We start from the raw sequence: 144,179 nt of genomic DNA on the forward strand, positions 1-144,179 counted from the left end.
CACATTTTTCTTCAAATCTTTGTGAGAGAGAAAACATTAAAAGTGCCTCCTACAAAGCCGTTAGTGGGTGGCGATGGGGAATCCAGAAGTAATGGAGGGGTGGGGTGGGGGGTTGGGGAGAAGGGGGAGAAGGGGTGGGTCTTAACAAAGTGTGTGGAAATATCCAGAAAACCTTCGGCATTGTCTTATAGTAATATTCACAAATGTTTTTGCCATCCGTGCGTCGGCGCATCCTTTTTACGAGAAGCACCCTGATATAGACAGAAGTCCTCATTAATAGTAATAACCATATTAATAAGATATAAAAATTAAATAGAACACTGAACTGTAAATGCGTTGCAGTATCTCTGTTCATAATGTCATTGGATAGTTCTGAGAAAATCCTCTCACTTCCTGCACCGAAGCAAGTGCATGCAGCAAACTGCAGTTCATTTTAATATATATATGTATATATATTCTTTTTTTCTCTCTTTTGATCATTTCCTACAAACTTAATGTGCACGGCCTCCGGGTGTTTGTACATCCTAGTCAGGGGAAAAAGAGAGAAAGAAAAACCCCAAAATCAGGGAGACGTCCAGCTCCCGTGCGTCTTCAGTGAATCTGGTACAGCATCATGTAATTCCATAAAAATGGATTTTAGTGACAGATGTAGGATGGTTTGTATGTTTTATTCCCCAGTGCCCCTCTTGTTTCTCTTTTCCTCTCTCGTGGACTTATTGAGATATTTATATATTATAAAAATAACGGCTGTTGACATTGCTGGCTACTCTGAAAAAAAGGCACTTAATTGAATTATCTGAGAATGGCCTCTCCTCCAAAGTGATTTGGGGGGGAAACATTGTGACTGTAATATAATATTTTATTTTATATCATGCTGCATTTTCAAGTTGGTTTTTTTATGCTTGTTTTGTTTCATTTTTTTAACATGGATTTTGGGTGAGTTCGTTTTGAGGGTGGCAAAGTGAATAAGTTGACGTTGTGTCTTTTTTTTTTTGTCCATGGGCTAGAGATGTTAAAACCGATAAGACTTTTCCAAGACTTCGAGGTAATCCGGCTTGGTTTGAAGTTTGGCCCTCAACTCAAGGTAATCACTTTGGGACGGGTCGGGGTAGCAACCTTTTCCCGCTGTGAAAAGCAACGTCTCCTTTAGCCGTGCATCCTGCTGCAAATCAGGGTACTGCATGCCTGGTGGGTGTGCATGCGCCACATGCATGTCCTTTAATTTGGGTACTGTCCCATACAAACAGTCTACAAAACCAACAGTAGGCGTGGGCCTCTGACTGTCAATCACTGTTGGGCAGAGCCCTCCATTCTCATGAAATCCTGCCATGTCAGCCGTGGTGTGGTTGACTGTAACAATGGTGTTGAGCTGAGAGTTGGAGACAGCCAGGGTCCACTCTCTCTCTTTCTCTAATAAGGTTCTGTAGTTACTGTTGCTACTGCTCCCATTGTCTTTCTTCTCAGAAAACTGTATTCTCTCCTCCTCTGCTATCTCCCCTTCTCTAGGTTTATAAATGGGGTTGTTACACATCTGAGTCACAGGATGAGGGATGTAATCATAGACGTGGCCATGAGCATGTGTGTGACTAGCATGGGTGTGTGTGTGCATACTCTGCGTAGGTTTCTCTGGTGTGCCAGTGTTCCCGGAACTGCTTTGCCTTGGTGGGTCCTCAAAAATTCTGCATTGCATTTGGATCCCTGTCAGATCTACCTCAGAACGTTTCCGGAAGGGCAACTTTTTCCGGCGACGAAGAACAAAAGCAAAAAGCCCAGCGGCCACAAACACAGCAGATATGAAGAGGATTAGTAGGCTAAGGATGAGTACAGACAGTGGAACAGCACCTCTCCCACCTGCCACCCCCATGTCAGAGCTCCCTGTGGTGAAGTCATTCCCACCAGGCAGAGCTGGGGATGGGCCTGAAGAATATTTAAGCTCGGGACAGATGACTTCAACCTCAAGTGAACGCAGATCCTTCCCAAAAGCAAACTCTGGTGTCTTACAGATGACATCTCCAACTACAATAACAGAGGAGAGCTTTTCCAACCACTGTTTGAGGGGAATGATATCACAGGAGCAGTCCCAGGGGTTCTGATGGAGATCAATCTGGACAATCGATGTCAGATGCTCCAGTACACCATGCACGGGCAAGGAAAGGAAGTAATTGTTGCGGAGGTTGAGACGTGCAAGGTTGGTTCCAGCAAAGGCATCAGTGGGGAGGGAACGCAACAAGTTGTCATTGAGAAAAACCAGCTGGAGATTTGGCATCAGGGAAAAGGAATGAGGCTGTATTTCACGAATGACATTATACTCAAAGTAAAGATAACTCAACATATGAAGCCCCCGAAACATCCCAGGGGTGAGTCTCTCAATGTCATTCCCATTCAAATATAAACTTTTCAAGTTCGGTAGGTTGATAAAGGCGCCTTCCTGGACATAAGATATCCGATTGTTACCTAAATGCAGTAAATCCAAACTTGAGAAGTTCCAGAAATCAGAACGATAGATCTTCTGTATTAGGTTTCCACTGAGATACAATTTCTTGGCATTGAGGGGCCGTGGAAGAAGCTCTGAGATGTTATGAAAGCTTTTCTCTTTACAGTTTACCGTTAGCCCCAGGTCATTGATATGAAGATTGCAAATACATCCAGCAGGGCAAATTATTGGAATAGGAGGCCTTGTTTGATAACCTGCAATTGGGGGCTGGTTGATGCCTGGGTAGATGCTACGAGGAGTTGGGGGGTTCTTTGTGGGTCGAGGTCGTTTGGTGGGTTTTACAACTCTTTCCTTGTATTCCACAGAAGAGGCTGTGTTGTGAAAGGAGGAGAGCATTGAGGAAGGTTTAGTAGGCCATGTGTTCTCATTGTTGAATGGAATCCTGGGAATTCCCAGCTTGGCCTCTATCTCTGCATCCGAGAGCAAAGGACAGAGCTCACTGCGTTTGATTTCCCTTAAGTCTTTCCCATGTAAGTGGAAAGGATATTCACATGTGATTTCACCCACTAAAGCTGTGTAGGGAATTCTCTCCAGCCATGTTTTTAACTGGACAATTTCACAGACACAGTTCCAGGGGTTCTCCTCTAGCTGGATTTCCATTAAGCTCCTCCCAATATACTCCAGTGTGCCCTTGTATGGCAATGTCTTTAGTCTGTTTCCTCTCAAGTCCAGATGTGTGAGTGACACAGACCTAAAAAGATAATTTGGGAGCACAGGAATCAGATTGTCATTTAATATAAGTACTCTCAATTTGTGAAGGTGTCTGAATGCACCACTTTCAATCCTTTTGATAACATTGTAATCTGCCTGGAGATACTCTAAACTATCCAAGCCCAGGAAAGTGTCATTCCGGAAAACTTCTAGTTTGTTTTCATGCAGGAACAGCCGTTTGAGTATTCCTAAGCCATTGAACGCTCCGGCGTGAATATCTTGCAATGCGTTGTTGCCCAGATTAATGGATATGGCATTGTTAAGGTGGAGGAAGCTGTTAAAGTAAAGCTTCCTCATGGAGTTTCTCTGCAGGTTGAGCTTGAAGGGCCGGCTCCATATCTGGGAGATCTGGCTGATATTTGTAAATCCTTTATTGTCACAGTGGACGTGGAAGATGCCCTCTTTGACCTCACAGTAGCAGGGCTCGAAGCAGGGCTCGTCGATCTCCTCTGAGTCCTCCAGTAGTGGGATCGGTGTGGTCCATCCTAAGGCTATGGTGCTCAGCAAGGTAACCCACAGCATCCTTGCTGACACCAAAGGGATGAAGTCTTGGCTCCAGGGACAGAGCCACTTCACAACACTGCAACAGAAAACAGAGAAGGAGCGGAGGAGGGGCGGGGGCGGGGGAGGGAAGCGGGTGTTGTAATTACACATACAGGTACACGCATGCCCTCAACCAAGAAATGTTTGTGTCAAAAAAGACAGGCAGATGGGATAGAGAGAAGAGAGGAGAGAAGAGGAGGTCACATTAGTTTCAGTAGAATGCAAGGCAAATCTTGAAAATAATACCAATGAATTAGAAAATCATGGAACCCTACTTTCAATTTTGCAATATTGATGAGTATTTAAAAATATGTGTGAGGCATCTTTGTAGGGCTAATATGCTGCACAAACAAATCTCTACATTAAGACAGTTAACTTTACCAAATAGGAGGGAAAAAGTCATTTGTTATGGAGCAAATATGCTGGTAAGCACGCAGTAAATCACCTGAGATATTTTTATCACATTGAATAAAGAAGGTAACCACAGCAGGGTGAGGTTAGTGGTGAGTATAAGCTGCCCCTTCGCAGTATTTATTGCATAACAGGGACATCAATCCCTCTTTCAATAAACTAGAGTCCAGAAAAGCTTGGTGGAAATGGGAGTAGGTGCTTTGAAGGTCTAACGCTGGAAGAGGACGGGATAAGGTGCCCGCTTGGTATCCACAGTGGGGCTAAATACGGATTATTGTGACGCTTTCTTATTTTTAGTCTCCTTAACATTAAATATCAGCACAATTAAATATCACTATTATGACTCAAGCAAATGTGACAGAAGAAATATGTACGCCTGAAAAATACGTAAACAACGCCACTACAGCTTCACGCTAGGCCTGAACTGTCAAATGTAAAAACGTCAGTAACGTGTTGAAATAGGTAAAATAGTTTCGTTAATCCGATCTGCAGAAAACGAGAAATTACAGCCCTTTGCCTGGGGTTAATTCCCTGTATAACTGAAACATTAGTGTCTATTCCAGCATAGTTAAACCTGTATTTTTTTTCCTAAAATGCCCTCAATTGAACTTTTTTTTCAGCTACTGAAAACATTTGAAGACTGGATGTGAATCGGAAAAAGTAAAGCGAAATAACGCAGTGGCCGAATCTGCTGCTCCGAGAAGCTAAGATGTAAGGCGGTATCTTCGTGGATCCAACCGTCGTATGATTAATAAGATCATATATATATATATATATATATATATATATATATATATATATATATATATATTGTAAAATGTCCAGTTGCAAAAACAAAAAAAAATGTTTTGTTATATAAAAATAATAGAGCCAATCATCTAAAAGGAATAATAAAAAAAAACTTATCAAAGATTCTTCCACATCTTTATTGTAATAGGGATAAAGTGTCTCCATCTTTCTCCCTACGAACAAACACACACACACACACACACACACACACACACACACACACACACACACACACACACACAGAACGTCTTGTCTTAAGGCTGTGACTTTTCATACATGCACGCACAGCGCTCTCCGTTCAATCGAAGGCATTAAAAAAATCCAGGGAGATGCCCTACGACTGTCTGTGGGAGTGAAGACGCTGTCCGTGGTGCTGAAATCAAAAGCCCAGCGACAAGGGTAAAAAAACGAAAGAAAAAAAAGACGGAAAATATGTTTTGTAATCCCCAAAAATGATGTGACGGGAAAAAAGTAGGGAAAAAATCCTTCATGCAATTTCCTCGTTGAAAAATTCACTGTTTTCATTCCCAACTCTGTGCATAATCCTCCACGATTTATTGTTTCAACTTCCGTAGTGGGGATCAAAAAAGAGCCGATGCGATGCCAAAAAAGTAGTAATAAAATTTAAAGAAAATTTTAAAAATATGTATATATACTAAACGCCGTTTTATATTCCCTTGGGGTGTATCAGATCGTTTAACATACGTACTTAGTTTAGTAGGATTCCAACTTCACATATCCTCCTGCAGTGTGTCCTGTTGTTGCCCGGTGCGTCCCGCTTAGCGTCCGATGTCCGGCTGTGAGGACGAGAAAGAGAAATGGGGGGGGTGACCGAGGCGTAAGAAAGGAACAGGAGGAAACAGAGAGAGAGAGAGAGAGAGAGAGAGGAGGGCATTGAGGATGGAAAGAGGAAGAGATGCGCATGTGAATGAGCCGGGGATGAGTTAAAAGTACTGCTTATCTTGCGTGGTAATTCCAGTACAACCTGGAAAAGGATTAAACTTGAATTTAAATCATACTAAGTTATGGTGAAATTATTATACTGCACAACTTACAGTCCAAAAAAAAAATAGAGAATATGCCCTCTTCGCGCGCGCGCGCACACACACACACACGAAACCGTTGCTGTCAAGACAGAGCAGAGAGCAGAGCGCTTATTGAAATACATGCCAAGCATAATGCAGTAGGCTTTCGTCGTGACATTGGCAGGAAATTTCCGAATAAAGAACGAACGGCCACTGATCAGTTAACTAGATACCGGTGATCCGTTATCCTCGATATATAAAGAACGCTTGTTGTCCCATTTTGAAGTCTGTGGCTATGCAGACACCGATAAGCACGGCAACACACACATCCATGCACACATCTGCGTAAGGCTCCCCATATGATGCACATGCACATGGAAACAGCCTATAACCACTCACCAATTGCAAAGCATCGGGGAAAGACCACTAGTTTGAATCTTGTTAGATCTCCTTCTCCCCTCCTCTCCTTTTCCCTCTCTCTCTATCTCTCGCCCTCTCTTCTTCTTCTTCTCTCTCGATCTCTCAGTGGCTGAGGCAAAAGAGAGAAGAAATGAAGACGTGATAGGAATGCGATCTCTGCCACTCTCCGGTTACTCTGACTCTCTCCCCTTCTTTCTCCTCTACATTTTTTCCCTCTCAAAGCAGTTTGCTTAAAATGCAAGTCCTCGGCTTGTGTCCGTCCACTTCCCCTTCCACCCCTTTCCCCCCTCCCTCCTTCTCCACAGCCGCCCCCCGGATGCGCGCTCAACAACGGTATAGCTGGGTGCAAGTATTTTCCTCTCGGTTTCAGGACCGCGTTTCTTTCCGGCTCAGCAGTAGAAGGAATCTGTGGATCATATCGACTGTGGCTGGGTCAGCTGCTATCTTTTTTTTTCTTTCCCTTTCTTTTTTTCCTCGGGTATGTTTCCCTGTCGTGCGTCAGAGGAATGAGGGACAGAGCTGGGGAGGTGGATGGGGGTGAGGGGGTGAGAGACGCAGAAAGAGAGAGAGCGATCTGGCGGCGAGAGAAAGAGGAGGAGGGGAGGAAAGCGAGTGATGGGGACGGCTGCTCTATGGTTCTGGATGCTGCCGAGAGGAGAAGAGGAAGGGAAGAGAGGAGAGAGTGGGGAGCGCTCGGGCTTTCGCGGCGGGGACGCGCGTCACGGATAAATAGATAAATAAATAAATAAATAAATGAGTGAGAGTCTGGGAGCGAGAGCCGTGCGGGCTGGGAGAAACTACGAAACCTGTGGATGACAGTCAGGACTCTCTCTCTCTCTCTCCTTATGAGGCTTATCTAATTATAATGACAATGATACTCAGTTCTTTCACTGAGCATATTTATTCGGCGTTAGTTGCGAGAGCAAATTGTGGAGTTAGCAGCCCCTCACCCTGCCAATACCTCCTCTCACTGCTGTGGAGACGCAGAGGGTGGCCACGACTATCTACAGCAGGCGGGGGAGAGAGACAGAGAAGCACAGAAAGCTTCATTTTTCTCATCCACTTGCGTGCCTTCCCCCGCCTCGCCTCCAGCGGGCAACACAAGCCCGTGTTGTGAGCGGCAAACCAAGCCACAGCTCACGAAGACGACTGGGATGCACTTGCAAAGTTCTTGTATCTCTGCAAGGAGGAGGATGGTTGCTGTGGACTGCTGAATTATCGTTACAGTAGCTGTGGTTGCAGCACAAGGCAAAAAAAAAAAAGTTTACGCAATGAAACGTCACTAAAATCAGCGACGATATCGGGTTGCTGGAATCCTTCTCTCATAACACGACTGCTGATTATATTTATGATACATTAAAGTCACTTTAGAGAAAGGATACTTCAAATGTGCGCAGGTATTTTAAAGGCTGTAGCAAGTCTTATTAAAATTATTCAGTAGATCCTCTCCGAGTAAAGCAGGATAAGTTAGCTAAAATTGATAATCATTAAGTCTATTTGTGTAGGCGCAACTGTATTTTTTGTTTTTGTTTTTTTAGTCATTTTTGAAAGTGTCCTGTCATGGTATTAGACAAGCAAACCTCCCCATTTGAAAATCCTGTAGAGATTTACCACGCATGTCATGGTGGATTACTCCAGGATAAACTGAGCTCTGGGGACATTCATGCTTTCTGCACATATGCAATGTTAATAAATAGTGATGTTCATAGCAAAAAATGTTGAATCTTGGAGTGCAGAGAACCTTCCTATTCATATTGTAAATGTGTTTCCCAATTTCTGCACAGTTCAGTGCCTGTCTCACGCCATGTCATATTAAAATAACTGACACCAACACACACTGGTGTCAACAAAGAAAAAAACATCTATCAAGAGTTACTTCTGGAGTTACAGACGTGTTAGTGGGACATGATGGAAATGTTTTGCCTGATGTGTTTTCCCTTGGTTTTCCAGACCAGTCACCATTCTATAACGATAAATAAAATACACACAAGCCTTAGGCAGTGCACACCCATAGACAGACACATATTGGACACACAAAAATAGATAGGAGAATAGAAAAAAGTGAGAGCATCTGGTGGACTGTAAAACTGCCATTCTTCTTCATGAGTAGCCATCATTCACCCTTTCAGACTGTCAGCTACTGTCAGAAAGACTGACATAAGGCCACTACAAACCCTTCATTCATCTCACTGGACATGGATGGCCAGAGTTTTTCACAGTACAGCAGCACTAACATACACTTTGGAGATCAGTGCTAATGAGACTACTAGTTAGAGCTTCCACTTTGAATGTTACAGCAAAACATGGACATTGATATGCTTGGGTTTGACAAGTATCATGTCACAGGAAGGGCAAAAAAGGACAGTAAATAATAAAAATGTAATCTGTATAACACAAAGACATGAGGTCACGATGTCAAGGCTAAGATGAAAAAAAAATGCTCAACAGGTGAGCACTGGAAGTAAACAAGTTCATAAAGCTGTTTTGGGGAATGAGGTAACAGGCAGATAAGTCCATATATTTATCTCCACTATAATCTCTCAAAGTCTCCAAAGACTGGAAGCATCCATCCATTCATCCATCCATCCATCCTCTTCCGCTTATCCTTGTCAGGGTTGTGTGTGTTTGTTCGTGTGTTGGGGGGATAACACTGTTAGTACAACATCTGGCATCAACTGAGGGATTTCTTCAGCCTCAAGTAGCAGTCAGGAAACGAACAGTTGTGCGCAGGTGAGAAAATTGATGACAACTCCAGTTGTACAGATCAGGAGGGCAGGTGCTCCTGGAGGAAACTCGCCCCTGAAACAGACACACATGTGTACACATATACTGAGAAAGGAGGGAGACAGATAGAGAGAAAGAACAGGGAAGAGAAACAACTAGAAAACAGAAAGTTGGCACAGGAAGACCAGGGGACCATGACATACGTTTATGGATGTTGAAGCAACAGTATTGTAGTGCTAAATCATAACTATCAGTTAAGATATGAAAACAAGATTTAAATTTACCAGAAAAAATGCTTTGGTTGAGGTTTTTGTTTCTTTTCCCGGTGTACTGCTATTAAATCTATTTGGTGTATTATAATTCCATTTATTTAAAATTAATTTTTCTCTCAGTTAGAAAGGTATGGTAGGTCTGTTAATGTTTATAAAGGTCAGTGGGTGAGTGCACTGTCAAGCAATGTCATCACTCTAGGGACACTGATCGAGAAAGCAAAAGTATGAGTATGAATTCGGGTAACATTTTAAGGTTATCACTGAATAATAAACTGACCTCACCGACAACATCAATCATCAGAGACAATAAAGAGTATTGTAGTAAACTGCTGCCAATGAATAGACAAAAGGATGCACCCACAACAGCAAAGGGGTGTCTTTATTTCATAAATGCTTAATAATACATGACAGCAATAATAATATGTCAAGTATTTTTTCAGTGCTTTAGCAACTTATAACCAAACATTCCTATCAAAGGGTTGATTAGCAGGACTGCTTAAATAACATGTAAATATGCAAAATATCCATGAAATTAAGATAATGGTTGGGCATTTAAACTGACAGTTTTAAAAGCTAATGGGTTATTGCATTGTTAAAAAAAGAAAAGTTTTAAAAAAAAGTTTTGTGTCCCTCAAAACCTTTCCTTCTTTTTCAGCCTTCAACTTTTGAAACTTTCCATTACCGTTTCTTTGCTTGTCATCAGGGGTTTCAGTGACATACCTCATGTCCTTTGTGAACCACAAGGGATGGTGGAAGGCACAGTCAAATAATTCCCTATCTATCTGTCTGTCTATCTATCTAGCTGTCTCTCCTCATGCCAGTCTCCCTGACTGCTTGGGAGTCAGTGTGTCCAATATGTCACTGGTCTGCCTTTCTCACTGTCCACATACACCACAACTTGGCAGCCTGCCAACCAGACCACCCGCCTGCCAGTCTTTCTACCTGATAGCCTGCTTATTTGGCCAACCTGCTGCATTCTTTCATGTCCGTCTGTCTCCGTGCCGCTATACCCATTTGCCTATGAGCCTGTCAGTGTTACTACATGACTGACAGATTTCCTTTAGGCACCTACAAGTTCTATCTTGTCTTATATTTATACTTACTAACAAGGACAGATTGACAAAAGAAGATGTGGGTAAAAAATGGAGAGGAAAAAAAAAACCCATCTGAGATATATGTGCCACATGATAGCATGATTTAGTTTGATATTTTGTATCATACAATACAAACATACAATGCATTTCTTTATTATTATAATCACCTATAAGAAAATCTAAAATCAGTATGCACAATATTCATTACCATGGAAGTCTGTATATTTTTCTTTTGTTTTCTGTTTGAGTCTGATGTTGGCTGGGAAAAACAGCTTACTTTACACAGAAGTGTTTGTCATTAAGAATATGTCCTATGTTGAAAATATTCTTAGTGACAAACGTTGTTAAACTATTGTGTTCTCTAATGGTATACACTCTTTGTAAGTTTCACATCTATCTATGTACTCTCCGCTGTACTAGAGACACAAAATAGCTGTTGTTCTATATTTTATATCTTTTCACGTGCTCAGTACTTGCAGAAGTACTGCATGCTTTGCACTGAAATTTTTTTATGAAAAGAACAGACATTGTTTAAAGTCCACATGCATGTTATTAATACTTGGAAAGAAAGCTATGTATATATATATATATAGTATAGTACATAGCATTTTAATTTATTCATAGTATAGTATTCACTTCATAGCATTCAATCCCATTGGTGGATAATATTCACAATGCTCTGTATTTTGTTGAATCATCCTGGTTTTCCTGGCATCCCTGCACCAATGCCTCTGGTTGGTAAACTGGGGTTCAAGTCCCCCTTTTTAAGAATGCAATCCAGAAGGGGTGCCTCAACTGAATCACGCTCTTCAACTTCCACGGGAAAGTCTAGGGTGGGGCACAAAAGAGGAAAGTTCACGTGTTAATCAGAAAGAACAATGCTGCTTTCTGGCTGGTTGTGAACCCCTGGGCAATCTGTTTAGACCTCAAGGATACTTGAGGTGATATTTTCCCAGCAAGTCTAAATGTATTTTGTGGACTTGGAGAGGGCATTTCACTGACTCCCTCAGAGTGTCCTGTGGGGGGTGCTCCAGGAGTGCAGTGTATTGCACCCATTGTCAATGGCCATTGTGGGATACAGATTATGTTATTGACCTAGAGGAGCTTTTGGCAGGGGAGAGAGGTCTTTGCATCTCTCATTAGTCTGGTGACTCCTGCAAATGGATGGATGGATGGATGAATGGATGGAAAATTAATACTTTATGCAGTGGCTCACAGATCCATTGAACATAATAAGAGGTCTTGATTGCCTACAGTAAGAGGCTAAAGATATAAGGAGTCTGAAAAAAGGAGTCCACAGCAACATTCTCTTTCAAAGTCTTGTAGTTCAATGCCTGGCCTTGTTTGAAATTTGAGTGTGAGAACGGGTGAGGGTGAGAATGTGCCCTGACCTAGGTTTTAAGAAACAGTGGCTGGGGAGATCTTTGACTTTAAAAACAACAAAGAAAAAATCCTTTGAAAAGATCCATTAATGTTTATATTGAATTTGAAATATTCAGAACCACAGAACATTGTTTCTTTTTTCAATATTCTTTGGCAGTCCACATAAAATTCTTCGTGGAAATCAAGCTAAACTCCATGTAGATCTTTTTATATCAGGTATTATAAGTTTCTGTTGTAAAGTGGACTCTCACAGGATTAGACACTGCAAATATACAGGGCCAGAGAAGAAGTTAAATGTCACATTGGGGTTTGCTTCAATGAATTCTTTCTAAGTTTATGAACTCTCTCCCTCTCTCTTTGTGTGCTTGTGTGTGCTGGCCACCGAGCAGCACTTTAATGTGGTCACATCTGAGTGATTGGCCCAACAGTGCGGATGAAGTTCAGGACAAAAGAGCATCCAAATATAAAACAGATGTCGACATTTTATTCTCTCACACACAATCTGAGTGAAACAGAGCAAGTGTAGGTGTCATTGTCTGGCGAGAACATTACAGCTTTGTAACATCTTTATAGCACTCTTACTGTAAAACGTAGTACGAATATTGTCACTGTTACTGAAACGTCTGACAGCATTACAGGAAACCAGTAGCCTGCCTGTGGTAATGCAAAGTTTATTGTAAAGTGCTTACATAATTAGATAATGAATAATGATTTAACTGGACACTGTTTTGTCTGCCCTTGTCACTACATTTCACGAGTCTATGCTTCTGCTTCTTCCACGTTTCTAGATATAGAAAACCACACATACAGTATTCTACACTACAGAGTGTACATGTAACATTTTCAACTTATAAAGTGGCTGAAAACAGAGGCAAACTGGCAGGCTGTTAATGGAGAAGGTACTTAACTGTATCACTGAAAACAATCAATCATGCCACACAGTCGCCAAATAATTCCAATAGGCTAACAAAAACCTAACAGAACCAGAACTAACCAAAGGCAGATTGCCAGCAGGGGAAAATGCATGAATGCCAGAATAAAGAGACAATGACCTGAGAAAGATTGATGCCTGAATCCCACCAGGGGTGTTTACGTCAATTTCTGTCTTAAATGTGGCTGTCAGCACGGTTAGTGCTCATTCAAGCCCGTGCTTGTGATTCCACAGAAGAAACCCTCTGCTCTGTGTCTCTAAAATACACGTTAAGTGAATGCATTATCATCCCAGGGCATGATACAATATTTTTTTCTTTTTTGTGAGATGTCACTTGTGTGTCCTTGTTACACTCAAGATGTTTGCTGGATTCAGTGGTTTGACTTGCTGGCCAAAGCAACACTGGTGGTGCCATTTTAGAGGCTTACGAGTCTGCAAAGTCTTAAAAAAAAGGTGGGTAGGGATTGGTGGCATAAATGACATGTTTGCCAGGAGATTAAGTTTCATGAGTAAACTGAAAAGGTACTTTGGCAAAATGGTATTAAGAGAAATCCAAGAAATAAAAAGAGACTGGCCATATCTTTTGACAGAAGCAACTGGACAGACCAGATGAAGAGGGCACAGAACAGTTTCACAATAAAATAACAAACACTCCAATTTTAAAAGTCTCTACCTCTGTCTTAAGAGTAAAAAAAGAAAAGAAAGAAAAAGCTGATCTTTAAAATATAACAGAAAGAAGATATCAAAGCCCTGTTTACTGAAGACTGTGTCCTCACTTCATGTCATGTCATGTCAGAAGCCACAAATCAACACAGAGATCACGATGGTGCATAAAAGGCAGGCTTATGTAAATTCGATTTCCATTTCACAACCAGGGGTGGTGTGTGTCACCCTGATGCTCAGTTCCTCTACCAGAGGCATGGGAGTTGGAGGCTTCCGTGCATCTTCTCATGCTCCTTGTTTTGGATGTTACTGTCAGCTGAGATTGTCAAAGCTGTCACAACAGCCCTCTTCTGCTCCTTGTCAACCACTATTGTGTCTGGTTTGGTAGTCAACAGCTGCTTGTCATACTAGCTTCACATTAGCTTCAGTCAGTCTTAACTCCTAGTTCTCAAGTCCTTGAGACCAAGTCTTTCTTCCAAGCACTTTGCTCTGCAATGTGAGGCTTTTCTATTGTGTGCCTTTCTCTTGTTCTGTATATATTCCTATTGATTGTATATATTTCTCCCATTTGTTATTTATTTCTGCTGTCTTACAATTTATATTTTTTTCCTGCACAGTTGCCGTGGGGGTTTGACCCCCCTACTTTAGCTTTTAGCAGTGGCTCATGGTGAAAATAGCCCTTCATTTTACCTGAATCACCGAATCTCTCCCTTCCTAATTATATCCCGCCATCTATTGTTCACTTCTTCACAGCTGGCGCTAGCAGCAGGAGCCTCTTGTGACTGTGAGTCATGGTTACTAGTTGTTGCTGGTACTACTGCTTATGGTGCAGCAGCTCCAACATCTAACATGTTGATTAATTTGGCACATTTTGCTGCATTTATTTTTACTTTCTTTGTATTGTTTTCTCTCAGCTGTTCAGCTCCACCTTCTCACCACTTCTTCCACACTAAACTTTTTTTCTACAAGCTCCATGAGAGAACAGCAAAAATAGGGAAGGTACCGGTTGAATTAAGAGATGTGATTGGCCAATCCAGTGTCAGTAACGGAAGTAAATGAATCCGCTGACATTAATGCTTGTACAGCAGGTGAGGATTGGCCCTTTGGGCTGGTCCATAAGCCCAAAGGTGGGTCGGCCCACCAGCAAAATGCCCAGTATGCCAGATTACATGTCTAATCCAGCCCTGGTATAATATCTTGTCAGGCCAACCTGTCTTCTGTCTAAAGTATTGTCTGAAATTAAGCTTATATAACCCACATTATCAGTATTGTCTTTGTGCACACTGTAATCTTCTACTTTTGAATTTTTATCTGTCCATTGTACCATTAGAGTAAAAAAAAAAAAACCTGGTGGTCATTTAATGATGTTGGGGATTCCCAAAAAGTTGTCTCTTTACATCTGGACGCAACGTTTTCAGTGTGAGTGTCACGGTCGGACGGTCCTCCCCGGACGACCTGCTTGTTTATTTGTGATGTGTGTGCGCCTTCCTCTCTTTCTCTCTCCCTCCCTATTCTGCGGGTTGGGCTATGCCTAGGAGCGGCATCTCCGAGAGAGTGAGAAAGGCCGACCTCTGACCCGGAAGTGTAATCTTCAGCTCCAGCTGCCGCTAATCATTCCTCACTAAACAGAGGTATTTAACGGTGTGTCCAGACGGCAGTCGACGCTGGATTGTACTCGGAGCTCGGTAGGTAAGTGTGCTCGTGATCTTGTAACCCGCATAGCAAGGCAAGCCTTCTTATCCGCTGTTGTGTTTGCTCGTCTCTCAGTTGGAGAAGTACGGGACGGAGGAGTGGAGAAAAAGGATTCACTGGTGTTTTCGGGAGAAGGAATTCACACGGAAGGAGTGCACACCGACCATGAAGATCTAAGGCAGTTCTGGAGGCACAAGGAGATTCAACCTTTTACAAGTCAGATACATAATTCACATTAACGTCAGTTCCATTACCGTCGGTTGATGAAGAATCCTTGACACACATATACTTTAGAAATTATGAGCTTCATCATTATAAGAACACATATGTTCAAACCATTACAAAAAAGCAAAACCGTTAATGTAAAAAAATATTGTATATTCAATCATTTAAATAGTAAATACTAAAAAAAGCTTTGATGAAAAGAATAGAATCGAGTAAAATAGAATTCCTTTGTCATTGTTCAGGCAGAAACAGGCAGGATACTTATGGTGTGTTTTGTTTTTTTTTTATTTTTTATTCTCCCTGCAGTGTGTTCACATATGAACTTGCAGTGCAACCCCAAAGATCCACAATCTGTCAAAAGAGTCAAGTGCCCACCACCATTCAGTCACAATGGTGTTGCATGCAAGGGGCCATGAGAAACCTTATAAACAGTACATCTGCATAATGACTGAAACTAGGACCACTGAATGAACAGTGGACCGTGAGATCAGTTTCTTGATCATTAATATGCAAATTGTCATGACCACTGATCAACAACCACTGATCAAAGACTCTCACTTCCATTGATCTATGGCCATGGGTAGCATTCACAGAGAGCTCAGGAATTATTGCAGTCACAGCATTGAAAGATGGGGAAAGATGTACCCTTAGGCCCCTCCTTGATTCAGAGATGGTCTTTCCCTTTTCACGTAAATAGTCTCCTTAACTTCCCACTAAATCCAGCATTCCTCCCTGTCCAGGATGTATACATCCTCATCATTGAAAGAGTGTCCACTGGCCTGTAGGTGTAAATAGACTGCGGAGTCCTGGCCTGACGAGTTAGCTCTTCTGTGTTGCCCATCCACTTAGCCAGGAGCTGTTTGGTTTCCCTGACGTATAACTCAAGACAATCCTACTGGCACTTAGCAGCATACACTATATTACTCTGTGCCAGGGGACCTGATCCTTGGGGTGGACCAAATTTTGGGAGAACATATTTTGGGGTTTGAAAGCAACAGAGATGTTGTGTTTAAAGGAAATGCATCTCAGCTGTTACCGTACTCTTGACATATAAGCAATCACTACAGGTTTTCACTTAGGCAGCATTTGTCCTTCTTCTCTCCTGGAGCTTTCTTTAGGTGCCTTCCCAGCTTTGACAAATGGGATAATCACATTTTGTCATGGACCCGGCTCTGGGGACTCGGGGTCCGTGGGCAGTGGGGACTATGACTGTTGTTGTTATTGTTGTTATTATTATTATTATTTGGTGTGTTGTCTGCACTGCCCCTGTGCACATCTGTATGTAGGCAGGTATGTGTGTGTATTGCCTTTCTGCTGTGGCCAAGTTACAGGCACCTTCAGCCCTGGGGGCGTGGCCTAACTTGAGGGCTGGCCACACCCGAAGTCCTGGCCGCACACCTGTTCCTCATCTGGGCTCGTCGGGGGAGCTATTTAGATGAGCGATGGAGCTTCCACTGACGCTGGATTATTGCGTTTGACTACACGTCAGCCTTCAAGCAAGTCAAGTGTGAGTGTATGCCTGCTGGGATAAGTTGTAACGGCTGCCTCTATTGTTTTCCCCTCAGGAGTGTGGGACGAGAAGGAGCAGTGAGCACGGGGAGTGCAGGGACACTGGGGCAGAGAGCACTACACGGGGACTTTTGGGAAGAAGACACTACACGGGAGTCTGGGAAACTGGGGATTTATTGTTGTTTACTTCACCACCTTGTAAATAAACACTGTTGCACTGAAGAGTCTGGCGTTTGGGTCCTATTTCCCCATCTCCCCACGGTCTGCCAGCCAGACCGTGACACATTTACTCATAGCCTTCTTGATGTGATGTTCTTCTGCTTCCCTCGATGCTCTGTCTGTGGGGCTGTTGTTCGCTCTGTGTTGTAGCATCCTGATGACACACCGTTTGTGCTCCAGTGGATGATAAAGTCAAACCTTAAATACCGATCCAAATGTGTTGTTTGAAAGTTGTTGTGGAAGTTTTCCATTAAATAAAGCCTGCAGACAAGCGGTGAGTGGTAGCTAACAGTCTTTAATCAAAACACAAAGAACAGAAAAACCCAGCTTGGTGGAGAGCCTGTATGATTGCGGGGCAGACAGTCAGCAGAGTCTCCCTGAGCCTAGCATGGCTCTCAGTTAAATACCTTCTTCAGGAACAAAAGGCAGTACACAGCTGTTTCACACCTTAAGCTTCACATTCCCTCTGTGGAATTGTCTGCTTCCCCCAACTTCCTTACCAGACCCCCACTATCTGTTTAACTGTATGAGTGTGAGACATGCTAAAATCCAGTGGCACCAAGGCATTATACAATAAAATAATGTGATTAATACATAAATAAAAGAAATTCCTATACACAGTACACATCACTTTTTAAATGCCCCCCATTACTGATGGAAAATTCCCAGTCCAAGAAGGCTAAACTGTTAATTTTCATATTCTCTCTGGTGAACTTGATGTGTTGGTTCACCACGTTGACGTGATCAGTGAATTTTGGTACGTCCTGAGATTGGATTTTCATCCCTGAACCAATCACTTGGTGGTGTTCCTGGGTAGGATAACACAGCCCTCTTTTTCACTTCTTCCATGGCCACAATGGGTGAAAATGGGGAACCCATAACACTGTTAGGGTACCTGGGTTGTCGACTCAGTGTTGTTGTGTTTATGGGTTTTTAGTCTTTTTTTCTTTATTCATGATGTTTTTTTCTGTGTGACTTGTTCCTAGTTTAGTTATCTGTACCCTCTGGTCATGTTGGTAGGTCAAGTCTTGCCCACGTATAGACTTGTCTATATTTACTCCCTTGATCCCCAGTCATGTCTCTGTCCCTCCCGCTGTTGCCTGTACCTAGTCAGTCTGCATCTCAGTGTTTGCGTTCCCTGTAGTTCTTAAGGATAGTCTCCTTTCAGTGTGCGTTATGTTCTGTTTTGCTTCTCCACCGTCTCATCTGTCTGATTTGTTACCAGCCGTGTTTCCCAGGTGTTTTCTCTTTGCCCCGTTTCACTCTTGAATTTAGTGTCTACATTTCCCTCTGTTCAGCATCGCGTTCTCCCTCATTTCCCGCTGTGTGTGTTCTGCCTGCCTGCCTGTTTAGTTCACATATTTTCCAGTTTGTTTTGTTATCCTGGATTCCAGCAATAAAGCTGAGGTTTGAGTTTAGTTCTGCCTTTGAGTCTGCATTTTGGGTCCTCCATTCCTGCCTGCCGCACACAGCTTATGACAGGCACACCCATGTTTCTGCCTGTAGGTCTGACCCTTGTATGTGAAATAGGTGGAAGGAAGACACAGTTCCAAGAGCAAACACACTTGGTCAGTGAAGTGAAGAGAAATGTAACATCATACAAGACCATTGTTTCATCTGTCTCAATAATGCCATCTCTCAGCTTCTCAACAAAATCCAGTGGTGTTCTGGATATGGTGTTTAGAGCTGCCTACCATCTTTGAGATGTTATAGGTGACCAAGTTGATCATTCAGACAAATGATCTTAAAGGTAAACCAAGTTTATTTATCTTTGGTAAACGATACTGACTTGGTGTAGCTTCCACTGGGTATAGCCTGTCGTATGAGGTCCAGTCAATACCATTGTCTTGTTGTAACTGCTTAAGACAATCTATCACCCTCTTCCTGTAACCACTTCCTGGGTCTTATTTCAAGTATTTTTGTCACTGAGCAGTGACAAAATATTCTCATGACAGTCTTTCTGTTTTTGCAAAACCGTGCACCTACCCTTGTCTGCCTCTGGCCTCACAGCCCATTTTTTTGTAAGTGGTGGTAGTTTCAGTCAATATGTATATGTACTGTTTATAAGGTTGGGGAAACCTGCAGTCACCTGAGACTGAAGAAGTCACTTGGATGAGTAACAAAACATTTCTCCCACTCAAAATGCAACATCCAGATTAACTTATTCAACTTAATCAACTTTTTGGGATATCAGAGAAAACAAAGAACAAATAATAAATTAAGAATCCCACAGTATAAGACCAATGAAGACCAGTTAAAATGGTTTACTCCATGCAGCATGTGTGAAGTAGCCTGGCCTAAGCACATCAGCAGAGCAGCATAAGTCACCACAGCTTGAATGAGGCCACATAGGCTAAGCAGCCTAGACAAAACCACACAGGCAAAAGAGCAGTCTGGCCTGGAAATCTAAAAAGTCCAATATGGCAGGCATTCTGGAGCAAGTATGTTCTGCAATTTAATGCCCAGGTTCCTTTATGCAGTGTTGTTTACATTGCATTATCTTGTAAAGCTAACTTAACGCATCACTGTGTGGAAAGAAGGCATGAGCAGTTTTCTGATTCAGCTAACAAAAGTTGGTCAGGTTGCTTAACAATAAGCAAATAAACAGAATTTCAAGAACAAATTTTATTTATAAGAACATGTACCACAACCACTATTTTCCATTTCCTAGCATTTGTGCTAAATGACTTTTTGAGCGCATGGCCAGATGGTGCCCTCTCCAAAAGCGTGTGTTGTGGCACACATTGTTGCTCTACCTCTGCCTCTTTCTCTCTCTCTCTCTCTCTCTCTCTGTGTGCGTCTGTCTTAGAAACACACAGCCACAAACACACAAACATAGAGTCCAGGAGGCTACCATACCATCCACTATCCCATCTCATTCTACTGGCTATAGCCTCAAACTGTCGAAGCAAAAATACCCACATGTCTGCTGAGAGACCCAATTCTCGCACGCTGCTCTCCCAGGGGAACCACAGAGAGAGAGAGAGAGAGAACGAGGGAAAAGACCAATGGTTTTACTTTAGCCTGGTAAGCATAAATCATAGCACAACCATCTCATTGATGGAAAATCCAAACTAAACTTTAGTTTATGAAAAGGAAAACAGTAAATCAAAAACTTTTTGCAGCCTTTTGATAATTGGCATTGGAATTCATTAGAGCTCATTTTTGACTGAATCTTGGCTTTCATTTTCCATTAGGTTTTCATTAGTCTTGAATGCTATTCCCCAGATTTATGCATCTTTGATAGAAGTCAAGGCACAACAAAGAGCAAAACACAGTCAAATATTCAAAATTATATGTATGTAAGCTATTACCATTGAGTAACTGACCTTGGGTGCTCCAGACAGCTTTAGAAATTCTCCCTAAACAACGATTTACAGATTTTACATTCCCACATTGTGCCATTAATGGCACTGAAAAAATACTGAGTTAGGTGTCCCATATGGAAAAGAAATAGAAAAAACTTATAAAAGACTTGCATAAGATGTGGCCTACTTCATATAGTGAATCATATAAGGCTTATATGATTTACTCATGAAAGTGGCCACTTTCTCATTACTTTCATATATTGTTTTAGTAAGTATCCAAAACATACAAGTTATTTTCAAGCTTTACTCTTCCCTCCATAACTGATGTATCTAATCTTATTAAAAAATCTAAGTCATCCACCTGTCAACTTGACCCTCTCCCCACTGTGTTAGTTAAAGCCTATCTTCCCTCGTTAGCACCTCTCATAACCAATATTATTCATTCCTCCCTTAACCCTTTAAGACCTACCATAGAACCAAGTCCGCCAGAGCTTATATTATATTTTTACATGCTGTGGAGCCATTTTTGGGAGCATTTCAAGTTGCTATACATCAATACAACCATTATAGCCCAGATTTTAATAATATGTATTCATTAAGTGCATAGTAATTACATAAATTGCAAAAAAGTGCAATAAACTACAAAAAAAAAATTGAAAATCGTTTTTGATTTTTTAACATATATTTGTAGTTAGAGAAATTTAAGAGGCTTATCCCTCAAAACTGTAAATACAAAAAAGTTGCACAAAATAGTTTCCCACCACAGGAAATTTATTTTGAGTGTCTTCATAGTTTTATTTTTGAAATACACCAATTTTTATACACTGCAGGAAAAACGAAAATAATTATACTGCAAATTTGCAAAAAAGCAGCATATGCATCAAAATAAACTATTTCCAGCAGTGCAATATGAGTCCTAAGCATCCCAGAAACGACACAGAAAGTCATAAAGTCAAAGATAACTTTTAAAAAGACCAGTATAGGCCCTGAGGCCCTGATCGCAAAAAAGACTACATTTCCGCGAAAATGACGTCACTTCCGGTTTCGGGCAGGTAATGGCGGAAATGCAAAAGTTCGCGCTGACGTCTATTCCAACGTAGGAAGTGTTACAAACAGCTGATCGGATCGGTAAAGCGTGTTTCTGGAATATTATGTTTTTGTTCCTGCAAGCGCTTTTTATGCAGTTTTTGCAAAGCTTTATATGTTGAAGGAAACCGTGACCTAGGACAAGCTGATGGCATAAGATGTAAGTACAACTCCTCCGGTTTCATATGCAAAAAAAATTTTTGTGCTAGCTTACGTGGTTGCAGTGCTACTGGGATTTAAAAATAGTTACGCATAACAGAGCGTTCCCGCTCCGATCGGCTCTAAAGGGTTAACACTGGAATCGTTCCTTCATCTCTGAAAAATACTTCTGTTATTCCAATTCTCAAAAAGCCTGGTGCAGACCCCAAAAACTTTGATAATCTTCGCCCTATATCAAATCTCCCCTTTATTTCAAAAATTCTTGAAAAAGTTGTCGCCTCCCCGCTTCATTTACATCTCAATTACCATAATCTCCATGAACAATTTCAATCTGGTTTCCGCCCCAATCATAGCACAGAAACTGCTCTGTTAAGGATTACCAATGACCTTCTGATGGCAGCTGATTCTGGTCTCCTATCCATCCTCATCCTTCTTGATCTTAGTGCGGTGATTGATACCATTTCTCACAATATCCTCCTGAACCGGTTAGCATCCATTGGCATTAGTCATACCCCCCTTGCCTGGTTCACCTCCTATCTCTCAGACCGCACTCAGTTTATCCAATTTAAATCCCAGTCTTCAAGTCTCTATCCTGTTTCTGCTGGTGTGCCCCAGGGTTCAGTATTAGGGCCTCTTTTATTCATTATTTATATGCTCCGTCTTGGTCATATATACCGAAAATATAATATAAATTTTCACTGTTATGCCGATGACACCCAGCTCTACATTTCTTCTAAAACCAATTCATCCCTCCCACCTACCTCCCTCTCTAACTGTCTTATTGAGATTAGATCCTGGTTCTCCTCCAATTTTCTCAAACTTAAAAGTAATAAAACTGAAGTTTTATTTGTTGGTACACCATCTATCTTAACCAAATCCCACAGTTTTTCCATTAACATTGAAGATTCTCCTACCCTTCCCTCCCCTCAGGTCAAGAGTTTGGGTGTCCTACTTGATAATACTCTTTCATTCCAGTCTCACATTAATTACATAACCCAGTCTGCATACTTCCACTTATGTAATGTTAACCGACTCCGTCCCTTCCTTACCCCCCATGCTGCTGCCATCCTTGTCCATAGTCTTATTACGTCCCGTATTGATTACTGCAATTCCCTCCTATTTGGTCTCCCTAAGAGGTCCCTTCATAAACTCCAACTTCTTCAAAATTCTGCAGCTCGGATCATAACCCGTACTCCGTTAAGAGCTCATATTACCCCAGTTCTTCAGCAGCTTCACTGGTTGCCCATAGAAGCCAGGATAAATTTTAAAATCTTACTTCTTACATACAAGTGTCTCCATAAATCTGCTCCTTCATATTTGTGTGACCTGCTCCATATCACCACTGTTTCCCGCCCTCTCAGATCATCACTAGTGATGTGCGATACCACTGATTTCCTTTCCGATCCGATACCAAGTAAAATTCAGAGTGGTATCGACGATACTGATCCGATACCGATACTCTGTACAAAAACTTAATGTTTCATTGTATTTCATAATACAATATATAATTGTATTATGTAATCGTAATAATATAGCTTCATAATGATTACAGGACATCAGACTACTGTTCATATTGCTTAATAATGTAGAATTATCATGTAGAAATAAAAAAAACTGAAGTTTTGCGCTATTTGAGCATGTTGCCTGCGTGCAGCACTAAAGGACTCTGCGAGAGACGTCTGTCTCCCCTAGCAGCACCTGTCCCTCTCCTCCTCTTCAGTTTGCCTCAACATAAGCTCATCATATTCTGTGATATGATTTGCTCTGAGGTGTTTGACTAGGTTAGTGGTGTTGCCACAACACCTCACTGTCTTGCCACATGTATCGCAAATCACGTCTCGGCTGTTTGTGGAGGTAAAATACGTCCACACATGACTCCGTTCACGCTCAGCCATTGTTGTGAGTGTGCACGCCAAGGGCTGACACATTTATACAGCCGTATTTCACATATGACTGTGAAAGGCGTAAGAGGAACGATCCCAATGATATAGTTTCTTTCCACGGTGTTCCTGTTAATGAAAAACTACAAATTTACCCCAAAGTACTAAAATATCAATATTTTAATATGAGAATCGTTCTAGAACATAAATTACTGGTATCAGTTTTCAGTTTTGTCATATGCAAGTTAGCACAGGGTCAACATTGCAATGAAATGTGTTTGACGAGCAGCATGGTACAGTAAAATAAAATAAAATAAAATAAATAGAAAAATAGTAAAGAGCAAAATATTAGAGAGACGTGGTAAAAGACAAAAGATGACTAAATATATATGTATCTATAAATATACTTATATGTACACTAGTGATTAAATAAGAAAATCTTGAAAAGAAATATGACGGGGGGGCAGATGGGATATTGCACAGAAATGAGCAGCAGAAAATTACAGTATTGCACTTTTTAAAGTATCGGAAGAATCGATATTTCAATATCGATCCGCACACCACTAATCATCATCTGCTATTCATCTTACTGTTCCGTCCTCACGCCTTATTAATATGGGGAACAGAGCTTTCAGTCGCTCTGCTCACCGGCTCTGGAAATCTCTACCTCCAGCCATGAGAAATATTGACTCCCTTACCGTATTTAAGACACAGGTCAAAACACATCTGTTTAAACTGGTTTATTCGCTTTAGTGCTGATTTCATCTGTTGTCAAGCTCTGTTTTGCAATTTTAACCTATTTTATGTATTTTATGAGTATTGTTCCTTTTATTAATTTTGTTCTTTGTAAGGTGACCTTGGGTTTCTGAAAGGCGACCTCAAAATAAAATGCATTATTATTATTTTTATTATTATTAAGTTTCATTTATATAATTTTTCAAGCGATCTTACATCTGTTTTCACTCTTGTATGCTTTTCATACAAGTTTCACACAAGACAGATACAAACTTTATAAGATTTATATATATCTTTTCCATATGGGGTAGATTAACCTAAATATGAAGGCAGGTGAGTTGTTAACATAGTCTACCAAAAAAAATTTGTATATTGAGTATCATCTGGTGCTCACAGAAAAAATGTCTACTTGTTATTAACTGCCAGTTAATAACAAATAGCTCTGGTAAGCTATGAAGCTTCACCGCTTGATGGATTGTCGGAGCATTACGGCTACCGTAGTCAGGAGCCTCGCGGAGTAATCCAGGTCCAAACTCTGCTTCAGGTCCCAAAGTCAAACAAACACAGCGGCATCACTGAGAATTAAAAACTGTTTACATTCTTTCATCTTTAATAAAATGATCAGCGTTGCTGCTTTACTAGGTGTAACAATTAAGTTTAACATCCAGGCATCCATGAAAACAGAATTTATTAAATTAAACAGAGTTAGAAGTTAGGAGAACGCTAGTTTCCACTTAAACATGATATACCATGTTCTGACTGAGAGATTTCTGGAAAAAATTAAAACGTACAGCTCTGCTATCACTTCCAAAATAAATGAAGACAGAAAACTAAACAGCAGTGACTTTTGTAGGGTTACTGAAGTTGGACTAGCTGGTATATAATGATGTGCTGCGTGATCGCTAGCGACACAGCTATGTTAGCATAACATAAACACAGTGAATGATAATGTTTCTCCACTTAAAATTAAATAAAATTTAACGGGAGGGTTCTCGTTGGTTATTGACAAATGCAATCGCATGGCAGGATGCTGTAAACGGACCAAACTTCAGTCGGGAGAATGACTGAGATAATCCATCCACAATATGAGGTTAGTCATTAATATACTGTAACAACATGGGAATAGAGCAGCTGCGAGAGAATTCAACATTAATGAATCAATGGTACAGAAGTGGAGGAAGCAAGAAGTTGAGTAAAGTTTGACTCATCTGGCTATTTTGTTTCGCTTAATGCGCCATATAATCCGGTACACCTTATGTATGAAAACAGACCCGTTCATCGACGGTGTGCTTTATAATCCAGCGCGCCTTATGGTCCGAAAAATACGGTAGTGATTAAACTGGGCTAAATCCGAGAAAATCAGGGCTGGAGCCAGCATTTTGTGTTGTCATGAAGTCAGAGATTGAAATTTTTTATTTTCTTCTCGACTAAATTTGACACATTTAAACACAGGGACCATTTAAGAGGAAAGCACTGCCATTTCTCATTGTTTAGCCCCTTATAACTGTCTCTGTGACACATTTTGCCTTGCATCCCAGTTTTTGGCATAGGGAATGAACCCAGAACCAAGAAGAACTGGGTCATGACTCTGACATCTATGACAAGATTAGTTTCGGGTTTGGCCAGTTTTTGTTTGACTGACATGGTGAGGCACCACTGACACAGATATAAGGTGTGAAAGCTTTAAACAGTATTAACCAAATCAGTGTTTGGCATATCATTTAAAAATGACACTAGTTAAGCGTTGGAACTACTGAAACCTATAACTGAATGTCTTTCAGAAAGAGTAACACTTGATGATTATGTTCAGAGAGTGTGAAAATAAACATTTTTTTCTAGAAACCCACAGTTTCTATAACCCACAGTTTTCCACATTTTACTTCATGTTTAGCACGGTTAAAAAGCATAAACAACAGCTTTGTTTGAATCCGCTGCTTGGCCACTATGCTTTGGGCATAATTGCATTATTAGAGTTGCAAGGTGAATAGGTGAATCATTTATGTTATATTTAGCCAAGTGATGCCTATGGCAACATTTAGTAAAACAATCTGACAATGAAGGAGCTTTTGATATTCCCTGTTTAATGCTGAACATAATCTTGGTTTTATTAAATAAAAAGATGTTATGAATGCAAATTAGTGATAACAACTCTACTTGAAGGCCCCTGTCCATTGTCCTTGTGTTACCCTCGTTCATGAGGAAAGAATGTTAGATATAAGGTATCAACTTATTGTATTTACTTAGCAACAATCTCTCTGTCCTGATTTCACATTTTTTAACTATGTCAGATGTGATGTTATATAAAACAATGGTATGGTTTCCTTTTTCTCAGTTAGTCTCTGTCATGTTTTCCTCTTCATCACAGTTTTTGACATAGGGAATGGACCCAGATAAAGACAGAAATAGGTCAACTCTCTAGCCTCTATGTAGAAACAGTGGCTCTGGGCTTTGGCCAGTTTTTGAATGTTTGACTGAGCTAAAGAGGATATACTGAAAGAAGAAATTTTAAATACTGGTGCACTGTCTATGAGCTGCATTAAAAGAAAAGCACAAGCACTGTGCAGCAGAAATCGCATTTCAGATTAATTAAGCAGTATCTATCTTTTTTTACATTTTCATATTTTTCTATATTTAACTTATTTTCCCACTCTGTAAGATAATTTAGCTTCAAATTAAATGTCACACAAATACAAACGTGATTTTTTTTTATACATGAGAGATTAGGTGTGTGCAACTTTTTAAAAATCATTTATTTATTATTTTTATTTACTTCGTTTTACTTCTGCAACTTTAACCTATGCAAAAAAATTCTAACTGTCTGATGTCTTGATGCATGCTCAATCAGCCAGGTAAGGAAATCCCCCAAAGCTGAGTCTGTTCATCTGGACATAGCGTTTTCCGTGGGAGAAACGTTTCGTCACTTATTCAAGTGACTTCTTCAGTCTTGGTTGAATGATGATTCTGGCCAGGATGTGTTGTTACAATGCAATTGAACCACAGCCATGACTGAGGGAGATCATGACAACAAGCACAGGAAGACAGACACTAAATACAAAATGGATAACGAGGGCAAAGAGGACACACCTGGGAAGCACGGATATAACACTGGATATAACACAGAACATAATGCACAATGATGGGAGACTATCAAAGTAAAACAGGAAGTACAGAGGGGCAGACTGGAGAGAGAGAGGGAACACAGAGGAGCACGAGCTGGGGAACATAGATAAATATAACGGAAGAAAACACGAGCGGAAAACAACATATAAGAACTCACACCACAATATAAACATGGACACACAGAGGGAGACACAGAAGGCACAGACACAAGGGGAAATCTAATAACCCAAACTAAACAGAACAGCCTAGGAACCACAAAATAAATCCTTAAAATAAGAAATTGACTTAACATAATACAAACACACAAGAAAACTGAGAATGCTGGCTCAAAATGAACCAGGACCATGACATTGAAACAGTGGCCACTGGCCCATAGGTGTAAATAGACTGCAGATCTGGCCTGACTTTCAAACCTTTGAAAGCCCCAGAGACACGGTGTTTAGGGAAAATGTGTCACACTTATTCCAGAACTCCTGACAAATAAGGGACTACTAAGGATTTTTGCTAAGGCAGCAGTTGTCCTTCTGTCTTTATCACCTGGAGCTTTCTTTAGGTGCCTTCCCAGCTTTGAGAAATGGGATAACCACATTTACTCAGGGCTTTCTTGATGTGATGTTCTTCTGCTTCCCTGGATACTGGATCTGTGGGGATGGTGTTCGCTCTGTGTTGTAGCATCCTGACGACACCCAGTTTGTGCTCCAAAGGCTGATAGCAGTGAACCCTTAACCCTTTAAGACCTACCATAGAACCAAGGCCGCCAGAGCTTATATTATATTTTTACATGTTGTAGTGCCATTTCTGGGAGCATTTCAAGTTGATATACATCAATACAACCATTATAGCCCAAATTTGTGACTGTAAATAAACACCATTCACTGTAATTCCCTGGTGTCTGTGTGTTCTGCTATCTGTGTCCACCTGCTTAGTTATCTGACATATAGCACTTTAAAAACAACACATGGCCGACCAAAATGCTGTACAGCAGAAATATAAAAAGTACAATAAGAATAATAAATAAAATAACAATAAAATAACATTGTCAGTTACCCACTGAGGATATAGGGCTGCAGTAGATCAGACAAATATACAGGCACCAAACCATTTAATGATTTAAAAGCCAGTACAGGGCTCTAGACTAACTTTTTGCCACGGTTGCAACCACATCGCTTAAAATCACAGTTTTACATGTGCACTTTTTTGGGGGGGAAATTGCTGTCACTACAGACACTATTAATTTGTAAATGATTAACTAACAATCTTGTCAACACAAAGTTCTTTATTTGGAGCACATTTTTACAAGAAAGATAAGTTACTGAAAAACTGCTTGCGCTTAAAGTGCCATCAGCCTCCTCTGACGACCTGTTTGTTGCTGCCTGCTGCTGAAAGGCAGTAGGGAGAGGGCACACTTGGGCAGTGCATTTATTGCAGCATATAATGTGTTTTCTGGATACACTGCTTTTTCAGCGTTCAGAGATTGATGGCTCCGTGTCAGAGCACTGCCTATGAATTTCAGACAGATCATGTCTTAACTTAACAAAAAAGTTATCAATAGTTCTTTTCATCTTTTCTTATTACCCACAGCTACATCCACTTCTGTCGGGCTTAGGCTACTCACTAGGGCTGGGTATCATCACTGATTTCTATAATCCATTCGATTCCGATTCACAAGGTTCTGATTCGATTCGATTCAATTTTGCCTCAGACATTCAGAAATATTATAATTCTAATCATTTATCAGTACTGATGCATGTGAGACTTCATCAGAGGTGTGATCATCACAGCAGATGCCTTTGTGTCAAAGTAACTGAGGCTAAAACACAGAAAAACATGAAGGAGATTTTCCTGGCCTGGCTTTTTATAGCAGATAACCTTAAAAATATTCTGCAATATTCTGCAATTTTGCATAATTTTAAAAGGTTAAACTTTCTTCAGTATTGAACAGAAGAAATTAGGCTTTCTTTTCCGAGGTCATTTAAGTAAAAAAAAAGAAAAAAGGAAAGACAGCGGCCGACAGTGCTGTAGTAGACTGGGGGTAATAAGCGAATGAATAATGCAGAAAACAGATTTGAGATGGGAAACTGTTCTTGAAGTACAGAGAGAGAGAGCTGTGCATGCAGTGCGATTTTATCGTGGTAGAAGCAAAACAGTAAATGAAGGTTGTCGACATTTATCAAATGTGAATCGTAGTTTGGATCTTCTTTTTTCCTGCTGGTTCAGTGAATTTTGGTTTGAGAAAGACAAAACCTGCAACTCAGAATCTAGCCCAAAAATGACGTAAACGAAAAGCGCGGACCCGCCTATGCATCAGAATCTTTGAGCTTTCAGCCCCAACGGCATGTCCATGTACGTGCCGTCGGGTGAGAAAGACGAGAAAGAGAAAGCTGATTCCGTGCTCTGTGTTTACTTCTTTTTGCAGATTCCGTTTTCCTGCTCTCATTTGCTGTTTGATTGTTGTTGATATAGTTTTGTGAGCTTTAACCTGAGATTCTGGTGTTTCTGGCAAAATACATTTATATTTAAAAGTCGATTCAGGATTTAATGAATCGATATCGCTTTATTGAAGCTACTCACCTCTCTCTATCCGCCTGCACTTTCAAACGTACACACGAAGGACTACAGTAATATCTGGACCACGGCCAATCAGAGAGGTCCCGCTCCTGACTATCTCTGATTGGTTTAGACCACAATAGGGGCATTGTCAGTTGTTGACCACACGGAGATTTTCAAAGTTGCGGAGAATTTTATTTAATTTCTTTTACTCAAAAAGTTGGTCGCACCGGTGCGACCAACCTGAAGAAGTGTGCGGTTGGACGAAGAGAGGTACAGTATCTGGGGTACCACTTGGGGGCAGGCAGGTGCGCCCACAGGTGGAGAAAACAACAGCAGTCACATCATGTGCACGCCCCAAGACCAAAAAGGGAGTGAGATGGTTTGGGGCTGGCGGGTTACTATTGCCGATCCATACCCGGGTTTGCAGACCTGACCAGCCCCTTGACTGATCACACCCAAAATGGCGAGCTGGTCAAGTGGACGGGGCTGTGCCAAGCGGCATTTGTGCAGGTGAAGAAAGCTCTCTGTGGGAAGCCGCTGCCTTACACTCTTGATTTTTCCCTCCCTTTTGTCCTGCAGACTGATGCCTCGAACAGAGGGCTGGGAGCTGTCCTGTCCCAGCAGGTGGGGCTTGACCGCCCAGTCCTATACATCAGCCGGAAGCTAACAGAGGGTGAGAGAAGGTACACTACAGTGGAGAAGGACTGTCTGGGCGGTAGACTCCGTTCATTATTACATCCTATGATACAAATTAACTGTCTGCTTGGACCATGCCCCAATGCAGCGGCTCCACCGCATAAAGGATGCCAACGCCTGGATGACCCGGTGGTATCTGGTCCTGCAGCCCTTTAAATTCAAGGTTAATGAGGTTTTTCATTTTGATAATGAGGTCAGAGACCAGAGATTGTAGAATGCACACACAGCTGGAAAGCTGACAGATGTGTGTGCCAAACCAGGAAACAGTATGACTGAAAATTCAATAAAAAACTTTAAGCAACCACATGAACAGTATGTCAGGTCATAGTCCTTTACACAAGTAAACCACCAGAGCTCAAAGTAAGGGAATCCTAAACATCCAAAAGACTCTGCAATGTTTCTCTTTCTCCAGAGACAATAATGAAACTTTCTCTCCATTCTGACAGAGCTACATTTTACTCTGCTAAAGTCACCCAGTTGCTTCCTTCTCTAGTTGTCACACCACACACTCACATCTTTCAATAAACCTTTAAAAACTGACAACGGTCATTTGAGTCTGCTCACTGACTCCCATTTGAAGGTAATTATCATGAGGTCCAATTCAGTGACTCAGATTAGGCTGAGTTGGACCCAACTGAAGGGCTCTGAGACAAAAGAATAAACTAAAAGAGGAAACTTTATTGCTAATATTCTGAAATTTAAAAACATAAAAAATCAAATGAGGCAGAAACAAAGGAACTGTAAAACTAGGAAACTGTGAGGAACCCAAGGCAAAAGCAGAAACACACTACTTGAGGGGTCAACACAGCAGAGAACAACAGGAGACGCACACAATACATACACAGAGATTGGGGCAGAGTGGACACACATGAGGAAAACAGCCAAACAGAATCTTACTGAAGAGACAGGGTAGGCAAAACTGAAACCGGGAGACTATCAAAATAAAAAAGGAAATAACACACACACACACACACACACACACACGTGCGCACACACACAAACTTAGACTAAGACACTTAGTCTAAGTTTGAACTTGAAATGAACTTGAACTTCCTACTACACTGGAAACGGAATGGGAATAAACAGACATCAAGACATGACAAACTGGGGACACAAAGGGACAAAACACAGAGAGATGAAAATGGGACAGGAGACAGGACCAGGGGGACTTTGGATTTGTTTTTTGTTATCCTCAAAGTTGGTTAGCCAGCTGACAGATAAGCGAACTGAAATTTCTGGAAATTGTATGTCACGCAGGCGAAAAAAAAGACTCAGGCGCAGACCAGCTGAACTAGAACAGCAGTCGTAAATTTATTTACAAAACACCATGTGAAAGTATATATAGTGTACAGGGCAGGGATATGCAATGGTCCAGGGGAAAAAGGGGAGAAAGTCCAAAACACACTCCGCTCATTCGCTCCTTCCCAGTTTGACTTCAGCACTCTTCTGCATCCAAACTCGCTCCTCTCGTATTTGTTTTCATACACGTTTGTTTGCACACTCACTCCACTCCACACCACACCACCAGGGAAACAGATCGGAGGTACGAACGAGTCCGAGAACCTAAGCACAAGAGAACTGCGGTTAGAATAAACAGAGTATTCACACGACAAACAGGGTTTATCGGGGCTGTACTGACGAGAGTAAGTCCACAACCCAGCGAAGAAGCCTTCTGAGTCCTCAGCTTAAATAGCCCAGGAGTCCGGGTAATCAGGTGAATTCACAGCACGTGCGTGGGCCAAGGGGCGGGAGCCCCGTCCAGGCAGACAGGTGAGAGACAGGAGAGGGAGAGAGACAAACTAAAAACAACATGTAGCCTGAAAACCTAGGTACACCAAGGAGACACAGAGACCATGACATTGTAATTTATAGTATTTAAACAAAAATAGTTTTCGATCCTATTACATTTTTTTGATACAGAAGAGCCGATCTGCCTTGAATGATTTTAGTAAAAAACTCATTTGTAAACTCATCTGTTTTTTAGAAACAGATATCAGTGCTGTAGCTGAAACAAGTTACTGTGCCAACTGCATTGGGACTTGAAGATAATCCAAGAAAGCTTCTTATATTTTAAATATAAACATTAAAGTCAAAGAAAAGAACGTTTACAGAACACTAAAATTCACAACTAGTGCATGTGTAAACCGTTCTACTATGTCAAAAATTACTTGTATTGGTACTTGTAGATGCGAGATGTAAAGTTCTGCTTAGCCTGTAGTATATTCAGTACCCATGATTGTCACTGTTCCACAGCTGAGTAAACGTATAATTTTTTGCTGATGAATTTGGTCCAGTGATTTTTCCACACTGTGGCTACAATAATCCAGTTACAAAGATGAGATCTGTTTGGCCTTTGTACTTTATAATATCAGTTCCCACATTGTTCTAGTATCCTTCTTTACTTTACTATGGCCCTATGTTGTCAGCACTTACAGTTTCAAGTTGTATGGCATCTAAATAAAATATGCACACATAATGTCTAAAACATATAGTGAACTCTATTCAAGTCTATTTTATTTCCATTACATGAAAAAACAGCTTTGTGTCCATATAAGGTTTCAATTTATAATGAGAAAATGCATTGTAATTTATTATTCAGAATGCAAAGATACATAAACATAGACTTAACTGTTATCTTTCTGACTATGAACTTGTATTTATATGACTTTTATATGACAGTTGAATCCTTGACCCTGTTCCTTCCTAATTATGTCCCTCAACCTATTTTCTTACCAGGATGACCTTCCTCCATGTCTTCCTCACTTGTATGGAATGGGACTCAAAAGAATCACTTACTAAAGGACTTTGGCTGGTACTATTGTTAATGGTGCAGCTGCCGTAGCCCTAGTAGCTAACATTGGTTAAGTTGACCCATTGTCCATCATTATTAACCACTTCTTCCTGTTATGAGACGGCTGTGTGCAGGCAGGAATGGTGGACCCAAAGTGCAGACGCACAGAGGCAAAAGGTGAACTCAAAAACGGTAACAAAACTGAGACTCCAAAAACCAAACTCAGGCAAACTGACACACAGCATAGTAAACAGTAGATCTCAACACAGACAAACTGAAACACAGGGCTTAAATACACAGAGGGAGCAATCAGGGAATGGGTAACAGGAGGGAAACACAGCTGGGGCAAATCAGGCCTAACGAGACAAAGGAAGCACAACCAGACGCATTTACATGAGACAAGGACTTTCAAAGTAAAACAGGAAACATAACACAGACTGAACTTACAGACACAGACTCACCGGCAGGCACTACAACAGAGGGAACAGAGACGTGGGACCAGGGGAGACACAGAGACATAAACCATAAGATAGAACTCTAACAAAGAAACCAAAGACTAGAAATGATAAATAATATAATAAACTCAAAACACTGGGTCAGCGACCCAGGCATCCTAACACTTCAACACTAAACTCTGTTTATTGCACAGGGAAAGTAGGGCATGGGCCGGTTTTATTGGGCAAGCCAGTGTCAGTAATGAAAATTAACGAATGGGCTGCTGTCAGCACTTGTAGGGCTGTGAAGGGGTCTTTTAAGTTGGCATGTAGCCTGTATTATTATATCGACAAAGAGAAAAAATATATTTAACTATGGCCCACAAGTTTCTAAGCCCACTGGGCAAATGGCTGATATGCCAGATTACCAGGCCAGTCCTGACCATAGCTTTAAATTTATATCAGAACATTTATCAATATGCCTTGAGAAATTTACTTCAGAATTAAGGACACATATTTTTGGAATTCAAGAACACAAAATCAGCACGTTGTCATTGCATAATTGCCCCCATTTAATGAATCATTTCCCCATAGACTGCTTACTTGCACTTTTCCAATGAAATTCCTCTTTGTTTTATGGGGGCGGGGTTTATGTCGTTTGTCAGTAACAAATGACACAAATAATAATCGTACACACTGAGAGACTGCACCACTGATGTCATTCAGTAGTCACATATCCCATATTCACTTTCTGGTTTCTCTTTTGCAGTATACAAAATCATACCATTATTTATATGGTGCTTGTTTTTCTCAAATTATTTTTTTAAAAAGAAAGACAATAAGCAACCCAATATTTACATTACCTATATATTTACATTTCTCTTTTGATTTACTTCATCTTTACTGTTTGCTTCTGTTGTCTGTAGGCATAGCACCCTACTGTTTTATGCCTTGTGTTACCTCAGACATTTGTATTTTTGATTCTTACTCACACAGACTTAAATGCTTCTTTTCTGTTTTTACTCCTTTTTACTTTCACTTATTACTATTGCAACTTAACTTAATCCTCCAGACACAGAAAGAGTGTGGGTCCATTCCCAATAATATCTCTTTTTTTGGTAGAATATTAATGTTATAAATCATAGATAGAAACCTTATGTGGTATTCTTATGTTATTTTTATAATGGACTTCTGCATCTGTCTCAATGACAAAGCAGCAAAGTAATATATGGTTACATGCAACCACTTTCACACATATACACGTACACACACAAACACATACAGGCACACACAAAACATACTGCAGAAACTGAAATAGCAAGGACAATGTGACTCATACTGTAATAAGAGTGTTAGAGCGTGGGTGTCATTTTATATTAGTAGAAAGAACAAGTCTAATCTCTCTTGACAAAATTGAGCAGAACATACTAATGAACATAACTTTCAACCGTTAGCGTTGACACCACAAATCAGTGTTTGTTACACACTTATTATATCCTTAATATTCAATGACTGTTTGATACACTTTAGCTAGTCGTTGTCTTTTCAGACATTGTGTAACATTTCTGTGATGGTAAGTGATTCAGTTAATGACTGAGGAAAATGTAATTTGACAAATTACTCTTTATGGGACAAACCTAAAGAGTCCATAATAATGAAAACATATTTATAGATTCTCTGAAAACAAATATTTCTTGTTTAAGTATTTTAGCTGTTGATATTCCATAATTATTTTCACTTTCTCTTCTTGTTTTTGTTTTTCCATTTGCACTTCGGTAAACCTGTTCCTTTCAGTGGGTGCCTCTCTCAAAGTGTATAATTTGGTTTGAATTTGTTACGTGTTTTCATTTCCAGTATTTATGCCAATGTTTGCTTTGCCTTACCATTTTTTTTGTAGTTATTTTTGTGATTGCCATTTTTCCTTGATGTTTGCCTATCTGCATTTAGGTTTTTGTGGCTTTCACAGATTTTTGTAGCCTTTATCTGTCACGGCTGGGGCAGCAGTCGTGTGGTAGAATAAATGAGGACCCGAAATGCAGACGGTGGTGGAGATGCGAGGGGAAGTTTATTTATAGTGAAAATAACAGAGGTGAGGGCAGAACTGAACATAAACCTAAACTGGGTGAAACTAACAAACAAACCTGGGACATAAGGTCAGCGGGAGAAACTCAGAGGTGGCAGATGAGGACAGCTAGACAGAGAGACGCAGAGGAACATAGAGAATGAACACAGACGATCCGACGATGAGCAGAAGCCAACACACACTATAAATACACACCAGGGGTGGACACAGCTGACACTAATGGACATAACGAGAAGCAGACCTACAAAGTAAAACCGGAAACACAAAGACTGTTTTAGTTTGCCAACCACCAATACAAATGTAAGAAAGAAGAAGAAGAAAGACTGTTTTACAACACCAAACGCAGGGACCCGAACGGAGCACAGAGGGAAGACACAGGTAGGGACAATAAACACGACAACCAAACCCAAAGAACGAATATAAATTCAGAATAAACACCAAACACAAGATGAAACCAAAATGAAACACAAAATGCTGGGTCAACGACCCAGGACCATGACATTATCAGCTTGTAATTTCTTAAACCTGTCTGGCTTTAGTCCAGCAGTTGGGGAAAGGAGCACTAAATTGTGTTAATTATCCAAAGATGCTTATGGATTGTGGTTTAAAGAATGTTTTATCATCGCTAAACTAGGTTCCTGAAGCATAAGTAGACTATGCATAAAGGAATATAGCTGTTTTCAACTTTTTTTTTCTCTAGAAAACCTTCTTTTTAATGGAATTTTGCATGTTTTTCAAGCAGTGTCACATAACAGTTTGAAGGTCAATGCCATGCAGTGCTGGTTTACATCTTAAGTATTATTTCACCACACAGTCTTACACAGAGCAGCAAACCTCTAATCATATTTCTTTCTGAAAGACTCAGCCTTGATATGCTACTGTTTTTGAAGATTTGGTTGTTTTGTTTTTTTCAGTTAAATGTTGGGTCCAAATCACGGCAAATAATTGAGTTCAGTTATTTTCTTCTTCTTTTTTTTATGGACAATAAACTCGCAAACAGTCCATAGACCCCCAGTGCATGCATGATTCTCTGAGGTTGGAATGCTTCTCTACATAACTGACACTTTTCCCCCAGAAGTCTATCTAATGAATTTACATTCAAATATAGAATCAAATGTAATTTTCTCAAAGACAAAAGAAGATTAAATTGAATGCTATAAACTGTTAATAAGTTATTGCTTTCCAAGTTATTATTTTGGGGCTTCTTTTGAAAGACTGCAAAATTTGCTCCCTTTTCAGGTCTTTTAAAGGAAGAGTTAATGTAATGTATCAAAGTTACAAAAAGCTTCACAAAAATACCCCTAAAAAATACATTTAAAAAAACGAAAGTTTTTTCGTTATGTTATGATGTCACTGAACCATACTAGAATCAATATCTGAAATAGGCACTAGTAATAATGATTAAAAGCAATACTCCCTTTTACAAAGAAGAGGGGAATATTAATGGAGGGAGAAAGTAATGAGGACAGAAAAAACTGGCTGGCAGGAGAACTTGGGGCCAAAGAAGATTCCAGTTTATGCAATAAACATTTACCACATTTACCACCCCAAAAAAACAAGTTTTCTGTATGCAAAATCAAGTTACATTCAATGTGGGCCACAAACTGAGTGACAAAGAAGTTTTTGGAAGACAAAGTTTTGAATATTCTATGAAACAAGAAAGAAGCTCATATAGTAAAAGTAGGAGCATGGGTAACACATTTATCTCTGTGCAAATGTTTGCAGTGTAGTGTTATGTAATAGCCAAGCATAATTCCCACTGTGCACACTGAAACCAGATGTTGGGTGGGCAGGTGAAGATTTGAATCACCTTGTAATCAGAATCAGAATCAGAATCAGAAAGGGTTTATTGCCAGATGTTGAGGAGGTTTACAACATTAGGAAATTGCTGCGGTGCTTCAGTGCAACATACTGTCATAAAAATATAAAAATAAGAATAAGAATTAAAAGTGCTAAGTGGATAGATATATACATGATATATACATGAGTGCAGGTGGTGATCAGTGCCAAACATGGAATGATGCAGTGAACACAGCGTAGGGTCATGTGTTAGTGGTGGGAACAGTCATATGGTTATTGTTCATGTGTCATTGTAATAGTGGTTTCAGATGTCATAATCCTTTAGATAGTAGTCAAAAACAATAAACTAAGACATGAGAGAAGGAGAAGATGAGTAAACAACTTATGTCACTACTCCTGGAATCACGAAAAAAAGTTTTTTGAGCAGAGGAATCAACAACGTGAGTCACGATGCTGGGCTCTGCCCACAGTAAGATAGGTTTTGTTTCCTTTTAGAGTTGCTGGAGAACTGTATCCAATATCTGGACATTTCAAAAAAAGGACAACATATTAGAGTAGTATTTGATCCCATTTCTAAAATCGAAAGACAGCTTTAGATAAGCAGTTGAACATAAAGAAAGTGTATGTTTGGAATAACTAGTGAATACATATTTTATACTATACTGTCCACTCAAGCCCAACTCTGACATTTTAAATGATTTTTCTTTCTTAATCTAATATGACTTTTATCAATTTTAATATCCACATGGAAGTACATAAAATTCATTCACAAAAGATTTTTTACCTAGTCTGGATACTTTTGGTTTGAACCAATATATGGACTGTTCTGACTATTGTCAATGTAGTACATGGACCTTCCTACCTACTCCAAAGGACAGATTTTGGACCATATTTTGTGTACTGGTATCACCCCATTGAACTGTTCTATATCGGACTTGCCTTTTCCACAGATGACCGCGTATCTCATTATATCAGTAGACCTTGAAGATTCCTTGGCTCCTCAGAAAACATGAATTATTTCCTTTTTTCGTCCTGCTCAGTGGTATTCATCAGAATGTATTCTTCGAATGTTTCTTCAGGAAAACTGGAGTTACTATTTATAAGGATAAAGTACTACGTCATTATACAACATACATACTACTACATTATATTTAGTATACATACAACTACTACTAGAACAACAGTTTAAAGAAGCTATTTCTCATGTTGACTCAGCCTACTGTGCAGTCGGCTGGCAGAAATGTTCCTACTGTGTTTTCCACATTACATAACGTTGTTAAACCCCCACACATACACACGCTTCTAAACTCCATAGAAAATTTCTGAACTTATTTTTTTATACCAAAATTGTAAACCTTCATCAACAATTGACCTCTTTTTGCAATATTGTGAACTGTTCTGCATTGACCTTTTCCCCTATCCATCTGTTCTTTATCCTAGTTTTGAACTTCCTAAAATAATTCAAATATCTTCCATTATTAGTAAGTTAAAATCATTCACATGCCAACATGATCCACTGTCCACCCCCCTTTCCTTGCTCACATATCACTAATATTGTATCTTGATGCATGCTCAATCATCCAGGTAAATAAATCCCAAAACATTGATTCTGTTCATCTGGACGTAGCTTTTTCGAAAACGCTACATCCAGATGAACAGAATCAATGTTTTGGCACTAATATTGTACATTCCTCTTCAGTTAATTGTGGTGTGCCCCAGGGCTCTGTTCTAGTTCCTTTGCTCTTTATTATCTATCTCCTACCTCTTCGCAATATTTTCATCTAATTTTACTGTTACACAGATGACACCCAGCTCTACGTCTCTTCCCACCCACATCTCTCTCTTTATTTTATTTAAAGGGTTGTTTAATCTTAATTTTCTTAAATGTAATGCCAATAAAACTGAATGTATTCTTTTTTTTTTCCTTTTTCTTTTGCCTGTCCTATTTGGTTCTTTAGCCGTCAGAATTGTTGTCTGAAGACCAACAAGGATACCAAATGGATTTACTTTGCCAAATGGATCATCACGGCCTTGCCGTATTGGTCCATTTGATCAACCTTTGTTGTTATTATTTATTTTATTTTTATTTTATTTTCAGTTGTTACAGACGGGACAGACATGACTGAGGGATAGGAAAGGGAGAAAGAAAGATGAAGGAAAAGAAAAACAGAAGGGAAGAGGGACAGTGAGAAAGGGCACTTAAAAAGAGAAAGAAGAGAAAAAAAAATCTCCTGGATCACCTGCTGAGAGAAAAAGAAGAGAAAACAAGCAAAAAAAAAAAACCCAGAGCAACATACTAAACACAACACCATCACGTTAATCTAGCTAAGTGTAAACAGCAGTAAATACTAAATATTGAATGTTGTTGTGTAGCAAGCAGGACCGACAGCGCATGATGTGCTTGGAAATAGCAGCCAATAAAGGTGTAGTTTATCTCTATGAACAGTGAACACCCGCGTGCACACCTGTGTGGATCAGCGCGCTTGTATTCAAAAGGTTTCCCCATGTAATGGTCTGCTAGAGGATGTAGAGAGCCATAGCCCTGTCCCCCAGGGCATGAAGCAGGCATGGAGGAGATCCAGGCTCCAGAAATCCAGAGGCCCCAGAGTGCGAGAGCCCAAGGAGGACCACCGGAGGGGCATCCGTGCCACCCTCCTGGGAAGAGCTGAGGAGAGCCTCAGATGAGGGGTCACCCAGTAGCCACGGAGCAGAAGCCAGAGGGGGCTGCAGTGGCGTGTCCACTGGCTCTGCCGGCAGCTAGCTGTGCCAGAGTGAACCGAGCCACAGGCCCGAGGGCCCCCTTTGCCCCGGAAGAGGCCTGACCGAGCAACAGACACCAGGCCCCGCCAAGTAGTCACCGGGAGTGAGCTGGTACATACCTGAGCGCCCAGCCCCGGACACCAAGAACCAACAACGCAGCCAATAATACCCCTGAGGGCATCAGTTAGCGGCAGGGAGTATCCCCAGTAGGCACCCCCGTCCTTCTGCACCCACCAAGGCAAGGGAGCCCAGGCCCATCCAGATCGGGGCCTATGGCAGCGGGACCGCCCAGCCCCACAGGACCCGGGGCAGCCCACCCAACCCCACCGCAGAGGAAACTTTACCGACCCTAACATTCAATCATCTCCCAGACTGCACAAGACAGTAGACACCCAGGTTAAGTTTATTCTCCACCTCTCCTATACTCTCCCCCACCTGCAGAGTGGACACCTGCAAGGATGGAACAAACTCCCTGTCACTTGAAGAGCCCCCTAGTTAGGCCGATGCGCCAGAGGCCCCCTGCGCCAGGGTTGAGCCCCCGTGCACCCACCCGCCCACAACCTCGGCGACACACCAACAAGGACCTAAACCCCCAAGTCCAAGCCAGAGCCCTAGCACGGAGGCGAAGCACCCCCGAACCCCAAGCCCCCACACCTGCCCCGGATCCACTCAGGGGCAGCCAGGCTACCAGGCCAGTAACCTACGTCCGCCAGCACAGACCCTCCCCCAGCCCTGCTGCACGCAGCCACAAGGAGAACTGAATGTATTCTTATTAGCACAAAATCTGCTCTGTCTAAATCCAGTAGTTTTTCATTATCTACTGATAATTCTGTTGTCATACCTTCCCCTCCGGTTAAGAATAGGGGCGTCATTCTCGGAAGTACTTTCCCTTAACGGCACATATAAATAATATTGCCTGGTCGGCCAACCTTTATCTTCACAGTATTAATCATTTATGTCTCTCACTTACTCCAAACAATATCACTATACCAGGGGTCAGCAACCTGCGGCTCTTTAGTCCTTATATTGCGGCTCTGCATGGTTTGGAAAAATAAATTATAAGTATTTAACTGAAGTGTATTTTATTTGTGTTCTTTTTTTGAAACTTGTAGTTCTAAATTGGAAAATTATTGTGATCTTGAATAATAAAAGTTATATTTTATTATTTTTCGTTGCTCAAAAGAAGCGTCACACTCATGGAAGCTGGTATACCCGCCGAAACGATATGCATTTACTGAGACTTTCAGCCCCAGGTAGGCCAAGTATGGAGAAATGTAAGAAAAGAACAATATCTGTAGAAAATACAACATTTAATGATGCCTGGGCAGATTCATTTGTATTTACTTCTGACAAGAGTGGCCTATGAGTATGCCTAATTTGTGGAGTGTCGATCATCGGATCCACATACGTATGTCAGCAGCTATTCTCCACCATGAACTAACGACCATGAACTAACCACCATGAGCGGTGTTTGTTCAAGGCTCACAGACGACAGCTTACAGTCCTGCGTAAAGATGAAAGTGTCATGGTCCTGGGTCGGCGACCCAGCGCTTTAAGTTTATTATTATCATTTTCCAATTTACTATCATGATTATTATTATTGTTTGAGTTCTACGTGTTACATTCGGTCTGCCTCTGAGTCTGCGTCTGTATCTCTGTCTGTCTATGGTGTCACCCCGTCTGTTTGTGAAGCTGTCTGTTTAGTTCAATGTCTTGTCTGGTTCCATGTGTCTGAGTTTCCTGTTTTATTGTGTAGGTCTGTATCGTATGTGAGTGTGCTCAGTTTACGTCTCGTCAGCTGTGATTTCTCCCAGGTGTGTTCCCCTCCTGTCTCTCATCCCTTGATTACTGCCATCTGTGTATTTAAGCCCTGTGTTTCTCTGTGTCAGTGTCGCGTCGTACCCTCAGATTATGCCTGTGTGTTTCTGTTCTCCTTATTCCGTGTTCACTTCAGGTTTTGTTTTCGTACCAGCAATAAAGCTGAGGATTTTGAGTTTCACGTTTGTGTCTGAGTCCTGCGTTTGGATCCTCCTCTCCGCCTGCCCGCACACAGAGCCCTGACAGAAAGTGACTTCATACAGCCCCGATCGTACAGCAGACGCTGTGGGCAGAGGTTCAGGAGCAGAAGTCCGATTGTAAACACATCACGGCAGAACCAACGCCGTTTACATGAACATGCTCTTCAGCATCTCTTTATTGACCAGCTCACGGCCTGACACATACAAACAACAACACAACAGCAGAGAGAGCAAGCCGGTGAGGCGTGATTGCAGATGCCACTCAGGTAAGTATGCCTCTCCTGCAGCGTCACTGCGGGCCATGCCCTGCGAAGCACATTAACCAGGTAAAATAAATATTATGCAGATATTTTGAAAATATTAATTTTTTTTCCAATTATTATTTTTTTTTAAAATTCTAGTCATGTCATGGTCCCCGTGCCTGCCCGGCTGGCCCTGTGTGGCTACATGTGTGTTGCTTTTGTCTCTCTCCTATCTCTCTCTTCTCTCTCTCTACTTGCTGCCTGGGCGGAGCTCATTATGGGCTCCCGCCCCTGGCCTTCACCACCTGCAAGCAATCGCCTGTGGCTCCTCACCTTGTTTGCTCTCGCTACTTAAGGCAGTGACTGAGAACACCTCGCCGCTGGACTATAGAGTAACGTTCGTCAGTGCTACTTTAGCCTAAGCCAATTTTGAGCTCTCTTCGTGAAAGTTTTCCGTGTTAATTCCTGATCTCTGTATACAGATTCTTCGTGCTCGGTTTGGAAGTTTGGACACCGAAGCCTGTTCGTGAGTGCCGCAGTGAGAGTGGCGTGTTTGAGGAAAGGACCTTTCCAAGTGCATTGTTCTGTTCGTGTGAAGCGGAGCAAGAGAGGACACTTTTCCAGATTCTTCCCTGTACCCCTGGGAACCTTGGCCCCCTTCCCCTTCACCTGTATATAGTGCACCGGGAGTGTGTAAATAAAATTCAGTTTTCTGTGATTTCAGTCTGTGCCGAGTCCTCCCTGTTCCCTCGTGACAGAATAGTCCAGCCAGCCATGGACTCAGCAGACTCTGTATCCTCAGCCCCAGCCTCGGTTACCTTAGAAGAGCTACTGCACCGGCACGAGCAGATGTTAGTTCGGCTCAGTGGAGAGGTGGCAGCCTTATCTCAGGCCGTCGCCCAACGAACCCCACTAGTGGAAAGCCCCCCCGAGGCGAGCTCCCCGGAGCGCCCAGCCTCTGCCTCATCTCCTCAGGTAACATCAGGCCTTGCTGCAAGCGCTGCTGCACCACCTCTCTCCTCTGTGTCTTTAGATAAACTGTTGCCTACACCTGAGGCATTTTCTGGGGACCTGGAGAAGTGTGCGGGATTTTTGATGCAGTGCGCTATGCATTTTCGCCAATTACCACATATATTTTCTAGCGATGAAGTCAAGATTACCTATTTTGTTCAGTTGTTACGTGACCGTGCTTTGACCTGGGCTCAGGCTCAACTTCAAGCAAACCCTGAAATTACTTATGCAGACTTCCTTTCCAAGTTTAAGCCTGTGTTTGATAAAGGCTCCAGCACAGAAGCTGCTGGTCACCGCTTACTTAACCTTAAACAAGGTAAGCGCAGTATGGCTGATTTTTCTGTTGATTTTTGGACCCTGGCAGCACAAACAAAGTGGGGTCAGGAGGCATTAAGAACCACATTACTAAATAACATCAACGAGGACCTAAAGGACGAATTAATGATGCGTGAACTCCGTCCTTCTCTAGAGGCTGTAATGTCGTTGTGTATTCAGGTGGATGATCGGCTGCGTGCGCGCTGGAGCGTGCGGAGGTACGCTCTGCGGGAGCCACTGGCATCCAGAGACCCTCCCCCCGAATCACGAGGAACCTGTGTGTGTACAGCGAGGGCGAGGAAGGGGAGCAGCCGATGCAGATAGGACGCTCCCGCCTTTCACCTGCGGAACGTCAGCGCCGGTTTCCCGCTGGTGAGTGCCTGTATTGCGGCCGTAAGGGTCACTTTATCTCCACCTACCCGGCTCTGGCAAAAGGGCACGCCCACCACTAGTGGAGAGGGTACTGGTGGGCGACTTGTCTGGTAAACACTCCCTTCCACGTCTTATGTTGCCCATTAAGCTTACAATACAGACTATGACTCATCCTCTTTCTGTGTAAACCCTGACAGCAGACCCAGAGGAAGTTCAGGGCCCTCACACAGCTCCATTACAGTGTTTGAATGTTCTTATTTAGCTCTTATTTTTTGAATTACACTGCAACTTGTTGCCTAGACTGGCTTTATTTGTTGCTAATAGTTTTTTGTAGACTCTGGTGGACTCTGGACACCATAGACTCTGGTGCTGAGCAAAGCTTCATTGATTCCTCACTAGCCACAAGGCTAAACATTACTACCACAGTTTTGCCTAACCTGCTCCGTGTATCTGCCTTATCCGGCCAACGTTTGCCAGACATCACTCATGTTACTGAACCCTTGTCCCTCACACTCTCTGGTAACCATACTGAAAGAATTAGCTTCTTCATGTTCAAGGTTCCATTCACTCCGCTTGTGTTAGGTTACCCCTGGTTGGTGCAACATAACCCCCAGATAGACTGGGGGAAAAAAAGAGCGGGTGACGGGGTGGAGTGTTGAATGCCATATGAACTGTCTTAAAACTGCCACCCCCCCGGTCACTCCGCTAACCACAGTTGAGCCCACAGAGGTTTCTGATTTGTCTGCTATTCCCTCTGTCTATCACGACCTGGCAGCAGTATTCAGTAAGGACAAAGCAAATTCACTTCCCCTCCATAGGCCCTACGATTGTGCCATCGACCTCCTCCCGGGGGCGCCGCTTCCCTCTGGCCGCTTATATAGTCTCACCCAACCCGAGAGAGAGATAATGGAGAAATACATCGCCGACTCGCTGGCCGCAGGCATCATTCGGCCCTCTTCTTCTCCTGTGGGCGCGGGCTTCTTTTTTGTTGACAAGAAAGACAAGACCCTCCGGCCGTGTATAGACTATCGTGGCCTCAATAAGATTACCATCAAAAACAAATACCCTCAAATAGTCTCAAAGCTCCCTACCGCACTGGAGACTGCTCAACTGCTCACCGCACACGTGTTTAGGCTGCACGGCATCCCTGACGATATCGTCTCCGACAGAGGACCTCAGTTTACCTCGCGTGTTTGGAAAGAATTCTGCACAACCCTGGGCGCAAAGGTTAGTCTTTCATCTGGTTTTCACCCTCAGACTAACGGACAGACAGAGCATGCCAACCAGGAGCTGGAAGCCGCCCTTCGCTGCGTTGTCTCCCACAATCAAGCCACCTGGAGCGACCAGTTACCATGGATCAAATACGCTCATAACAGCCTTACCTCGTCCGCCACAGGACTGTCTCCGTTCGAAGCTGCTCTGGGATACCAACCGCCGCAATTGAAGGTGAGCATGCGGTCCCCTCTCTGCAACACCACCTCCAAAGGTGCCGTCGGGCCTGGCGTGCTACTCGAGCAGCCCTGCTTCGGACAAAGGAACGAAATAAGGCTCTCGCTGATCGCCGTTGGACCCCCGCCCCTAAATATGCAGCGGGTCAAAAGGTATGGCTGTCTACTCACTTTGTGCCTATTCGAGCAGAGTCTAAGAAACTGGCGCCCACCTTCATTGGACCTTTTGAAATTGACTCTATTGTCAACCCAGTATCTGTTCGCCTGAAGCTGCCGCGCAATATGCGCATTCACAACGTCTTCCATGTCTCTCAGATCAAGCCCGTGCGTTCCACCCCGTTGTGCCCTCCTCCCAGGCCCCCTCCGCCCGCCCGGCTTGTGGATGGTCAGGTGGTGTATGGTGTCTCTCGTATTATGGACTCTCAGCGCCGGGGGAGAGGTTTTCAGTACCTGGTGGATTGGGAGGGCTACAGGCCAGAGGAACGTTCCTGGGTGCCCCGGTCAGCTGTCCTGGCTAAGGGTTTGATCCAGGAGTTCCATCGTCGGCATCCGGGTAAGCCTGGTGGGTCGCCGGGAGCTCTCGCTACTTAAGGCACTGACTGAGAACACCTCGCTGCTGGACTATTGAGTAACGCTCGTCAGTGCTACTTTAGCCTAAGTCAGTTTTGAGCTCTCTTCGTGAAAGTTTTCCGTATTAATTCCTGATCTCTGTATACAGATTCTTCGTGCTCGGTTTGGAAGTTTGGACACCGAAGCCTGTTCGTGAGTGCCGCAGTGAGAGTGGCGTGTGTGAGGAAAGGACCTTTCCAAGTGCATTGTTCTGTTCGTGTGGAGCGGAGCAAGAGAGGACATTTTTCCAGATTCTTCCCTGTACCCCTGGGAACCTTGGCCCCCTTCCCCTGCATATAGTGCACCGGGAGTGTGTAAATAAAATTCAGTTTTCTGTGATTTCAGTCTGCGCCGAGTCCTCTCTGTTCCCTCGTGACAGGTCAAGGCTACGCTGCACTCCGAAAGCCCAGAAGGTGATATAAGGATGACTGGCTCATTGTTTTTGTTTGTTACATGGATAATTTAAGTTCAGCTTTTTAATTCATTTAAAAGAGACCTTCAACTGGTTGACTTTAATTTTAGTTATTTTTTAAGGGTTGACAATGTGTTCATTACATAAATAAAATTTTATTTTCTCCGTAGCACTTCATGGATTTCATAAGCAACACACTATAGTTGTTTATACAAAGCATAAAGGTAAAAAAAAAAAAAAAACCCCGATATACACAGTGTTATCTTCATTTTAGATGACAAAATGTATTTGCTGCTCCCAGTGTTTCCTTTTCCGTAGAAACCGGGTCCAAATGGCTCTTTGGGTGTTAAAGGTTGCTGACCCCTGCACTATACCCACTGCACAGTGATGTCTTTTATATGTCATTTTCTTTTTTTCCTTCTATGTCTATTAAACTAGTGTTAACATCCGTAGGACCTCTATGTACAGGCTTTTATAATCCAAATTTATACATGATCTGCATGTCTATCCGACGTCCAGTGTTTAGTGGGTACTTGTCAATGTGCTTATTGTGCATCTTGAGTATTGTGATTCTCTTCTTTACAGTTTACCTTATAAATCTTTCCATAAACAGCAGTTGGTCCAGAATTCAGCTGCCTGCACCAGAAACAGATCCACTGAATAATTAACACCTGTTATTAAACAGTTCTATAGGCTTTTCAGTTAAGATGTGCAACAACTTCAACTGATTCTCACTTTCGAAGCCCTCGATAACCTTGCTCCTCCATATTTGTCCAGTTTTCTTCATACTTACTCAATTTGCTTCTCTTTAGCTTCTATTTTGTCTATTCCATCTGCTTCCCGGACTACTATGGGGCTAAGATCTTTCAGTTGCTCTGCCCCAAGATTTTGAAATGCACCAGATCTCTCTTTCAATTTTTAGATCACATTTCAAAACCCACCTGTTCAGAAATGCATACACTTCATTACAACATGGTCTTGGTCTATTGTTACCTTGATCAATTTTATTATTTTGTAGGATATTTTTAAATAGGATATTTTTTCCTTATTTTTAAAGGATTTCCAATCGGTGCAAATTCCTTTTTTATCGGGAAGAATGACTCACCATTCTTGTATCAACTATAGTGGACCTAATAACATTACAGTTAAAAAAAATATTTCACCAATAATCATCTTTGCTTATGATCTCCTTCCATTTGATCATAGTTAGAAGTGGGGAGATCGATCCAAGTAGCGATAGTATTGATACCAACACAAATATTGGTATCACATCGATACTTTTCTTTTATCCTTCAAGTTCAGTATGTAGCCTGCTGAACTGTGTTAATTATTTCTTTGGAAAAAATAAACTCAAACATGCACTACGAAAAATGTCTGAAACTTTTCGTGTGCTTTAGAGACAGAAAAAATAATATTCCAGATCTCCAAAAACCAGAAATCAGTGTTATCGCACATCGCTAATCGTAATAAGAGAGGATTGGAAGATAAACGGCTGTGAAGCAGGTTTCTGCTTGTTAAAAGGAAATTTTTATTTCCCTCTATCGCCAAAGTGTTGCACATTGGCAGTCATCTAAATGGTGGGGGTTTCTCTGTGTTATTGTAGGGTCTTTTACCTTACAATATTTATCACCTTTGGGTGACTGTTATTGTGATTTGGCACTATTTAAATAACATTGAATTGAAAGTTGAACTGAATTTCTTCTTTTGCTATCTCTCCCCAGCACAAGAAAACTACAATGCCAGTGAGTTCTTAGGAGACAAACTTCAGGCTCTATGTTAAAAATAATTGTTTATTTACATTGAATTATATTGTGGTAGTGGGGTGTAGTTTCCAGCTTAGCTGCACAAATACAGGAGATGCAGCGGAGGTGGAGGTGAGTGGTACACCTAGTTCACCTGGTGTGCATCTTCCAGTACTTCTAGCTTACTTTCTGTTTAAAAAAGAAAAAAAAAAAAACCTAAATAGAAAATTTTAGGGGGAAATCCAGAATCAGAATTCTAAACATAGATGATTATTATAATAGCACATGACCCCAAGAACTCTGACATAAAGCAGAACAAGTTACAATGCATTAGTCGATTGCACAGGATGCTGGCATTGTGGGAGTATGGATCATGGTGAAGTAAACAAAAATAAGTGCTGACAGTCACAGTTACACACCACCGATTGCATATAGGTAGAACAACAGGAGGAAAGGTTGTCGGTTTATACATCTATGAATTATATCATATCTCAATTCCTATTTTTCCATAGGAAATTAGGTTGCAATGTACAGTGTCTTAGCCTAGGTCACATTTGGCTCAGTGACAGGACACATACATGTATCAGTTTAAAGTATTTTAATTTTACTAAATGTTTATATCAGGCCTTTTAGTGGCAGCATGTTTACTATAAAAAAAACATATTTTTAATACAGAATAAAGTCTGTTTTCCGCTAGCTTGCCACTTGAATTTTGTGGGTGGATGCAAAGCACAGTGGTTATGTAAGCACTATCCATCGAAGCTCATGGGATATGGTAGAGTCAGAGCTTGTCTTATGGATGTCAGTGCTTACTCAGGAATATACGGTTTGGAATCTATGCCCATTTCTTTATTTACTCAGAGAACTGCTGACAGTAGGAAGTTGTAGCTCTGAACGAGTCACATGTAAAGGTATAACCAGAGAAGGGAAAAGGGAAAAAGACACAACACAGTTTAAGAGGCCAGCAAAGATTAAAGGAAACATAATGCATGGATAAGATAGAGAAGAAGGAGAGAAGGGCATCAGGCATGTGGGGAATAGTGATGACTGAAAACCAAAAGCCAAAAAAAAAAAAACCATTTGGCATTTGACATAGTTCTTGAGGTTTTTGCTTTGTTCATCACCACAACTTATTCTTAATCAAACTATCAATATGAGAGTTACAGACTTTCAGCTTTAATTCAAGGGGTTTGACAAAAGTATTTCATTGACTATCTATGAATTACAGCCGTTTTTCGCTATTTTTAGAGGCTTGCAAATAACACAATTGACTGTGAAGCAGTTTCATGGCAAAGTGAGTCCTGTTCCCTCATTATTCCATGACATATAGAGTTAATATCAAATACTGAATTCTCAATGCAAGAAAAATTTAAATAAATCTATCAGAGTGAGCAACCAGTTTAATTGTGGCAAAATCAACAATCTGATACATTCTTAAACAGAAGAAATGGACTAGCTAGTTCAACAATACTCAAAGCCCTGAAAGACCACAGAAGACACTTACTGTTGTGACTCATTTCCTTCTTTCATTATAACCTCTTTAACATCTAGTCAAGTCACAAGAAATATAGATGATTTACAACAAGGTTGAATTCAAGAACAGGAAGCCCAGGTTAAACTCTCACAGAAAAAATCTTAAGCTTGTGAAATGAAGCACACCAGTCAGTATCTTTAAAAAAAGCCACTGAAAATACATGACTTTGTCTATAATTAATAAACACTTTATGCAGTTCTTGTCAAACTCCTTTTAATTAAAGCTAAAAGTTTGCACTTGCTTCTAGAATTTTGCTAAAAGTCCTTTGTTGTAGTGCATAACAACAAAATTACCAAAATGATGTAACTGTCTTAATACTTGTGATGATGATCCTGGGTCATGTTGACCCAGCATTCTTAGTTTTTGTGTGTTTTTGTATTCTGTTCTTTATTCATGCCATGGTTCCTAGGTTGTTCTCTTAAGATGTTGCTAATTTGATTTCCCCTCGTGACTTTACCCCCTGTGTGCCCCCTCTGTGTATCTGTGAGTCCTCGTTACCCCTCCTTGTGTTTTATTCCAGCCCGTTATGTCTGTGCTCTCCCCATGCTCTCTCTCTCTCTCCCTGATCTGCCCCTGTGTGCTTTGTGTTTTATTTTGATAGTCTCCCGTCAGTGTGGGTCAGTGTTGTGTTTACTCCTGCTGTGTCTCGTTATGATTATCAGTGTGACCTGTGTTCCCCGTGCGCTTCTACTTCCCTCGTTAACCCTCTGTGTATTTATGTCCACGTCTCCCTCAGTTCAGTGTCGCGTTGTCAATGTCTCTTCCCTGAACCTTTCTCTGTGTTCCCTTGGTCCCCAGTTTAGCTTTCCCAGTTTTGTTCCGTTTCTTTGTGAAGCCTGCAATAAAGCAGAGATTTTGAGCTTTTGTCTCTGGGAGTTTTGCATTTGGGTCCTCATCTGCCTGCACACAGCTACAGTGGGGCAAAAAAGTATTTAGTCAGCCACCGATTGTGCAAGTTCCCCCACCTAAAATGATGACAGAGGTCAGTAATTTGCACCAGAGGTACACTTCAACTGTGAGAGACAGAATGTGAAAAAAAAAAAAAAAAAAAATCCATGAATTCACATGGTAGGATTTGTAAAGAATTTATTCGTAAATTAGGGTGGAAAATAAGTATTTGGTCAATAACAAAAATACAACTCAATACTTTGTAACATAACCTTTGTTGGCAATAACAGAGGTCAAACGTTTACTATAGGTCTTTACCAGGTTTGCACACACAGTAGCTGGTATTTTGGCCCATTCCTCCATGCAGATCTTCTCGAGAGCAGTGATGTTTTGGGGCTGTCGCCGAGCAACACGGACTTTCAACTCCCGCCACAGATTTTCTATGGGGTTGAGGTCTGGAGACTGGCTAGGCCACTCCAGGACTTTCAAATGCTTCTTACGGAGCCACTCCTTTGTTGTCCGGGCAGTGTGTTTTGAATCATTGTCATGTTGGAAGACCCAGCCTCGTTTCATCTTCAAAGTTCTCACTGATGGAAGGAGGTTTTGGCTCAAAATCTCATGATACATGGCCCCATTCATTCTGTCCTTAACACAGATCAGTCGTCCTGTCCCCTTGGCAGAAAAACAGCCCCATAGCATGATGTTTCCACCCCCATGCTTCACAGTGGGTATGGTGTTCTTGGGATGCAACTCAGTATTCTTCTTCCTCCAAACACGACGAGTTGAGTTTATACCAAAAAGTTCTACTTTGGTTTCATCTGACCACTGACATTCTCCAATCCTCTGCTGTATCATCCATGTGCTCTCTGGCAAACTTCAGACGGGCCTGGATATGCACTGGCTTCAGCAGCGGAAACGTCTGGCACTGCGGGATTTGATTCCCTGCCGTTGTAGTGTGTTACTGATGGTGACCTTTGTTACTTTGGTCCCAGCTCTCTGCAGGTCATTCACCAGGTCCCCCCGTGTGGTTCTGGGATCTTTGCTCACCGTTCTCATGATCATTTTGACCCCATGGGATGAGATCTTGCGTGGAGCCCCAGATCGAGGGAGATTATCAGTGGTCTTGTATGTCTTCCATTTTCTGATGATTGCTCGCACAGTTGATTTTTTCACACCAAGCTGCTTGCCTATTGTAGATTCACTCTTCCCAGTCTGGTGCAGGTCTACAATACTTTTCCTGGTGTCCTTCGAAAGCTCTTTGGTCTTGGCCATGGCGGCATTTGGAGTCTGACTGTTTGAGGCTGTGGACAGGTGTCTTTTATACAGATGATGAGTTCAAACAGGTGCCATTCATATAGGTAACGAGTGGGGGACAGAAAAGCTTCTTACAGAAGACGTTACAGGTCTGTGAGAGCCAGAGATTTTCCTTGTTTGAGGTGACCAAATACTTATTTTCCACCCTGATTTACAAATAAATTCTTTACAAATCCTACCATGTGAATTCATGGATTTTTTTTTCCCACATTCTGTCTCTCACAGTTGAAGTGTACCTCTGATGCAAATTACTGACCTCTGTCATCATTTTAAGTGGGGGAACTTGCACAATCTGTGGCTGACTAAATACTTTTTTGTCTCACTGTAGTTCATGACAACTTATGGATTTAACTTTATATCTAGGGTCAGGTTTAGACTTTGAAGAAAACACATACCTCAGAGTTAATGTGCTCCTGACATTTTTTTTTTTTTTTTACAGTGGCCCTGAGAGGCCAAACAAACTGCAACTTAAGAAAACACCAGCAATAAGAAAAATGCTGCAAAAGCACACAAAACACAATGGAAATAGGAAAAACAACTAAGAGAAATAGGGGGAGAAAAGAAAACAGAAATAGGAAAATGATTTCCAAAGGCACAATGGAAGTGTTTCTGGGGAGACAATAACCCGATGGACCAGTTGCAGGAAACAAAAGGTCGTGTCCAAATTCATGGGCTCCATCCTCCTGAGGACCCGGCCTTCGGTCTACGTGGCCCGGGTCCTCAGAAGGTCGGGTAGGCCGGAAGCAAACGGCTGGGGAAATTGGACGGTCTAGCCTTCTGATTAGCGTCACCGCTGTCTCGGTGGAGTTTAATAAACTCAGCCGTCTGCTCCTTGCTATCTAAAATATAACAGGACACTGGTGTAAATTCTCGACCGTCTCATACTTCTGTTTAATCAGTTTTCTATTTGACGTTTAGTCAGCCGTGTAAAAACCAAGGAGGAACCCACCTGGGGGATTAATAAAGTTTTATTTTATCTAACCTAATCTAATAACTTTAATCTCAGCCAAACCGATTTACTCACGAACAAACAAAACACTGAAAAAAGCCCAACAATAACATTTTTAGGTTGTCTAAGGGACTTATATATTACATTTAACCCGAGTAGCGAAAGTCCGGTGATCTGAAAATGATGTGCCGGGAGTTGTGCCGTTCTCGGCCGCATCAGTAACCCTCGAGCTCCCAGCTAGCTATCGAGCTGGTGGGTAGCAGACGTCTCCGAAAACGTCGAAGCACTTTTGCAAATATGCGATATCTTGAAAAACTGAGCAGTTATTTGAGGTTTACACAGCTACTTTCTCACCTGAAAATATGTTAAAAGTTTATTTTGTGACCCAGAAAGATTAGTAAGAGTAATTTTAAAACTTAGTAGCGGCCGCCATTGTTGGAAACTGGAGTTTGGCTGGACCGCGTTATGAATTCTGGGATATGGTAGGCCACGAAGGACACACCTGACCCATCCTTCAAATTCGGGGAGAAGGAGGACGCATTTGTCGGCTGCATTCAGAGGAGTCTACGAATTTGGACAGCCTTCGGCGCGTCGCTGTGACGTAATCTGTCTACAAATGCGGCCTCAGGAGGATGCAGCCTATGAATTTGGACACGACCAAAGTATGCTAAGAATTGCGCTGGGAGACACTTAAAAGAAGGGGAGGATTTATCGGTTTTGTGAGGAAAGAAAAGATGAGAGGTAAGTGTGTTAGCCCTAACCTAACTATTCACCTAAAAATCCATCATCAGTATATAAGTCATGATAAAACACGCCTACCATGTTTTGAGTTCCTGCAACTGGTCCGTTGGGTTATTGTGTCCCCAGAAACACTTCCCTTGTGTTTTGTGTGCTTTTGCAGCGTTTTTCTTATTGCTTGTGTTTTCTTAAATTGCAGCCCGTTTGGCCTCTAGGTCCACCATACATTTTAGATAATCACATACTGAAGTTTTAGATCAACACTAGAGCCAAAAAAACCTTTATCATTCCAGACTTTCCAGAGGTACATTCATAAATTCTCATCTGGTGCACTATGCTTTGACAAGACCATGCCATTTAGAGCCACCAAAGAAAAGATCTAAATGATGCTGAGTGAAAGAAATTACCTTCTTTCAAGAACTTTTGTGACTGCATCATATGATTTTTTTAAACATGGCTTTCGCACTAGACAATCAAAAAAATAGGTTCTTTTCTCCTTTTTTTCTGCTTCCATCTGTACATTTTTTCCACTGTAGCAAGTGAATTTATGCATGAAGGTGCATTATCTGTCTGTCTATTCATGTAGTGACAATTGAATGTTCTTCCCCATTTGCATTCTGTGACTCCCTCACCAACACACACATACACCATTTTGCTAGGAATAAGTGTAAGTGGTGTTCAGTGCTCACAGCGCATACCATTACTTAACAATTACCCTTTGAGATGAAACTGCATTACTATTTATGGTCTTCCTCATTTATTTGAGTCAGGCAGCAAAATGCTGATTGCTTCTAAAACCTCACTTTGTGGCTCTGCTGAAAGTGGATTTATTGTAAATGGTGGACTAGATTGTGTCTTTAACTGTTTATGCATCTTTGTATATGTACTGATGTGTCTTTTTGTATGTGTTTCTGTAGCCTTATAAAAAAATAAGCTAACCCTATTAGGAGAGGAAAAAGTGTAAGACTATTCAGTAGGTAGGTGCAACAGCCTTTGTATAGAATGTAAGCTGACAGGGGAATTTTACATACCTTGCACATCATATGGAATACAATTATTCTAATTCACATATAAAACCCACTCAGTGTGCTGCTAACTTGTCATTTATTGCATAAATCCTGCTTCCAATAAATCCATATTCTTGGCATTTATGTAATTAAAGCCCAGACACTCGAGGTATATTTGAACAAGTCAGAAAATGGTTTTAATGTTAGTGGGTAAGACACGTATCTGAGTATTTTTTCTATGTCTCTAGCCAGCTAAAAAAAAAAAAAAAAAAAAAAAAAAAAAAAAAAAAAGGGGCTTTTATGGCTTGTACAATCCAACATTAAATACCTAGTAGGGGTGCAGCGATACACAAAATTCACGGTTCGGTTCGATACTTCGGTGTCACGGTTCGATATTATTTCGATACAAAAAATGTTCATGCTTTTTTAATTTGTCATTTATTAAAATTATAAATATTTTAACTCAAAAGTACAGTTTTGAAATTTAATGTTGCTGAAAAAACAAAGTAATAAAAAAAAAATAAATAAAAAAAAAGAAAAATCTGATCAAGAAATCCCTCATCTTTGGAAAACAGAGTTTATTACAGAGAAATGGCTCTTTCCAAAATAAAAGCTATACGATACGCTTCTTCTGGGGTATATTCCCAGCAGCATATTAAACATATCAGGTCCCCATAAGGAGAATCATGTGCTAACGGCTGTCTAAATGACTCAGGTAAAGTTTGTAGCATGCGTGCTTGTTGTTTTTGTCTGCTTCCACTTGTCTTTGCACTAGGATGATGTCGGAGTAAATGTGCAGTCATATTCATTCACTAGTGCTGTCAGCATTAATCTGAAATGACGTTAACGCCACAACAAATCTCCATTAACGAGCTACCGCGGATCGCCCCGTGCATGGGGCCTGATGGCGTCAACACGTTAACGACCTAACTGCGCTAACGCACTAGTTCCCACCCATGTAATTGAGCATTGCATGGCACATCTGACATACTGTTTTACTTTTGTCCATGACGCGCTTACCTTCTGTCTGAATTACCATGTCGTATTGGCAGGGATAATTAATACTGAGATCAGCATAACTTTCTCAGTGCCACGAAGGGAAAGGTTTTAAAAAAAAAAAAAAAAAAAAAAAAAAAAAAAAACCCACACACACACACACACACATGCATTGCTCGTGCCTCTTTTACTACACTGATACATGCGTGTGTGTGTGTGTGTGTATACACACACACACACACACACACACACACACACACACACATGTGTGTGATAGATAGAAAGATATAGATAAAAGATTCAAACCCCAGATCTGTTGTTCCTCTACATTGATGACAACAAGCTGCCAACACTTAATATGACATTGATTCACTGATCCACACCACTAGCATCTACAGGGAGTGCAGAATTATTAGGCAAGTTGTATTTTTGAGGAATAATTTTATTATTGAACAACAACCATGTTCTCAATGAACCCAAAAAACTCATTAATATCAAAGCTGAATGTTTTTGGAAGTAGTTTTTAGTTCGTTTTTAGTTTTAGCTATTTTAGGGAGATATCTGTGTGTGCAGGTGACTATTACTGTGCATAATTATTAGGCAACTTAACAAAAAACAAATATATACCCATTTCAATTATTTATTTTCACCAGTGAAACCAATATAACAGCTCCACATTCACAAATATACATTTCTGACATTCAAAAACAAAACAAAAACAAATCAGCGACCAATATAGCCACCTTTCTTTGCAAGGACACTCAAAAGCCTGCCATCCATGGATCCTGTCAGTGTTTTGATCTGTTCACCATCAACATTGCGTGCAGCAGCAACCACAGCCTCCCAGACACTGTTCAGAGAGGTGTACCGTTTTCCCTCCTTGTAAATCTCACATTTGATGATGGACCACAGGTTCTCAATGGGGTTCAGATCAGGTGAACAAGGTGGCCATGTCATTCGTTTTTCTTCTTTTATACCCTTTCTTGCCAGCCACACTGTGGAGTACTTGGACGCGTGTGATGGAGCAATGTCCTGCATGAAAATCATGTTTTTCTTGAAGGATGCAGACTTCTTCCTGTACCACTGCTTGAAGAAGGTGTCTTCCAGAAACTGGCAGTAGGACTGGGAGTTGAGCTTGACTCCATCCTCAACCCGAGAAGGCCCCACAAGCTCATCTTTGATGATACCAGCCCAAACCAGTACTCCACCTCCACCTTGCTGGCGTCTGAGTCGGACTGGAGCTCTCTGCCCTTTACCAATCCAGCCACGGGCCCATCCATCTGGCCCATCAAGACTCACTCTCATTTCATCAGTCCATAAAACCTTAGAAAAATCAGTCTTGAGATATTTCTTGGCCCAGTCTTGACGTTTCAGCTTGTGTGTCTTGTTCAGTGGTGGTCGTCTTTCAGCCTTTCTTACCTTGGCCATGTCTCTGAGTATTGCACACCTTGTGCTTTTGGGCACTCCAGTGATGTTGCAGCTCTGAAATATGGCCAAACTGGTGGCAAGTGGCATCTTGGCAGCTGCACGCTTGGCTTTTCTCAGTTCATGGGCAGTTATTTTGCGCCTTGGTTTTTCCCCACACGCTTCTTGCGACCCTGTTGACTATTTTGAATGAAACGCTTGATTGTTCGATGATCACGCTTCAGAAGCTTTGCAATTTTGAGACTGCTGCATCCCTCTGCAAGATATCTCACTATTTGACTTTTCTGAGCCTGTCAAGTCCTTCTTTTGACCCATTTTGCCAAAGGAAAGGACGTTGCCTAATAATTATGCACACCTGATATAGGGTGTTGATGTCATTAGACCACACCCCTTCTCATTACAGGGATGCACATCACCTAATATGCTTAATTGGTAGTAGGCTTTCGAGCCTATACAGCTTGGAGTAAGACAACATGCATGAAGAGGATGATGTGGACAAAATACTCATTTGCCTAATAATTCTGCACTCCCTGTATCTACAGCAACAACATTGGAATGTCATTTGGACTGGAAAAGTGTAGTAGGGTTATAACAAAAAGAGGGAAGGGGATGGACTACCAACATTGGCAACATTGCATTCATGCTATTAAGGTTAGCTATACGTGCCTTAGACCACCAGTACCTTGGCAAATGGCAACGGTGAAGTGGCCATTAGGAAAGCTGCTGAGGTGTCAGCTGAATGGAAAGAACAAGATTTGGGCAATTAATGCCTACACCCTGCCCATCATCAGATACCCTACTGGGAATATGAGCTTCCCAAAAGAGGAGATAGAAGCCACTGGCATCAAGAAAAGGAAGCTTTAAACCATGTCTGGGAGGTTTCACCTCAGATCTAGCACCCTGTGACTGTATGGAAGGAGGTCAAGGACTAGTGACTGTCAGAATCATAATCCAGGATGAAACAAAGATCCCCGAGTCAATGATCCATGAGAGGCACATCTTGATTGACCCTTTATCAGCCAATTCAGCAAGAAGTTGCTGATAAAAACGAAAGGAATTGATTGGAAAAAAATGTAAACATAGCTAAAAATTTAAGTGTGCATGCATGATACATTCTGTGGGCATGTGATCATATAAAAGTACCAAATTTGCATTAAGGATATTTTGCTTTGAATAGTAACAGATACATCACATCAACGCTTCACAATCTAGTCCTTTTTTAGACCACTTCACTTTTGATTGTGTGTTGTAAGACACTGGCTCAAACCATGCAGTATTCACAGGTGTTGCAAAATGAGTGATACCCTCATGTGTTCAAGATCCATTTTATCCTTTACAAATCCTCTACTTTTAACATCACCACAGCATGCCCAAACCATCACAGGAGTTGTTCAGGAATTTATTTCTTCTCTCACAAATGTTCTCCTTTCTTAGCCAAACAAGTCAAACTTAGATTTAGTCTCTCTATAACTTATTTTTTCAGTCTCCTGTCTTTTTTTTTTTTTTCCCCCATCCTGCTTTCATTTTTTCAGACCATCTCTGCAACTCTGCCATAAAGGCCAGGATGCTGGACACCCCTTTCCATTACTGACGCTGATAGCAGCATTTTGCCAGTATGATTTGATGAAACTGATCTTATTATTCGAGTCACCTTTTGGTAAACTAGAGATTGTTGCTCAGTTTTCCATCAGGATCTTCCTCTTTTTCTTCTATTCTGGTTTGAAGCAGTTTGAACTTGTTCTTATATAGTGCTTTTCTACTCTGAGCACTTGAAGTGGTTTATTCAACATGCCTCATTCACCCATTCGTACAAGCACTTTTTTCTGTGCTTTTCTACCTAAGTGCTTTTAATCATTTCCACACATTCACACTCCAATGGATGTATCAGTGACCAACTTGGGGTTCAGTATCTTGCCCAGGGTAACTTTGGCATGTAGACTGGAGCATCCAGGGATTAAACCATAATCTTTCCAATTAGTAGGTGATCTGCTTTACCTCCTGAGCTACAGTCACCATACGATTAACCTATTTTAAAAACTGAACTAGTATGATAAAATCTTTGACTCTCCACAACAAATACAAAAGGATTTCTAAGATTTACATTATTTACAATGGAAAAAACTCCCACTAGTTGACATGGACAGAGGTAACACAGACGATCTGACACTGAATAAAGGAAGACAGAGGACTTAAGTGCAGACAGGAGGTGATCAGGGGAAGTGGAGACACATGGGGAAACAGCTGACTGAAATGAAAATAATGACGCCACAGGGGAAGTGAAATTAAACAAAATGAACAAAGAAACACAGAAGACAAGAACAGACTCACAGAAGGGGACATAGATGGAAACCTAAACTAGAATAAAATTCAACCAAATCTTACCCAATAATGGCAACACAAGAACTAAGCATATATTCAATATAAGAACTCCAAAAAACACACAATGAACTAAAAATTGCTGGGTCACAGATGCAGCCCCTGACAATAAGCCCACAATATAATCACATGAACTTAGGCAAAACATCTTCAACAGCCTCAGTAAACGAAAGTTTAAATTTGATAGCAAAGTTGTATTCTGACCACAATTCTCCTTTACCTCTTCAATAAAATCAGTGTACTTTAGGGGAATTATAGTGATGACTTAAGGTACATAAGAAATTTCAGTACTGCTCACTGAGTTCTGGCTCTCGATGAACTCATTACTAGGTGCATGAACATGAACCAGATGTTATTTCCTGCCAGTGACTTTTCATGTTTTTGTTTACTATTACGATCATATGTTCCTTTAGCAGATCTCTGCAACTTGAATAATCACATAGTACACTCCATCTGTGCAGTCTTATGTTCACAAATGATGACAGTCCAGGACAAAAATATCTTTTGGTGTTGGTGTTTGACTCTGAGTCTAACAGTTTGCAATTGCTTTTCAAGGCAAGAAGTGCAGATCACTCATCTGAGTATAACATGGATATCCCTATATTCTTAGTCTTCTTAGTCATGTTCCAGCAACAGCACCCTGCCCACGTATTAGTTAACGGAGCAGCAGGCCCGTTGTCTGCCATTTCTGTTACTAATAGACATGTAATTTTCTATGGTACATTCTATGTCTATGGGTTATATTCGAGCTATATTTATAGAAAACTACACATGAATTTGTTGCAAGAAAAGACAGATTTTAAAGGATTGTTACGTGACTGAGAAAAAAAACTTTGCATCAATTTAAGAATCAGTCTTTCGCATATTCTAGTTGCATGTTTTCTTTGTGGCTGCTACATATTCATATTATTATTATTATTATTGTTAATATTGCTGTTGTTGTAAATATCAGTTTACATTGAATTTTGTTTAGTTTTCTGAAACAACATTAAATCATATTATAGAATTTTTATAATAAAACATTTTCGTCATATACAAAAATATATTACATTATTTAAAAAATAATAATTTTGATATAGTGTTGATAAAGAAAAAGTACTCAGACTGCCTATAATGACATGCATTATACAAAATACCAATCTTGCATATTCTCATTAGCCATATTATGTTATAGAGTCAGGGAAATGATGCCAGAAATATCACATATTCTTTTCCAGTTGTTAAATTTATTGTTTTCTCAACCTTTCCCTCTGTTTGACCTACAGTTAAGGGGATGTCTCTCATATCTCCAGTCTATAAGTGACAGAGCAGAAGTGCAGCATCATTTGGTCCATATGGTTCTGTTGTATTGAGAGTATAAATCTAGCAAGAGTTCCTCTGCAACAACAGTTTGGTTGAAATATGACATCTGGGATTTGAATAGGCTGGTATAGCTGCTGAATACCAAATAAAGTAAGTGAAGCTGTGGAAACCTTATTCCTCCTATGAACCTGTTAAGAATAGATATGTCTGACATCACATGGATGACTGTAATGAACCTCAACGGTATGCTTACATCTTTGGGAATATGTAGTTGATTTGACAAGAATTAACATCATATTTCAGTTTCCCTGTATACTTTCCATGTATTGACCTACATATTTATAGTGGTAACTGCTCAACATCATATTAGAGTTAGGAATATATTTTCTGGATAAAACCTCAGTATGTACTAAACATTCCTTGTTGTTCCTAGATATTCCTAGAGCAGAAATGTAGCTGACTCTAGTTTCCCACAATATTATAAATCTTGTGTATGTTTTTTTTTTGTGTGTTTTTTTTTTTTTTTTTGTACATAAAGGGTGGACATAGCAACAATCATGTCCTTTAGTTTGTTAATTGTGCTTTATGAAGCCTTGATTTGCTGGAGGCAGAATTTACTACATTTAGATGAAAGAGTGGACAAGTTAACAGCCAGTGCTAGCAAGCTTGGTTAGGATTCCACATAAAATGAATAGGTCCATTGTGCTAATTAGTGCTAAAGAACATACCAATACTAGAACATAATATTTTTAGATGTTGGTCTTTAGTTCTTGTTATAATTTCCTCCTTAGGTTTAGACATTAATTTGTTCCCTCATTGCTTCCTATCTTATCCTCTTGTATAAGCTTCCCTAGGTTAAGTTTGTGTGTCTGGATTTTCCTGTTTAGTTATGGTTCTCACTAACTTTTTTCTAATAGCTCTTTTTCTCTTTAGTTTCACTTCCCTTCCTGCCTCATTTTATTTAATTACTGTAACCCGCATCTTGTTACACCTCCTGCGTCCATTACTCCTAATGACCTTGAGTGTATTCAAGCCCTGCTCTTCCTCTGTCTTTTGTTACATTGTTTGTTAACCTCCCCTCTATGTTTCCAGTCAGTCTTTTTACTTTTCTGATGGACTTTGCTTTATGGACTTTTCAAAAGCCAAAGTAAAAGCTCACTTTGAGCCCTCTTTCTGAGAAACCGTGTGTTTATAGATACTATGGAAAAAAGAGTCACAAAGTTAAGTGTAAGTTAAGTTAAGTGTTTTTGCTCGTATGTTTGCTGTTTTTGTAGATGGTTAATTCCCCCAGACTTTGCTGTGACAATCTCATTAATGAACCAGAGCCTGAGTTGAAAAAGGATGAGGACTCCTTCCTCCTCCCTACTCTCTTATTGGATTTATCTGTCTCTCTCCCCTCCTTTCTTAACCTTTTGTCCAAATCTCAAACCATTGCTTTAGCACCTGATGGTTATTTTTTCAGCCATCAGGTTATCATTCATGGCATTGACCTTGGCACTTGATCTCACAAAGCACATTTTGACAAATATTATTAATTCCTGTCCTAAAATAAACCTGGAATCAAACACTCTAGCGCGACATCTGTGCAATGACACCTGTGTGAGATGGTTCTGTCTTAATACTGGTAAACAGTTCAATAGGCCAGGTGCTGATTTCACAGCACACAAATCCTGAATAGCATCCATCAATTAGTTATTTTTCTGTTTGTTTGTTTTTGCCCCAAGTGTTATAGCAAAGTGCTAAGCCAGTCTGCAAAACTGATTGTTTACAGATATCTTGAGAAGCGTGCTAACAAGGTTTCGGCAATATCCAAAGCACAGCAAAATATCACAGTAGTTAGAAATACATTATTTTGAATAACATCAAAAATACAAACACTCCTCTTTTATTTAACCTAATCAGAGATACTGCAATGAGGTGATATATTTTATACACCACACTACAAAAAGTGCCACCAAAGGTAGTGTCTGTATGTGGAACAGGCAGTTTCTGTCAGAGACATTGATTGCTAGGATACAAATAATATATGATATTCATGCCAAATGATATGGCATGTATATGCAGAAGCCTATGGTTTGCATCTCATGACATCAAATCCTGTCAAATTAAAAATTACACACAAGGTGTCCTCTATTCCCACGGGTGGTGACTTGTCCAGCCGTGGCAGTATTGTACACACAGAGTAAAAAGATAAAAAAGAGCTACATAGTCCACATTATGAGGTTTGAGGCGTGGCAGTGAGAAAGTAACAAGATTTCTAGCCAGGAAATTGCAAATGATGAGTGCTTTGTATGTTGAACCTATGTTGCTGTTTCATTTTTATTTTACTCATTTTTCAATTGTTTTGGATATTAGAAAACATGTTTTGTGTGTGTGTTTGCAACTGGACAATGACACTGGTTTTGTATTTTTGCCACAGTACACCGCTGCAGTATATTTTAAATCAAAAAAGATCTTACTGAAGTGCAGGCTTTCAGCTTCGAGTCAAAGAGGTTTAGAAGAGTATTGCATTAATGGTTAGGAAATTATATCCATTTTTATACAGTCTCTCATTGGGTCAGAGGCAACTGGAAAGATTTTCTCTCTCTTTTATATATATATATTTACATGAAAATTCCATTACATTCACTGACTGCCTAAAGTCCAGAATACACAGACATCACCAAATGTTGCATTTCCTGCATCAAGATGCTTTGCTGAGAGTGTTACTTCTTTTCTGCGCGTCTCTCTGCCTTAGGCTTTGTCTTTGTTGCATGCTTTTATGAGTTGTGATCAGGCAAATTGTTTGGCTACTGAAAAATATCCCACTTCTCTGTCTTGAGAAAATGTTGGGTTGCTTTTGCAGTGTGCTTTGTGTCATTACCTATTTGCACTGTGAAGCTCTGTCTGATCAGTTTTGCATTTATTTGTGTGCCATTTGAGCATGTTGCCTGCCTGCAGCACTAAAGGACTCCTCGAGAGGCATCTTTCTCGCCCTAGCAGCACCTGTCCCTCTCCTCGTCTTCAGTTCGCCTCAACATACGCTCGTCATATTCTGTGATATGATTTACTCTGAGGTGTTTGACGAGGTAAATGGTGTTGCCACAACACCTCACTTTCTTGCCACATGTATCACAAACCGCATCTTGGCTGTTGGTGGAGGTAAAATACGTTCGCACATTACTCCATTTACGCCAAGCCATTGTTGTGAGTGCGCACGCCAAGGGGCTGCGACTCATTTATACAGCCATATTTCGCACATGACTATTAATGGCGGAAGAGGAAGTAGTTCCTTCCAATGTAGACAATCCAAATGATATAGTTTCTTTCCTCTCTGTTCCTGTTAATGATAAACTACAAATTTACCCTACATTACTAAAATATCGATATTTTAATATGAGAATCGATTCTAGAACATAAATGACTGGTATCGGAGGAATCGATATTTCAGTATCGATCCGCACATCACTAACTTTAGTTTCTCCTGTGGTCTTTCAGGCCCTTTTTTTGAGCTGACCAGTGTAGAGATTCTTTATAGAAATATGCTATAATGTTGGCTATTCAACTTTTTGATAGGTTTATTTTGCTATTTTAGGGTAATGGCTCTAATAATAATAATAATAATAATAATAATAATAACAGTTTCTCTTGCATCTATGTATTTTTGGACTTCACATTCAAGTATAATGAACAGCTATAACTGCCAGTTCGACATTTTGAAGTAACTCCAGATCATCTTATTTGTTTAACGTGTCATAGAATAAACAGGCAGCAGGCCACACCTGGCCATGAATCGACTTCTCAGTCAACTATCGAATTACTTTTAATCCTCTAAAGGCTAAAAATTCAAAATTTTCTTAGGGACTATGTTCCCTAAGAAATGGCAGTAATTTGTAAACCGTTCATGCAATACTTTTATTTTTGAGACATTTAGAAAACCTTCATCTGGCCTGAAAAATAATTATCTCCTTTATCATTGTTATATTTTAAAAGTTTGGAAAATCATCCAAGGTTCATAAAGCTTTGACAATTTACTATTTGATATACAGGGTGGGCCATTTATATGGACACACCGTAATAACATGGGAATGGTTGGTGATATTAAAGTCCTGTTTGTGGCACATTAGTATATGTGAGGGGACAAACTCCTCAAGATGGGTGGTGACCATGGTGGCCATTTAGAAGTCGGCCATCTTGGATACAACTTTTGTTTTTTCAATAGGAAGAGGGCCATGTGACACATCAAACTTATTGGTAATGTCACAAGAAAAACAATGGTGTGCTTGGTTTCAACGTAACTTTATTCTTTCATGAGTTATTTACAAGTTTCTCTTTGTTCACAGCCATTGACATGTCGAAGAAGTTAACACGTGAGGAGCGGATCGAAATGGTGTTGATATCTGGTGAACGCAGTAACCGGGTCATTGCAGCAGATTTCAATGCAAGACCACCCTACAAGACCACCCATCTCCCATGCTACAGTCAACAAACTGCTTGCTAAGTTATGTGAAACTGATTCAGTGTTGGATTTGCCAAAATGTGGATGCAAGAAAACTGTCACTAATGAAGAAACATCAGTGGCTGTCCTAGCTTCACTCAGCAAGAGCCCACAGCGTAGCACTTGCCGCATGTCACTGGAGAGTGGCATTAGTCGAACATCCCTTCAGCGGATATTAGCTACTCACAAATGGCACCCTTACAAACTCCAGCTACTGCAGCATCGCAACGAGGATGACCCAGATCGGCGCACAGAATTTGCAGAACGGGCAAAACAAAAATTGGAACAGGACCCTCAGTTCACGCAGAAGATTTTGTTCAGTGATGAGGCAAACTTTTATGTGAATGGTGAAGTTAACACACAAAACCAACGCCATTGGTCTGACACTAACCCACATTGGATGGATCCCTCCAAGACTGTTGGAACAACAAAAGTGATGGTTTTGTGTGGTATATGGGGTACAATGATAGTGGGTCCATTCTTCATCAATGGAAACCTCAAGGCCACTGGATATTTGAAATTGCTACATGATGAAGTGTTTCCCTCTTTGTGCACTGAAGCTGGCACGTTCCCTGAGTTTTTCCCAGCAAGATGGTGCACCACCACATTATGGGTGCCAGGTCCAAGCATTCCTAGATGAACAGTTTCCTGGAAAGTGGATTGGTCGTCGTGGGCCAGTTGAATGGCCCCCAAGGTCTCCCGATCTGACCCCCTTAGACTTTTATCTTTGGGGTCATCTGAAGGCAATTGTCTATGGTGTGAAGATACGAGATGTGCAGCACCTGAAACTACGGATACTGGATGCCTATGCTGGCATTTCTGCTGCGGTGTTGCTATCAGTGTGTGAAGAGTGGGAGAAGAGGGTTGCATTGACAATCCGAAACAATGGGCAGCACATTGAACACATTTTATAAGTGGTCAGAAACTTGTAAATAACTCATGAAAGAATAAAGTTACGTTGAAACCAAGCACACCATTGTTTTTCTTGTGACATTACCAATAAGTTTGATGTGTCACATGGCCCTCTTCCTATTGAAAAAACAAAAGTTGTATCCAAGATGGCCGACTTCTAAATGGCCACCATGGTCACCACCCATCTTGAGGAGTTTGCCCCCTCACATATACTAATGTGCCACAAACAGGACTTTAATATCACCAACCATTCCCATGTTATTACCACAGCAACCTCCCTGAACAAGGAACAATAACCATCACAGTGTCAGACATTGAAGAAAGGTTCTCCAGTATGAAGAGTTGGACAGAATATAGAGGCAGGAAGTAATAAGCACTTGTTTCCTCCTACTCTTTTTCAAATGGGAGATGGTCAACTTTTTTTCATGTGAACATGATGGTGTTTGTCTTTTATGTGAATTAACATTTGTTAATTACATGTTCAAAATAAAGATTTGACTCATTGTTTGATTGACAATATAGCTGTGTCTCAGCAGTGGAAATGAGAAAAGGGCTGGATGCTTTGGTTGTTTTTGGAGCAATAAGGGCCCTTTAAGAAAATGATCCTCAATCTGCTATCTGTGAGAACAGATTTAATGCCAGCAGTGACACTGGTATTTAAAGAAAATGTTCATCTGCTTCTGTACTTTGTTAGTTCACACATACTACTAGGTCATCCAGGGGGATCACAGTAATGCCATATGACCACAGACCCAATCTATTACGCTTAAGAACACCAGCTGTCTAGGATAAAACCAGGATTGTCCAGGATTTTTTGCACTTTAGGCATAAAGGATGAAAAAAACTGCATCACTTATGTCCTTCGTTATCCCATAAGGAATATGCAAATTCTACAGCTGTTGCTTGGTAGCCAATTTGTTGTTCTATAGGACTGTACTCAGTGAGTCCATCACTGCATGGATTTTTCTAGCCACCATAAGCAAACTAGTAGTAAAGTGGATTGTCAGAGGGAGCAAGGTAAATAACTCTACTAGAAAGCAGTTTGCCTGTTGATTTCATTAAGAGACTGAAAATAAATGAGCCTTTTTTCATTTTCTGTTGAGCAATAATGTGTCTCATCGAAGACTCTGTATGTGTATATGTGTACTAAAACCACCTGTGGACGTGTGTGTGTGTGCTAATATTTGTATATACTTGTATGCCTTTATATGCAATTCTGTTGGCAAATGTATATGTGTCTGTGGCAATTTGTGATTACTCTTTGTTTCCTCTTCCATCCTCTTTACCTCTCGGCTCCACACATTTGTCCAAATGTGTATACGTACTTATGTGTGCAGACATAGACATACCTAAAATATGTGCACACATTCTTTTATCTTAATTCACCTGCAGGACCACCTGCTGTCTTTTATCATGACAACAAAAATACCATTGAGCCTGTGCAATTGTATTATAATGATAAGCATTATTATTAGTATTATTATTACATAATTTGGTGGGGGAAAGGGGGTGTATTACTTTACCCCAATTGTGGTAGTTGGTGCTAGGAACATTAGTGTTTTTTATTATTTTGTTGGAATTAAAGAATTTCTCAGAATAAGTGTATAACTGTTGCCTTTGGAATGGATCAAAGCTATAAGCAAAGTGCCCAAACATTGGCTTTGCCCTTTAGCTCTTTACTGATTCACTATGTTTAGACTTGAGCCCCACTTCTTTCCACTATGCTTTAATAAAAGTATTATTCCAGGGTAGCTTTGGGGTCATAGAATGTCACCTGTTGGGTGTTCAATGGACCTGAGCTAATGCATATCTTTGGTCCAAAGTAAATATGGTGGGGCTCATGTCTAAGCAGATGGAACCAAACTCCATGAAAAGTGCTGGATTTTTTCCTTTTCTGGAATGGCTCATGGTGAAAGGGACTGGGAGTGGAAATACTCACAAGCAGAGACAGCACACAACTCGGTAACACTTTAGAGTACACAGACACTTTAGAGTACACAGATGAGTACACAGACTCAGTCTGCGGATTTATCAGGAAATGCGTGGAAGATGTCGTCCCATCCAGAACAGTTAAATCCTTCCCAAATCAAAAACCCTGGATTAATAGCGATGTTCACTGGCACTGGCGGCACGGAGCACCACTTCTGCCTCCACGAACACATCAGACTACAAAAACGCACGTTACCAACTCCGGAAGACGATCAAAGCAGCCAAACGTGAGTACAGGCGGTGTGGCTCAAGAGTTGGGAGTTCGCCTTGTAATCGTAAGGTTGCCGGTTTGAGCCCCGGCTCGGACAGTCTCAGTCGTTGTGTCCTTGGGTAAGACACTTCACCTACCGCCTACTGGTGTGGGCCAGAAGGGCCGATGGCGTGATATGGCAGCCTCGCTTCTGTCAGTCTGCCCCAGGGCAGACTGTAGCTTGCCTCCACCAGTGTGTGAATGTGTGTGTGAATGGGTGGATGACTGGGTGTGTAAAGCGCTTTGGGGTCCCTAGGGGGGACTAGTAAAAGCGCTATACAAATACAGGCCATTTACCATTTACCATTTACAGGGACAGGGTGGAGCAACAGTTTGACAACCCTCGGAGTATGTGGCAGAGACTAAACACAATCACAGACTTTAGAGGGAAAACCAGCACACCGCAGACCACGGCCTCTCTGTGTGAGGATCTAAACGTATTCTACGCTAGATTCGACACAGCGAACACCATGAGACCGGACAGTGGGCACACCGCGGATGACGTCAGTGTGCACACTGTGTCTGAGGAGGATGTGCGGAAGTGCTTCAGGAAGGTGAACGCAAAGCTACTGGTCCAGACGGGATTCCCGGCCGAGTCCTTAAGTCATGCGCGGCTCAGCTGGCTGGAGTGTTTACAGACATCTTCAACCTTTCCCTCTCTCTGTCTGTAGTCCCAGCTTCATCTGCTCTGCACTACCCGACTCACTGGACCCTGTACAGTTCGCATAGCACCACAACAGGTCCACTGATGATGCCATAGCCCTGACACTACATACTGCCCTGTCACACCTGGAGAAGAGAGACACGTATGTGAGAATGCTGTTTGTAGACTACAGCTACAGCATTCAATACCATCGTTCCCTCGAAGCTGGACAGGAAACTGCAGGATCTAGGAGTGAGCAGCTCCCTCTGCAGCTGGATCCTTAACTTCCTGTCTGACAGACTCCAAGTGGTCAGGCTGGGCAGCATCACCTCATCCCCCATCACACTGAACACTGGTGCACCACAGGGGTGTGTACTGAGCCCTCTCCTGTACTCACTCTACACCTATGACTGCACAGCCACTAACAACTCCAACATCATTGTGAAGTTTGCGGATGACACTACAGTGGTGGGTCTTATCACCAATGGTGATGAGACGGCTTACAGGGAGGAGGTCAGCGCCCTGACCCACTGGTGTCAACGTCGCAAAGACAAAGGAGTTGATAGTGGACTTCTGGAGGTGCAGAGAAGTACACACCCCCATCACCATCAACGGCGCTGCTGTGGAGAGAGTGAGCAGCTTCCGCTTCCTTGGTGTACATCTGGCTGAGGATCTTACGTGGTCATTACACATAAACAAAACAGTGAAGAAGGCGCAGCAGCGCCTCTTCTTTCTCAGGAGACTGAAAAGATTTGGCATGAGCCCCTGCATCCTCAGGACGTTCTATCACTGTGCCATTGAGAGCATCCTCACTGGATGCATCACCACCTGGTATGGCAACAGCACCGCTTACAACCGCAAAGCTCTCCAGAGAGTAGTGCGGTGCTCTGAACGGATAATTGGAGGTGAGCTTCCCTCCCTCCAAGACATCTACAGGAAGCGGTGCCTGAGGAAAGCGGGGAGGATCATCAAGGACTCCAGTTACCCCAGCCATAAACTGTTCAGACTACTTCCATCAGGAAGGAGCTTCTGCAGTATCTGGCCTGTACCAGCAGACTGAGAGACAGCTTTTTCCACCAGGCCATCAGACTGGTGAACACATCATAGACACCTCACCTTTACTACTGGAACTTCAACATTATGCACTACATACTGTACATTAATGCCACTGTTTTGCACATGTCTCAACCAACTCTGTATATTTTTTATATATTTTATTTTATTGTTTACTCTATTTAATTTGTAAAATATGTATACACACACACACACACACACACACACACACACACACACACACACACGTAGAAAAACATATTTAGTATACACATCCAGTAATGCATATACTATTTCCACTCACATGTACTGTACCAGTGTACCTGCACATGTGATGTGATAATAAAAGTGATGTGATTTGATTTAGTAATGGTTAATTGTGTGACGTTATTATAAAGTATTAGTAAGTGCTTAAATCATCAGTTATAAAGCATTACTCCTTCTTGGTATGTAATTAATAAATAACACATCCCTGTTTCCTGTGGGGTTGTTCTGAGAGTGTGGGGTAGCTGGCATATTGATGTGGATTATCCTTTCCCTGTTAACTGTTGCAAGAACTTACCTGGCATTTCTGGCAATAAGTCAGACTCATTCTTGGTGGGTGTTTGACTTAACCAGGGCTGTCCTTGGTCACTGGCTCTATTCGCAATTTTTATTTGCAAAATTTGTAGGTGCAACCAAGGGCTGGATGGTTTCAGTGGCCTCAGGATTTTATATCTGCTCCTTGTGCATGATGTGTCATCTTGCTGTCCACTCGAGATGGGGGACAAGAATTTAAGCATCTCAGGGTCTTGTTTATGAGTAAGGAGAGAGTGGAGTGGGAGCGTGACAGGCAGATTGGTGCAGTGTCAGCAGTGATGCGTACTGTCCTCTTGTGGTAAAGAGAGACCTGAGCGTGAAACCAAAGCTGTATATTTACCAGATGATCTATGTTCCCAACTTCATCTATGGTCACAAGCTCTGGGTAATACTGAAAGAAGACAATGTTGATCAAAGAGCAGAAATGAGCTTTCTGTGAGGCTCAGAATAGAGCCGCTTCTACTCCATGTCAAAAGCAGCAAGTTAAGGTGGTTCAGGCATGTGAGTGGGTGCAGGTTGGGCTAGGTGAAGTGTTGCATTGGGAGGAGACCACGGGGCAGACACAGGACACATGATAGAAATTACATCTCTTTGCTGGCATGGGGAGACCTTATTTCCAGTGTTCCCCTGGATGAGCTGGAGGAGGTAGACAGAGAGACTGAGACTGACGCAACAGGAAATGGATGAATTTTTATGTTGTAGTTGTTGCCAACTACTGGGGAATAAATTCATTTACTTTCCACCAAGTTTTTAATTAACCTCCTAAGACCTGGCGTCCACATATGTGGACATCACATTTTGGGTTATTTAGACCAAAATACTCAATTTTGCTCTACAAGGGCCTGATATCCACTTACAAGGTAAAAATAAATCTGGTAATTCTTTGTTTTTACATTCATTGGGCCCCAATATACCCAAAAATCAAAGAGAAATTAAAAATGCATGCTGTGGAAGAGGTCGGATCTTAGGAGGTTAATTTGAATTAAATGTTTTAAACAGCAACCTATCTGTTAATTGTGAAGCCAAAGAAATGTTTTTAAAAAGGAAATGAGACAGCTAAAGTCAGCTAATCACAGTCTGAGGAATATGAACCCAAACGCAGACTCTCAGGCAATGTAGGTAAAAGTAAAAATTGACCTTTATTTGAGGCAAAAGTCCATAAGGTGCAAATATCCAATAGAACAGGTGTAGGCAACTCCAGGCCTCGAGTGCCGGTGTCCTGCAGGTTTTAGATGTGTCCTTGATCCAACACAGCTGATTCAAATGGCTAAATTACCTCTTCAACATGTCTTGAAGTTCTCCAGAGGCCTGGTAATGAACTAATCATTTGAGTCGGGTGTGTTGACCCAGGGTGACATCTAAAACCTGCAGCAGGACACCGGCACTCGAGACCTGGAGTTGCCTACCCCTGCAATAAAAGATATTGTTTATACACGTATACATATATGGGTGGATGTAGGAGGTAGAGCAGGTCATCTATTAGGTCATCTGTAGGGCGATCGTGGCTCAAGAGTTGGCAGTTTGTCTTGTAATCGGAAGGTTGCCGGTTCGAGCCCCGGCTCCAACAGTCTCGGTCGTTGTATCCTTGGGCAAGACACTTCACCCATTGCCTGGTGGTGGTGGTCTGAGGGCCCGGTGGCGCCAGTGTCCGGCAGCCTCGCCTCTGTCTGTGGCTACAATGTAGCTTGCCATCACCAGTGTGTGAATGGATGAATGACTGAATGTAGTGTAAAGTGCTTTGGGGTCCACAGGGACTAAGTAAAGCGCTATACAAATACAGGCCATTTACCATCTATTAATTGGATGGTTGGGAGTTCAATCCCTGGCTATTCCAGTCTTTATGCCAAATATCCTTGGGCAAGATACTATGCATCCATTGGGGTTAAATAGAAAACACTAAATCAAAGCATAGAGAGAAGCCCTTACATGAATGGGGTGTGAAAGAGACATGTTGTATAAACTGCTTTGAGTGCTCAGGTAAAGTAGAAAAGCACTATATAAGAACCAGTCCATTTATCTCTCACATATGGACTCTATACTCAGACCAAGTCCTTTTGCACTGCTTCAGTGCACTTTGCTCCCCACTGTGTGCCTTTCTCTTGTTTTGTATATATTCCTCTACTTTGTATATATTCCTGTTGGCTGTAGATATTTCTTCTGTTTGCTATTTATTCCTGAGGTCATTACAACTTTTTTACTCCTGCACAGTTGGCATGGAGCACCCATAATTTTGTTGTGAATGTACAATGACAATAAAGGGCTATTCTATTCTATTCTATTCTATTCTATTCTATTCATATATGATGGAAGACCAAGTCCTCCCATAGGATGTACATCAACAGACAGAAAAGTGGCTAACATCAGTACCAATGTCCAGTCTAAAGGTTTACACAAATTATTTAATCTTTAATTATTTAATCTTCCCCATATGTTTAGGGAGAATATACAATTTGCTTTTCCTCAGTTTTTTTTTAATGAAAACTACAGGATTTGTGCTCAGACAAATTGAAACAAGGCAGAAATGACTGTGTAATGTCATGCCAAAAAATACTGAACTGAATAATGGTGACTTTGTCACCATGCAAACTTGTTTTATAACACCATGAATGTCATTTTTGTTATTGCCAGGGGTCCGAAACAAAGCCTACCATTCATGTCAAAAGGGCGTGCTTTTGGCAGACTAACTGGTAAATTTGCGAAAGTTTGACCCTTATTCTACATGATCCCAGTTTAACTGGGTACTGTTTTGTTTCTCTGTAGTAAAATAATATGATCAGCATGCTCTGTATTAAAGGTCTCATTAGAGAGAATGTGTACAACCATTCCATTTCCTTGATCTGCCAGACTATGGGGCAAATATCTGAGGAAAAATAGGTCAGATTATTTTTCCAAATCATTTCCCATCAGTTACATCTGTCTTCTGGAGTGGATTGGGTACTTGAGGACACACAGTTTCTGGGCAGAGCTCAATGATGCTTACTCTTTAGTCACAGGGCCAAAGGTGTGCGACAGACTGTGGATAAAGTATGACATCTTTTAAAAAACCAGAAAAGTGTGAGTTTATTATCTGAGCGAACTGTTCATATTGATGTGGACATCATTAATTCCTAGGTTTTATTTATTTCTCGTGCAGTGCTTTGTGACTATGTGTCTGTGAAAGGTGTTTTATGAATAAACTTTTCTTACTTACTTACAGATACAGGTCAAACTGGACCTGATAAATAGATTACAAAAAATATGTCAAGGCAGATGAGCCTGATTATGAAGAAAAAGAAGAACAAGAGACTAATATGGGTCACATCTGTTGGCTTTTTATCCCAGTAAAGGGTGCCTATGGCTAGTAGGCTCCCCTGCACATACACTCAAACAATTTCTGTTCACCTCCTCTTTTCCGAGAGGTTCTAAAAGTGCACACTTCATTTTCAGTTACACTCAAAAAAAAATCACACAAATACAGAAGAAGATGCACCCTCAATCAAACATAGTTTCAAAAATTAGACACTCATCGCAATTCAGCTGCTTTGGCTGTGTGTGTTCTATTATTTCTCACTTCTTTTCCACTTTTCCCTAGTACTCTTTGGAAACCTTTGCTCAGGGAAGCTAAATCTGTAATCAGCTTAGTCGTGTTGATGCATCAGACATTTTTAATCAGCGGTATTGAAAAGAGCAGCTCAGCACTAAGGCGCTTGGCAAAAGCAATGCGCTGAGAGGACAGGATAGACGGATGAAGAGAGAAGTGCACACACACACACACACACACACACACATATGTGTGTGTGTGTGTATAATGTGTGTGTGTATAATGTGTGTGTGTGTACATATAATGCAAAACATCTTTGCATCTTTTGAGAAAAGCATTATTACTTTTTTATAATGACTTAAGAGGACCTCTTCATAAAATGAGAGTAAAAAGAGTTCAACTGGAATGACTGTAGGTTAACATAGTAACTAACTAAATGTGACATAAATGAACACCATTTTATATAACAGCTTTTCTGTATACAAAAGTACAAATGCTTAGAAAAAGAAGACAGCAGACTTTGTTTCTCATTACCTGTCCCAGTAACCACATGGAATGAATAATAATAAAAAAAAATTAATGAAAACTGAAGAGTGAACATGTGCAAGTTTAGATATGCTATGGTTGCATTTTCTTTTGTTAGATACTAAGTTGCACTCCTCCCTCACTAAGCAAGAAAGGAGAAACATTCATATAATAATCATTCCCAAATGTGTGTATATATATATATATATATATATATATATATATATATATATATATATATATATATATATGTGTGTGTGTGTGTGTGTGTGTGTGTGTGTGTGTGTGTGAGAGAGAGACGTTTAGTATTAATGTATTATTATATATATTATATCATTAATATATTAATAATTAGGTAAATGGCTGGCAGTGGACAGATGCATTGTTAGTGGTGGTTACACCCTCTGCAGTAAACAGGAAGTCTGTTGTAGCACAAGATGATCAACTTGTTTCACTAATTGATCTAAACAAGGCCTTTTGTAAAGGGTACAGCACCCCTGGTAGTTTTTCTTGAAACAGCAACTCTAATCTGCACATTTCAACTTTTTTTTCTAAAAAGAATTACGACTTTAATCTTGAAATTTTGACTTTATTTTCAAAATGGTCAGTCTTATTGTTTTTCTTAATGTGGCCCTAATACGTCTTTATATTAAACTGGTATATAGTGGAGGAAAATATATTTTTGTTCATATGTGTATTGGGGTGGGAGTCTTGTCACTCCTTGTCCTTCTGTAAAAGTCGCCACATGCTAGTGTTCTCTCCTTCTACTCATAAAAAGTCCATTGAAAGCTCTCTCCCTCTTCTTGTATCGTTCATTGTGTCCAAATTCTGTCTCATTTTGATAGTATTCAGTCATTCATTATACTCACATGACTCACAATTTTTTTCTACAATATGTTTTCTTATTCAGTCACTTTGTGTACATGGTTTATTTTTTGTTTTTTAGTGTGCATGCCAACACTTTCTTTTTATTGTTTGCACTGTCCACAGCATGCTTCAATTCAGTTTTATTTATATAGCACCAAATCACAACAACAGTTGCCTCAAAGCGCTGAATCCTGTACGGTAAAGAACCTACAATAATATAGAGAAAACTTCCTTCCCTATCTCTATATGTTTCAATGCAACCATTGGCAACCTCTTCCTGTATCTCATTCTTTCTTTCTGTTTCTTTTTAGCTGTCTGGATTTGTCCTTCATGTAATCACCTGTCTAATTTGAATGATGGCCTTCTCTGTCTCAACTGACAGCCGAGGTCAGACTCAATCCCACTTTGCCATGGTGTTAAATAGTATTTTCTGCATAACTCTAAGGGATGTCTGAAATGCCTCTTGTTATGCGATTAACCAGTTGAGCAATCCTTTCATAGGCATGCCAGTCATGGATATGGGTATCCATCCTGACAATTCTTGAAGGTATTTCAGGTTTATGATGTAAGGTATAGGAGACATTGGTATGAATGCTTAACTTTTCTAGTTCATGTGAACATGGTCCATTTTGTTTCTAGCAAATATATAGCTGAAATTATACATGTCTGGAAGATAAATCTGTTGATTTTTTAAACAATGCATTTTTCATTAAAAAACAAACTTTAATAGTAGGAGAAAAAAAATCCTCAAATCAAGAATAATTTATTTCTTTAACTAGTAACTGGTGAATTGCTAGCCTCACAAGGTCTTTTAGTTGACTAATGAAAAACATTCCTCATTAATACTAGAACCACCAAGGAGGTCCTTTTGTCCCATTGGCATTTTAAAAATTGCTAAAACTCTGTTAAAATAAAACCCCATGAACTTCCGCTTCCAGCCGATGGAGTAAGTAGCAGCGAAAGGCAGCTCTGCCAAGATTTTTGATTATCCAAGCCTCCTGGGACACATATTGACTTTGATTTTGACCAAGATTCAGCTGTACAAACTCCTCCTGAACAAAGCGAGTCATGAAGAGTAGTCGGAAATACAAGCAAAAAACTTTGTCGTCAATTTCTGCTACATCTGGCGGCGAAGAGCTACAACACGACATGGCAGACGAGAACTCACCAATCTCTGTGAGGATCCTTCGGAGCGAATTGCAAGCCTACCGAGACAGTATGATGAACGATATCAAAATGCAGATAGAGAATATGCATGAAAACTTGCGTGAGGACATTTCCTCGCTAAGAGAAGAAGCTAAAGCAGACACCAGTAAGCTTTGACATGAGCTATCACAGAAAATAGAGGCACTGCACGAAACTTATGCAGAAACAACAAGTATACAGAAGGACATGGAGCGGGCCCTCTGCGACACTACAGACAGGTTAACAGCCTTGGAGAAAGATCACGAGACCCTAAAGAAAGATTACAACAAGCTACACGACAAATGCCTGGATTTAGAAAATAGAAACCGCAGAAAAAAAATGCGTGTGGTGGGCATTAATGAGGACGCAGAGGGGGGAAACCCCAGCCGTTTCATGGCAGAGTTTTTCTCAGAAGTGCTCGGGAAAGAAAACAATGATTCGCTTATTATAATAAACCGAGCCCACAGAACCCTTGCCCCGAAACCACGGACAAGGGAGCGCCCAAGAGCCATGATAGTCCGCCTGCACTACTACACCGACAGAGAGAAGATTCTGCGATTGTCCAGGGAAAAAGGCCGCCTCTTCTACAAAGGATCACCTGTACACATCTTCCCTGACATGAATCCCGAGGTCAGCAAACTTCGAGCGTCATTCAACCCCGTGAAAGGGAAACTGCGGAATGCTGGCATCCCATACAGTCTGTACTACCCCGCGAAGCTGACTATAACGGTGAACAACGCCAGGCACTCATTCACAGATCCGCGTGAAGCAGAGAAGTTCGTCAGTACCCACGTCCAGAGTCCAGCCACATCTACCGACAAGGAGGGATAGTGGGTGCCATCTCTACAAACAACATGACCCAGGATGGAATAGTATATAATAATAGACAATCTTAAGGAGTTTAGTGGTAAGTCTGATGTCTACAGCCCGTAAAAAGCTGGACAAAAAGTGTTTTTCTTTTCTTTTCAATTTGCAGCTCAGTTTTGCTGCAAATGAAGAAAGGGTTCTGGTTTGAGTTCATGAGGTTGTTCTTTAGTTTGGTTCAAGAAAGTTGTGAATTTCAGAGGATCACATTTAGAAAGCTCAGAGTAAGATCCATCAACCATTTAGTAACAGTTAATAACTATTGGCACCTCTACTGAAAGAGCGCCGCAAAATCTTGTCAACTTTGTAACATGGAACTGTAGGGGACTCAGAGGACCAGTGAAACGAGGAAACATTTTAGCTTACTTAAAAAAAGTAAATGCGGATATAATCTTTTTGCAAGAAATGCATCTAAAAGTACAAGACCACAACAGATTACGTTGCAAATGGATAGAACAAATATTTCACTCTACGTTTAATGCTGGAAGCAAAGGCACAGCCATACTGATCAAAAAACCAGTACCATTTATGGCAGCAAAAATACTACCAGACACTCAGGGCAGATATGTTATTGTAACAGACAAACTTTATGGTCATTTAGTTACGTTAGTAAACATTTACGCTCCAAATGTGGACGATGAGCAATTTATACGGTCGATAATATATAAGCTACCGGATAACGACACTCATCAATTAATCATAGGAGGTGATTTTAACTTGGTGTTAAATACTAACCTTGATAGATCATCCAGTAGACCAGCCAAAATATCTAAATCGGCAAAGGCCACCAGGAATTTGGGGGAAATTATGGAATAATTGATCAGTGGAGAGCTCAGAATCCTAATGTGCGACAATATTCATTCTATTCTCCAGTCCACCAGAGATATACAAGGATAGACTTTTTTTTAATCGATTCTAAATTTCTACCGTCAGTAAAGCACAACTGTATATTTCTAACCCTGCAAAATCAGTCCCAGTCATGGAAATTTTGCAGAATTTTGGAGAAGTGTCAGGATACAAATTGAATTTATCTAAAAGTGTGCTGTTCCAGCTCAAGTCAACTCTAAAGCAATAGGTAACCAAAGTAATTTCAATACCTTACCATTTCGGGTTTCTAATCAGTTCCAATATCTTGCAATAAATATCACTCAGGATTATTATGGTTTATTCAAACATAATCTTTCTAAATTATATGATGAAACCAAAAATAACATGACAAGACAAATGGATTAATCTACCAATTTCACTAGCAGGGAGGATAAACATTGTTAGAATGAATATTCTTCCCAAATTCTTATTTTTATTTCAGTGTATCCCTATTGTGATTAATAAAGCCTTTTTAAATAAATTAGACTCCTTAATATCCTATTTCATATGGAACAGAAAGAATCCAAGAATCAAGAAAGGCTACCTGCAGAGACCGACATGTCAGGGAGGGATGGGATTACCATGCTTCCGTCTGTATTATTGATCATGTAATGTTCGTTCCATGTCGTGTTGGTTGCGCACTAAGAGGGCTGACTGGACAGCGATGGAAAATGAAAGTTGTTACCCCTCCTCATTAGAAGCTATGATCTATTCAGCTCTCCCTATCCCTAAACACGAATTTAAAAATCCTGTAGACTCTCATACAATTACTATCACATTTGACTATCTGAAAGAGGCCTGACAGTGTGACGTGGTACGAGAATTACAGACAGTCAATGGACAAAAGCCCAGGAAAATGTACATTCTTCCTCTGTTTGTATTCGTCATGGACTCTTACAGTTTAAAGTGCTACATAGACTCCATTTATCAAAGTTGAAACTGTCAAAAATGTTCCCCAATGTAAACTCGTCCTGCGAAAGATGTAAACAGCAACCTGCTTCACTGGCGCATATGTTTTGGAATTGTCCCTGTATGACAACATATTGGAATAATGTCTTTCTTTAGAGTTGGGTAAGAAAGCCTTTGTCCACTCTGCGCCTTTTTCGTGGAACCTGTTACAGAAAGACTGGAAACTGACTGAACTGTTGTCTTTAAATGTTTTTAAAACTAAACTCAAAGGCCTACAGACTGCCTCAATAATGTGTAATTGTTTTGTGTAATTTTTTAACTTTGTTTGTTCGTATGTATTTGTTTGGAAATGTGCTGCCTCTTGGCCAGGACTCCCTTGAAAAAGAAGTTTTTGATCTCAACGGGACATTCCTGGTTAAATAAAGGTTAAATAAAAAAAAAATAAAATAAAAAAATCTTGTCTAAAATTCTAAAAAAAACCACTTAAGCCAGACCCAATCTGTGCTTTATTTGGAGTGAAGCTGGTTGTTGTAGACCTATCAGCCACCCAAAATAATGTGATACGTTTTGTGATGCTGCTGGCACGCCGCTTAATTCTACTAAATTGGAAACAAAAGGTGCCTCCTACCACATCAGCATTAATACAAGATGTATTGAGACATTTGCAGCTGGAAAGAATTAAACTCCTATTAAGGGGGAGGTTGGAGGAATTCCATTCAACCTGGCAACCTTTTATAGATCTCTTCAATACAGTGCAGATATAAATGATCACTGAGCCTCATTGGTAGTTCGATAAATAACATCCTCTGTCCAACTTTCTCACGTTGTTTGTTGGGTTTTTTTTGTCTGTTTGTTTTTTACTTTGCTTAATTTTTACTGTATATATGTAATCATTTATATTTGAATCTTTGTCGCCATTATGATAAAGAAAACTGGAAAACCAAATAAAGAGATTTGGAAAAAATAAAAAAAATAAAACCCCATCACCTCATATTTCATGTCTTGTACTAAAATGGTTTATCAAGTACTGAATTTTGGAGTGTGTGGGCTCAAAGGAGGAAAAAAATACCACTTTTATCTAGAACTACCAAAATCATCACTTTTAACTTAAGATGTTAGCTAAAGATAACGTGAGCTAGTGACACATTGATAACAAAATTTACAGTGAACTGTAGTTAGATATAAGGAGGCCAGGTGACAGGTTTTTCACCGGACCAATAGAAACTTGTTTTTCCTCCTCTGGCTGAGTGTACCGAGCAGCGTCAACAGCTGACGCAATCGGTGCTAGTTTATGCAATAAAATAATTTTCTCTCCTGCAGACCTGTTGATGGATGTTAGGCTTTCCTATCATCTTTGGTAAAAAAAACAGTTATGTTTTTGGTGTGATACCTGTGATGTAGTAAAGTGTTTGGTTGTGTTTGCAAAAAAAAGAGAATATTTTATTGTTTAAAATAGCGCCGATTGCATCATGCGAAGTGTAGTGGCTGTAGTGTTTTATTATAGGCACATCCTAGGTGAAGGTTCTTTTTTCTTGTTTAGTAAACCTTCTGCCTTTATAACCCTTTGGTGAGCAGGAGGTCACACCAATGCACCCCCAAACACAAACACACACACTCACGGGCACCTACACACACATTCTCGCACATGCATACACACACATACAAGGGCCCGACACACCACAGGGGGTGTTACAATGGGTGGTGCCTGTGTAAACTGTAACTGTATTCAATAAAAAGGCTGCAAGGAAGGCTGTTTATTTAAAGTTGGCAAGGAAACAGGTGAGGAGCGTTTAGCTCCAAGAGCCTGGTTCCGACCAGCCTCCCTTGCTAGCAAGTAAAATTGATCGATTCCTGTTCGATTGCTCCACCAATATGTAAGGAGGATAGAGCTCTCGTTGGTGACTCCAATGTAAGGGAGATCATAGACCTACTTTGTGTGTGAACGCACGTGTGAGTGCAGACCAGATGTGGTCTGTGTGTGGCCAATTGTTGTCTTGTAATGGGGAAAAAACTGAGTAAGTCTGCCTTGAAAGGGTGTGTGTGTGTGAAGCCGTCTCCAACTGGGGAAGAGGTGATTCTGCAGGTCCCTTCTACCCCAGTGGACAAAAAGAAAGAAAATAGTTGTGTTGTTGATGAAATATGTGAAATAATAATATGGAGAGTGTTTGGTGTTTCTCAGCCTGAAACAACTACAATCTCACTTTCTGTTTTTAAGAAAGGAGAGTTTAAAAACCAGAGAGAGGAGATGTGTGTTGTTTAAGCAATGATGAGAATGATGAAAATGTCTCAGTGTATAACTTGCAGGTGAAGAGCAGACCTGGATCAATTTTCCACATGCAGCAGTTGGAGGAAAATTATAGGTTAAACATCATTAGAAACACTCAGGCCGAGCTTTTGGCTGAATTGTGTTTACAGCTTCCCTTCTATGTTCCTCACCCTGAAAAAGCAAGCTCCAAGGAAGCTAACCTCTGCTGGAAGACAAGGAGTGCAGTTCCAGAAACACAGGCATGAACATAAACAGTTGACAGCAGCCCAAGAGACAACAGCAGAGTCCTGAGCAGAGAGTTCCAGCAGTGCTATGGGCAAACGGCATCAGAAAGAAAAAGAGAAAACACATCATGGATGGAGATGCGTTTCCAGCAAGCTGCAACTTCACTGTGTGTGAAGAGGACTTTTGTGGAGACTGTCTGAGTGACATTTTCCGCGTTTGGAGTGAAATGGCAAGATGAGACAATGGAAAACACAGGACAAAGCTGAATAGGACTGCCATTGGACTGCAGAGTGGGAGAGGAGAACGGAGTGAGAGGACCAGGTGAGAACACAAAGGAATGCTGTTGTTTAGTGTGGGAAATCAAAATTGGGTTAGCAATCCTGGAGAAAAGGAAAATTACTTCTTTAAGTGGGAAAATTGAAAAGGAGTCTGGACCACAAAATGAGAAAGGTACACAAAAACACACACAAACAGAAAATGTATTAACCATACTAACCCTACATACACATACAATGAAACTCATGAAGACCAGACAGCATCTTAAGCATGTGATTCTGTTTTTCATCTTGTCCAAGTCAGTTAGTAAGATGAAAAGTGATACATAGACTAGTGGACTAATATTATAGTAGGAAAGATGATTGCATTATAGATGGGGGAAAACAGAATGCTGATGAGGGGTCTTGAATGAGTGAGCTGAGTGAGCTAATAGGCTGTTGAGTTTCTGAGGTGTGTGAAGAAGTCTTAACCCTTTAAAACCGGTCAGAGCGGGCACGCTCCGTTTTGCGTAACTATTTTTAAATCCCGGTAGCACTGCAACCACATGAGCTAGCGCAATAATTTTTTTTGCATATGAAACCGGAGGAGTTGTACTTACATCTTATGCCATCAGCTTGTCCTAGGTCACAGTTTCCTTCCACATATAGCTTTGCAAAAACTGCATAAAAAGCACTTGCAGCAACAAAAACATAATATTCCAGAAACACGCTTTGCCGATCCGATCAGCTGTTCGTAACACTTCCTACGTCCATCAGCGTCAACTGTCGCATGTCCGCCATGACCTGGCCGAAACCGGAAGTGACGTCATTTTGCAGAAATGTAGTTTTTTTTTACCATCAAGGCCTCATGAGCCTATACTGGTGTTTTTAAAAGTTATGTTTGACTTTATGACTTTCTGTGTCCTTTCTGGGATGCACTGCTGGAAATAGTTTATTTTGGTGCATATGCTGCTTTTTTGCAAATTTGCACTATAATATTTATTTTCGTTTTTCCTGCAGTGTATAGAAATTGGTGTATTTCAAAAATAAAACTATGAAGACACTCAAAATAAGTTTCCTGTGGTGGGAAACTAGTTTGTGTAACTTTTTTGTATTTACAGTTTTGAGGGATAAGCCTCTTAAATTTCTCTAACTAGAAATATATGTTAAAAAACAAAAACGATTTTCAATTTTTTTGTAGTTTATTGCACTTTTTTGCAATTTATGTAATTACTATGCACTTAATGCATGCATATTATTAAAATTTAGGCTGTAATGGTTGTATTGATGTATAGCAACTTGAAATGCTCCCAAAAATGGCTCTACAACATTTAAAAATATAATACAAGCTCTGGCGGACTTGGTGCTATGGTAGGTCTTAAAGGGTTAACATGGCACGCATTTGGTTACATGAGAAGAAACTCATTATGTGATAAGACAACAGGGTTATGTTGTGTGTTGTATGTTGTGTGGTGTGAGGTGTGTGGCTGACGGATGAATGTTTGAGATTAAACTGGCTGATGATTTGTCTTTTGTTACAAAGTTGCCAATTAGGTATGGTATGATTTACCCGCCTGGGACGAAGAACATGTGTCATGACTTAGTCAAGGCTTTTTTTTTCCTTTTTATGTTGTTACTTTCACAGTGCACTGAAAGTTTTGTTTAATAATCTCTGTCATTTAAGCAGGTCTGAACAATTTGAACAGGAAGAGTTACGCAGCGGTCGCAAAGTGAGCTTCTCCAAAATTAAAATGGGCTCGGGAGAAAGTCACTTATTGGGACAATCAGAAAGCGAGTCCCTGTCTAAAAGGATTCTGCAAGATAATCCGATCTAAATTCTTTTTCTATATTCATAGAAAAAGAAACAAAACGGAAACGAAATGCGACGATAGATTCCACTATCAGCAATGAATAAATGAATGAATAAGCAATGAGTGAAAGAATGGGGAACTGACTGGACTGGTAAAAGCTGACAAGAGTTGACTGACATGACTGACTTGACACCACTATGCAAGGTTAACTCCCACCCAGATGTGACAAAGTGGGGTGGCTGTATGGATGTGTGTGTCTTTTGTTGCAGGAGCAGGAGGAGACCAGAGTTGGAAACTTTTGGTCACATGACACTGTGTGAGCTTTGCAGATTTAACCTTTGACTGTAATTTTTCAGTGTTTTTGTGTGACGGAAACTGTGTTTACAGGCTATATGTTGATTATGCTATTACACTGTGTTGTTAAGAAAATGGTGGATATTACAGGGGAAAATGTGAATACAGTGTGAGATATACTGTGTTACTTCTTTTTACAACAGATTGTTAACCCTTGTGTGGTGTTCGGGTCTGTGAGACCCGTTTTCAGTTTTTCTCAAAAGAAAAATTAAACAATTAATTATTTTTTCAACCTGAAATTCATTGGCTTTGGCTTATTTTCTGTGAAGAACATAAATCCGAACTAATTTTCAATGACCTCATACTGTACCTCCCCCCACGCATTTACATTACATACAAGGTGTTCGGGTCCACTGGACCCAGGTCTAATAAAAGTGTTGAAAGTGTAGGTCCTGTGTTCCCACACTCTGTCTTCCTCCTTTCTGGTGCTGCTGATAGTGTTTTCTTCCCCTCCTGCTCCCGCACAAAGTTGCAACATTGTTGAAAATTCAACTATCAACACGTCTGCTCTTACATTCCCACACATTTTACCCTCTTTCTTGAGGGATCCAAATTTTATTTTCTCATACCCTGTCCCACCTGCAAATTAGGGGCATAATACTATAAATAAGACTTTGCCAGTGTGGTTCTTTATCACAACTGATCAAGATGGCAAAAGATTATCTGCTGCGAGGGCCATCCAATTGATTTTGGAAGAGAGAGGGGCTTCGGATGATGATGTTGACAAAGAGGTTTCAGAATATTTCACATTTCTGAAAATTCAGAGTCTGACAGTGACTTTGAAGAAGAGGAGGAGGTTGATCACCATTTAGTAACAAAACGAAGACGAGCACCCCATCTGCAGCCAGCTCCAGGACCAGAACAAGCCCACCAGACAGCAAGTGAAGAAATATGGATGTCAATAACTGGTGAAATTGAATGGTCTTCTTGCCCAAGAAATGAGCCACCCTACAGAGCTGCTACTGTGATAAGCCAGGGCCAACACGGCTGACAGTTACTCATGTGCAGGACATCAAGTCTTCATTTGAGCTTTTCATCCCAGATTCCATCCAGAAAATTATTCTGGATTGCAGTAATCTAGAAGGAAGGTGTTTTTTTGGAGAGAGGTGGAAGGAGATCTAAGAACCCCAAAGGCCTACTTTGGGGTTCTTATCCTTGCAGGAGTTTTCAGGTCCAAAGGGGAATCCACAGAATCCCTGTGGGATGCAGAAACCGGAAAGAACCTTTCCATGCATCAATGTCTCTGGAAAACTTCCACAAAATTTCCAGGATTATCCGTTTTGATAACCGAGATGACAGACCAGCTCGACGGCAGAGAGACAAGCTAGCTGCCATCAGGACAGTGTGGGATAAGTGTGTGCACCACCTCCCCCTGTTTTACAAACCTGGGCCTAATGTCACCATTGATGAGCAGCTGATCCCATTTAGTTGTGAAACATATTGCTTCACGTGTAAATGTGTTGTCTTTCCACTCACTCCACTTGATTATAACTGATTTATTTTTTATAACATTTTATAAAAAAAACAAACAAAAAAAAAAACGAGAAGCACATTAATTCATAAATGTGATCTAACAGAGGTAAAGGGATAAAATTAACCATGTTTACTGTTCATATGGCTTGTAATTGGGATGAAGTAAACATCTGTTGAGTAATTTAACATAAAATTGTTTGATAGTGTTAATTTGGAAAGCCAAAACTCTAGCGGGTCCACCAGACCCATGAACACTGGCTGAGTAACAAAAATATGAACACCACACAAGGGTTAACTCTGTGGAAGCGCAGACCCAACATACGGAAGAGGATTAGGGCCACTTTTTTTCTTCTTTTCCAGAATTCTGAGAAAATCAGAAAATTAGACTTCTGACTTTAATCTCAGAATTCTCAGAAAAAAGTCAGAATTTTGAGATTAAAGTCAGAATTCTGATTCTGACCTTTTTTCTCAGAATTCTGGAAAAGAAGAAGAAAAAAAAAAGATGTGCCCACTTTTTTTTTCCCCCCCAGTGGCCCTAATCATTTTCCGTATTGTTGAATTTACACTCATGAGACAAGAATTGATGGAACACCACATAGAACAAGTTGTACATTGTCACAAAGTTTATGTATACAGACATAAAATTCCATGACAGTTACTGCATGTAAATTGTAAGTGTGAGTAAAATGTAAGTAATATTAAAGTGTGAATATTTTTGTAACAAATATCTTTGTAAACATCCTTTCTAATACAGATGCATACACTGCTTGCTGCAACTGACCTACTCTGCCACCTGAGGCAAAACATCTCCATATTTTGTAAAGGGTGGTCAGAAAGCATTTTAGAGTCACTTTAAAAAGTCAAATAAAAGAGCAATTTAATATATTTTATGTGATATCTTGTTTACATAATTGTGTCCTTTTTATTTTCATTTAAAAGTAAAAATTCACTTTGAGATTTTATCAACGCCTGCAATTAAAAAAATTTAAAAAATGTAACATTTGCCTGATGAAGTCTACTTTTGCTATGTGGTTTATTATTACAGAGAAAGGGTAATTCTGGAGGTGTATGAGTATTATTTACCCAGTGTGTGATCATGTTCAGTCAAGTGATGACTTATCCTCCTTACCTCCCACTCAGACTGCCACAACTAACGTGAAAAAGGGAGTAAGACCGAATGCAAATGTGCTCTACCAGCTGAACAAGGCAGAATCCTTATCAGATGCAATGCTTCTACTACAGATAGCTAAGTCATGGTTAAAATAAAGTACTTCCTGTTAAGTCTGAAATTTTACATATCGGAACATAACAGACAATTCGGTAGTTCTCACTAGGTCTTAATTTTACTTAATTAGGTAAACCACAGATGAGCAATTACAAATAACATATTACACTGACATTATTTAACAAAACTAAGCCAAAATAAAGAACCAGTATGTGGAAAAAACTATACTGTAGAACCCCGCAGAGCCACCTATAGCAGCTATGAAGTAGTTGTAGAGAAATTTTGGCTCACTCTTATTTACAACATTGCTTCAGTTCATGGAGGTTGAAGGCTGGACAGAATGGGGTTAACCTGAGACACATGGAAAGAGTTGTGAATTTTCACATGTCAGGTTAATCTCAGAAGGACAGTGACAGGGCTGATGATAGACAGGATCTCAAAGGGACAAACGATCTTGAAGACAGTTTTTTGACTTGGGGTGTACTCAGGCGCTGGGACTTGATGGCAGTCAGCACGCTGCTTGTTGCCATTTTCAACAAGGCATCCAGGTTGCCCTCAAAAAGTGCTGGCAGTGGTGGAGATGCTGCTGGACAGAGGGGGTGCTCAACTCAGCATCAAAGGATGACAAGTCTGTGTCGGCAAATGTTAATGAGTTCCAAAAAGTTGATTTTGTTCACCTGGACGTAGTGTTTTCACTAAAAACGCTACATCCAGATGAACAAAACAACTTTTTGGAATATCCTTACCTGGATGATTGAACATGCATCAAGACATGTTGATGAGTTCTTGGCATAATCAGCCCACACCAGGTGGGAGCTTCAGTTGGTTTGATTGGAGGATGGCACACAACAAAGTGCTGCCTCCAGCTCCTAAATGAGTCTCCCAGTATGTTCATTGGTCTGTGGATGGAAAACTGATGACAAACTGACAATTTAAATGTAGAATTCTTTCCAGTTTAAATTGGCAGGCTCAATCAAAAACATAGTTCAATTTTTCAATTAAATTTTATTTCATAATGTCCAGGGGAATGCAATGGAGTCGGAATACATGCTAGGTTAGAAACTGAGCAGTTTCCAAAGCCATTGGAAGTTTAGGAGGAGCAATGAGTTGGGCTGGTTTGCAGAGACGATCAATGATTGTAAAAATAGTGGTGTTACATGATGCAGAGGGATGCCCGTTGATGAAATCCAATGAGATGTGGGACCACAGCTGCCCAGGTAAGGGTCTCAGTAATCCAGCTGGATGTGAACAGGGTGTTAGTTATTTTGTGTTCTGTTTTCAGAACACGCTCCCACATACTCTGCAATTCTTTGACCAAAGATGGCCACCAAAACAGCCTCTGAGGGAATGTTAGTGTTCTCTGGAACCTGGGATGACAGGTGAATTTGGCTGTGGCTTCCCAATGCAGTAGCTGAGATCTGGTGAAAAAGTGGGATGAAAAAACGGTAAGGAGTCCCACTATCTGGATCTGGTTTATTTCCCAGGTTATACAGGATGCTATGGGGCTGTGCCGTGGGGGAGTCCAAGACTCCCCCACGGCACAGCCCCTGACAGGAGAGAGCAAAGCACCAAAATGTTTGCTTTTCTAGAGTTGGTAACAGCTGTTGATGATGCATGTTTCCAGAGCATGTTTCCTGAGCTCACAGCTTCCTAGCTCACAGTGTCATTTGATAATAAAGTGTGTGAAATCTTTATTTCAGTATCTAGCATTTGGGTTTCATTCTTAGCAGCCTTGGAACTTTTCATTCAAGGGCGTAGATTTGGCATGGACGGAAGGGACATGTCCCCACCAATAATTAGATCTATTCGAGTAAAGAAAATCAAACCCGATAGAAAGAAAAAAACGATCGGTCAAAGTCTCATTCACCCAGCGGTGCAGAAAAAGTTAAATTACGTTCTCTACTGGAGTCCTACGTCATGTGACAAATATGGCCAATGTGATTGGCTGTGCCTTTCAGGGAGCTCTGTTTAGTTTTAGCAGCGGCAGGCCTGCGCTGCGAGGACCTGCAAGGAGTAGAGGAGGATGGCAGCGCAAAGGAAGAACCTGGATATAAGAAAGTATTTTTCAAAGAAACCTGTAAGTCACTTAAAGCCAAATTAACTCATAAAATGTGTCCGTCATAATAACGTTACAGGCTATGCTAGGCTTTGGCCCACATCAGTCTAAAACTGTATGTAACCATGAATAACGTGTTTTGGAAACTAAATGCACAACAGGCAGCAGTATTAGTTCTCTCAGTCTCAGAGCAGCATTTCTAATTTTGATTGAAACTGTCAAAGAAAACAGCAGCCTCGAGCAAGCCAGGATATTAGTTTACAGAGGCTGTTAAAAGTATATGTCTAACATTAAAATGTTGGTGACACAATAATTTCATCCTAATGGTACTGACATATTCATAGGGTTAATTTTTGAGACAAAATGTCATGAGGTAGTCATGATTTTGCAAATATTCCAACCAACACAAAGCTCAGAGAGTAATGGTGATACAAGATCACAGGTGAAATTGGATGATGACTTGATGGTTCATGACTGTATTTGAAGCACATGTGTGACTGCATGTATGTGGAATGTCTCACTGTTATTCATCAGGTGACAGAGGCAGCTCTGCCATGTTGTAGCTCAGACAGAGGTGAAGAGGCGAGGTCACAGGTGACTGACTGATGATTTGGTGCTATAGATTAACTAGTATTTATTATCATGACAATCTGGGAAAGCTTGCCTCGGAGATGGTCTGGAAGGATGGTGTTGAAGGCAGAGCTGAAGTCCACAAACAGGATCCTGGCGTAGGTTCCTGGGGAGTCCAGATGCTGCAGGATGAAGTGTAGGGCCATGTTGATGGCGTCATCTACAGACCTGTTGGCTCTGTATGCAAACTGCAGGGGGTCCAGGAGGGGGGCCGTGAGGGTCTTGAGGTAGGAGAGAACCAGGCGCTCAAATGACTTCATGACCACAGATGTCAGAGCCACAGGTCTGTAGTCATTTAGTCCAGTGATCCTTGGTTTCTTGGGGACAGGGATTATGGTAGAGGACTTGAAGCAGGCAGGCACATGACATGCCTGCAGTGAGGAGTTGAAAATGCCAGAAAACACTGGGGCCAGCTCGTTTGCACAGTGTCTGAGGGTGGCAGGAGACACACCGTCTGGGCCAGGAGCTTTTCGAGCATTCAGACTCTTAAACTGCTTCCTCACATCTGCTTCATGAATATGAAGAGTTGTGGTGGGAGGAGGTGGTGTGAAATCCTCTTTTGTGTGGGGTGAGGAGGGGGGTGTTGTAGGTGAAGTGTTTGAAGGTGGTGATGGCTCTATGGAGGGGGGAGAGGTGGGGGAATGAGTGTCCAAAGTGTCTCTATTGTTGGGGCCGTTGGAGGTGTGAAGGCTACTTGATGGCTCGTCAAAATGGCAGTAAAAGTCGTTGAGGGTGTTGGCCAAGAGCAAGTCATCAGTGGAGTGGGGGGTTTTAGGCTTGTAGTTGGTGATATTCCTAAAACCTTTCCACACAGAGGCCGAGTCATTCTCTGAGATCTGCTGCTGCATCTTCTCAGAGTGCTGGTGTTTAGCAATGTCCACTTCTTTAGTGAACCTGTACTTGGCCTCTCTGTAGCAGTCCCTGTCTCCGCTTCTGAACGCCTTTCTCTTTTCCAGCCACAGCTTTTTGAGTTTAGGAGTAAACCAGGGTTTGTCATTGTTATAACTCACCCTGGTGCGTGATGGCACAATGCTGTCCTCACAGAAGTGGATATAGGAGGTGACAGTGTCCGTAAACTCATCCAAGCTGTTAGAAGCAGCTTTCATTGTGTCCCAGTCTGTAGACTCCAAACACGTGCGAAGCTCCTCCACAGCCTCGTTGCTCCACAGTTTTTTGGTCCTCACGACAGGTTTGGAGAGCTTCAGCCTCTGTCTGTACGCGGGGATTAGGTGGATCATGACGTGGTCAGAAAGTCCGAGTGAAGCGCGGGGCACCGCACGATAGGCCCCGCTGATCGTGCTGTAACAGTGGTCTAATGTCCTCTCCTCTCTGGTCGGGCATTTAATATACTGCTTGTATTTGGGAAGCTCATGGCTCAGATTGGCTTTGTTAAAGTCCCCAAGAGCAATGATGAGAGAGTCCGGGAATGTCCGCTCCATGTGCAGTATCTGCTCCGCGAGTGCGCACTGAGCTGCCTGCACATCTGCATCTGGCGGGATGTAAACAGCGGCCAGGATGAATGAAGCAAACTCCCGCGGAGAATAAAACGGTTTGCAGTGAATAAAAAGGTATTCCTGAGAGGAAGAGCAGTGCTGAGCAATCACTGTTACATCTGTGCACCAGCCACTATTAATGTAGAAGCAGACACCTCCACCTTTGGTCTTACCAGAGAGAGAGGCCTGCCGGTCCGTGCGCAGCAGATGAAAGCCCTCCAGCTTGAGCGCGCAGTCCGGGATGTCCTCGCAGAGCCACGACTCCGTAAAATATAAGACACAGGAGGAGGCAAAGTCTCTGTTCATGCTTCTCATCAGGGCCAGCTCGTCTATCTTATTCCTGAGTTTCATAAACTTCTTAGACATATTAACTTCCTGTTTTCCGTTTTCCTAATCCCAGAGATGTATTTTGAGGCATTCCAAGAATAAATTCTGTTTCATAGCCATGTATATTGCCCATCCACTCTGGCCAAGGATTGATTGATGAGTGGTGGTCAAATAAATAAACAAAAGTCTCACCACTGTTTTGACATAGCCTACAAAGGGTAAATAATACAGACACATTCATTTAAGATTATCCTTTATCTCACTCTCCCTACCATCATCTGTCACACCAATTTGTTTGCTGTCCTTCACTATATCCATTTAACCCTAGAAGTTTGTTATATAAAACCACCAGTATATTATCATTTTAGTGAGACTGTTTGTGACTGCATTATTGTATCTGACAAGTTCAACTTTATTACATTTTATTAGAAGTTAATTCTGAAATTATCCTTAAAAATTAGCTGTATATAAATATTAATTTATCCATAGTTAAACATAATAACTCTCCTGAGTGAATGGAAAGGCCATGACAGTTTGTAATTTCAATATAATAATGTGTGAATTCTAAGAAATGTGTTGAAATGAGTAAGAAGGGGTAATCAAGTATGAGTCTGTCATATAGCTCAAAACCACAGTTATGTGATCAGTGCCAGAAACAAACAAACAAAAACCCAATAATAGTTTTCTGAATAATATAATTATTCAGATATGTACACGAAGAATCCCACCGATAAAAAATAAAGCCACAGTGTAGTGATTTTTACAGAAAGGCATGCAGACACCACCACCACCCCATTTTAATTGTGCATACAGCACTACAGCAAGGGTGCATTTTACACATTAACCCTTTAAAGCCGGTCGGAGCGGACACGCTCCATTTTGCGTAACTTTTTTAAAATCCCGGTAGCACTGCAACCACGTAAGCTAGCGCAATAATTTTTTTTGCATATGAAACCGGAGGAGTTGTACTTACATCTTATGCCATCAGCTTGTCCTAGGTCACAGTTTCCTTCCACATATAGCTTTGCAAAAATTGCATAAAAAGTGCTTGCAGCAACAAAAACATAATATTCCAGAAACACGCTTTGCCGATCCGATCAGCTGTTCGTAACACTTCCTACGTCCATCAGCGTCAACTGTCGCATGTCCGCCATGACCTGGCCGAAACCGGAAGTGACGTCATTTTGCGGAAATGTATTTTTTTTTTACCATCAAGGCCTCATGAGCCTATACTGGTGTTTTTAAAAGTTATGTTTGACTTAATGACTTTCTGTGTCCTTTCTGGGATGCACTGCTGGAAATAGTTTATTTTGATGCATATGCTGTTATTTTGCAAATTTGCATTATAATGTTTATTTTCGTTTTTCCTGCAGTATATGAAAATTGGTGTATTTCAAAAATAAAACTATGAAGACACGCAAAATAAGTTTCCTGTGGTGGGAAACTAGTTTGTGCAACTTTTTTGTATTTACAGTTTTGAGGGATAAGCCTCTTAAATTTCTCTAACTAGAAATATATGTTAAAAAAACAAAAACGATTTTCAATTTTTTTGTAGTTTATTGCACTTTTTTGCAATTTATGTAAGTACTATGCACTTAATGAATACATATTATTAAAATTTGGGCTATAATGGTTGTATTGATGTATAGCAACTTGAAATGCTCCAAAAAATGGCTCCACAGCATGTAAAAATATACTATAAGCTCTGGCGGACTTGGTTCTATGGTAGGTCTTAAAGGGTTAATAATCATTTAAAATTAACCTAGGCAACGTCTCTTTTTTATTAGGCCTGACTTAGTAAGAACTACAGCCCCCTCTCCAACATCGTCAAGGCATTCCTTGCTAAAGGAGTTATTAACAACTTTTCACATTCCATCCTCTACTTCACAGGTTGGCCAAGGTGGTGAGGAAGAGGAAAATCATCTGTCACAATGACAAATCACTGAAGCTTGTGTACTTGGAGATACAAGCTGTGTTTCCACACAAAGGATAGGAACTGATCTCAGAGCAGTGAAAGCAGAGCAAGTGGTAGCTTACCATGCACATTTACCATCAAAGGCCAGAGGTTCATCCACAATGTGCATGCACAAACCACCAGAAAAAAGCTGCTGGCTTTACCTATGCTCATTGCTTGTCCTAAAGAAAGGTTACAACTTCAACTACTGTTTCCTTAATTCATACGGTCTGGTAATGAAAAAAATCCACATTGTGGACAAGTTGTTGCTGTGGCAGTTCAGTTTAATTATTCAGTTAGCAGTAGTTTGTGGCTCAGCTGCAGGGGAGGGGTGGAGCAGTGGGTTTAGGGTGTAGGCTGGTCATGCCTTCACTATTTTAGTAGGTTGCCGGGACCTGACAGTTCTGTGTGGTGTGGAGCAATGAACGTGACTGGAAAGCTGCTCTCATAAAAGCAAAAGAAAACAGTGCAAATAAATTAGCTCTCATTGGATCAGCTTATGCAGATAAATTTAAAGCATGACTCTACTTGAATATTTCAGAACAAATGGCAGTGTGTTGAGGCTATTCGGTGCTCACAGTTAACTGTCCAAGGGTGTGGTGTACTCAGAAAAAATATGTCTGTTGTTTGTCTCCTGCTTTGCCTCTCAGTAATTTTTCTACATGGCTACATTTTCTATGAGTTTTCGGATTGTGTTTTAAAGTAACTTTAAAAACAGCCTGTACATGTAGACCCAGGGTACACAACAAATCAAACAGGCCCATACTAGGTTTACTAATTGTACAAATTGTACGCTTGTTGTACTCTTTAAAACTGTAAATGGGCACTCTTGCACATTTTAGTTTATAACCTCTGGACATAGTATGTGTGAGTGCAAATATATTTGTATTAATTTATTGTTAAATGTTGGTTTTTTTGGGTTTTTTTTTTAATGGAATAGTTAAATGACTTGAGCCCAATGCCCCATGTCAAAGGTGACTGCCTGTGCAGTCCATGCACTCCGGTACAGATCCCGGACATTATTTTGAATTGGAAGACCAGTGGTAAAGGGTCACAGGGTCATCCTTCAACCTGCTCACATTAGCTGTCAGCATCCTCTATTGGACATATGTACCATATCCATATGTTCATCCTGTTCACATCGAATGATGAGACTTTCTGCATACAATTGTTTAAATGTCAAAAGTTTTTTCTTCATAACAGTTCAACACTTTATTGACATCACTGAGTTAATGAGAATTCACTGTCTGAGGGTAAATACAACAGTGCATGCAGACAAAAAAAGTATGTATAACTGAAAGAGGAATACATTTTTTGTCAAATACAGTGATAATTTTGATTGATGATTATGTTTTATTGCTTTAGAAAGAGCAACTCTATCTGTAATTGTTAAGCAATTTGAATTAGGCGTGTTACCAAGTGTAATTCAAAGGGAAATCTAGGCCTGACTTTTACCATCCTTTTGTGACTTTGTGTTTACATCCTTGTTTATCTTTTTTATACATGTTATGCACAGCTGGATTAACAATTAACAATGCTTTACTGGGACTCTGATATATTGGCACAACAGGCACCGACACACGCCACGTCTCCTTTCTGCCTGGTAAATTTACATTTACCAGACTTCAACTTTGTAGAAGACAGGCCTCTTCAGTCCATCAGTAGGTTAAAGTTATAACCAATAACATGAGCAGGAACAAATAATTACAGCGGAGTATAATCCCACTTGCATTATGACAAGACACCAGTTTATCTGTGGAGAAAAAAGCACAAGAACATCATGATGATGTTATTTCACAAAGAATCTTTCGCCTTTAGTTTACACATGTGTGTGTCTGTGTGTGTGTGTGTGTGTGTGTGTGTGTGTGTACTGTTAGATGTTTCTCTTTTTTTGTCCTTTCATTTTTCCAATAAAAAATATTTAATCATTCTGCTATGTGGTGTATGATTACACAGTAAGTTTAATTGTGGAGGTGTATCAGTATTATTCACCCTTGTGTGATCTATGCTCAGAGAAGTGATGACTGACCCTCCTCTCCTCCCACTTAGACCTCCAAAACTTAGGTGAAACACAAGGGGAGCAAGACAGAATAAAACTCTCCTCCACAAGCTAAACGCCTTCCTAACAAAACCTGATGTAATGCCTCCTACTACAGATAACTACAGTAATGGTTAACAAATGTACACTCTCTATCTTCTAAAGTGTTACATATTAAGATATAATGAAGAAGTATCTAGTCCTTACAGGATGTTAAAATTGGGAAAACAGAAACTGAGAGAAAGAATGTGGTGGACATTAGTATCATTATTTAACAAAAACTAAGACAAAATGCAAAAAAAGGCTATGAAAAACTAAGAGTGACATATTTTTCAATAGCTTCCAGAACCAACTTTAGAAGCAATAATTTGAAGTGATCATTTTCTATTTGACTTTATCAGCCTTTCACATTGTTGTGGATGAATTTTGGTGCACTCTTCTTTACAGCCTCGCTTCAGTTCATTAGGGTTCGTTTTTTAAAATAAGCAGAAGTGAAAAACTACAGAAAGTTTTACCTTAGCAGAAGTACAATGCAAAGAAAAAAAGTAGCTATTTCAAGGACATTTGATATTTGTGAAGCTTATAAAAACTTTTGAAATTAGCTGCCACTTAAAAAAGCATTAAAATCTTTATGCTCTCTCCTCTTCTCTAGTGCTAGGTACAGTGCTACAATTCATGACATCTGCACCAAAAGTGCAATAAAATCATTCTGGCCCGATTTAACCCCCTGAGTACAGTGCTGCAAATGATGCTTAAATTATATTTTTTGGACTTTTCATGTCTTTGTATGTGACAAGCTCTTGTGATAAACACACCAATATAGCTGGCTCAATATTGTTCCCTCCATTTAAGCACTAATAAGTTTTGGTTCGCAGGGCAGGGAAGTAAAAACTCCCCTCAAACGTGTTGAACCTTAAGTGAAAACTATAGTAAAGATCCAGATATTTCTGAAACAATGTAAAATTTGGTCAGTAAAATTTATATTTAAGTAATTTACCGATATCTGGAAACAGTTACAAAGCATTTGTACTTCATCACTTCCCAACTCTAGAGACAAGACTTTCTCCTAACAACCTTTCCAAACACGCCATACTTATTCTGTCTTTTTCTAGTTATAGTGTCATGAACTTTAACATTTATGCTTGTAGAATCTGAGATCTACCTGCAGAGTTTTTGGAATTTCTCTGAATTTGCTGAGACATCCATTCCTGGTGTGCTTGGTAACTGTCTTTAATGTTTTCCACTGGTTAATAATTGAAGGACTTAAATTCTTTGGAAATAGCCCTATATCCCAGCAACAATTGTTTCTTCTAAGAGATGGCTGATGTATTTTCCTCAAATCCTCCAGACCAGCAAACTGGCAACATTTCAGTTATTATACGCGTTCACACTTGGTGGTGACCAGTTAATCAAATAGATCTGAGTAGCAACACCTGACTGTAGATCACCCTCTTTATTCCTACAGAAGCACTTACTTTTTCAGAGACGGCTTCATTTTTTTTAAGTAAATAATGACACTGTGGAATGTGTAATTTTTTTTTACTTCATCTGAGATTATATTTAAGATTCATTTTAAACCTGCCGAATTTAAAGAAAATATACTTTCATTTAGACTATATAGAGTGATCTTTATATATGTGTCATGCATGTATGTGTGTAGGTGTTTGTGTATCCAACCTGACACGCTTTGGACTTTTGGGATAAATTTGCTCCAGAGCTGACATTCTTTGGCTTTCATCATTGTCTTTTCTTCTGGATGTTTATAATTCAGTGTGACATACTTCTGCTCTTGAACAGTAAACACAGGCCACTTAGCTCCCTCAAGGCCTGGATTTCTGAAACAGACAATAAATCAGTTCTAAGAATCATCAGGGTCTTCACACTAGTTGAGTGAGTGTCTGACCATCTGGTTATGCTTACCCTGTACGAGCAAAGTTGGCCCAGTGTTTCATAAACTTCTTGGTCATATTAACTTCCTCCTTTGTGTATCCCAGAGATGCATTCAGAGGCATTCCGAATACAAATTCTATCTCATACCCATGCATAGCACCCATCCACTCTGGCCAGGGATTGACTGATGAGTGGTGATCAAATAAATATACAAAAGGCTTACCACCATGTTGAGAGAGCCTGCAAAGTGTAAATAACAGAGATATATTATTATATTACAACAGGTTAGCTCAAGATGGATGAAACATAACAGAAAAATAAATAAAGTGGTTCATACAAACTGAGGAAAAAACACAAAAAAATGCAGAAACATTGTTAGTGTTAGTAATTGACATTTTTATACTGGTTTGCAGTTTTCAACTATTAGTAAGGTGGCATTTCTTTAAACCAGCTCTATTTGTCAGTGTTTTGTCAGGATTTGTTTGCAATAATCGCAAGAACATAAGAGTTGAGTCTTGTTCTTGTTCTTAGTCTCTAGATGTTGTGAAAATTGCGGTTTGTTGCAGCAGCTTCCGTAGTTAAGTGTGTTTTGCGGTTTTATTCATAGTTTCTTTTTTGTATTTTTTTTTTAGATTTCAGTTTTTACAAATCATAGACCTTAGTCGTCTTTTTTGTAATTTTATGGTCCTCACTGTCTTTTTTACATTTGTCATGCTGAGGGGTAACACTGAGTGGAATGGCTCTGTGTTTCTATACACTCAGGATCTGGCACTTTCAAAAACACAACACTGCTGCCTGTAGCCAGACCGGTCATCCTGCAGGAACTCAAAAGGTGACGTAATCAGTGCCAGGCCAGAGTAAGAATATAATCAAGGAGAAGGAAACATAAACCCTCCTTTCCACCGGTTGTCATAGGGAATGTGAGGTCTCTTAAAAGTGGATAACTGGTAAAGCATCAGAGTAATCGGCAGTATCGGGAGCGCAGTGTATTATGCTTTACAAAGGTACCTGGACCACACCACCACAGTATCCGACTTTTTCATAGTTTGGCTGACAAAGACGCCAAGCTGAGCAATAAGAAGAAAAGATGGAGAGATTGCAGTGTTTGTTAATAAATGGTGATGCAATCCAGGACATGTTATCTACGATGAGAATTTTCCGCTATATTAATACGTGTTTATGTAGCCGCTAATGGGTCAGCAGCATGTGACATCACACACGGGACTTTCACTGACCTAAAGCATAAACCCCCAGAGCCTTTCATCACCATCACTGGCGGTTTCAACCATATCTAGCCTCCACTATGCCAACTTTACAGCAGGATCTGGTCCGCAAAACATGAAAAAATAAAACTTTGGATCTTCTGCACGCAAACATGCAGGATGTATACAAAGCCACTGCCCTCGCTAACTATGTAGATCAGACCAAAACCAGGTCCTGTTAACATCTCAGTATGTTCTTGCAGTTCTAAGACTTCCTGTTGCCACCAAGCCTGTGAGAAGAATTCTGGAGTCAGGGAGCTAGTGAGACTACATACTGGGACATGCTGAATGAAAAGTAGAGGATCTTCAGGCCTGGGAACAAGGACAAGTTGAGAAACCTACACCATGACCTAAAGGCAGGGCTGAGAAAGTGTAAAGATACCTACAGAGAGAAGCTGGAAACCAAACTCCAGTTGAATAATTTCAAACAATTGTAGAGAGGGATGCAGCTGATCACTGGCCTCAATCAAAGAGATCAACAGCAGCAGGAGGGCAGCATGGATACAGTCAATGAGCTACATGTGTTTTACAACAGGCTGAGTACTAGACCTCTGTTGATCTCTTCACAAAGCACCAATCTAACTACACCACCACAGTGACTTCATCAAGGCAAAGCTGCAGACCTTGATCGCATCAGTCCCAGGGTCCTGAAGTCCTGTGCTGCTCAGCGGTCTGCCACCCTGCCCTTCAGCCTGCCACATCTATTACAACTGTGATCTTCTTCTTTTTGTCAGCCATAACTATGTCTGGTTGGCTGGCCAGCAGCTGCTTGTCAATGTGGAAGTCAAAGTCCCAAAGTACCTCGGTCTTGACTACTTAGGTCTTGTTCTGCTGGCATGATCAGAGCCTCTGTGTTGTCCATTAAGCTGGCTTTTTCTAGTCACTGTGGATGGAACCTGTTAGAGTGAATTGTTAAATGTTGTCATTTCTATGCTTGCCAACTCTGATGAAAGAAATTCCACTGTCCTTCCCCCCAGATTCTTGAGGTTCTGGATGGGGGGGCTGTAATGTTTTATTGCAGATACATCCTATCTGGAAGATCTGCTTCTTTTGATGTAAGCTTCCTGCGTTTACGACCCTTTGGTCAGCAGGAGGTCTGACACACACACACACACACACACACACACATTCTTACTTAGATACAGAAGTTCACACATATACATACAATGCCTTTTCTTAGAACCATGTGGGCGTGGCTTTGTTCTGACGTGTTTTGTGTGAACTGTGTCTCAATAAAAAGGGCAGCAAGGGAGGTCGTCGTCGAGGTCATTTTCGTGGTGGACACAGGCCTCCCTTGCGCAAGTGATTGATCAATCGACTGTCTTTTTTTTCTTCATGATGAATAAGTCTCTAGAATTAGCGGGGCTTGTGGAAACACAGACCCAACAGAACCCTTCATGGACTGTGTGGAATTTTTGTGTCTTGACATCAGTCTTATCTATCTTCTTCTGTGACCACCTTTTTATTTCAGTGTGCTATCTGACCTGGCGCATATGGATTGATACCTTTGATCTTATTCTTACCATTGCGTAAAAGAAAAAGAAATCAGTTTTAATATTACCCTGATTCTCCCCAATATTGATTTTTGAAGCACATATGTTGTAAAGTGGAGTGATGAAAAATACATGGAAAAACATTCCCGATATATCCATAACCATTTTTCTTGTGCTTACCAGAAAAAGTCTCATAACAAATATTCACACACAATCTCACCATTGCAGCACCTTTTTTTAAGTTGACATTTAAATGTATTCATTGCTTTACTACTGTTACTGTAAGATACTACTATACCATAGTACAGTGGGGCAAAAAAGTATTTAGTCAGCCACCGATTGTGCAAGTTCCCCCACCTAAAATGATGACAGAGGTCAGTAATTTGCACCAGAGGTACACTTCAACTGTGAGAGACAGAATGTGAAAAAAAAAAATCCATGAATCCACATGGTAGGATTTGTAAAGAATTTATTCGGAAATCAGGGTGGAAAATAAGTATTTGGTCAATAACAAAAATACAACTCAATACTTTGTAACATAACCTTTGTTGGCAATAACAGAGGTCAAACGTTTACTATAGGTCTTTACCAGGTTTGCACACACAGTAGCTGGTACTTTGGCCCATTCCTCCATGCAGATCTTCTCGAGAGCAGTGATGTTTTGGGGCTGTCGCCGAGCAACACGGACTTTCAACTCCCGCCACAGATTTTCTATGGGGTTGAGGTCTGGAGACTGGCTAGGCCACTCCAGGACTTTCAAATGCTTCTTACGGAGCCACTCCTTTGTTGCCCGGGCGGTGTGTTTTGGATCATTGTCATGTTGGAAGACCCAGCCTCGTTTCATCTTCAAAGTTCTCACTGATGGAAGGAGGTTTTGGCTCAAAATCTCACGATACATGGCCCCATTCATTCTGTCCTTAACACGGATCAGTCGTCCTGTCCCCTTGGCAGAAAAACAGCCCCATAGCATGATGTTTCCACCCCCATGCTTCACAGTAGGTATGGTGTTCTTGGGATCCAACTCAGTATTCTTCTTCCTCCAAACACGACGAGTTGAGTTTATACCAAAAAGTTCTACTTTGGTTTCATCTGACCACATGACATTCTCCCAATCCTCTGCTGTATCATCCATGTGCTCTCTGGCAAACTTCAGACGGGCCTGGACATGCACTGGCTTCAGCAGCGGAACACGTCTGGCACTGCGGGATTTGATTCCCTGCCGTTGTAGTGTGTTACTGATGGTGACCTTTGTTACTTTGGTCCCAGCTCTCTGCAGGTCATTCACCAGGTCCCCCGTGTGGTTCTGGGATCTTTGCTCACCGTTCTCATGATCATTTTGACCCCACGGGATGAGATCTTGCGTGGAGCCCCAGATCGAGGGAGATTATCAGTGGTCTTGTATGTCTTCCATTTTCTGATGATTGCTCCCACAGTTGATTTTTTCACACCAAGCTGCTTGCCTATTGTAGATTCACTCTTCCCAGTCTGGTGCAGGTCTACAATACTTTTCCTGGTGTCCTTCGAAAGCTCTTTGGTCTTGGCCATGGCGGAGTTTGGAGTCTGACTGTTTGAGGCTGTGGACAGGTGTCTTTTATACAGATGATGAGTTCAAACAGGTGCCATTCATACAGGTAACGAGTGGGGGACAGAAAAGCTTCTTACAGAAGACGTTACAGGTCTGTGAGAGCCAGAGATTTTCCTTGTTTGAGGTGACCAAATACTTATTTTCCACCCTAATTTACGAATAAATTCTTTACAAATCCTACCATGTGAATTCATGGATTTTTTTTTCACATTCTGTCTCTCACAGTTGAAGTGTACCTCTGGTGCAAATTACTGACCTCTGTCATCATTTTAAGTGGGGGAACTTGCACAATCGGTGGCTGACTAAATACTTTTTTGCCCCACTGTATCTTGAACAAATCTCACCTTGTTTGATTTAGCATGCTACTGTATGTTCTTAAAAAACAACTATCAATACAATTCTGAGACTTTAATTAGTCATTTTTGAGTTTATTAACTGTGACTAAAAAATATGATCAATAAGAATTACTCATTACCTGTGAGCAAAGTCGAGCACTGGACAAATGAACATTTGATCTCCAACAAGACTACATACAGAGTCACGGTTTTTCACCCTGTTGTCCACATCTGTCCAATCCGTGTAATGGAAAATGGCTGCATCTCTCGTGACATCACTCGCAGTATCCATTGCAAGCGTCACTCCTGCCAAGAATTCCTTTCTAGTGATGAGACTCTGACCGGTGTTATTAAATCCAGGGACTGCATAAACAGCAAAATATGTCCCTTCATCCTTATTTAAGCCAAACATCACATCTGTCTTTGCAAAGTTACCAGAACTTAGAAGTACCTGCAGAAGGAAGAGAGAAAGTTGTTTAGTTGTTTTTGTGAAGCCAGATGTTTGTTTGTTTGTCTTGTCAGTTAATTTGTTTATACATTTATACAGGGAGTGCAGAATTATTAGGCAAGTTGTATTTTCGAGGAATAATTTTATTATTGAACAACAACCATGTTCTCAATGAACCCAAAAAACTCATTAATATCAAAGCTGAATGTTTTTGGAAGTAGTTTTTAGTTTGTTTTTAGTTTTAGCTATTTTAGGGAGATATCTGTGTGTGCAGGTGACTATTACTGTGCATAATTATTAGGCAACTTAACAAAAAACAAATATATACCCATTTCAATTATTTATTTTTATCAGTGAAACCAATATAACATCTCCACATTCACAAATATACATTTCTGACATTCAAAAACAAAACAAAAACAAATCAGCGACCAATATAGCCACCTTTCTTTGCAAGGACACTCAAAAGCCTGCCATCCATGGATTCTGTCAGTGTTTTGATCTGTTCACCATCAACATTGCGTGCAGCAGCAACCACAGCCTCCCAGACACTGTTCAGAGAGGTGTACTGTTTTCCCTCCTTGTAAATCTCACATTTGATGATGGACCACAGGTTCTCAATGGGGTTCAGATCAGGTGAACAAGGTGGCCATGTCATTAGTTTTTCTTCTTTTATACCTTTTCTTGCCAGCCACGCTGTGGAGTACTTGGACGCGTGTGATGGAGCATTGTCCTGCATGAAAATCATGTTTTTCTTGAAGGATGCAGACTTCTTCCTGTACCACTGCTTGAAGAAGGTGTCTTCCAGAAACTGGCAGTAGGACTGGGAGTTGAGCTTGACTCCATCCTCAACCCGAAAAGGCCCCACAAGCTCATCTTTGATGATACCAGCCCAAACCAGTACTCCACTTCCACTTTGCTGGCGTCTGAGTCGGACTGGAGCTCTCTGCCCTTTACCAATCCAGCCACGGGCCCATCCATCTGGCCCATCAAGACTCACTCTCATTTCATCAGTCCATAAAACCTTAGAAAAATCAGTCTTGAGATATTTCTTGGCCCAGTCTTGACGTTTCAGCTTGTGTGTCTTGTTCAGTGGTGGTCGTCTTTCAGCCTTTCTTACCTTGGCCATGTCTCTGAGTATTGCACACCTTGTGCTTTTGGGCACTCCAGTGATGTTGCAGCTCTGAAATATGGCCAAACTGGTGGCAAGTGGCATCTTGGCAGCTGCACGCTTGACTTTTCTCAGTTCATGGGCAGTTATTTTGCGCCTTGGTTTTTCCACATGCTTCTTGCGACCCTGTTGACTATTTTGCACTTTGGGGTCCTTAGGGACTAGTAAAGCGCTATATAAATACAGGCCATTTACCATTTACCATATTTTGAATGAAACGCTTGATTGTTCGATGATCACGCTTCAGAAGCTTTGCAATTTTGAGACTGCTGCATCCCTCTGCAAGATATCTCACTATTTTTGACTTTTCTGAGCCTGTCAAGTCCTTCTTTTGACCCATTTTGCCAAAGGAAAGGACGTTGCCTAATAATTATGCACACCTAATATAGGGTGTTGATGTCATTAGACCACACCCCTTCTCATTACAGAGATGCACATCACCTAATATGCTTAATTGGTAGTAGGCTTTCAAGCCTATACAGCTTGGAGTAAGACAACATGCATGAAGAGGATGATGTGGACAAAATACTCATTTGCCTAATAATTCTGCACTCCCTGTATGTCCAAACGCAGAAGTTGCAGCAAGCTACAGTAACAGCAGAGGGAGATATTTTATTTCAAGCCAACATGAAAATAATCAAGGGAAGGTGTTTAAGCAGACATTATTATTAAACACAGTTACATATATAAACATATTAGCCACCTATCTTAATCATTTCTGACAATTAACAACTCTGGAATATACTTCATATTATCTCCCCCTGCTGGTAATGCAACTTCTGCATGCGTTGCCATTTCACATTTTGGAGAGGCAAAGCGTGAAATAGACTAGCATGTCTAGTTGTCTAGTACACACTTTGCTGTGATACTAGGTTGTATATATATATATATATATATATATATATATTAGGGGTGCAACGATTCGTATCGATATTGAACCGTTCGATACAGTGCTTTCGGTTCGGTACGCATATACAACATTTGTAATTTATTTTATCAACTTTCCTTCTGACGATGCTGTCTGTGTTGAGCGCTCAGTGAATCTGCGTTCGACTACTCCGCCTAGGCTGCACTGTCGAGCGCAGATCCACTGAGCGCTCAACACAGACAGCATAGTCAGAAGGAAGAGCGCAGGGCAAGCTAGCAAGACAGAAGTTAAGCTCTCCTTGCAACATTCAGATCTGGCGTTTGGAATTATTTTGGTTTTCATGTGACGTATGACCCTGAAGGTAAGCGAGTCATGGCACTAAAGTAAAACAGTATGTTGGATGTGCCATGCAATGCTCAATTACATGGGTGGGAACTAGTGTGTTAGCGCAGTTAGCTCGTTAACGTGTTGGCCGTCTAGCCCCATGCACGGGGCGATCGGTGGTAGCTCGTTAACGGAGATTTGCCGTGTTGTGGCGTTAAGGTCATTTCAACGAGATTAACCTGAAAGCACTAGTGGGAACACAACGAATATGACTGCACATTTACGCCGACATCATCCTAGTGCAAAGACAAGTGAAGCAGACAAAAAAGCAAGCATGCTACTAACTTTAGCCGAGTCATTTAGACAGCTGTTAGCACATGATTCTCCTTATGCTGCTGAGAATATAGCCCAGAAGAAGCGGATAGTATAGCTTTTATTTTGGAAAGAGACATTTCTCTGTAATAAACTCTCTTTTCCAAAGATGAGTGATTCCTCAATCAGATACAGGGCTTGCAATATCGCTAGCCCAACGTCCCGGGGCTAGCGATTTTTTTCAGTCGGGCTACCAAAATCTATCTCTTCCCTGCCCGTCGGGCTATTGTAGGAAGGAAAAATATATGTCAATGCTTTTGCATTCTTTCAGAAATGTAGCTGGGTAATTATGTCATTGGCATCGGTGAGCCACTGTCAATATGTGACATATTGTAAGTCGCGTTTGAATTTGCGCTTGTTTTTTTGCTTTCACTTTGCAATCGTGCGAACTGTGTATAGAGAGCGACAGCACTGATCTGTGAGTGATGATAATTTGTGCACCAATTCCTCTGACATCGTCTTATTAATCGTTAGCTTACTATGCAAACATGACAAGTGAAATCTCCCGCAGCTTAAACATGTGAGAGGTTGATCGCGCAGAGAATCGCTGAGCTTATGTGAGTGCCTGTGTAAAAGCAGCACGATATATATTTTAGTTCTGCTGAGCCAAATAAGACAGGTCAGGGTGAAGAAGTGACAGCCAAAGAAAAGCTTACCACAAAACGGAGAAGTTATGACAAATCAGACTATAAGGCAAAAAGAAAGTGCAGCTTTATGGTTTCATGGACAAAATAATTTCTGTGGCTGCAATAGGATGAGCTAAATAACCAGGGCTGCACATAAGTGGTCCGCAGGTGCGCATTCGCTGTCAAAATAAAAAAACACGCACAAGGGTTAGGGTTAAATTTAAAAACTGTACTTTTGAGTTAAAATATATATTTATAATTTTAATAAATGACAAATTAAAAAGGCATGAACATTTTTTTTGTATCGAAAAAATATCGAACCGTGACACCAAAGTATCGAACCGAACCGTGAATTTTGTGTATCGTTGCACCCCTAATATATATATATATATATATATATATATATGTATATATATATAGTCTGGAGCATTCAAGTATGTGTTGACAGAAAACATATTAGCCATGATTACAAGGAATCAACTGTTTCTGCCCATCAGTCTGGGAAGGCCATTTCCAAACAATGTGATGTCCATGATTCTTAAGTGATCCAACATTAGACCACATAATGATCAGAGAAATTATAAAAAGCCAGAAAGCTACAACAGTCCTCTGCTAGTATATTAAATACTAAAATTCATGACAGTACAACTGAAATTATCTCTCAGAAATGAACATGACAGCATGGCTTAGGTTGCAAAATTGCAACTGAAGAAGTCACAAAACTTCTGGAACAATGTCCTTTAGACAGACAGGACCAATGTGGAGATGGGATTGTGATAGTAGGCTCAAATGTGAAGCAGTCTCCCTAACAGCTTAACCTTAGGCAAAACTGGGTCATGCAACAGGACAATTAACCCAGGCACACCAGCAAATCTACATCAGAATGCAAAAAAAAGTCCAGACCAAGTGACTTGTGCATAAGCAAATGTCCATTAACCTCAATGAACTGAAGCAACATTGTAAAGAGGAGTGGGCCAAAAGTGATGAAGAGTCATGAAGTCATACATAAAGCAGTTACATCAAGTTATTCCTGTGGAAAATGGTTCTACAAGCTACTGAGTCACAGTGTATACTTTTTTTAAAATGTTTTTTTTTCCACACACTGCTTCTTTAAATTTGTTTTTAATAACTAAAAAATCAGTCGGTGCAAGATGCCATGTACTGTAGTTCATCTAAGGTTGTATTTTATTTATTTTAAAATCTGGTAAAAACCAGATAATTGTGATTTTTTTTTCATGTATAACCTTAGAATTAAAGAGGGTATACTTCCCTTTGATTGTATAAACGTTTTTTTTTGTTTTTGTTTTTGTTTTTTGACAACATGTGGACTGGTTGCATGCAACTTTTTCCTTAAACCAGTGTTTCCCAACATTTTGGAGCCACGGCACATATTTCACATTATAAAAATCACACGGCACACCACCAAACAAAAATGTCACAGAAAGCACATTGATATTTTTCCCGCGCACCAAATATAGGAAAATTTGCTCATCTGGGTAGGAATTTTTTCCAGGATCCAGGTCAGATTGACTACTTTTTCTTTTCAAATATTTATCTATTGCTATTATGTGCTGCGTTGTCTCACTCACAGCATGATTATTATGTCATTTATTCTTCGTCTTCTACTATTTTACTGTCAGTTGGCAACCAATTTAATTAGAGCAGATAGTTGTATTGCCCTCTATTTGAAGAGAATGTAATTGTTCTGCCCGTTACTCAGGTGGAACCAGTTAATCATCCACGGCACACCTGATCATTTTTCACAGCACACCCATGTGCCGCGGCACAGTGGTTGGGAAACACTGCCTTAAACCCAAGTATGAACTGCACTTATTGGAGATGCATGATGTAGCGAAAAAAATATTTCTTAAAGAAAGTCAACCAAATGCCAAATATGGGTACTCACATCAACTGCATCTGGTAAGAAGTTCCCATCAACATGAGGCATAAAGGGAAGATTTAATAGTGACGATTGAGTGAGAACCTCAAATTGCTTGGTTGAGACTTTTTGAGGATCAGCCTGCTGCAGACAAGCTTCTAGACGAGCTGCAGGAGATGAGGGACAATCTACCAGTTTTGCCAGCATAAGAGACCTAAATATTGAAAAAGAAAAAAGTAAGGAAGAACTCATAGAGCTAAACTTTTATATCTGGCTTTAATTATGTAGATCAATGCAATATGATCTCACAGACAGTATAAAAGACAAATGTAGATTTTGGAACTGAATATTGAAGTCAAAAATCACGTTTTTTTGTAGTAGATAAATATATATAACTGAATGAAAATATATATCCACACTCACACACACACACACACACACACACACACACACACACACACACACACACATTATTATTTATTTATTTTTACTGTGATCAAAGCCTTTTTTGACAAAAAATAATATATGTTTTTATCTATTACAAAGCCACAGTGTTCTTCTTAGTCTGTTAATCTGATTGCTAAGAATTGTTAAAATTAAACGTGTCTGTATACAGAAAGACTACTGTGTGTAAGTATCTTCAAATTTGGCAGATCCTTGTAAACTTAGCTGCAGCCTGGGACAACAGCCAAGCCCTCACTGTAGTAGGATATTTTTAACTGTGTGGGATCACCACAGCCATTGACCTGAAGCACAAAACTAAACACCTCGATACCTGGTTAGTATAAGACTGCAATGAAAAACACCATTGGTGTGCTAGCCAACACTTCAGAATTAGCTATAGCCACTGCTGTGTATTCTTTTTACACTAAACTCTGGAGGGTAGTATCAGAAATAATATCAGAATATCAGGATGTATTAATATTTGTAAGTAATATCAGTTTCAATATTGGTATTGATAAAATCCTAACGGTACCTATATGGACAGAGGATGAATGAGAATGTCGACCTACTGTTGGAGCTAAAGGCAAAGTCATCAGGTTTCAGCCTCTGGAAATCTTCAGACTTTTTAATACACTTGTCATTTTGTCAGTCTAGATACAAGGGTTAAGTCAACCAAGTTGGCTCAAGACAAAGATGATAAAAAAATGTACACTACCTGTCCCAGGCCTCAGTCTGACTAATTGTGCCCCAGTATGCATTGGGGGAGCCACTCTGCATCACAGCCCTTTGAAAAAGATCCTGGCTGCCCGGCGAGAGCAGCTGGAAGCCAACAGATGCAGACCCAGCACTTTCTCCGAACAGAGTAACCTGGAAACAATGCCAAATTAAAATTGTTTCAACATGTGAAAAACCTTTCTAGAATTAAGGCATTTACCTTAGAAGGATCACCACCAAAAGCTGCAATATTATTTGCAACCCATTTAAGAGCCAAGCGCTGGTCCAAAAGGCCTGCATTACCCTGGATATTTGTGTTGTCGGGAAGAGACAGGAAACCAAATGCTCCCAATCTGTTATTGATGACCACAACAATAAGGCATACTGACAATGTATGACTGAAGCTAAATCACAATATTGCTTACTCTTATTATTCTAAAAAGAATATCACCCAGATTTGTCATACTCAGTTTTATTTTCTTGTATAAAAGTGTAGAGTTTCTAGTTACATATAATAACTATATTTAATTACTATTAGTATTTATTACCTCTTACCTGTAATTCATTGATACCACAACAACACTTTCAGATTTACTCAGGAAACGGCCGTCGTAAATGTCCAATGACGATGTTCCTGAGATGAACCCACCACCATGAATCCAGACAAAGACAGGGGCAAGTGGTGCAGGCTGCGTTTTGTTGAAACGTGGCGACCAGACATTGAGGTACAGACAGTCCTCACTCAGAGGAGTGTTTGGGTTCCACATTTCTACACCTTTGAACCCTGGAAAGAATTTTGTTAGATAACAGCAGCAGTATAATTATATAATTTTAAAGAGCCTGATTGGGACAACATTACTGCAATCTACAAGTTCAAATTAATTTATCCATCGGTCCATTTCATTTTATTAGCTTGAAGAAAAATTAAATTGAATTTATCATTAATGTACTGTGTACAGTTGTATGGTTGTTTTTACCTAGAATGAGAATCACTGACAACAACCTGATAACAGTGAGTTAGGTTCATTTCTATCTCTGATGTCATATCTAAATTAAGTGAGTGTGCTTATTACATTGACATATGTCTGGTATCCGTTGCAGTAGTCCAACAATCTCCGACAGGTGGCTTCATCTATAAATACAGCCAGCCCAACCGCAGTAATTCTCTTGAGTGAGGGGAAAGGCTTTTGAAAAATTTGACTCGTGTATTCGTGTTAAGGAATATATGAAAGTGTAATGTGTAAGAGACACATTCTTTATCAGTCTAGAAAATAATAATACAAAAAAATTGCTTAACATTTATGGGTCATGTCCAAGATTTACTTTTGCAATTAAAAAAAGTGTTTAGTTGGGAAAGGGAAGGCATACACTACGAATGAGATCATGTTTCCTAACTGCCACTCCCCACTAAAACATTACTCTGAAATGGATACAGTGCAAAAAAACTCTGCATGACAAAACTGTCCGAGAGCAAAATGCTACCCTTTATAAGCTAGCGTTTAGGTAACATAAAATGTTTTTTAAAAAACAGTCTAAAGTGGATTGCAATCCTAACTCTCTCTCTCTCTCTCTAAAAAGAAAAAAAATGAAGATTACTTATCAGTCAAACAAGTGATGAATTAGTGCTATCAGGTATGATAAATATTTTTCTTCTGATTTACCCTCAAATGCAGGTTTTATTTTTAAATAAATTATAAAATAATATTATTAATTTATTTATAGTAATGTAACTCTGGTTATTGTTTAGATAAAACGTGTACATAACATAGAAATAACAGCAATGTGAAATATGTTGAAAATATTTATTTAAAACTATGTTTGGATTTTGTTTAGTCCTTTGAATATTTCATATTATGTAGTGGCTATATGTATGTAAGTGTACAGATATGCACTATCCATTACACAGTCTGTGCATGCATTGTGCCCAGTTGTGTTAACGTGAGTCCTACCAGGAAAGGCTGTATCAGGCATTTGGTAGCAGGAATTTGGAAAGTTGGTAGCATCCTTCACACCATCCCATTTCTCTACTGGCTCTGGCGCTCTGAATCTTAATTTCCCAACAGGTGGTTTTCCATAGGGAATTCCAAGAAAGGCTCTAACATCCGAACCCAGCACAGAAAGCAATTTCCCTTGAATTTTCCCATCGCTTGTACTGATCACAAGGTCATCTTGAGTGCCAAGTGATAATGTCAGAAAATTAAGCAATATAACAAGAAGTACACACTGAGAGTTTGCAGCCATGGAAAATCCTGAGGATAGAAAAATAAAGGCATATTACATTTCACATACATACAAACAAATGCTAATACAAAAACTGATCCTGCCAGAACACTACAATATGGCCCTAACTTTAACTTTTTAAGTGCAATAAGCATTGTAGTATAAGTAAGACTTTGTAGACACTAAAAAAAACAAAAAAAAAACATATGCAGATAAACACACCAGCATTCCGGATACTATTGAAAGTCAATCAAGCATGCCTCTGTTAATTAAAATAGCTTGTCTTCAGGTCATAGAAAGTTTAGGGTGGGTCGATGTGTGTGGATATATTGCGCAGAGACCGTGGGTGTGTATGTGCGTGTGTGTGTGTGTGTGTGTGCGCGCGCGCGCGCGCGCGTGTGTGAAAGAGAGAGAGAAAGAGAGGGAGAGCGAGAGAGGGGATCATTCCCGCTATCAGAGTGTCACTTTAAAAGCATCTTTAATCCTCGGATATTCACAAATACTGAAGCTGTTGACGAGTATAAAAAGTGCAAGTAACTGCACGCGCGCAGATCATGTGTGAAGCCGCCTTACTTTGAAAAGGCACAGACTAATCGAGGTTAGAGTGAAAATCGCGCACAGCTGGTTCGATGCGCGCAATGGGGACACAAGCGCTCATGCAGAGATTATTATAAATGACTGCAAGAATTAAATCCGCCAGTTCCAGTTTATAAAAGCTTTAGTGATGTCTTACCTTGTCAGCTAGCAGTTTGTGTCTGCCTGGAGTGAGTGAGGAGGGCACGGCACTGAAAGGATGAAAACATGGACAACCTCTGTCCAGTGATCCCTGGGCCGGCCCAGTGCACCACCCACTACTACTGCTGCTTGTACTACTTGTATTTTATATAATACAACACAGTAATACCTGTCCCTGAATACAATTAATAATAGTAAAAGACAAAAACATTGCCATCCATATTATGAATGATAATAAAGACTGAGTGAAGAGCAAAATTTTGTGAATAAAGTCTTCAGTTTTATTATCTTTACAAAATACATTTTCTTGAAGAGGAAAAGGAAAGTTTGATTTGCAGTATTATGACTGTAACGATTTGTGAGTGCTGGCGTGATATTAATGTAAAAAATGCACTCTTGCTGTAGCATTGTTATTTTTTATTTATTAATGATTTACAACAATTTATTTACACACACACACGCATGCACACACACACATAAATATATGTATATATATGTGTGTGTGTGTGTGTGTGTGTGTGTGTGTGTGTGTATAATATATATATAGATATAGATATAGATATATATGGGCTGTTTCTTTTCATGATGACACATCCCTTTATTTATATCACAATCAGAATCTTTGTATTGTCATTAAACTTCAGATGTTCAACAAAATTAGAAGCAACTCCCTGCTTGCAGCATTTAGAATAAATAGCAAAACACAAATAAATAGCTAGAAAAGAAACCCAAATAAAATGTAACTGACAAATATACAAAACTAAAGAAACGTCGGCATATAATGTAAGGTTGCTCTGAAACACTGTCTTTCTCAAGGTTAATACAGTAATGCATGCAGAAAATGGATCTAAGAAACTGTAAATAAGAAAATTAATGCATAATTAAACCTGGAATGCATTTTTGTGTAAATGTAAACTCTTGGATGTATTGAATGCACTAAAAATGAAATTAAGGAATTGTCTTTTATGACTGTTATGTGACTGCTTTAAAAAAAGAAAAGAAAAGAAATATATCTGTAATTGTTAACAAACCTGAATTAGGTATGGTGCCAAGCATAACACAGAGGGAAATCCAGCCCTGATAATTATCATTCTGGACATGGATAATTTTTTTTTTTTTTTTAATGAACTCCATGGAAACTTAATTTGATCATTCTATGTAGTCACGCAGAGCCTCCTTAATTCTCATTATACCACTTCCTGTGTCTGTTCCTTGTTTATTTCTCACACTGCTGTCTGCTTATTATACCTGTCATTTCTTTTTTCTTTTTTTTTGGGGGGGGGGGGGCATCTTTGCTTTTCTTTCCCACTCCCGTGGTCAAAGCTAGAGAGAAATCTAAACCCCTTTGGAACTTTTAATAGTGTGTAGTTTGAGCATATGTTTGTGTACGCCCCCTTTGTGTGTGTGTGTGTATGGTTTCATGTTATTTATAGCATGTTATGTGCAGTTGGATTAACAATAAACAAAGGCTTACTGGGACTCTGATGCAATGTCTTGGCACAACAGACTGAGGCACAGACACAGGCCGCATCTGTGTATGTCAACCTGATTAATAACCCGTTCCCTATCATGGTGCATACTGAAGATTGAAGTTAATTTTAGACATGGAAACATTCAACCCTATACCCTAGGCAAGGATTTGTTTCCTTTTTGTGTCTCTCCATCAGTCTACCACTCACTTTTAAAGCCTCTTGCTCTTTCAGTATGCCAACCAGCTGTAGTCATGGACATCAGCTTAGGAGAAAGGGAGCCATGGGAGTTCTGCTTTTTAGAGTTATGTACAACTCAACAGGAGGGTTTGATAGATATGTGGACAGTGACAGAAAAATGCAGAAAAATGAAGCAGAGCCATTTGTTTTAGAAACAGCACAGCAGTATTCACTACAAATGCATATTTAATCAAGAATTAGGTTGCCAGGATCCAAGTGAGCATCTGGTGTTTTTCCACTGCCTTCCTGTGTTTAGCTCCGTCCACCTTCTTGACAAAACCCTGGTTCCTCACCTGTCATCCACTCACAATGTTCAGCAAGGCTGTATTTAAGATCAGTGCAGTCATCTATTCCAGTTTGTCAGCTGCCGCATGGTGGTAACCAGGCCTCATTGCTTCTTGTTTACATGTTCATGCTCTGTACTTACCTCAGTCTCCTTGTGTCTCCAGTTTCCTCATCAAGTCACCGCTTCACTCCCCTGCAGCTTAATTACCTGGATGCTGGTCTCCTTGTCAAGATTCTCTGCACCTCTCTGCAACCCACTTGGTTGGAACCACATTCACTCACTCACCTCTCGGACGCTCACTGGGTTGCCCTCCCCAAAGCCTCACAACCTCTGCCTGCAAGTAAGCCCACAGAATCAGTATTCCTCTCTCCTCCCCTCATTAACTCCTCACTCTCAGAACCTAACCAAACTCTCCCTCTGTTCTAGTGCCTCCACGTCAGAGACTCAACACTGCGTATCCTCTTGTTGTCATTTCCAGTTTCTGTTTTCACAGTGAAGCTTGTTAAAATCTTAACGCTGTTCCATTAGGTTTCCACATTTGAGTCCCCTCCCACGTACTGGCCTCCAGGCCCCCTTGACATAGGTGTGTAAAGGAAGAAATGGAAGATATTTGATAAGACCCTTTGAGTAAAGGTTTTCTTTCTCTCATTCCAGTATCATCAAAATAAGCCTGCAGACTGAAATGGAAACCCCACCCGACCTCAAACACACAAGTTAATTTCAGCCGTGCCCCTTTAATGTCAGTCTTCTGTTATGAAGCCAGGGATAAGCAGCAAAAAATAAAATAAATAAATAAATAAATGAAAATTAAAAAGAAACAGAAAAAAACCCTATTAAATTCATTTCTGTGTGAAAGCTTGGAGCAAAGAGATATAATAATAATATCCAATCACAGTGTCATAGAGAAGGATATTAGTTTATGCCATGCTCTCTGTATCTGTTTCTGTTTTATTTGAATTTGAGCTGTGTGTGTGTGCGCGCGCAAGCATGTGTGTCCACATGTGTACTGAAATATTCAAAGTGGAGCTAAGGTACTTTACTCTTGCACTTGGTGATTGTGATGACCCTCTGCACCTTACCTTCCTATCTGTCTGTTTGTTAGGCTGCTGTGTCTTGCAGATCCTGCAGAGGAGGTGAAATCTGTGCAAAATCAGCAGTGGTGCTCAGTGTGGCAGTGCTCCATAAAAACACCTTAGAATCCTTTGGATTTTTCTTTTGGATTTTTGATTTTAGTTGCAGTTTGGTTTGTTTTCTTACACAAAATCACTGTATTCATCACACCTTCATTCACTCACTCACTTACATCATCGGTGTGGTGTATGGCTCACTGGAATGGGCAAGCAATCCAGGTTCTGAAAGGCTGCAGCAGCCTGGGTTTGGTTTCATCCCAGACTATTTCCTGCATCATTCTCTCTCTCTCCTGTCTGTTCTCTGTGTTTGCTGTCTATTAATAATAGCTAAACAAAACAGGACTTCATTGGGTAATTGGTATTAATGCATTGTCAAACATGCAGCCTGCTTGGCAGCAAGTGTCTTTAAACAGCATGACAATGATATTTAATGAAATAAATCACATAAAATATCCCACTTAAGGCAGACAAAAGTTACAGCTTTTAAATTTTAGATTTAAACTAGGTGTGGGACTTGATTAAAAATATTAATCTATTTAATTAGAGGCTTTGTAATTAATTAATCGTGATTAATTGCATTTAATCGCACAAGAAAATTTGTCCCTCTAAATTTTTTATTTATTTTTTATTTTAAAGGATTTTAGTCGGCGACAGAATAAATAATAGACATGGACATGAATATTGTAAACTCGAGCTCTTTTAACTTATGGGGAAAAGTGTTTAAGCAGTCCAGATAATTTAAGCTTAACTCAGGAGGGAGTCCAAGCCTAATAATACCATATTAAACTATGAGGTTAAACTGTACAACCTTGAAATATGAGAATTTCGAAACAGAACAAATGTTTCTTTCATTATCACCACTCTACAAATGGTGATAATCCTCCTATAAACTGGAAAGTAAATAGGAGCCCTCTAATAAAAAGATCATTAACGTAAACTGAACCGCTCCAAAAAAATATCAGTTGAAATTTTTAATACTTGAACCGTAATCAAATTAACAATCGTACCAAAATCACTACCACCAATAATAATACTAATAATATAACACATGATGCCATGATTTAAAGAAACACATGAGAAACAAAGTCATTGACATCTCTTAGTCCAGAAAGAGTTACAAAGTCATTTCTTTGGCTTAGCGACTCCACGTTGAGAGCTATTATCTACCAATGGAAAAACCTTGGAACAGTGGTGAAACTCCCCAGGTGTGACTGGCCCATAATTTCTCCAAGAGTGCATCAACAAAAATCTAAAGAACTGCAGACCTCACTTGCCTTGCAGTTAAGGTTAGGGTTCATGATTCAACAATAAGAAAAGAACGGGCAAAATTGCATCTATGGGAGATTTCAAGACATAACCTAATGATTACCAAAAAGAACACAAAGCCTCATGTCACATTTGCCAGAAATCATCTTGATTATCCCCAGGACTTTGGGGAAAATACTCTGTGGACTGACAAGACAAAAAGTGTACTTTTTGAAAGGTTTGTGTCTTGTTACATCTGGCATAAAACCAAGACAGCATTTCATAAAAAGATCATATCAACAACCACCAAATGTGGTGGTGGTAATACAATGAGATGAGGCTGCTTTGTTCAATTTGTGCTTTTTTCTTCACCTAAAAATATTTTGTTACCTAAACAAAACCAAATAGTAACCACAAATAAAACAAAAGTCAAAATCGGAGTGACGTTCATTGGTTTTCTAAGGAAAAGGTAGCATCGATTGTCAAGCATTTTTTCTTTAAACAGGTGTTGTGTATATCAGTGGCATCATGGTCAGAAGCATGAATGTCAAGAATGTCAATTTTGCCCTTTTAATTATTTGTTTGAACTTGTCTAATTTCAGGGTTTATTGATCGTGCAGTATCTTTATTGGCTTAAAAACCAACAACTCTGATCTCAAGTCTACACAAATACATGTCTGCACATAATAATACCTGTTTCTGGGAAACCATCCCATTTCAATCCCAGCGGCAACATACTTAGGCCTTTCTGATCGTATTTCAGCTACTCAGTACCCATTCAATATAATTTTTTATTGTGCAAGTTGCGCTCTGCAACAGCTGCTTGTGGTTGTGGTAAAAAAAATTATAATGCCAGTGAAAACAGCATATTAAGTGGAGATTAGTTTCCTTATTAATGATGTAACTCTAGATCAATTTTTGATATTATATTTCTGACAGAGGGGAGGTAAATTCATTGAGTGCAAACACTTGATGATCCATTCCTCTAAAAGAGACTTTTTGGTCTGCTTGCACTCATGCATGACATAGTGATACTTAGTAATGGGTCATAATCTTGGCTAATGCCCACATCCATATTTGGGTCAGGCTTCACTCTTTGGTGTAAGTCAACAAGGTCCTCATGCCTGTCACAAACAGATTACAAGGGATTTAGCCTATTTATGCTACAGTATGCTGGTGGCTAAAAGGTTACAAAACTGTAAATGCAGCATGACTGCGGGGTAGCCTTTGGTCTAGAGTCCTCTGCGCCTGTTTGTGTGTGGGCTTGTGTACGTGAGGGTGAGAAAGAATAAGAAACAGGATGATAGATTGTAGAGCCATTTCAATGGTGTAAAATTTCATTTGAAATCCTACTTTCAATTCAATCTTAATAAAACACTCAAATGCCTTGCGACCCATTTAGTGTCCCAGTGCACTCATACCTACCCTACACTCACTCAGTCTGTCTTTCTGACTACCTCATGTGCACACATGTACACACAAAAGGGTCTTATCAGGCTGCTGTGTGTCTGAAATGTTGTTTTTATATTGCAGTCATATTTCATTTTGGCCTACTTTCTTTAAATTGCCTATGGGGTTTTGTATGGGGAGAGGAACCATCACATTTATATATGAGATAGAAGGGGGGAAAAACAGAGGTGAGAGAATGTTTATGTTCTTATTCATTTTCTTTGTCTTCTTTTCTCTTTGAGTATGGTGCATGCTTTTCCACATTGTGTTTTATTTCCTTTACCCTGCTTTCTATTAGATTCTCTTATGTGTTAAAACACATCTCTGTCTCTCTCCCTCTCTCTTTGACTGCAGATCCCCAACCGTGGCATGCAAGTGAGGTTTAATTGCTGTTAGGACTCTCCAGGTGACTGGGGAATGATGCATGGGAACAGAGGAGCAAAAAAAGAATGGGAAGATAGTGTGCAGTTTATTATGCAGTGTATTGTAAGAATCTTTTAAAGTTGAAGGCCAAGTTAAATCTGGAAACCTGTCAGTGAATTAAAAGAGTTTTTCTTAAGTTTTCTTTTTTTTTCCACCCCAAAAAGTGGAGCTGGATAGATAAGTAATAATGAGGTAGAAAGTATCTGCTGTCAATTTCAAAATGTGTTTTATAAAAGATATTTTTTTCACTGCTATTCATAAAATTATTTGAGTAGCACAAAGAGTAATAAATTTTTGCTCCCTCCTCAAATATTTATTTTCTTTCCTGCTCTTGCATCACAAATTTCCAATGTTTCCATTTTGTGTGGTAACAAAGAGAAACTCACTGTCAACATAGCTCATGTCCACTGGAGGCTGCAGGTAAAACAGGAAGATTGAATAAGAGATTACAATAAATCTGTAGTTCACAAGCTGAATTTTTATTACGGGTATGGAACTTTATTAACAGGTCAGCTGGGTGGTTAATTATACTACCAGCATATCCAAGAAATCGATGCTCATTTTACTATTTACTCACTTTATTATTTTGTTGCCTAGCACTAATTAGCAGGTGTTCATATGATGCAACAATGCTGTCTATGGATGGAAGTTCTGTCCCATTAAACACCTCACCTAGGTGCCTCATGGACACCCAATCCTAGGATACCTCGGTATCCAGCAGACATTCTAATAAGGCCCTCTAACATGGCTTCGTTCATTTTACAGTTATAATGACTCGGCTCTGAATATTTTACCGAATTACCTATTTCTAAATTGGTGTTCACATGCGAAGAGTCATCGGGATCAAAGCTAACATCTCTCTCTGAGATTGGTTGTATAATTTATAGTCAAAGATCCAGACAGTTATTTTTAACAATAAAAAGGACCTAAAACGAGAAGCACAAATTAGGGGGTCAAAAACAAGGAAACACAGTGACGGGGTACTACCCAAATTAATTTACCAACCCCATATATATATATATATACAGTGGGGCAAAAAAGTATTTAGTCAGCCACCGATTGTGCAAGTTCCCCCACTTAAAATGATGACAGAGGTCAGTAATTTGCACCAGAGGTACACTTCAACTGTGAGAGACAGAATGTGAAAAAAAAATCCATGAATTCACATGGTAGGATTTGTAAAGAATTTATTCGTAAATTAGGGTGGAAAATAAGTATTTGGTCACCTCAAACAAGGAAAATCTCTGGCTCTCACAGACCTGTAACGTCTTCTGTAAGAAGCTTTTCTGTCCCCCACTCGTTACCTGTATGAATGGCACCTGTTTGAACTCATCATCTGTATAAAAGACACCTGTCCACAGCCTCAAACAGTCAGACTCCAAACTCCGCCATGGCCAAGACCAAAGAGCTTTCGAAGGACACCAGGAAAAGTATTGTAGACCTGCACCAGACTGGGAAGAGTGAATCTACAATAGGCAAGCAGCTTGGTGTGAAAAAATCAACTGTGGGAGCAATCAGGACCGCCTCCTACAACGCGGGTCTCGCCACTGGCGATATGAGCGCCTACAAAGCGGCCTCATACGGCGTGCGGCGCGCGGTGAGAGATGCCAAACGCAGGTACCGGGAACGTGTGGAGTCCCGCTTCCACCAGGGCGACACACGGAGTATGTGGCACGGACTACGCACCATTACGGACTACAAAGCCAGGGACACATTCACCAACGAGCTGAATCGGTTCTACGCCCATTTCGAGGTTAGCCAGGCGGCTAATGCTATCTACCGCCTGACTACCGAGGACAGTGACGTCATCAGCGAGAGACCGGTGACCAGCATCGCGGAGCATGACGTCCGAGCGGCACTGAGGAGAGTGAACACAAGGAAAGCGGCGGGGCCAGACGGCATCACCGGCCGTCTGCTGCGCTGCTGTGCTGACCAGCTAGCAGGTGTGTTCACTTACATCTTCAACGAGTCCCTGGCGAAGTCTGTGGTCCCCACATGCTTCAAAAGATCCACCATCATCCCTGTGCCCAAGAACAGCAAACCCTCATCCCTGAACGATTACCGGCCAGTTGCACTGACCTCGGTAGTAATGAAGGTGTTTGAGAGGCTGCTGAAGAACATCATCTCCTCCGCCATCCCAGACACCACAGATCCGCTGCAGTTCGCCTACAGATCCAACAGATCCACAGAGGATGCCATCGCCCACGTCCTACACACCACTCTCAGCCACGTGGACAAGAAACAGGGTAACTATGTGCGAATGCTGTTTGTTGATTACAGTTCAGAGTTTAACACAATAGTGCCCTGCAGACTGTTCACAAAGCTGAGGGATCTGGGACTTAACAGCCGTCTGTGTGCATGGGTGTTGGACTTCCTCACTGGCAGAACTCAGGTGGTGAGGGTGGGCAGGTGCTTCTCCAACAGCATCACCATCAACACAGGAGCACCTCAGGGATGTGTCCTCTCGCCACTGCTCTACTCCCTCTACACTTCAGACTGTGTGGCCACCCATGGCTCCAACACCATTGTTAAGTTTGCTGACGACACAGTGGTGTTGGGTGCCATCTCCAACAACGATGAGGCGGCCTACATGGATGAAGTGAAGAATCTGGCATCGTGGTGCCAGGACAACCACCTCCAGCTGAACGTCAGCAAGACCAAGGAGCTGGTGGTGGACTTCAGAAGGGGTCAGCACAGAGACTACAAGCCCATTATCATCAATGGAGCTCCAGTGGAGAGGGTGCAGTCCTTCAAGTATCTTGGTGTCCACATCTCCTCAGACCTGACATGGGCTGCCCACATTCAGGTCCAGACCAAAAAGGCTAGGCAGCGCCTGTATCACCTACGACAACTGAGGAAGTTCAGGGTCTCTCCAAAGATCCTCAGGATTTTCTATACAGGCGCTGTGGAGAGCATCCTCACACAGAACATGACATCGTGGTTCGGGAACAGCTGTGTGAAGGACCAAAAAGCTCTCCAGAGAGTGATCCGTACAGCAGAACGCTGCTGCAGGATTGCTCTCCCCCCGCTTCAGGACACCTACACCAGGAGATGCCGGACTAGAGCAGCGCAGATACTGAAAGACCCGTCCCATCCTGGCAACAAACTGTTCCAACTTCTGCAATCTGGTAGAAGGTTCTGCATCTTCCGGGCAAGGACAGAGAGACTCAAGAGGAGCTTCTATCCCCAAGCCATCCGTGCCCTAAACACACACACCCGCCCTCTCACATCATCTATAATTGACTGAGACAGGACTCTTCCAGACACTAAACCAAGGCACAATGTACATTTCAATTCCTTTAATTTTAAATATGTTTATATTGTCTATCCTGTAAAATAGTCAGATATCTATTCATATTATTGTACAGAATTCACCTGCTTGCTGCTACTACTGCACATTCACCCAGTGTATATACTATATATAATGTTCTTCCTCTACACCCCCCCCCCCCCCCAATTTTTGCACATGTCGAGGAGCGTGTCAGGCTACATTTCACTGTGTGTTATACTTGTATAACTATGCATGTGACAAATAATAAAGAACCTAGAACCTAGATCATCAGAAAATGGAAGACATACAAGACCACTGATAATCTCCCTCGATCTGGGGCTCCACGCAAGATCTCATCCCGTGGGGTCAAAATGATCATGAGAACGGTGAGCAAAGATCCCAGAACCACACGGGGGGACCTGGTGAATGACCTGCAGAGAGCTGGGACCAAAGTAACAAAGGTCACCATCAGTAACACACTACAACGGCAGGGAATCAAATCCCGCAGTGCCAGACGTGTTCCGCTGCTGAAGCCAGTGCATGTCCAGGCCCGTCTGAAGTTTGCCAGAGAGCACATGGATGATACAGCAGAGGATTGGGAGAATGTCATGTGGTCAGATGAAACCAAAGTAGAACTTTTTGGTATAAACTCAACTCGTCGTGTTTGGAGGAAGAAGAATACTGAGTTGCATCCCAAGAACACCATACCTACTGTGAAGCATGGGGGTGGAAACATCATGCTATGGGGCTGTTTTTCTGCCAAGGGGACAGGACGACTGATCCGTGTTAAGGACAGAATGAATGGGGCCATGTATCGTGAGATTTTGAGCCAAAACCTCCTTCCATCAGTGAGAACTTTGAAGATGAAACGAGGCTGGGTCTTCCAACATGACAATGATCCAAAACACACCGCCCGGGCAACAAAGGAGTGGCTCCGTAAGAAGCATTTGAAAGTCCTGGAGTGGCCTAGCCAGTCTCCAGACCTCAACCCCATAGAAAATCTGTGGCGGGAGTTGAAAGTCCGTGTTGCTCGGCGACAGCCCCAAAACATCACTGCTCTCGAGAAGATCTGCATGGAGGAATGGGCCAAAATACCAGCTACTGTGTGTGCAAACCTGGTAAAGATCTATAGTAAACGTTTGACCTCTGTTATTGCCAACAAAGGTTATGTTACAAAGTATTGAGTTGTATTTTTGTTATTGACCAAATACTTATTTTCCACCCTGATTTACGAATAAATTCTTTACAAATCCTATCATGTGAATTCATGGATTTTTTTTTCACATTCTGTCTCTCACAGTTGAAGTGTACCTCTGGTGCAAATTACTGACCTCTGTCATTATTTTAGGTGGGGGAACTTGCACAATCGGTGGCTGACTAAATACTTTTTTGCCCCACTGTATATATATATATATATATATATATATGTATAGTCTTAATAAAACCCCGCTCACCCCTGCGGGCAGTCTACCCTTCAGGCTTGGGTCCTCTGCCAGAGGCCTGAGAGCTTGAGTGTCCTGCACAGTATCTTAGCTGTTCTTAGGACTGCGCTCTTCTGGACAGAGATCTCCGATGTTGTTCCTGAGATCTGCTGAAGCCACTTGCCTAGCTTGGGACCTAGTGCTCTGATTACCACTGGGACCACTGTTGGTATTTCTCAAGCTTCTCGTGTTCCTTCTTCCTGATGTTGCTGTCATTCAGGACCGCTACATCGATCACTACAGCCGTCTTCTTCTGCTTGTCTACCACCACTATGTCCGGTTGGTTAACCACCACCATTTTGTCCGTCTGTGTCTGGAAGTCCCACAGGATCTTAGCTTGGTCATTCTCCACCACCCTGGGGGCATCTCCCATTTTGACCTCGGGGCCCCCAGGCCATATTCAGTACAGATGTTTCTGTATCCGGTTGTTCAGTCTGACGTCACTAGCCGTGTCTGGACCTAAACTTCGCTGCAGGTCCATATATCAAACGATCACTATGGCATTACTGAGAGTTGAAAAACTGTCTAAAGTCTTTCATCTTTAATAAAATGATCAGTGTTCTGCTCTACCAGGTTTAACAATTGAGTTTAACATCCAGGCATCCATGAAAACGGAATTTATGACATTTAACAGAGTTAGAAGTTAGCAGGAAGTTAGCTCGCTAGCTTCTATCTAAATACAATATAGCATGTCCTGACTGCGGGGTTTTGGAAACAAATTAAAACGTACAGCTCTGTTATCACTTCCAGCATAAATGAAGACAGAAAACCAAAAAGCAGTGACGTTTGTAGGGCTACTGAAGTTTGGCTAGCTGGTATATAATGATGTGCTACGTGACCGCTAGTGACACAGCTATGTTAGCATAATATAAACAAGCTAACTTTTTTTCCACTCGATAAAAGTTTACGTGAGTGTTCTCGGTGGTCAGGAACAAATGTAATCGCATGGCAGGATGCTGAGATACTGAGATAATCCATCCATAATACAAGGTTAGTCATTCATTTACTGCTGCATGGGCTGGGCTGTAGTTACATCCTAAGGTTTTAAAAACTGAGCTTAAATAAATGATTAGCGGTAATAAAAGCTGAGGGAGGTCAACAGTGATCACTGACTGTTTCAGGAGCTTTTTGAGATCAAATAGAAGAAAATACATAACATTAAACATGTTAACAACACAAAAGCCATATTAAACGCAGACTACTTTAGGCCCGGAAGTAGGATTCGTCGTGTCATCACTGAACAACCGGATACTATGTCAGCCACTTGGTTATGGTGTTCGATGTATGCCTCGCCTGCTAGCATTTTGCACCCCAGTGTTATGTGCTGGATTATTTCAGGGGGACAGCCTGCACCTGGGGTCTTGCCTGGTGTGATAGACCCCAGCCTCTGTGAATCTTGTGCTCAGGGTTTATTCCTGTGCTGCCTGATTATTGCCTCTGTGCTGTCTTTCAGTTCAATTTTGTCCAGCCACTGGTAGGATTTCTGGATGTCAGCTACTTCATCTATCTGTCGGTGGTACATAACATGCAGGGGCCTGTCATTCCATGATCGCTCCTCCTCTTGCTCCCCTTTGTTGGGTTTCTGCTTCCTGAGGTATTCAATAAGTACATGGTCTAACATGTCTTCCTGGCCTTTGCAGTAGCATTTTTGTTGTACCTCATCAATCTCTAGCCATGAGAGCAGTTCCTTCTTCCGAATGTTAGAACACTGAGCTACTAGTTGTTTCGCCATCAATCTGGATGCTGGGTATCGAAGAGTCCATCTGTCCCACATCCTATTTACAGTATGTAACCCCTTCTGCTGGGGTTACTTGAGTAGTAGCATTCCAATAGTGCCCTGTTCTCATCTCTTGCCCACCTGTGCCTTCTTGTGCCAGTAGCCCACTTCTCACACTTCTCATTAGTGCGTTCTGGTTTCTCAACACCTGACGCGGACCTTGCTAATACATGTGACATCCGAGCTTGTATGGCTTCAGTTTTCTAGTTTTCTGCCTCTTGCTCATATCCGAGGTGTATATATATATATATATATATATATATATATATATATATATATATATATTAGGGGTGCAACGATATTCGTATCGATATTGAACCGTTCGATACAGTGCTTTCGGTTCGGTACGCATATGTATCGAACAATACAACATTTGTAATTTATTTTATCAATTTTCCTTCTGACGATGCTGTCTGTGTTGAGCGCTCAGTGAATCTGTGTTCGACTACTCCGCCTAGGCTGCACTGTCGAGCGCAGATCCACTGAGCGCTCAACACAGACAGCATAGTCAGAAGGAAGAGAGCAGGGCAAGCTAGCGAGACAGAAGTTAAGCTCTACTTGCAACAGGCAAATTGAACCTCATTCAGATCTGGCGTTTGGAATTATTTTGGTTTTCATGTGACGTATGACCCTGAAGGTAAGCGAGTCATGGACTAAAGTAAAACAGTATGTTGGATGTACCATGCAATGCTCAATTACATTGGTGTGAACTAGTGTGTTAGCGCAGTTAGCTCGTTAACGTGTTTGCCATCTAGCCCCATGCACGGGGCGATCGGCGGTAGCTCGTTAACGGAGATTTGCCGTGTTGTGGCGTTAAGGTCATTTCAACGAGATTAACCTGAAAGCACTAGTGGGAACACAACGAATATGACTGCACATTTACGCCGACATCATCCTAGTGCAAAGACAAGTGGAAGCAGACAAAAAAAGCAAGCATGCTACTAACTTTAGCCGAGTCATTTAGACAGCTGTTAGCACATGATTCTCCTTATGCTGCTGAGAATATAGCCCAGAAGAAGCGTATAGTATAGCTTTTATTTTGGAAAGAGCCATTTCTCTGTAATAAACTCTCTTTTCCAAAGATGAGTGATTCCTCAATCAGATACAGGGCTTGCAATATCGCTAGCCCGACGTCCCGGAGCTAGCGATTTTTTCAGTCGGGCTACCAAAATCTATCTCTTCCCTGCCCGTCGGGCTATTGTAGGAAAAATATATGTCAATGCTTTTGGATTCTTTCAGAAATGTAGCTGGGTAATTATGTCATTGGCATCGGTGAGCCACTGTCAATATGTGACATATTGAAGTCGCGTTTGAATTTGCGCTTGTTTTTTTGCTTTCACTTTGCAATCGTGCAAACTGTGTATAGAGAGCGACAGCACTGATCTGTGAGTGATGATAATTTGTGCACCAATTCCTCTGACATCGTCTTATTAATCGTTAGCTTACTATGCAAACATGACAAGTGAAATCTCCCGCAGCAAGCTTAAACATGTGAGAGGTTGATCGCGCAGAGAATCGCTGAGCTTATGTGAGTGAGCGTGTAAAAGCATTTCAGTTCTGCTGAGCCAAATAAGACAGGTCAGGGTGAAGAAGTGACAGCCAAAGAAAAGCTTACCACAAAACGGAGAAGTTATGACAAATCAGACTATAAGGCAAAAAGAAAGTGCAGCTTTATGGTTTCATGGACAAAAGAATTTCTGTGGCTGCAATATGATGAGCTAAATAACCAGGGCTGCACATAAGTGGTCCGCAGGTGCGCATTCGCTGTCAAAATAAAAAACACGCACAAGGGTTAGGGTTAAATTTAAAAACTGTACTTTTGAGTTAAAATATATATTTATAATTTTAATAAATGACAAATTAAAAATGCATGAACATTTTTTTGTATCGAAAAAATATCGAACCGTGACACCAAAGTATCGAACCGAACCGAACCGTGAATTTTGTGTATCGTTGCACCCCTAGTATATATATATACACACTCTACTGTTAGAAATTGCTGGGGGCTGTGTTTCTTCATGTAGATTGAGAAAGATTAACAAACAGATTGGTGTAAATCTGACCTCTCAGGTAAAAAAGCTATACCACCATGTACAACTCAAATCAAGGTTTAGAAGTGAATGAAACATTATATACTCTCAAATCCTGGCTCATTTCTGTGTTAATAAAGTTACTGTTACTTTCAGTCTTTTTTCAGCAGGCTGTGTAGCTGCATGTACCTAATAAAGTCAAGATATTGTAATATTCAGACATACTGTAACACACTTGAAGTCTGTCTGAGTCCCATTAATAGGTGCTTTTTGAGATAGAGTCAGTTCTGTAAAAAGCATTTTGGCTGCCTGTAAAACAAAAGACATCCTTGTTTGCATCATGTTCCTTCCCTTTTTCTGGCACTGAGTTCAGTTAATTTATGCTATTTAGTTTTCATAAAAATGCCAGTGTTACTGAGGACCAGAAACATGTGTGGCTCAGTTCCAAACACGGGAGGAGGACTCGGTGAAGAGTTCCAGGACATAGTCACATGTTATGTTCCACTCACACTAGTGTAAACAGAACAGCAACTGTCTTGCAACAAGGAAAAATTATCTCTTTAACAGTGATTATGCTGAATTTTTGTGCTGTGAATCATTTGCAAGTAGTTACGACAACCAGTTGGTTGCAGAGGGGCTGAACATTTGACTCTTGGCCAGCTGATTATACACTGATTATATTTAATAAAAGCAAGGTTGTTTTTTAAACTTTTGGCTGGATTGTGAATCGTTTATCATTTATTTATTTATATAGCACATTTAATTACAACAGCAACGTTGACCAAGTGAATGTAAGTAAGTAGTTAATATGAGATTCTGTATGTAGACAGCAGCAGATTTGTAATTCTCACCAACTTACCACAGTTAATAACCAATTGCATGTAACTGTCAACTTCACCCGACACAATCGTATACTGATAGAAGACTTAATCCGTACTATTGCCATATTATCACTGCCTTCTTAATGCACCAAGGTCACATTGAAGACTGTTGTTAACTGGAAGTGGTTTCAGACCTGGCTGTCTTCAAAGCAACCATTTCAAAGGTGACAAGGTTGCAAGTCCATTGCACATGATTATAGTGTTTTTGGTCATGTCATAGTTTTCAATTGCTGTTCTCCCTATCATGACTGTATCATTATGTATCACACACATTGGGTGCATAATAAGAAATGATTAATCTGATGATATACACAGCCAGACTAACACAGCCAGCAAATTTTATTATTTGATTTCTTATGAGTACATATTTCCTCAGTTTGAACACAATGCAACCACACAGACACATACAGTACCCACACACATACACACTTACTCCCACCTATTCCATGCATTCTCTTTAAGTATATTTTGTGAAATTATTTGTAACTCTTCAGGTATTACCAAGTACTTATGGAGTCTTGTAGTCACAGCACTTTTTAACACAATAAAAGGTCTGTGCTAGATGCCAAAATGCATTTCTTCATTATGTATCTTCATCTCATTCTAAGGAAAAATGGTAAGATTGGAGGACAGTGTCTTCCTGGTGCAAATGAGGATTTTTTTATTTATTTTTTTTGTTCTTTCTGAAGAGCTGCTGCGTGCATCTCTGCACATATCTACTGTTAAATGCACTAGCTGGCATCTTCCACCTCGTGCATGTTTTTTTAACCTTGAAATCATTGCTGTTTGTTGCCTTTTTGTCTGAAAATGAAATTATTGGTCCCACACAACCACACACAGCATCAAAGGTTGTACACCATGGTCAAATAACTATGCATATTCTTGTAATGTTTACCTTACTGGTTAAAGAAAACAAAGCATGAACACACAACACACACACATAAGAACACTTAATTAATCAATTTTGAATTCACGATTGATTTAGTCTAGATCTAAAGTTTTTCTCTCATTGCTTGAGGAAACTCTTTGAAAGTTATTTCATATCTTACACCAGTGCAGAATTGATTGGATATTGTCATAATTAACTTGGATTTTTACAAAGGCTTGCCTTGTTGCAAATAAAGCCATCAATATTGTAACCTTCCTGAGCACATTGACTCCAAATATAAACTCTGCCTAGATCAATACAAAACTTTGAAAAAGTGCTTGTTTTGAGATATTTTAGATAATTAAACAGTGTCAGATAACAAAAAAGCATAGAATGAGACAAAGGCATTGTCAGAGATGGAGAATTGGTTGATCCATTGCAACAAAATTAATGTATATTGTATAAGAATTTGGGCCTTTATGTGTTGAGTTTACATGCGCTCCTTGTATCTTTCTGTGATGTGATGACTTGTGATGGGTGGGCAACTTGTCTAGGGTTTACATCAACTCTCTCCCCATGATAGCCACTCTAGAACATATAAGCCCTTGAGAAAATGAATGGATGGATGGATTCTTTGAGTGTTGAGTTTCTGTTTCATAATGTTACAGTTGCATGGAAGAAGTGCATCTGTGATGTAGCATTTGATTTCCTCTAGTTTGTCAAAAAAACAAAAAACAAAAAAAACAAACCCAAAAAACTAACCCTTCAACTTCTCTTTAAAATTCACATGGAAAGAATTCACATTAAAACAAAAAAACAGCAATTGGAGAGGTATGACATATTTGTGTGGCAAAACAAACAAACCAAGAAACAAAAAACCTACTTGACCCTGGGGAAGACCCAGTACAACATAAAAGTTGAATCAATTTGAAATAGAAGTTGATGGTTTCTTTTTTATGCAAGGTCCAGACTGAAATTTCAAAGTCACAACAGGAGTGAGCAGAACAGGACTTCTAGAGTGCAATTTTAAAATAGCAAAAGCATTAGAAGTAGTCCAGAGGTGGACAAGGTCAGAACTTAAAGAGAAGTTGGCCAAAACTAAATTACCATATGACACATGTATTTTTGCAGTACGGTGGAGTGTAAAGTCCACCAACATGTTTGGGAACACAGTAAGACATTACTCCTAATATGCCATGAAAACTGCAGTTGGACTCACTCCAGTATTGTGTACTGTTTCCTTTGCCAGCTGCTTCAAAAAGCAGTCATTATGTGACATAAAGAAGATTGCACCTCTAGACTGACCATTTCCTGAATCATTCAGCAATATGTGTGTGTGTGTGTGTGTGTGTGTGTGTGTGTGTGTGTGTGTGTGTGCGCGTGTGTGTGTGTGTTTGAGTGTGTGCGCATGTGTGTGTCTGCTATTGTGAATATGTGTGGAGACTTCTCTGTATGGATACTAGGGTTGTGGTTTGTGTTAAAGAATTGGTCCCATTGGCAACATTGGTACCCTCACTATGAGCTAATAGACCTATCAAACAGTCCCCCCAGGTCATACAAGGCTGTATAATTGAGCCATTGAGGATTTTCTACTAACCTGTAACTACTACATTCTCTCACATTCACACACTTATGCACATTCACTGCTGTGGCCCAAAACACACAGCCGCTGCAGTTGCTTTGTGGATATGGGCTTTTCTTTACACATACCTTCATCTCAACTGATGATTCTCTATTCAACTTCAACCTCTTTTACTGAGTTCCTTTTAAACCTTTAACATATCTCCTTCTTTTCTCTCACCTCCAGCATGGACAATGGTGGTTCTCATTTTTTAAGAGAACCACCATTGTGCTCAGCCACCTCAGGAAGCTCTACGCCAGGGTACTTTAAAAGAGATTACATCCATTTGTTACACCTCAGATCCAACCACATATCTGTCATCCTGGTCATAGAACACTGGACTAGCTTTGAGGATATTAGATTTCTTGGAGTTTGCCCAGGCATCTATTTTGGGAATTTTTGTACCTTGGAATGTCTTATGGAGGGGTTCTTCTGAAGTATGGCGTAAGAGGCCTATTGTTATGAGCCCCATACAACTGTAATGAGAGGTTTGCTTGAGGGCTGGCAATAAGTCAGACCAGGGGCCCGTTCTTCGTACCTCGCTAAGTAAGTTAGCTGGATTTGATTGTTGACGATTTCGCGTGATCTTGGATCGTTCGGTTCTCCGAAGCTCATCCGGGACTTGCTGTCATAGCAACAGATCCGTAAGCGTAAACCTGCTTGGGAGCAGGCTTACTTTATGTAAACAGGATTAGATCGCGGCCACTTAGGTATGTCCGCTTCATTTATACGAAAGCAACAGCGATATTTTACCACTGTTTTCCCATAAATAAATATTATCAATGTAACTAAAGATAATGCAGTACTTGATTCTTTTATTGATTTCATACAGATACATACAGGTCATTTCCTAAAAAAAGGGAAATGTACTATTAACATTCTATTACATGTATGTGATTATTACAGATGTAATTCATATTTTAGAGTTGTAATTGTAAATTACTTCGTGTAATCAAGATGAGAGACCACGGCTATAAAAGCGAAGGTGGATTTGGGAAGTCTGTCGCAGCCATGTCCTGTCCGTATACGCGAGCAACCCATTGCGGAAGGTGCAAGATTGATAAGGAGAGTTTTCAGAATTCAGCGTATATTGCGGGATAGACAGGATCCTTTAGCTCAGCGCGACAGTGTGCTCATAGAGAGATATCGATTTTCCCGTGAGGGTATTATTTACTTAACCAACTTGTTGACGAGGGGGTGCAGGACCACCACCTGTCTTTTTTTGCTCTGCCCTTTTCTTGGTTGCTGTTATGAACAAACAAACAGATTATTTCAGGGTCTCTTTCCAAGAGACTAAAAGCAATATAAGTGATAAATATTACCATTCTGTAGAATATTCTTATATTTCACTTTTACTTGTTCCCATGTTCTAGTGGGTCCTGTTGTGGCTCTAATGTGAAAGAGGATATAATATAATATAATATAATATGATATAATAAATTTACCCTACTGCCTACTGGTGTTGGCCAGAGGGGCCGATGGCGCGATATGGCAGCCTCGCTTCTGTCAGTCTGCCCCAGGGCAGCTGTGGCTACAACCGTAGCTGCTTCCACCAGTGTGTGAATGTGAGAGTGAATGAATAGTGGCATTGTAAAGCGCTTTGGGTGCCTTGAAAAGCGCTATATAAATCCAATCCATTATTATTATTATTATTAAATTACTTACGAGTTTAATTTGTCAGCAACTTTCTGCCAGCCCTCTCTCCTTGCTTTTGCAGCCTTCGCAGTGTTCCCTTGCGTTTTAATTAAACTCTGAAACTCCTGAAATCCCTCAATCAAGAGTTCTTGCTCTGCTGCCGAAAAATACTGAGCGCGCTCCTTCGACATTTTCGCCGACCAATCAAAGGGTTGCCGATCAATGTTTCTACTATCGATGCGTAGCCCCTGTTAAGCCACCCAGTGATCTCACATTACTTCATCCAGCTATACTAATCGTCAACAACAGGTGTGTTCGGAGAACCGGAATAGCGAGCTCAAAGTTGGCGCGATGATTTGATCTTGGATGTGTCATTTGATCTTGGATGTAGTAAGCGAGGTACGAAGAACGGACCCCTGTTCACAGTGGGATTGGACCAGGATGTTTTTGGTTTGTTTGTTTGTTTTTCAGTGATTGTTTGGTTCAACTAGTTTCAACTCCAGTCCATTCTTAGTCTGTTTTCAGATAAATCTAACTGTCTGTGCATAGTGACAAAAAGAATAAGATCATGGATAAAACAGTAGAAATGTTCTTCCTACATCGGGTGTCCCTTGGTTGTCCCTTGTTTCTGGGCTCCTTAATTCTCAGGCAATTCAGAGGGGGTCAGAGTAGAGCCACTAGTATTCTAGACTGAAAGAAGACACACAATCAAGGTCATTCAAGTATCTGACTAGGATGCCTCCTGAGCACCTCCTAATTGAGGTGTTTCTGTCATGTCCTTTCTCAGCAAACCTAGGACACACTGGAGAGATTACAGCTGCTGGTTGGCTTGGGCTTGGTGTCCCTCAAGAAGAGCTAGAGTTGGGTAGTTGGTGATGGGGGAGTCAAAGTCCTCTGCTTTGACTGATGTCCCCACAACCTGGTGACAGAAAATGGATAGATGGAAACTTCAAGAAATCAAAATATGCAAATGTTTGCTCTATCTTTGTACACTTTCATATAGTGTACCTCAAGAAAAGTTGCTAGATCAGTTAAACTCTTCTTTCTGGGGTTAATTCATAGGAACAATAGAAATAAAATGCCTATCTTGAAACACTTGAAATACAATTATCAGCAATCTTGAAAAGATTATGTTCAAACAGGCATTGATCTCCAGTATTATCAACAGGCTGTGGATGTTGTTATGGTTCAAAATATTGGGGATGGAGACAAGAGAAAAAACCACAATAACAACACTGGTCCGGCCGGGTTAAGTCAAACGATGATTTAATGAACACCCGCGTGGGAGATGGACACCGTATGCAGACAGCCTCAGATCTCAAAATGGTGGAGCATTGCTCAAACTCTTATAGCCTCTGGTTCTCCCACCTTATCATAAAAGCCTAAACATTCACATGCTTTTCTCTCACACGGCGCCTAAGCTACGACCTTGGCTCCCCGTTTATCTGCTCCTGCTGAGTTGGGGCAGAAAACTCCAGTATATTCTGTTCTCTTCTAATCAGACAAATAAGGCGATGACTTTCTGCAAACAGTATTTCTTATAACATCATAAAACAATATCATTCATCCACAATAAATCAGCAGTCTAATGTAATGCAAATCAGTTTAACGAATGCAATAGTTATCAGCTTCTTCTAATTCAGGAGAATAATGCAAACTAAAACTACATAATAATTCACAGTCTTTAGTTAGGGGTATAACATGGCATAAAATAATATTATAATCTAACAATGTCTTGGTTGATACATCCCTGCAAAATCATGCTGAAGTTGGGACCAATGCCTCTGGACTGGCACACTGAAGTGGTGGTTCTCTTTTTTTAAGAAGAGGGACTAGAGGGTGTGCAAATAATGCTTATTTTAGGGAACTAACTCATTCAAAAAAAAAAAACCAAAAAAAAACCTTGCCATGCTGCTTTATTCAAAATTGTGTGAACTCTTGAGACGTCAAAGGAGATGGCAAAGAAAAGCGTCTGGACTTCTTTAAGTTGCTTGAAGATGTTTCGCCTCTCATCCGAGAAGCTTCTTCAGTTCTTAGGTCAAATGGCAGAGAGTCCCAGATTTAAACCCAGTGGGAGTTTCCCCCCAAAGAGGGACAAAAGGACCCCCTGACGATCCTCTAATCACCTGAGGTCAAGATGTGAAAATGGGTGTGGGTCCCAATCAGCCGGGGTTTCGGGTGAGCTCATTGTGAAACCTGGCCCCACCTTATCATGCAATTTTCTGAGGTCAGATGGCCCAGGATGTGAGTGGACGTTACGGCGTCTGGGGAGGGAACTCAAAACTGGATTATAGAAGGCAGACAGTTGGTGTCATAAACCACTGCCTCTGTTCAAAGATGGTCGCTCACAGTGGACATAGATGGCTTCTTTCACTCCTCTTTCAAACCATCTGTCCTCTCTGTCCAAAATGGGAACATTGGCATCCTCGAAAGAGTGTCCTTTATCCTTAAGATGCAGATGGACTGCTGAGTCTTGTCCTGTGGAGGTGGCTCTTCTATGTTGTGCCATGCGCTTGTGAAGTGGCTGTTTGGTCTCTCCAATGTAGAGGTCTGGGCATTCCTCGCTACACTGTACAGCATACACCACATTGTTAAGTTTGTGTTTTGGAGTTTTGTCTTTCGGGTGAACCAGTTTTTGTCTGAGTGTGTTGCTGGGTCTGAAGTACACTAGGATGTCATGCTTGGAGAAAACTCTCCTAAGTTTTTCTGATACACCGGCTACATAGGGGATGACAATGTTGTTGCGTCTGTCTTTCTTATCCTCCCTCGCTGGTGTCTGATCTTCTTTTCTGTGCCTCTTTGCTGACTTTATAAATGCCACAGTTTAAATTGCACCCCACAGTTGCCCTGACCAACCAGAAAAAACTGCTAATGCAGGAAAATGCATAACCCCCCTCTTCTGTTAGCATAAATGTTGAGAATATTCACCTGAAAGGAGAATGCTCAACTGAAAGGTCAATGTGTATAAGTGTTTTCTATTTTGATTTGGCTTAATTACTCTTCCCCCAGTTTTGTTAATTATAATTAAAAACAAAGATACAAAAATGAATTACATTAATAAACAATTACTTAAAATAAGCTCTCAACCAATTTTTCACAGCAGGTATAAAACTCATTGCACACTTGGTGGCCAGACAAGGCGCACACATATAGGTACATAGGGAGACAAGAATAGTTTGTATATCATTGATATTCCACTTAGCTTCAGAGACAGCTTTTGCCCACCATGACACACATACAAAAAAGGAACTAGGAATATTACAATTTATATATTATGGCCAATTAGCAGGTAATCATTTCTCTTAACTGAAGGACAGAAATTTAAATAGAGGAAATAATTTGCAAATGAAAATATGAACCCCGACTGCAATTAAATGTGGATATGAACCATTAAAATTTTACAGTAACCCAACCTAAAATTTAAAAAAAAATAATATTTACATCAGTGAAAAATTGTGTGTACCTATTGTGTTGGAGTTACACCGTCCCGGGCCACAGACAGCTGACCTGAGCGCATACACGCACAACCACCATTAGATTCTACACTTGTTGCGCTGGGTCACCGTGCCTGCGCGTCTTTTAGTCGACCGGGCAGATAAACAGAAACGGGTGAGAGCTATATTTTGAGCGGCACAGAGGGTGGCCAACATATTTTTTTCCACTTACCTTTAATAAAGCCAGTCGTGTAAACTCTCGTGTAAACTGATCGCCGATTATACGAGTAGTTGGGCAAGACGATGGTAGGGTGTTCCGGGGTTCAAATAGTGGGTTTGCGCGCTTGGAAAGGTCACGTGAACTGCATTATTTTTTGTTTATTTATTTTTATTATGAAACACTGTAGGCTGCCTGGAAGGGGCCATAAATGTAGGTATATGTATTGTAGGAATACAGCTGGAAATAAGCTGAGCAAAAAAAGAGTGTTTTGGGGAAAGAAATGATAAAGGGATGATTATTATGCCCAGTGGGAGGGGCAATGGGATATAAGACGAGGCCGTCAGGGTCTACCGGGGCATTCTGTGAGATGTTACAGTGAGGGTAACATGTAGGCTGTCTTAGCCTCTTGTATTTTGTATATAGATTTTTTTGGTTGTTTTGAATTAAGTCAGTTGTTGATTTTCTTTGTAAATAATCTTTTGTGCACCTGGGAGGCCGGCAGAATAAACTATACACACTGAACGCTTCCTGACTACGCCTACATTTGTTTGGGAGAAGTTAGGGAGAAGACCCCGTGACACCTATAAAGAGTTCCAGAAATATTGTTTCTGAATCAAGACACTAGTGATGTGTCGGTCGCGAACGAAATGGGTCTTAGAGCTGAATCTTTGACGTGAACGACGCGAGCCGTGGGTTTTGGGGTTTTTCCCCCCCCTTTCTCTCACCCTCTCTTTCGCACTTTTTTTCCCGCTTCACTCCGCATGCGAGCCTTGTGCTTTGCGCTGGGAAGAGGGGGAGGGCCGGTAGTTACACTCGCAGTAGCACAGGAACAGAGCGGGAAGGACAGAGAGAGAGAGAAAGAGAGCCAGGGACAACAACGTCACATTAGAAAGGTATAGTAATCATCCACAACTATTTTCAGTTGCAGATGATAAAGGATTCAGAAAGTTTATTCATGCAGGCCCATATGACAGAGAATATGCATCTTCTTTTTGTTTTCATATTTTAATTTATATTTAATTGTGTTGTGGTTTGCAGTGTTTTGTGTTGTTTCACTTTAAATTTGTTTAAAAGGAAAAAGCTGAAAATGTAAATAGTTAAAAGTTGAAATGTGAATAGTTGGTTTTTGTATTATATGATTTATTTATTACATTTTATGTGGAGTGAATAAATAAAAGTATATTTACGGTGGCCCCTAGAGACAAAGCACATACAAACTTCAAAACAGTTATGAACCCCGAAGCAACGTACAAAAGACAACAGAAGTGCTCCAGAATGCTAGGCGCAATGTTGAGCTTTTGTTACTTAGTGGCTACACAAGCCAGCAAGTACCAACGACCAGATTTGGTGTGTGGTAGTAACAGGTAAATGAACATTTTACCTGAACATTTTTTTTTATTTTTTTTAAATAAATAAATAAATAAATAAATACATATATATATATATATATATATATATATATATATATATATATATATTAGTGCTTGTGTATAAATACACAAACAATACAAATATGCTTTCAATTGTGTAATTTAAGTGATGTAGGTAGCTCTGTTTTGGAAGTTCAGTTAACGCTAGAAATGTGTTTTGGAATTTGTACATGCTTTTTGGAGTTTGTACGTGTTTTGTCTCTAGGGGCCACAGCATATATTTATATATAAACATATATAAATAAAACCACTTTTTTTACATTAGTAATTCCTTTTGTGCATAATTTTATATTGTTGCTAATAATAAATTAATTAGAGCAACAAAACAACCTGAAGAGCCGGTTCGGAGCCAAAAGAGCCGGCGCTTTTTAGTGAGCCGAGCCGAAAGAGCCGGTTCTCTAAAAAGAGACGGAATTCCCATCACTTCAAGACACTGGATCAGGTCAGCAGGGTCTAAGGATTTCTGGTATTGTGGGCTGATTCTGACATTACATAATACCATGGCAATAATTTGGCTTTAACATGCATTTACATGTATTTATGCATCCATGATCCATATATTTTTTTTGTTGTTATTTTTGTTTTGTTATACTGGAGCTCAAAATGACTGCACTACTTTGGGGGAAAAAAGCTACACTACAGGAAGACAGCAAGCCTCTTCACATTGTTTTTATAGCACCACTGTAATCTTTTGGCTAATTTGATTATGTTCTATATTGTGTTCAGAGACTAATGGATGAACACACATTGAAAATGTCTGAAAGATAGCCATGACATATTTTCTATATGGCTTTGAAAGTTTGTTTGGCTTTGACACAGTTAGGCTTTCTGGCTGTTATTTCTGTTGAAGGAAATTTTGAATTATTCTCTTTTTGTAGTCCAACCATTCAAGATTTACATGAAGAAACAATTAGTTTGATTTCCTTGTCTCGCTGAAATGGGTCACAATTTGTGCCACAGTTGTTTTAAGCATCTTATGCCAACAAAATTTAGGACAAGCCAAGACCGGTCCCCCAGAGGATTTGCATCGCAAACTGCACACACTGGTAAGTAGACAATGATGGAGGAGCCAGATGTAAGAATCATTTGTTTGTCCGATATTTATCTCAAACCCATGAAAACTAATAAAGACGTGAGCCATGTTTTTGTTTGTGTTCATGTTTTTTTAATTTAAAAGTGTTTTCACTAGTTTGCAGGGTACACTTACTTTAACGTTACTTAACCCTCCCATTTTTTTTTAGTAAGTATTAGTAACATAGTTGCAAATAAAGGCTTTAAGAAAGTGTTCACTGTCTAAAACTGTGGGAGAGTGTGGTGTCTATGACGTAGACATCTCTGTGTCACGAGTCATATATTGCATTTAAAAACTACAGTAGATTGCAAGACTGTCTAGCACCAACACACTGTTCAACACAATGATGTTCTGATTGCCTGATGCCCAGTTCTGTTAAGTGGTTGGGGAATAAGGGACTTGCTCCCTGCAAAGGACAAGACGTTACCCACTGTTTTGTATCATGAGACAACCCTGTCCTCTGTGTTAGTCAGCAGCCCATTCCTGGCAGATATTTTTCAGTCAATAGCTATGGCATTAAACATCCATGTCAGCTTCAGAGCAACACATATTTGGAAATCAGCAACTAAGCAAATGTGTTTGGCTACAAGTGGTGGCGTTGTATGCTGTTAAGATTTTTGTAATGTCACTAGCAGTGTTGGGAAGGTTACTTTTAAAATGTATTCCATTACAGATTACAGAATACATGCCCCCCAAATGTATTTTGTAACGTATTCCGTTACGTTACTCAATGAGAGTAACGTATTCTGAATACTTTGGATTACTTAATTTATAATCATGCTTTTTACAACTACATGAATGTACTATTGCTGTGTGATTTATTACTATTATTGAAGGTTACTCGCCATACCAATACCAACTAGATTTTTAAATCTTAATATAAAATGAGTAAGAGTAGGGTGGACATTAGTTAAGGCTGCACTTTATGCAGCGATCTCATAAAGAAAACTATTTTGCGCATATAAAAACACAGGTCGCCAAACCATAGTAAAGGGACCTCTGGCTAATACGTCTGGTTCCGTGTCTGGCTTGTAGCTGAAAACTAGCTTTACTTTGTTGTCTGGGTCAACCTTTGTTATTGAGAGACAGAGAGAGAGACAGAGACATAACGAATATGGCAGTCCATTCTCCCTGCAGCACAGACTACACTGCCCATGAGTCTACATTCTTTAGGGCTATGCCTGTAACACTCTGCCTATTGCCTATTAAATTAAATCATTTTTTGAATAATATTTTTTAAAAATATTTCTTCATGTCATTATGCGGGCTGCAGGTAGAGGTGACAGGAGACGCGAGATTGAGGCACAGGCATTAGAGCCTCTTAATGTGAGATGTCTTTACCTAATGGACCATCCCAGCCTTGCCGTAATGGTCTATTTGATTCACCTTTTATTGTTTATTTTATTTTCATTTGTTAAATACGGGATAGACTTGACTGGGGAAAAGAAAGGGGAGAAAGAAAGGGAAAGAAAAACAGCGGGGAAGAGGGACGGGGATAAAGGGCAAAAAATAAAAACCAACAAAATATCTGCACCCAGACCCAGGTAGTGTTACCCTTTTCCCTGGGGTGGAGAGAAGCAGACTGCCCCGGCTCGGCAGCAGCGGGGAGGCCCCACTTTCCAGACCCCGATCAGGCGGCCATCTCCTCCTCCTAGTTCCCCTGCTCCGACAGGCCGCAGAGAACGGGGGTGTGTGAAGACTCCAAACCTCCTTCTGCCCGCTCATATGTAGTGTTGATGCATGTATGTTCTTCTTTTTTTTCCCACTACGTTCAGATGAACAGAATCAACGTCTCAGATCTCCTTACCTGGATGACTAAGCATGCATCAGGACAAGTTCCAGTAAGGGGAAATGATGTTTAAATAAGATCCAACAGAGCGATCAAATGGGATGCAATGACATAAATCAGGATGAGAAACAATGGGACAGAATGGCTCAAGCTCAAAGGCTTCATTACATTAGTGATCTCATGAGTCAGACCCTATTCATTGCCAAACCCCACCATCATTTGATCTCAGATACACACGTTGTATCTTCAACTGTGGTAACATGAAAGTTGAGAAACTAACATGTTACCAAAATCTGTTGCCAAAGTTTTCAAAAACACTTTTGTCATAGTTCCAAATAGAGAGCATGCCTTCAAGACTACTTTTTGCCATGTTGACACAGAGACAGTTTCATAAGATGGTAAACAATACCATCTTATGGGATTGTAAAAAAAAACCCTAAGATTGATTGGGCCAAAAGGTATCGAGGTTACAAAGAAAAATGCAAAAAAGAAGATTCGTTTTTTATGGTCTCTGGAATTAATTTTTGTCCATTACTAGATGTAAAAGATGCAGTCATTGTGATATTATCCATTGATAAGCATGTTGGCCGTTACTATTTTAGTGCATTTGAAACCAGAGTTGATAAAAAGGAACAGATCTGAGTGAAAGGGACACTGTATGCTCATAACACCAGAACCTGTCAATCATAAACTCCCTAGGGCAGCCCCGGCCTATAGTATAGCCCATTTTATCATCTGTATTGTGGTTCTTAATGAGGGTAATAATGTCAGTCAGTAAGTAAGGCTTGAAAGTGAAAAGGAGGAGAAGGGTTGCTTTCTCATAGACTTCTATACAATCAATGTAACTTTATTCTTTCATGAGTTATTTACAAGTTTCTGACCACTTATAAAATGTGTTCAATGTGCTGCCCATTGTGTTGGATTGTCAATGCAACCCTCTTCTCCCACTCTTCACACACTGATAGCAACACCGCAGGGGAAATGCCAGCACAGGCATCCAGTATCCGTAGTTTCAGGTGCTGCACATCTCGTATCTTCACACCATAGACAATTGCCTTCAGATGACCCCAAAGATAAAAGTCTAAGGCTACGTCCACACGTACCCGGGTATTTTTGAAAACGCAGATTTTTCTATGCGTTTGCACCTTTCGTCCACACGTAAACGGCGTTTTTGGTCACTGAAAACGAAGATTTTTAAAAACTACGGCCAGGGTGGATATTTTTGAAAACTCCGTTTTTGCATTTACGTGTGAACTAGAAAAACGGAGAAAACGCAGCGTCAAAGGTGTGCGCATTTTTTGACGTCACACTGTGCGCCACGTTATTGTTTCGGTGAAATGAATTTTTTTTTTTTTTTTTTTTTGGCCTGTCCCGTTTGGCTCTTTTGCCATCAGAATTGTTGTCTAAAGGCAAAGAAAGATGCCCAACGGATTTACTTTACCAAATTGACCATCCCAGCCTTGCCGTAATGGTCCATTTGATTCACCTTTTATTGTTTATTTTATTTTCACTTGCTGAATACGGGACAGACTTGACTGGGGGAAAGAAGGGGAAAAAGAAAGAGGGAGAGAGAAACAGCTGAGAAGAGGGACGGGGGAGAAGGGCAAAAGACATAAACCAACAGAACATAAACCAGGCTCCAGGCCCCGATAAGCGGCCGCCAAGGAGTGAGCCGGTGTGTACCTGGACGCCCATCCCCGGACACAAAGAACCACCAACGCACCGATGTCTGAGGGAGTCCGCCACTGGCAGGGGAAGTGGTGGTAGGGGGGGATAGGCCTCCAAACCTTGGAGGGCCTGAGATGTCCCCAGAGAGGTGGCGCCTGACACCCAACCTGACATATAGACACAGACATACAGGCACACACACATACAAACATCCATGCCCACCCTCATGCTCTCATATGCACTTACTCCACACTCAACCAACGTGGAGACAGACATAAAGAGACGCTGTACACACGATCACACTCCCCAAGCGTACTCTACAAACCGGGTCTAGGTACCCTTGCCCCTGGAGGGGGGAACTGCACCCAGACCCAGGTGGTGTTACCCTTTTCCCTGCGGTGGAGGGAGGCAGACCGCCCCGACTCCGCAGCAGCAGGAAGGCCCCACACTCCAGACCGCAGTCGGACGGCCAACTCCTCCTCCTAGCCCCCCCGCTCCAGCAGGTCGCAGAGAATGGGGGTGAGAGAAGACTCCAAACCTCCCTCCACCCGCTCATTGTAGTGTTGATGCATGTGTGTTCTAAGGTGCATTTAAAACCCAGGAGGGCATGGAGCTACCTGCCAGAGAGCAGCAGGTAAGCGCATAGCCCCTCCTGATAGCCCTCGATGTCTACATGTATTTAAAATTGAGAGGTGGGCAATAGTGATGGGATTTCCGGCTCTTTTTAGAGATCCGGCTCTTTCGGTTCGGCTCACTAAAAAGAGCCGGCTCTTTCGGCTCCGAACCGGCTCTTCAGGTTGCTTTGTTGCTTTAATTTATTTATTATTAACAATAATATAAAATTATGCACAAAAGGAATTACTAACGTAAAAAAAGTGGTTTTATTTATATATGTTTATATATAAATATATGCGGTGGCCCCTAGAGACAAAACACGTACAAACTCCAAAACACATTTCTAGCATGAACTGAACTTCCAAAGCAGAGCTACTAGATCACTTAAATTACACAATTGAAAGCATGTGTGTATTGTTTGTGTATTTATACACAGGCACTCATATATATTCAAATAATTAAAAAAAAAAAGTTAATCTACCTGTTACTATCACACACCAAATCCGGTCGTTGGTACTTGCTGGCTTGTGTAGCCACAAGATAACAAAAGCTCAACACTGCGCCCAGCATCCTGGAGCACTTCTGTTGTCTTTTGTACGTGTTTTGAGTTTTTATGTGCTTCTGAGTTTTTACATGCTTCGGAGTTTGTACGTGTTTTGGAGTTTTTACGTGTTTTGGAGTTTGTACGTGTTTTTACGTGTTTTGGAGTTTGTACATGCTTCAGAGTTCGTACGTGATTTGAAGTTTGTATGTGCTTTGTCTCTAGGGACCACCGTAAATATACTTTTATTTATTCACTCCACATAAAATGTAATAAATAAATCATATAATACAAAAATCAACTATTCACATTTCAACTTTTAACTATTTAAATTTTCAGCTGTTTCCTTTTACAAATTTAAAGTGAAAACAACACAAAACACTGCAAACCACAACACAATTAAATATAAATTATAATATGAAAACAAAAAGAAGATGCATATTCTCTGTCATATGGGCCCGCATGAATAAACTTTCTGAATCCCTTATCATCTGCAACCGAAAATAGTTGTGGATGATTACTATACCTTTCTAACGTGACGTTGTTGTCCCTGGCTCTCTTTCTCTCTCTCTCCCTCTGGCTCTGTTCGTGTGCTACTGAGTGTAACTACCGCCCCTCCCCCCTCTGCCCAGCGTAAAGCACAAGGCTCGCGTGCAGAGTGAAACGGAAAAAAAGTGCAAGAGAGAGGGTGAGAGAAAGAAAGAAAAAAAACCCCACGTGACGGCTCGCGATAAGGACCCGGCTCGCGTCGTTCACGTCAAAGATCCGGCTCTAAGAGCCATTTCGTTCGCGAACGAACAACAACGCCAGGGGTGAGGTTGTACACCCTGATCGTCTTTTGAATTTCGTGTAGCGTGCCCACCCCCAAGATCCTATATGTATGTGTAATGAGATTGTGAGTAATGTGAATGTCTAAGTTGTGGGATAAAATTGAGGCAGAGGCAGCCAGAAGGGGACAGAGGGGGGGATGCCTCCCCTGCACCCTGGTGACACACCTTTACCCCAAGGCCCTGCATGTGTTGGTGATTGTGGTGGAGTGGGAAGAGGGAGGCAGCTGGAGATGGGGAGGGAAGGGAGGGAAGGAAGGAAGGGGGGGGGGGAGGAAGGGAGGGTTGTTTCCTCTTTTTAATGGGAGCCTTATCTCTCTGTCTGAAACACGAACACACATACATGCTATCATTCACAAAATGGACAGTGGTTGAGCAATGGTAGAGTTTGAACTCAGATGAAGGGAAAGATAACATTTTTCCACAGCTTACGGCAGCTTGCAAACAAAAAACTAATGAG

General features: G+C 40.7%; 2 protein-coding genes and 3 long non-coding RNA genes across 7 annotated transcripts; 2 read left to right on the forward strand and 3 right to left on the reverse strand.

The window, feature by feature from the left end:
- Positions 1-914: 914 nt before the first annotated feature.
- On the reverse strand, positions 915-7,095 carry slitrk3a (SLIT and NTRK-like family, member 3a). 2 transcript variants are annotated; one of them, XM_040009150.1, is made up of 3 exons: positions 6,373-7,095; positions 5,658-5,745; positions 915-3,785 (listed from the first exon to the last, which is right to left on the reverse strand). In XM_040009150.1, the coding sequence occupies exon 3, from the start codon at positions 3,725-3,727 to the stop codon at positions 1,013-1,015; it is 2,715 nt and encodes a 904-aa protein (XP_039865084.1). In that variant the 5' UTR covers positions 3,728-3,785; positions 5,658-5,745; positions 6,373-7,095; the 3' UTR covers positions 915-1,012. The 2 variants fall into 2 exon arrangements, with proteins under 2 accessions (XP_039865084.1, XP_039865085.1); XM_040009151.1 differs by having other exon boundaries at positions 5,658-6,073.
- On the forward strand, positions 4,997-24,845 carry LOC120719722. The gene is made up of 3 exons (XR_005692742.1): positions 4,997-5,009; positions 8,656-8,662; positions 24,714-24,845. It is a non-coding gene; the product is annotated as an uncharacterized LOC120719722 (long non-coding RNA).
- LOC120719721 lies at positions 13,891-17,106 on the forward strand. Its single transcript, XR_005692741.1, has 2 exons — positions 13,891-15,145; positions 15,228-17,106. It is a non-coding gene; the product is annotated as an uncharacterized LOC120719721 (long non-coding RNA).
- On the reverse strand, positions 18,835-41,342 carry LOC120719723. Its single transcript, XR_005692743.1, has 3 exons — positions 41,329-41,342; positions 30,001-30,006; positions 18,835-19,103 (listed from the first exon to the last, which is right to left on the reverse strand). It is a non-coding gene; the product is annotated as an uncharacterized LOC120719723 (long non-coding RNA).
- Positions 41,343-94,832: 53,490 nt separating this feature from the next.
- Positions 94,833-112,445, reverse strand: LOC120719855 (acetylcholinesterase-like). 2 transcript variants are annotated; one of them, XM_040009389.1, is made up of 10 exons: positions 112,316-112,445; positions 111,312-111,611; positions 109,918-110,146; positions 109,583-109,715; positions 109,364-109,515; positions 108,232-108,418; positions 102,657-102,967; positions 97,872-98,081; positions 97,629-97,786; positions 94,833-95,666 (listed from the first exon to the last, which is right to left on the reverse strand). In XM_040009389.1, exons 2-10 carry the CDS (start codon positions 111,601-111,603, stop codon positions 95,572-95,574), a joined length of 1,767 nt encoding a protein of 588 aa, XP_039865323.1. In that variant the 5' UTR covers positions 111,604-111,611; positions 112,316-112,445; the 3' UTR covers positions 94,833-95,571. The 2 variants fall into 2 exon arrangements, with proteins under 2 accessions (XP_039865323.1, XP_039865324.1); XM_040009390.1 differs by lacking the exon at positions 112,316-112,445 and adding an exon at positions 111,805-111,931.
- Positions 112,446-144,179: the final 31,734 nt, after the last annotated feature.

Source organism: Simochromis diagramma, unplaced genomic scaffold (assembly GCF_900408965.1).
Source record: "Simochromis diagramma unplaced genomic scaffold, fSimDia1.1 OVJJ01000344.1, whole genome shotgun sequence".
NCBI classification, from domain to species: Eukaryota; Metazoa; Chordata; class Actinopteri; order Cichliformes; family Cichlidae; genus Simochromis; species Simochromis diagramma.

Coding starts and splice junctions, on each gene's coding strand:
- slitrk3a (XM_040009150.1), bottom strand. CDS start 3,727: ATGCTGTGGGTTACCTTGCTGAGCACCATAGCCTTAGGATGGACCACA.
- LOC120719855 (XM_040009389.1), bottom strand. CDS start 111,603: ATGGCTGCAAACTCTCAGTGTGTACTTCTTGTTATATTGCTTAATTTT. Junction 110,147..111,311: donor GCCTGATACAGCCTTTCCTG/GTAGGACTCACG, acceptor AATTCTTTCCAG/GGTTCAAAGGTGTAGAAATG. Junction 95,667..97,628: donor AAAAGTCCAAAGCGTGTCAG/GTTGGATACACA, acceptor TTTTCTCCACAG/ATAAACTGGTGTCTTGTCAT.